This window comes from Periplaneta americana, chromosome 7, assembly GCF_040183065.1.
Source record: "Periplaneta americana isolate PAMFEO1 chromosome 7, P.americana_PAMFEO1_priV1, whole genome shotgun sequence".
Taxonomy (NCBI): Eukaryota; Metazoa; Arthropoda; class Insecta; order Blattodea; family Blattidae; genus Periplaneta; species Periplaneta americana.
This window is the reverse complement of record NC_091123.1, coordinates 65,089,163-65,233,341: the sequence shown is the minus strand read 5'-3', so window position 1 is coordinate 65,233,341 and position 144,179 is coordinate 65,089,163. Positions and strand designations below refer to the sequence as shown.

General features: G+C 35.8%; 1 protein-coding gene and 1 long non-coding RNA gene across 6 annotated transcripts; both read left to right on the top strand.

The window, feature by feature from the left end:
* The first annotated feature begins 7,841 nt into the window (after positions 1 to 7,841).
* On the top strand, positions 7,842 to 45,087 carry LOC138703167 (uncharacterized). The gene is made up of 3 exons (XR_011332987.1): positions 7,842 to 8,317; positions 12,186 to 12,339; positions 26,280 to 45,087. It is a non-coding gene; the product is annotated as an uncharacterized lncRNA (long non-coding RNA).
* Positions 45,088 to 56,795: 11,708 nt separating this feature from the next.
* LOC138703166 (tubulin alpha-2 chain-like) lies at positions 56,796 to 126,762 on the top strand. 5 transcript variants are annotated; one of them, XM_069830830.1, is made up of 6 exons: positions 64,732 to 64,836; positions 67,635 to 67,857; positions 69,843 to 70,144; positions 78,729 to 79,256; positions 82,437 to 82,734; positions 116,111 to 116,248. In XM_069830830.1, exons 1-5 carry the CDS (start codon positions 64,834 to 64,836, stop codon positions 82,725 to 82,727), a joined length of 1,347 nt encoding a protein of 448 aa, XP_069686931.1. In that variant the 5' UTR covers positions 64,732 to 64,833; the 3' UTR covers positions 82,728 to 82,734; positions 116,111 to 116,248. The 5 variants fall into 5 exon arrangements, with proteins under 5 accessions (XP_069686932.1, XP_069686931.1, XP_069686930.1 ...); XM_069830833.1 differs by lacking the exons at positions 64,732 to 64,836; positions 67,635 to 67,857; positions 69,843 to 70,144; positions 78,729 to 79,256; positions 82,437 to 82,734 and adding exons at positions 97,598 to 97,725; positions 107,769 to 108,141; positions 120,339 to 120,649; positions 123,845 to 124,064; positions 126,157 to 126,762 and having other exon boundaries at positions 116,111 to 116,299; XM_069830831.1 differs by lacking the exons at positions 64,732 to 64,836; positions 116,111 to 116,248 and adding an exon at positions 56,796 to 57,609 and having other exon boundaries at positions 82,437 to 83,056.
* The last annotated feature ends 17,417 nt before the right edge of the window (positions 126,763 to 144,179 follow it).

Below are 144,179 nucleotides of genomic sequence, written 5' to 3'. Positions count from 1 at the left end.
TCTTAAAGGAAACTGTTACTGTAAAATATTCCACCTACCGACTCCATCTCGCCTTCGCTCGAAAGCGAAGAAAGTGAGGGGCTTATTAGCTGTCGGAGACGGCGCCGGCATCTTTGACAACACCATGTCTGAAAACATACACAATTTATAATAATAATAATAATAATAATAATAATAATAATAATAATAATAATAATAATAATAATATAACAGAGAGGGTTTGGAATTGAACGGGTTACATCAGCTGCTCGTCTATGCGGATGACGTGAATATATTAGGAGAAAATCCACAAACTATTAGGGAAAACACGAGAATTTTACTTGAAGCAAGTAAAGGGATAGGTTTGAAAGTAAATCCCGAAAAGACAAAGTATATGATTATGTCTCGTGACGAGAATATTGTACGAAATGGAAATATCTTTTGAAGAGGTGGAAAAATTCAAATAATATAATTAAATGGTATCTTGAGAAGGAACTTTGGAAAACAAATGTGAATAGAGGTCCAAATCCGATTTCACAACATAATATCAAAACCAGCTCTGTTATATGGCAGTGAATGTTGGACACTGCGGCAAAAGGAAATAAACAGAATCAACGCATCACAAATGAGATTTCTACGATCACTGACAGGAGTTACCTTGCGGGACCGCATTAGGAGCGAAGACATAAGAAATCAGTGGGAAGTTGAGGAGATGACCGCAGACGTCCAACATTATCAACGTAAATGAAGAAACCACCTTCTTAGGATGCCTGAACATCGTTTACCAAAGAGACTTTTGTATTACGATCCACGAGGACGAAGAGATTTAGGCAGACCTCACCGACGTTGGACGGACCAATTCCATTTGTAGTTCACAGACGGAAAACAACTCAAAACTGTGTATTGGCAGAAGAAGAAGAAGAAGAAGAAGAAGAAGAAGAAGAAGAAGAAGAAGAAGAAGACCTAGGAGCAACAGTAACAAATATAAATGATACTCGGGAGGAAATTAAACACAAAATAAATATGGGAAATGCCTGTTATTATTCGGTTCAGAAGCTTTTATCATCTAGTCTGCTGTCAAAAAATCTGAAAGTTAGAATTTATAAAACAGTTAACCTATATTACCTTTATGGTTGTGAAACTTGACTCTCACTTTGAAAGAGGAACATAGGTTAAGGGTGTTTGAGAATAAGGTGCTTTGGAAAATATTTGGGGCTAAGAGGAATGAAGTTACAGGAGAATGGAGAAAGTTACACAACACGGAACTGCACGCATTGTATTCTTCACCTGACATAATTAGGAACATTAAATCCAGACGTTTGAGATGGGCACGTATGGGCGAATGCAGAAATGCATATAGAGTGTTAGTTGGGAGGCCGGAGGGAAAAAGACCTTTAGGGAGGCCGAGACGTAGATGGGAAGATAATATTAAAATGGATTTGAGGGAGATGGGTTACGATGATAGAGACTGGATTAATCTTGCTCAGGATAGGGACAATGGCGGGCTTATGTGAGGGCGGCAATGAACCTCCGGGTTGCTTAGAAGCCAGTAAGTAAGTAAGTAAGTAAGGAGGAATTAATCAGTCAAAATTCCTGCTAACCGGGTCACCAGATTGATAGTTAGGCAAAATTGAGAGAACACATAAAAATGAAATTATTTTACGTATAACAAGCCCATAATAAATTTACAATTCATATTTAGTTTTTTTTCTTCATATAAACCTGTAACTGGTTAAATTTTGTAATATAGTTTCAGTCTTTCTGACTTGTCAGGATTTACTTAAACATTAAACAGTAATTGTAGTCTTGAGAATAGAAAATATGAGACCAGGTTATGTTCAGGAATTTGATATTTTTTTAAAGATAGTTTCATCTATTTTCCTGCAAATGACATCAAAATCTCATTGTTATAAAATTACAGGTTGGTCTGTTTTTTTTTTTTTTTTTGCGTGACTCCGTCCACAAAATTCTACTTAAACATGTAAGAGTGAATAAAGAGAAATCATGCACCTGAAAGTTACGACTCACACCTTAATACTCCTAAATGAGCCATTATACTGCCATAAAATAACATCAATTTCTGAATGCACATTTTTGTGCATCTGCTGTTTAGATATTAGCAGATTTGTGCAAGGATTTTTCCATGCGTTTCCTTAAATTCTCTTTTCAGTGATTTGACTTCTAATTATTACGTGTTTTATTAACTTCATAAAAAGCTGTAGACTGCAACAATCACGTAATCATTTGTTATAATATAACATTATGTGAACAAAAGTGTGCTATAGCACAGTCTAGTATATACAGTCACGAAGCTTGAGCTTATGGGGGTACTAGGAACAATATACTGTGCAGGTACTATTTCGCATTGTCTGTAATGAGGCGATAGTAGCGATCCTAGTGGTTAGCAACTATCTACGGATACATATTTACTACGTATTGAGCTTCGTGACTGTATATACTAGACTGTACTATACTAGTCAAAAAGATAGAACGAGAATTATGTTAGTTTCGCTGGTCGATTGTGCTGTACTTCGCTGCAAACCTCTTGCGCAAGAAACCTTCATGGTTTCACGGCTCCCGTGTCATTCAGAGGAGTGAAGCGTTGCGTACTCAAGTAGTATCATTATCAACGAGGACAATAATTGATGTTCGGACATGTTTTTCTTCCTGAAATCCAGTAGCTTGCAAGGCATAGTACAAAGAGAATGAATTGATTTTGTTAAAGCCAAATTCAAGACTTAATAAGCGAGTAATATAGAAGTTTGCTTCAATCAAAAATATGATACAATTGATCTACAAGAAATTAATGTCAAGTTAAGCTTTGGTTAAGAATGACTTATTTTAAGGTATATTTTAGGTTGTCCCTACATCTTTTAACCCGCGAGACGCCATCTACTTTATGCGTGGTTTTATTTATTTGTTTAATTGCCTTCCTACCAGCCTATTTGCAAGTCAGTCAGCCTGCTTGCCTATCTGCAATCTACCCATCTATAGGGAAACAACTTAGAAAACTCCGTTTATCTGCACATGCGCCAATCTTAAAGACTGACACAATATTGTTGTATTATTGTTCATATTATAGTTGTAATCCCCTGGTAGAGGGAGAGAGAAGGCCTGACGGCCTTATCTCTACCAGGTTAAATAAATAAATACTACTAAAAATACTAAAAAATACTATTCACTTCCTCCTTCTTAAATGTTAACCAATAACGGGAGAAGGCGTTACTTACGTAGACTTTCAATGAAGTAGAATATTTTCGTATTTTTTTATACTTAATAGCAACTCAAAAAAGTAGTAGTCAGATTGTAATAAGGGAAAAAGCATGTTAAAGTGTATTGTTTGCAGATTTTTAAGATGTTTGAGTCACCGCAATATAACAAATGAAGAGTTCACTGCAAGAATGATGGATGTCACTTTTTTGTCGAAAATGAACCAAGACTGTCAAAGCATAGCTTAAGACATATAGAATGTACATAGAGAGTTATATGGCATTAACACTGATAGTCATTGTCTAGTAATGATCGGAAAATCACAGTTAATCTTTGAGCTCTAAGCATTTCAAACTTTCAATTACTTCTCCTGAGAAATATGTTCCAAATGACATTCATCATTTTTGCAGTGGACTCTTCAAATATAAAGACTCTTAATGTTTTTGAAGTAGAAAAGCGATCACCGATAAACTTTTTTTTTTTTTTTTGTTGAAGAGATGAGTGGGTAGTTGCAGTGTACGAAATCGTCTAAATAGATTCTCCTTTATGTTGAAAAAACCCCATGTTAATAGAATGAGTCAACAAGACATCATCACTGAAGTTTTCTAGGCTGATCTCAATTCATCTAGGCTGCCCTCAATTCAGTGCCATATATTGTATTTATATTTTATTTAGAAATGATCTGTATAGCGCTAAATGCGCTGATCGATCAATAAATTATTTTAAAAAATCACTTAAGTTTATGTCTGACTGCTCGCGGTCCGTCAAGTAGTGACTTGCAAGGTTCATTACTTATATGCTATAAATTTATGTTTCCGTAGGTGATGATAGGAGGAAAGTTTTCGAAAATCTAAAGCAGATTGGGTGCAAAGAAATCTCAAAGAAACTACCGACAGGAAATCTAGCATAATTGTAAACCTTGAAACGAGATAACGCACTATAAAAACAATGAATTTATTACAATACTTTTTGAAAATTACATACCGTCACTGATGGACCTTTGACGGCCAGAGATAAACAACTCTACGCGGAAGTCGATCATCCCCAATAGAAGTGGAGTGAGGCTGACGTCATATTTCCCCTACTTACGAGTTCTACAGGTCTGCCCTAGCCCATCGCTGGGCAAAGGAGGATTTGTGAATCCCTGTGATTCATGACCTTCAAGCGATGTAGATATACTGTCCTCAGGGCATACCTCCCTCCCGTGTGCACAAGCAAGTCGCAGCATTGGTGGAGCAATAGCCATGGATAAATATACAGGGACATCATTTTATTTTTACTAACATTTTTAATATTAACCTGGCTATACCTCTGGGTCAACCCCGTTTGATACCCCCTTCCACGACTGGAGTTCGATGATACTGGCGTAATATACAAACAAATCACTTTACTAGGTATAGGAGGGAAGAAAAGTAGTTCATCCATTTACGTAAACTAGGAAATATCGCGCTTTTGAGTTTGATCATTTTCACTAGGTTTTTGTTTAATCAAAATATAGTACTGTATTAACAGTGAGTGTTTTTACTCACGAACTGAGCTGTCCATGTGGACGTATTCATTATGCAGTGTATATTATACTGTCTACAGCACATTAGCTTACAATATAGAAAAATAATCATAATATGGATATTTAAACACATTTTTGAAAATGGTGGCCCTTCATTTCAATATAGGTTTCAGTTCTAATGTGCATATTATCGCATTATAGACTATTGTTCCTAATCCCAATTACCAGTTTCGTCCTTCGTACTAGTAACTCATGTTGAAATAATTCTGTACCTACTCTATAAAAGAGTACCTTACGTACTGTAAATTCAATCTTCACTTCTGCCCGATCCGAAAAGATAAAATTACTCAGACATACTATCTACTGTCAGTTCTATGTCGTAGGGTCGTAGAAAGGGAGAAAATCACGTGAGAGTTAATTACTTAACAAGGCCCTTTTACTTAAGTTATTTTAAACAGTCGTATAATATTACGTAGACATCCAATTCCTAACAGAAATTAATGTTCTCAGAAAAGAGCTAAGACAGCCCAGCCACTAGCTGGCGAATAAAAAGCTGGTGGGGGAAACCGGGATACGACGTAGGCAAATGGACGACAGTACCTGTGCGAAAATTGATTCAATATTGAAAGCTCTTTCGTCGCTGGAAAACGCGAACATATTTTTGGAACGTACTGTTTACTACGACCGTAAGGCTACTACCACAGTCTACTATATACAGTCGCGAAGCTCAATAAGTAGTAAAAATGCAAACACGGGTAGTTGCCCACCACTAGGATCGCTACTATCGCCTCATCATCGCAGATCTCTCTCCTAGCAGCCGACAAAATATGTTACACTTTCGTTGTCGTGTTCTTTTGGAAAAATTAACACGTACCTTTCATTATTGAAATATTAAATGCATAAAGTTAATTTAGTATTTTAATGAAGTATATTAAATGCCACCATAAACTCGAAGATACCTGCAAGAAATAAGTTAATATAATTTTTGTTTGTGCAAAACGAACTGAAATTTACTATAATAGCTTCACTCATTCAAGATTATAGAGATAATTAATTATGAAACCAATAAATATTAATTTGCATTTCTCTTTACAACAATAATAATGGAAATATGAATTAATGGAGTAACTTACGTATACCGGTACTTGTAGTGTAGGCTTACGTAGTTAACAAAGTGGGATGAGGTTAAGCAATAATAATCACATCAGAATTGGAAATAAAACGTGATCAATAAATTTTATTGTAACAGACTTTTCCTTCGTCTCTAGTAAAGCAACAAATAAAAATAACAACAAAATTAACAGCTATAATTAAAAACATATCCTTTGAAAAAAAATAGGCCTAAGCAATAATAATCCCACCAGAATTGAAAATAAAACGTGATCAATAAATTTCATTAAAACAAACTTAATTTTTCTACGTCTTTAGTAAAATAACACATAAAAATAATAACAAAATTAATAGCTACAATTAAAAATATATCCTCTGGAAAAAAAAGTAGACCTAACCTTTATTTCTCTGGAAATTTAGCAGCCTAAGTGACAGAACTTTAACCGGTATCTAATGTCCTTTCGGTTAGACTGAAACATTTCATTGTGAAATTTAAGGATATAATGTATTCTAACAGTCACAAAGAACTTCAAATTAACAGTTTTGTTTCTGCACAGCATTCTTGTGGAAACCCAGGAACCTTTCTGAATCTTTCGGAAACCGGAAAAAGGATAACTCTGGCCTTTTTCTCTTACTGTTGCTACAATTTATAGCACTACAAACGTCTCCTCCTTGTCCCATATTAATTATTATATTTTATCCATTAACATTTTCAATATAACCAATAACGAACATTTCACAAGCATCAATGTGAAATACGCAACGAGCTATCACTCGATAGAAATACGACACAGTCCAAAGTCGACCATGGACAGTCTATTGTTTCTAGTTGCTAACCGCTTGGAGCGCTTTATCACGAGATTTGCAAAAAAACACCTCAAGCTTCGCGACTGTATATAGTAGACTGTGCTACTACTATGACTGTATATGCGGTCTTGGATCTGTGTGGAGGACGGTTGAACTTCATTAGTAGAAGGGGTGGGAGTAAAGTACATTCAAAACCTCAGGTACGATAAAAATTGAAGTAAAAATAAAATGATGTCCCTGTATAATTTATCCATGCAATAGCTGTGTCTATACCATACCTGCACAAACAGCGCTCAACGAGCGCGCGCGCTCTTTCGGAGCGGGAGAGCTGTGTTTTCCGCTCACCGAATCGGAGAGGAAGATACGTCAGAATTTGTCTATGCGTCAGAATGACAAGACTTGCTATAGGTAGAGGAGAGGGAAACGACCACTCAGCTATCTAGTGGAGTGCAGTGCATATTCTCAGTAACTGTTTCACGTTGTTCTACTGCTACAGTACGGTATGGAGGAATCTAAAAGACGGAAAAGTAGTGATCAGGCAAATTCTTTCAATGTTGCATGGGAAAATGCTTATTTTTTCATAGCTGCTGGAGTAAATGCTCAATGCTTTATCTGCCACAACATTTTGAAAGGTAGAAAGAAACATAACATAATGCGTCATTACGAGTCCAGACATAAAGATACTAAAGATATTAATCTTCAACAATTTAAATATCTCTCTTCAGGGAGGACCACTCCTTATCGGCTGTCCACAATTGCTTATTCAATATATTCGCAGCTACCTTCCATATCTGGAGGCCGTCTCCTCTATCCGCAACCTGAGGACGCGCCATGCCATGGTGATAGGGATCCACAATACATAGATTATTCAAATATACATTATTAAATTTCTTCCAAAAAAAAATACAACTAGAAATACGTATATTTTATTTGAAGAGGCAAATTGCGTCATAACTACTAGCAACAAATACAACCTTAATTATTATGGACTAAATATTTGACATGATTTTGAAGTATCGGTATCTATATTACAAAAAAAATATACAATATAACAGATCTGAGCTTCGAAACTCGACCGCCTTAACATGTTATTTTTTCTACTTCCTATAGGTGCCGCTAGCTTCCGTTAGGAAGTAATCCTGGTTCCATTGAATACACATAGATGCCACTGCAAGTTGAAAACAGTTCTTTGACCTGTTGCGAATCGAAATCGGAGTTTGTTCAGAAATTCATTCATACTATTTATTTTGAATAGAGTATAAACACAGTGAAACAAATAAACTGTACCATATTGTGTTCATAATTAAACAAGAAGGAGCTTTGAAGCAATTTAAATCAATTTACGTCACTATATATTATTTCTTTATATTCAAGGAGAAGGAATTTCAAATGTTATATTCTTTGTATACGAATTTCAGAACCTGATCAGCTGTGTGTTGCGTACATTGCTTACGGTTGCGTAGCACTTTCTTTCTCGTTGGCGAAACAGAGCATTTGCTGTTTGTCAACATTAATTATATAAACAATAAATATGCCTTATCAGGGAGCAGCTTTACTAGTATTTCTAGGATTAGGCCTTGCAACAGCAGCCGTTTTTTATTTTTTAGGACAAAGGGATTTAGAAACTCCCCATGGTTCATATAACAATAACCGAAGATCTCCCCCAGATGATCCTGGAACTTATCCTAGTTCTTGGGAACAAAGGTAAGAGATTTTTTTGACATGTTGAACTGAGCATTGACATTCATATATTTAAGATTAAACTCTTCACGATGCCTTAAGCATAGCCTATATTTTTCCTGTCTTATGGGAAAAACGTAGGTAGCTTATTCAGCAAATAATTATATAATATTTTGGTTAGGCCTACATTTTTCATGTAAGGCTGTCTGGAAAAATGTAAACATTTATGCCGTTGCAAAGGCACTCTTATACCTTATCACCGATGTCGATTTAAAATAGTATCTCTGGTTCATTGCTTCCTCCTGCTTTCTGCGCCGGTTTCGTAGATTACTGAAAAATAGTAAGTTAATAATTGTGTCTTGAGAAGGAACGTACCTCCAAAATTGTTTTTGCTCATGACAGTTCCCATTGATGACTTGCCCACATATCTAAGTTATTAATCTTGTGACTAACAGTATTTCTAAGTTATTAACATTGTGGCTAACAGTACAGTTTTGTTTGCATCAGAAAAAAAATATGCTCGTAATTGTTTACAATTACGTTACCGAAGGAAGCCGGATATCCATATCCACCTACCGACTAAAATTCATATGCAAGACATTAAAGGCCTGAACAAACCAAACCAAACCTAACCTATCATAGATACCCAACTTACGAAAACTCTCTTTCTATATATGTACACCAAGCAAAGAATGCGATCCCGCCCCTCTCCACTTTCACAGCAACTTTTCACCCTTATTTCGGTGCGAGATTGACGTTACCACTCAATTTGTCTTTTGTTTACTGTACGCGTTACTAGAAACCAGTACAGTCATTTTGGGTAACTTTGTACCACTTCTATCATTTTTATACTTACCGGTACCTAAAATAATGTCTATTGAAATTAATGTTTAAAAGTAAATTATTTCAGAAAACAACTTATTTTATGGGTTGAAACATAATAAAGATAAAGAATCATATTTTAAATAGGTAACATTTGACATTTAATGATGGTACAAAGTTGCACTATTAATTTAGGAAACTTTGTACCATATACAGTATGTGTCCTATTAAATTCAATTCCCCATCAAGGTAACTTTTGACCATACAATAAGAAAATATCATTAAATTTTTTTTTCATATGAATTCACAGAAAAAAGTTTATTGAAAACGTAGAACATTTACCATAACAATGAAATATACTAGCACTACAAAAGAAAATATAAACACCACTTTTATTGGTTTATTACCTACATAAGTAATATGTTTGATAGTTTGATATGTTATTTTTAATTCGCTAATCAAATTCTTCACATTCTTAACATACCAGTAATCAGTTCACATGTGCCCCTTTTATTTACCAACTTATTAACCTTCTTTATTACTTCAAACTGGTCAGGCCACATCCAAGGCATTCCCTTCTGGGAGTGAGACCATTGCCTGTAGGCCTACCAGGGAACAGTGATCCTTTATATGAGACTACTACAAAGTCATATCAACATTCTCAGTGATAACATATTTGGCATTCCAATATTATTTCTGTGTTTATTTTTTAATTTATTCACAGTTAATGTTTGACTTGGGAAGGAATACAAACGTGCAGATTCTAGTTGACCAATTTTCCTGTGCTTATATCATCTAATTCCTGCTGTAGCGTTTCACTGGAATACCTTGCCTTTATTGCATACTGTCTTCTCTCTGGAGAATCCTTTTGACCTCTAAAAATTTGAATGCATTATAGAAATCCAGAGTGTAAAAATTATAACAGTAATTTTATAAACAAGGCCAAAGAAATTTCAGTAATATCTGCTCTTAGACCTTTTATCCACACAATCCGAATAGCCAATAGGCCCAATACAGCCTACTGGTGGAGATACCAGTTTCAAAATTAGGTGAATGTTACTTATGTCCCGCTCACTATAGGAGACATAGGCCAGTTTTACACTAATCCTAAACATTTAGTATAACTTGTTGCTTGTGTAGGTAGTCTTTTACATTAGATTTGCGAAAATTGGTTTATAGCGCAACATTGGCAGTGATAAAAGTGTGAAATATTCGGGTGAAACAAGCGTTGAGCTACTTCCGCCGATTTTGGAACAGACATCGATGCACTTGAACTGCCAACATAGAAAACAAAAAATCACACTCAATCGCTTTCACCTTCATCTTGACGGACTAATAAAAGCCTAAACTAACCTAACCTAAGTGCATCGGTGTCTATTCCAAAATCGGCGGAAGTCACTCAACGCTCGTTTAACCAATATTCGTTCAGTGGGCGGTGGATACTCTACATTGATCCAAAATTAATATTTGTATGAAAATGATTTAGGCCTACTTCTTTTCTTTTTCTTTTTAAAAGAAAATTGAAAAAAGGGCCAATCTTCCACATTACCTCACACCACACATGGGACTGACATCTGATTTAAGTTTCTTTATGGGTTAGATGGGTTAAATGAGTGGATAGCTAAGTGACATTAAGCTGAGGTATGCGAGAAGGTTAGTGGATTAGTTGAGTTGAGGGCAGTGATGATATTAGGCCAGTTTGCACTGGTTCGGATGAACTGGTTGTTAAATTATTTCTATTTGCAATTACCATGGACATATACAGTATATGTTTAACATAGGTACACATGAGAGAACTTTTTGAATATCACCACTGGTTGAGGAGTTATATAAGTCAACGTTTCCACAACGCACCGAGGTTTTGGTTCACTGTCATTGCCACACCAAGTAAATCCAAGTTTCAAATAACTCTTGTCATATTTACGAAAGTATTTTTTCTTTGAATAGCTACTAGTAGGACTAGATATTTCTTTAATGGCACTATAAGTAATATATTTCTTCACACACAGCTTCTGAACTATTAGCACTGCCTAAATGAAGCGTATCATCATGTTTCTTTATTTTCAAAGATCCGGATCAAATCCAGTTTTCCATTATTTATATGGGCACTATTTAACAGGGACATGAACAACTACTAGCATGTACCACATACGAAGGATTTCAAACAACTAACTGCTGACATGCAAGCGATGAATAAACAATGCACAGAATTTGTTATAAGTTACTTGTGATTGGCTACAAAAATATAATTACCAAAGTATTATAATTAATTAATTAATTAATTAATTCTATTTTAAAATATAAGTATACTAGTATTAAAATATGCTACAAAAATGATAAATTCGTTTTCGAAGGGAATAAGAGTAAGGTGGTCCACGGAACTGTTCTGACTTAAAAAAGTGGTCCCCACTTGAAAAAAGTTTGAGAAACACTGATTTAAGTGATATGAGGCCGAGGATTTGTGCAATGTGGGAAGATACTGAAGTTTCACCGAAAAAAGTAACGGTGAATCTTACTTATGTCCCAGGCACTATAGGGAATTTGAAAAACACACTGAAAATACCTTTGATTTATAGTATGGAGTAGTAGAAGCCAACCTGCCCTAAATACGTACTTACTTATATACGAAAATCATCGTGCGTGAATGAAGACATCTATTTGTTAATACTACTTGACGTCATGATCGATGCCATGGCGCATCTTGCTCGAACTGCCAAGTTACATGACATATACTATAGTACCCATATTGTCTCATTAATTATTTTTCAATGTTCAAAGACCTACTTTTTTTTAACAGAACTTCTTTTCAAAAGTTCTTCCCACCTGTAGCGACAGGCTCATGTCAGTAGATTTACTGGCATGTAAAAGAACTCATGCGGGACAAAATTCCGGCACATCCGGTGACGCTGATATAACCTCTGCAGTTGCGAGCATCGTTAAATAAAATAAAACTTTTTCCCACCTGTAAAAAATACATTGTGCAGTGACATTCGTTATCATTGCCTTACAATATGACAGATGTTAATAAAATGGTTCTAATGCATTGAATAATTAAATATATTTGTTACAGAAATGGAAATGTCCGACGTAGACGCAAGAGGTCCTCTCAACCAGATAAAACTACTTGCGCAATATGTTTGGATGAAGTTAATGATGATGAGAAATTGTTGCCATGTACACACAAGTTTCATTCTAAATGTATCAATACTTGGCTCAGAATGCAGGTAAATATTTCACAGTGAAGTCAAATACAATATGAAGAATGAAACCATTAAGGCATTCAAAAAAAACATCAGCAACATTTTCATTGCTACAAACTAAATTTATTTAGGGCACACTTAACATTACATATTTCAAATATTATGTTTTTGTTAACTAATGTTGAATTCTTGGCGATAAAACCATTAACTCTGTTGTTCTCCATGTCAACAAGAAATTTCCAAATTCTTGTAAGATGGTGCACTCCATCTGTCCCATCTTTTTTGGACATTTCTCTCACAGAGCACTCTAAAGCAGGGTTTAAGCTAGAAAATAAATAAATGTCGCAAAAATGTACAAATGAAAAATTGTATTTGTGCAAATTGCAAAAAGCTTGTACAGTTTTATAAATAATTGTGCAGAAATATAAAATTAATAAGAAACGTACAAAATATATATCACAGTTGTATGAACACTGTTAAAATAAAATAATTGAATTGGTCATTGCTAAAAGGCCCTTTCTCCGTATTTTTACAAAAATGAGTCAACTACAGATTCAACATCCTTACATATAAATACACAAGCTGTGCTAAAAGGACTTTCCTCAAGCCTTCATACACACGCACAGTTGAGCGTTTCATTTTTAGTGTCATGCTAAAATGCCCTTTCTCCAGGATAGAGGGCCTTCTAGCTGTGAACTTGGCATTTAGCGGTGCTTCCATCTGATGACAAGCCTTTATACTTACTATACTATCAGCTATCTTTATTGTTTGAAGCGGTCTGTTTATTCTGCTCTGATATTTATTTGTGTTTTAATACAAATTATTATATTATACGCAATTTCGGCTAATTGAAATGGAGACTGAGAGTTTGAAAAGCAAAAAGAGCTGTAGTGATACTTGCAGTTGGAAACGAAATATATTAAAGAAAGCCAAAGTTAAAGGCACTGAACATGTGACTTACTCTGGAGAATTGGTGGCTGAAAGACGAACTGGTGAGGATTGTAGGTAAGTTCAGAATATTTACACTGAATCACTGACGTAAATGAATATTGCATAAAAATGTTATTTCCTAAGGGCCACAAAAATCTTTATAGGCTATATAAAATATTTACGCATGCACAAAAATAAAGTCACTCATTAACTGGTGGCCCATGTTTTACAAAAGAGGTCTTTCTGCAGAATCTTATGGTAGAAAGGTACCTCGGTGTTCGAAGTTGTCATTCGCCCCTGCGAGTTATTATGAATATATGTACAATGCAAATGTGAAATTATTTTAAGTTCACTGCTAAAAGACCTTTAAATTTGAATTTTTAATTAATAATATTATACAAACTACACGTGACAAGAAAATAAAAATTGTGCTTCTAGAAAGCACAAATGTACCTTTATGATGGACAGTGACCACATTGCTCTACGAAGATTAGTATTTCTTAAAAACAGTTTTTTTTCGATTTATTCAGAACTAACATTTTTGGACAAAGGGCCTTTTAGCAATGACCAATTCAATTATTAAAATTAATAAAATTCGGAGATTGCCTCTCCATTCTCAGTGACTTTACCACGACTGCAAAAGGAAAATAAATATAATGAGACTCATGTATAATTATATTTAAAAATTATATACAGAAAAAGTGCGATGTCTGAATAATAATCTTTAATTCTTACAAAGGCTGGAAAAGTTAAGAAATTGATGACCAGTATGTCTTCTATAAAAAGAATGTAAAAAGTATGATAAAGTTAAAGTGTGGATAAAACTGACAATTTAAAATAATTAACATCACATGATGTGTATACATTCTTATAATAAAAAGCTAACATATATCGTATTTAAAAAAGTACAAAAGAATAAATGAAAGAAGAGTGGACAAAGTTATGATTTGGATGAAAGACTCACCGGCTGGTTCAGATGATCGACAGCATTGTAGCATGGCTTAAAGGAGACTGAGATGAGGGAAAGGATAGAAATTACGTTGACTGATACTACGTTAATCTTTTTCTATTCAAATCGGAAGTAATATAAAGATCAAAAAGAATGTTTTTTTCATAAATTGCTTTTTCATATAAATTATGAGAGTTAATGGATTTATCTTTGTGTATTTCAATAGATTCTAAAATGTTTAGTAATTTAACTTTCCTATTAGTATGTAAAATTTCCATATCTGAATTAATATCTGTAAAATAATGTTGGTTATTGTATATATGATTCGAATGAATGGGGATTAAGTGTGTAGTCTGAGTTGGTTTCCTGTATATTTTATAAAGAAAATGATTGGCTTTCCTTTCTATTGTTAAATCCAAAAAATGTAAAGAATTGTTGATTTCATCTTCTTTGGTAAATTGAATTTTGGGATGTATGGAATTTATATTATCTAATAAATTTTGAAAATCGATATTTTGATATATTAGAAAGGTGTCATTTAACAATGTTCTGTGTATTGGAATCTATGAATTTGTTTTCTCAACGATTTAGAATCATTCATTCGGGACGATTCATTTGAATCATCCCGAACAGCACAAAAAAGCAGGATTGTACAGTTTAATTAACAGATTACTTAATATTCCCATGTCCAAATCGGATTATGATAAAGCATTAGATATCATTTACCCAATAGCAATAGACAGTGGCTATAACACGAAGATGGTAGACAGGATTATCTCTCAGGTAAATTGGAAAAAACAGGTAATTTTTTTTTTTTTTTTTTTTTTTTTTTTTTACTGTTTCTTCATATATTAGCTCATGCGATAAGTATAACATTGTAAACTAATTTCATAATAATGGTCCATGGGCGTGAATACCAGAAGCAGATCCTTGAGGGAAACTTTTAATGGCGTGTAGGACATCAGATTCAGAAAAAGATGGGTGATTAGCAGTACTAACAGGAGCATCAGGAAAAGTAGATGGTCGAGAAGGAGGCGGGTGTTTTGATAATAATTCTTCGTAAGTAAGTTGATTGTATTCAGCTATCCCCATATCGGATGATAATATACGAACAGCGTTGCGAATGTCTCCTTCAGCAATTTTCCTCTCTATACGTTGCGCCAGGGAGATATGTGGTGACTTCTTCTTAGTACGAATAGACTCGGTGAAAGAAGGATTTTGAAAATTGTTTATGTTTTCCTTAATCTTGGAGATTAGTGATTTATTAGTAGACTTTTCAGGAACACGAAGAGCAATGTAAGCGTAAAGCATTAAATTGACCCAATGGGCTTCGGAATTAAACCATATACAAAGGTCAATCAGATGTCGAAGTCGGTCCGCAGCCAATGGGCGAGCTCCCTTGGGGATTCTGCGTATGACAGCAACAGATTTCTTGCACTGTATGAGTATGGAGTGAAGCTCTTCGTGGGTGATATTTGAGGATGGAATTGCATCTTGAATGTCAGAATGCACACGTGAGTGATGAATGCGCAGACCACGAGTACCTCTAAAAAGTCTAGTATCACCTGATGGACAATGTGGGCACGGAATATATTCATCAGGTTCAGTGGTAGCACTAATATGTGTAGAAATATCAGAAGAACTTCCTGCTGCAGATGGGGAAATATCCAGCGAAGAATCTTCTGATGTATGACATCTCGAAACGTGGGTATTGATGCCTCGATGAGTAAAAGATTTACCACATAAATTACAAGTCACAGAAGAAATGTTAGTAGATTCAGAAGGAGTACACAGAGGGATGTTGGTTGACATCACTGATAAATTAAAGTAAAACGCGTAAATAAACTAAACGAAGACGAAAACTGAATGAAATTAATTAGTTAATTAATAACTGTAAGCACTGTTGCTATGTAAAATCAACAAGTCTGTAAAGTCACTAGAAAACACACTGAATTTCTTGAATATTCACATGACGAAAAACATTCCTAATACACACATGAAGAAACAAAATAAGTAAGTCTTCAGATAATCAAGAGTTAATCCAGTTAAGGATATTAATCACATAATAATAAACTTTTGAAATGAAAGAGAAAACAAAGCACACATTATTAAATCATGGCCTTCTATTGGAAAAAACAATTGAAAACTTTCACACGTTTATCAAATAATAAAGAGCAAAAAGATTATATCAGTTTCGTTTATTCACACCCTTATGTTTACAATATTACTTCTATCTTCAAAAAATTAAATTTCAATATTGCTTACAAAACTAACAACTCTATCGGTAAAATTTTGTTCAATAAATTTCATACTAGTAATTTTGATAAATTCAGTTCTTCAGGTGTATACAAATTAAATTGTCAGTTTCCAGAATGTGATGCCACATACATAGGTCAAACAGGCCGGAATTTCAATATAAGATACAAAGAACATAGAAACATCTCTCATGAAATTTCTCATTCTGCTTTCAGTGAACATATATACAATAACCAACATTATTTTACAGATATTAATTCAGATATGGAAATTTTACATACTAATAGGAAAGGTAAATTACTAATCATTTTAGAATCTATTGAAATACACAAAGATAAATCCATTAACTCTCATAATTTAAATGAAAAAGCAATTTATGAAAAAAACATTCTTTTTGATCTCTATATTACTTCCGATTTGAATAGAAAAAGATTAACGTAGTATCAGTCAACGTAATTTCTGTCCTTTCCCTCATCTCAGTCTCCTTTAAGCCACGCTACAATGCGGTCAATCATCTGAACCAGCCGGTGAGTCTTTCATCCAAATCATAACTTTGTCCATTCTTCTTTCATTTATTCTTTTGTACTTTTTTAAATACGATATATGTTAACTTTTTATTATAAGAATGTACACACATCATGTGATGTTAATTATTTTAAATTGTCAGTTTTATCCACACTTTAACTTTATCATACTTTTTACATTCTTTTTATAGAAGAGATACCGGTCATCAATTTCTTAACTTTTCCAGCCTTTGTAAGAATTAAAGATTATTATTCAGACATCGCACTTTTTCTGTATATAATTTTTAAATATAATTATACATGAGTCTCATTAAATTTATTTTCCTTTTGCAGTCGTGGTAAAGTCACTGAGAATGGAGAGGCAGTCTCCGAAACATGTCTGAATTTTATTAATTTTAATAATTATTTTATTTTAATAGTGTTCATACAACTGTGATATATATTTTGTACGTTTCTTATCTAATCCATGAACACTGTTTAATTGACCCATATGTGTGATTTAAAATTAATAAAGTAAGCAGAAACAAAAAGTTATGTAATTTGTTTCTTGGAGTTTTATTACTTTCAGTTTATCTTATCATACTCTAGATATATTTATGTGAGTAAGGGTCGAATTCATAGTCGTCACTTATAAAATGAGGAAACACTTAAGTAATGAGCATTTCCTTAGCACTTATTTCAGATCGCATTGCAGAGACGCTACTCATTCATATGCCCTGAGCATTCCCTTGACATCGAAAGAAATATGGCAACATGGCTAGACGTGAGCGCTTTCCTGCATTCAATTGTTTTCCAGCCCCTTCAAATTGTTAAATCGCCATTATTGTCATACACAAATACAGAAGTAAATATTATAAAGCTAAAAATTATACAAGATGTCCAGAAAGCATTTTACAGAAAAGAAAGAAGTGAGCTAAGATAACTAGTTATGAAATATGGAGATATCGTCGAAAGTAAAGAAAAATTGATAATTGTTCTTTCCAAAAGAAGAAATTGACATGGAACAAAATTGCAGTTGAGTTTAATGCAAACTCCGGAAATATTCCTGTAAGTAAATCATTTTCATTTATTTTTCAGTTATTTTTATGCTAAACAAAGTGGAAGTGATATAATTACGCAAATTTTAACAGCTTATTCCTTGGGTAGAATACAAACAAAAATGCAAATGACACTTTGTTGGGACGTGAATACTTTTCGAAAAAAAAAAAAAACTGCCACTTAAATCTACACGAAATTCTGCTGTATCATAAAATCTCAAAGCAACCAGTATTTTCAGTAGTGGCGAAATCGGTAAGCCTCATGGTTGCATTGTGAATTTAAATGAGAGACACCAGAATATTCACAACAGTGTTCTTGTCGAAATGGTATCTCCTCTTAAATTGTTGATCATTATATATCTCTAAAGGGTTCTCCATATCTCTGATATATCTTTTGCCGAAACTCATTTTCATTTTAATTACAGAACTCAATAAATTAAATTAAATCATAATCATCTATTGTATACCGAATCAGCTGATTACAATGCATATAAGGAAACACTTGAGTAAGCTGACAAGCTACCTTATTTGAATAAGTGTTCACTTCAGTGGGATTTATGAATTGGAAATTATTATAAGCAACTGCTTAAGTGTTTCCTTATAATAAGCGTTGACTATGAATTCGGCCCTTAATCATTAGACGTAGGTATGTTTAGACTTAATTACTGCTGAATTTACATCACATTAAAATACATTATTTTATGGGCACTCTAAACATTGAAATTCTCTACTAGTAGACCCTTCAAGATTTATTGTTAGCAGAGCGCTAACTCTTTTTAATGAAAGGCGGCTTCTAATTCCAGTTTTTACAAAATTCATGCAACTAAATTCTCGCTCACAATTTACAGTATGCAATGGAATTATATAAATCAATTAGAAGAAATTGTTCACTTAACTTGCATGAATTTCACCAACTGTTTGAAATCCATTCCCGAATATCTATCACTCAATAACTTTTGAACATGTCATAGCATTTAATTTAAATTCAGATTAGTTTAAACACATCTTTTATTTCATTTTCTCCATTACCATCTTTGTTTCTGAAGTCCAATGTGGTTGTCGCATTTTTGCACATTCACATTGAAAGTTTGTTGCATTTTTAGAAGTTCGAGGTCCACACCTGTGGAGTAACGGTCAGCATGTCTGGCCGCGAAACCAGCTGGCCCGGGTTCGAATCCCGGTCAGGGCAAGTTACCTGGTTGAGGTTTTTTCCGGGGTTTTCCCTCTACCCAATATGAGCAAATGCTGGGTAACTTTCGGTGCTGGACCCCGGACTCATTTCACCGGCATTATCACCTTCATTTCATTCAGACGCTAAATAACCTTGATGTTGATACAGTGTCGTAAAATAACCCAATAAAAAAAAATAGAAGTCGAGTAGCAAAATGCGAGAAATGCAATTGTGGCTTAAACCCTGCTCTAAAGCCCCCTTGTTTGGAAGTAAATACCTCGCAGGGGTTCTTTGATTTTCGAGGATGTCATATTCACAAGGACTCATGTCTGGTGAATTTCTGAGTGTTGAAGTATAGCCTACTTCCCAATTCCATTTTCCTTACAGATTGGTCGCTATGGCAGATACATGACAAAGAACATTATCGTGTAACACAATAGGCCTCTTCTCAATGTTCTGTGGTCATTTACAATGATGCAATTAGGTGCAAATGATATTTCAAGTAATTATAGTGTGTAGTAAGCTGCATTTACTCTTGTATAAAGAGGTCCAGTGTGCACAAGGATTATGCCTTGTTACCTTTACTTTTAAAAGATCCTGCAGATTGTGGATACTGTGATTCTGGGTGTTGCCATTCACTTGATTGTCTTTTAAGCTCAGGCAGATATGAATGCAACCATGTCTCATCCATAGAGTCCCATGAAAGTGGCTTCATTTTTAAGAAAAGTTCATTTTAAAATTTCATGATTTCGGCATTATTGTCAATTTAGCGGTGTTATTTTAAAATTATATGTCTAAAAATGCAAGTTTTATAATCCTGGCTTGAGATATTAAACATTATAACAGTCGTGTATGCAGTATTTTCAGCATCAATTTTCAGTTTTTACAATTTATATAGATTTTAATATATGGCTGCATCCATTGACAAGATGGTGGAAGGAAATATGGCATTGAAAAAAAAGAAAAAAAAAAGACTGAAATTATAAAAATATTACTTAAAAATACATTATTGTTGGAATTTTGCGAATAAAATAAGTATTTGCTGGAATTAATCCTCATTTCAGTTTTGTTGCTAGGTCTTCCCCTCTACTCACACTCTTTACCATCTGTGAAGGGGAAGATGCTACTATCCATCTTACTGACGTTCGACTAATTGACTTCGAACATAGTGAAAATTCTTATTATTGAACATATTTACCAGTAATCTATATTTCGAAAGCCTATACTAAGCGTTTGTATTTCATTTTATTGTTCTTTATATCAACTGGCGCATTAACGAGCTATTGACAGCAGAAGATAAATGTTTTCTTCACCACTAGTTGCTACTCTAAGCACACACAATGGGACAATCTACACTGTGTCACTCCCTCCTGCCTTCATAATACAAACTAACATTCCTTAATTTAATTAATTGCTAGTTGAAAATATTGTAAGAACGACATTAAAATATACTCAAACATGTAATTTTCAAACATCTGTGTCATTGTATTTTATATCCACTTATGTACTTTATTTAATATTTTATTTTCTTCTGTCTACAACTTGAGGGGTGCAGGTATAAGAGGTAACAGCTACCATTCTGTTACTCACGGACTCAGGACAAGTAGAAGGGGAAAGAAATGCCTTCACATCCTCTCAACTTGTATGAAATGTCGTTTAGTTAAAAAATTTTAATGAACGTTTTTTTCATGTTATTGTATGAATTCACATTACAGTAAAAGCCCGATATAGTGCATTGTTGGAGGGGGGACATACTTAACCCCCGCATTATAGCTGAACCGCAATATATCGGAAGTGATTATAGTCCATGTGTTAAGGAAATGACAGGAGATGGGTAAAGCCGATAATTTAATGCAAACTCTATACATGAATTTAAATAATGTAATACATACTGTAATATAAACTAAACACTCACCAGTTATCAGTTTATTCCATAAAACTTGTTATTGTGTTGTTTTTAGCAATAGTTCACCTCACTGTTTATAAACTATCCTGATTTTACACTGATTGAAAAAAGTCTGTAAGTTTTGTTTGCCAGACGAAATGACTCATTCATTTCATTCATTCATTTATTTTATTCCATATATCTTACATGAGCAATGAAGCTTTAAGATGTGGAACAAGTCAAAATTTTACAATATTACAATTACAATTTTTACAAATTTTTGTAGTTTTACAATTTAGTAATTTTCTACAATTTTTACAATTTTGTGCAATTTTTTACAATATTTTGGCGAGATGTAGTGAGATGAGGTGAGATCCAAGGATTCGCCAAAATATTACTCGGCATTTGCCTTTTGATTTGGGGAAAACCTCGGAAAAACCCAACCAGGTAATCAAATCAAAGGGGGGGTAATCTAATCAAAGGGGTTGATGCCAAGGACTCGCCATACACCATCCGGCTTCAGTCCTACGGCTGTGGAAAACCTCGGAAGAAACCAAAGACCAAAGTGGGATCCAACCCAAGCCCGAACGCAGCTCTGGATCAGCAACTGCATATGTTCTCTGCGTATTGTTTATGTGCTGGTGCTGCACGTTATACTGCAGAAATGCTCTATGCAGTATTATCTTTTACATTGATTTTTTTTTAAGATTGATTTCCACTAAATGTATTGAACATTTTGTTTTTTTTTTTTTTATTGGGGAACATACTTTCACCATGTTAAATACGAATTTGCAGTAAATCAGATTCCGCTATTTCGGCCTTTTACTGTATTTCGCAATACAGAAGGGCGTTTTTTGGGATTATAGGAAGAAGTATAAAGAATTGATTAAATGGCGATCTTACTCGTGTTAATTATGTAAGCATGTGCGGCTTACAGCTGTTTCGGTGATACTTGACACCATCCTCAGAGTATTCTGTGTCTCGGCGCCATCTCATCTTCGCTGCCTGTTGTGTAGATGCGTTCGTGTGGTGAAGAGTTGTGTCAAATAGTGTGTGTGTTCTGAAATTGATCTGTGTTTTGAGAATTTGATTAGGGTGTGTTTTAGTGTATCTGTATATTTCATATTGTTCTAGTGTGTTGAGTTTTTGGTTTTTGGGTTGTATGTGTAGGATTTCCATGTCTGTATTTATGTTATTGTATGTGTGGTTAGAATTGGTTATGTGTTCGGCATATGTAGATGTATTGTGCCCTCTGGTTATTGCATTAATGTGTTCTTTGTATCAAGTTTGGAAAGATCTGCCTGTCTGTCCAATGTAGAAACTGTCGCAACTATTGCATGTGAGTTTGTATACGCCTGTGTGGTTGTATTTATTTGTTTGTGTGTTGAGATGTCTTTGTAGTGTGTTTTCTGTTCTGTATGCTATGTTGTGTTTCTGTTTTCTGAATGAGGATGCGATCTTGTGTGTGTTTTTGTTTTCGTATGTTAGTGTGATGTATTTCTTGTGTTTGTGTTGTGTTTTTGTGTTTGTTGAGTTTTTGTTTTGTCTTCCTTATGATGTTGTCTATTATGTTTGGGTTGTAACCATTTTCTTGTGCTATGTATTTGATTGTGTTCACTTCTTCATTGTAGTGTTGCTGGCTCATGGGTATGTTGAGTAATCTGTGTACCATTGTCCTGAATGCAGCATGTTTGTGTTGTGTGCGGTGATTAGATGTGTTGTGTATGTGTGTGGTGGTGGTTTTGAAGATGTGTTTGTTGTCAGCTTTTGTTATGGTGATGTCTAGGAAATTTATGGAGTTATTGTTTTCAAGTTCCAGTGTGTATTGGAGTTTTGGGTGTATTTTGTTTATATTTTGGTGTAGTTTGTGTATTTGTCGTTTGTTTCCTTTGTATAGTATGAGTATATCGTCTACGTATCTGTGCCAGTATATTATGTTGTCTGCATATTTGTTGTGTTCATTGTTGAGTATGTATGTTTGTTCTATGTTATGTAAAAATATCTCTGCTAGTATGCTAGATATGGGTGATCCCATTGGCAATCCTTCTGTTTGGGTGTAGTATTTGTTGTTGTGTGTGAAATAGTTTTGCTTACATAATTAACACGAGTAAGATCGCCATTTAATCAATTATTTATATTCAAGTATTAAAAGTAGTGTACGAAAGATTCAACATGAAGTATAAAGAAATGGTACGCCAAATTAGCAAAATGAGAACATTTCGCATTATTAAATCTCGCGAATTTCACTGGACTTCTACTCATCCATTAGACCTATAATAATGCGATGAAAAAAGGTGTCTCATTTTCACGTTCATATTGCTTCAGATACACTCTTCCTATCTCCAGACGCTGCCACATGTGTATTGCAGTTACATTAGACACTGTGGAATCCAGTGGGCTCAAGACTTTCCGCATTTTCAGCTTCTTCACTAAAAGTGTATGAACAGACTCTGTGCAACACCAACTTCCTCCTTAGAAAGTTCCACACACGTCCAGTATCTGTTGTCTTACAATAAACTTCCTTTATGAAAGACTTCAATATTCCCCTGGTTTGACTTCTCTGCAGGCTTCTTGTAATGCACTAAAGTAATGAATTACAGTTGCCCCCCCCCCCCCCCCGTTGCAACTTGGGATTTTAATATAGCTGATGTTCCAAGTCAATGTATTCACAAAATATTATTTGGAGAATTTCAGTATGGCTGATCTATACAGCAGTGATTGCTTTGTTGTTTGTGTGTGTGTGTGTGTGTGTGTGCGCGCGCGCGCGTGTGCGTGTGCGTGCGTGTGCGTGCGTGCGCGCGTGCGCTGTGTGTGTGCGAATGTCCTAGTAGGCCAACATTTTAGTTTTCTTAAGTGTGAAGTTTCTGTTTTATGCTGATTGCATGTTTTCCCCGTGCAACTCGGATTTTGATGAAGCTGATGTTCCAAGTCAATGAGTACACAAAATATTAAAAGGTAAAAGGTAAAGGTATCCCCATAACATGCCATGAAGGCACTTGGGGGGTGCATGGAGGTAGAGCCCCATGCTTTCCGTGACCTCGGCACTAAAATGATGTGGTGTGGTCGGCACCATGCTCTGACCGCCTTTTACCCCCGGGAAAGACCCGGTACTCAATTTTATAGGAGGCTGAGTGAACCTCGGGGCCGTTCTGAAAGTTTGGCAACGAGAAAAAATCCTGTCACCACCTGGGATCGAACCCCGTACCTTTCAGTCTGTAGCCACCTGCTCTACCAACTGAGCTACTCAGCCGCCACACAAAATATTATTTAGAGAATTCAGTATGATATATTCGATGTATACAATATTAGTTGCTCTATCATACGTCGTGTCCTAAAAGTCATGGTGGGGTCCAATATATTTTTCATAATTTTACTCAACCTCTTCGTCCTATGCTTCTGTCTGTATACGAAATTTTAAGTTGTATGATATAGCATGCAAATAGCATTTAACGTCGTTTTTATACTCATTGTACCTCGCTAATATATTTTCTATTCTCCTTTGATTAGTAATACGAGGGCTGGAAAGAAATAAGTGGCAACACTGTTTTATCCCCACGCAGGGAGTTTTGTTCGAGCTGCTGTAGAGGGTGGGTGGAGCTATACAACTCGGGTGGTGGCACTAGTGTAGGTGCTGCAGTGGTAGGAGTGGCATGTGTTGAATGCAGGTTGTCAAATCACACAGCCTGAAATGGGACGTTTTCCAAGTTAGAACAATGTACCTGGATAAAGATCGAAGTGGCCCATGGAAAAAACGCCAGGGAATGTCACACTGGACTATGTGAAGCGTGCGGGAATGAGGCATTGGGGTTTGCAGCTTTTTGTACAGGATGTGATAGTGTGCATCAGGAACCAGGTGGAGGTCGACATAGTGTCGAAAACCGAGTCATTGAATTGATTCAATCTTTGCTGCATGTGGACAGGAGGTGGACTTCCAGGGAATTGGCTAACGAGGTAGGAACAACCCACACTACCATGTTGAATGTGTTGCACAATGCCCTTGGTTACCAAAAATTTCATCCCAGTGGGTACTGCACCACTTACAGACGTTCAAAAATGGCACAGATACGCCCTCAGCGGTGATCATTTGGCATGTTACGGACGGGAAGGTCGCACGTTCCTGGACAGGATCATCGCATTTGACGAAACATGGGCACGCTTTTATGAGCCAGAATCTAAAGCACCAATCAAATGAATGGCGCCACTCATCATCTCCCCGATCCAAGAAGCTGCGTCAGGAACCGGGGAATGTGAAGGGGAGGAACTGCATGCCGTATAATGATAACACATACGTCGTATGCCACTATCAGCATCACCTTCATATTCCCCGGTTCCTGTCCTGCAGTAGCCTATATATTGACTACACCCCAACTCTGGTTAGTAGCAACAGGCATCTATAATGAACACCGATCAAAATATCCCTCATTTCTCGTGAAAAACAACAACTGAATAGACTACAGTAGACTATAGTGGACTTTATGTTATCAGCAAACAGCTGGATACATTAAGAAGATTGATTGATTGATTGATTGATTGATTGATTGATTGATTGATAGATTGATTGATATAGTGTACATGCTGGAAAGTGAGGATATATTATATTGCAAATGTAACTGAGAGTTGTGGTTACTATTCATAGCGAAAAATAATAAACGCACATCCAATTTGAATTTCAATAATGCATTCTTCTTTATACAAGCAGTTAAATTTAAGCAGTTTCATAGTATAATAGCGTAATACTGGCATTACAATATAATTATTCAGCTACACACTTTCCTTTTACTCTCGCCATGACATGTGACAGCGAACAATGCTATACCAAAACAATATCCGACTTTCACAAGGTGTTCAAGAACAAACTTCAGAAAAGATTTACCAACAAGTGTTTTAAAAACAAATTCCATTGTAAAATGAAAAAGAAAAAGGGAAGAGAAAGAGAAAGATAAAATGCCACCCCCCTGGAATTTTCCGCAACTGCCTAGGTTGCTGGCACTGATTGCAATACAGTGCATTGAAAAATGTTAGAATTTTTGTTCTTGGACATTCAGCAGTGGACATTTTCTGGACTGGACATGTTTGTCCTTGGACATTTTTGCACTTGCACATCTTTTCCTCTGGACCTCCTTCCCCCCTTTTCCTTTTGGAATGGACATTTTCACCTAGAAACAGTTGTGTATACAGATGACAAAAGTACATTCATTTGTTTTCTTTTCAGGAAACACAAGGCTGCCCACTATGTCGTAAAAGTGCCGCCATCTGATGCTCAACCAAAACGACTTCGTTTGTTTCCTAAACTAGCTCAAGTCATATGAAACTAGTTAGTGGCCCAAATTGTGCAGTAAAGGAGATTAAGACGAGATTCAACAGGGAACTGATATTAACGCATAAATGATTGCTTACAGGTCGTGGTAGACCTTGGCATGGGGTAAGAGGCTTCAATAATAATTAATTGGACGGCTGATATTAATTAAATGAGAGAATTTAGACTGCTAAATCATTGCTAAATAGATCACACACAGCAAGAGAAAAGTGTTGTTAGAGTGATATGTAATTAAAAATCGAGAAGGACATGTTTGCAGAGTTGAAATCTAGGAAGATAATTTAAATGAAAAGAATATTGATAAAGAAGTCGTTTTGTTCCCCGTATGGTCTAGTTAAATTTGATTGCCTTAGGCTAGTTATAGAAGACAGATAAGAGATGTAATGAACTAATGAGTTAGCAATGACAATTCCAATGGGTGTAATAATTATTTCTTTTCGTAGATTAGAACTAGTATTATAATATGCACATATTCGTTATTTGGTTTACTTTAAAATGTTTTAATTGTATTCTATTTAACGTTACCGGAAATTTTTTTAATATTCAGTTTCTTTTTTTTTTACATACAGCTTTGATTGATTTATGTGAGATGTAATTGTTATATCTCAGTTACGATAACAATAATTTATTGCAGGGACTGATCGACATACCAGTAATTGACTGTGCATAAATCGTCATCTCGTTTCTTTCTTTATTTTATTATTTATTTATAAGTTAAATGCGGCTTTCATTATTGTCAATTAAAAGTAATTGTGTAACAGATTGTGTGGCGGCCATTTACCTCATTATATATTATATATATACATACACACAACTAAATTAACTCATTGTACTGTCCATGTTACCGCAATTTTATTTTGTTATAACATAATCTGCATTATAAATGGAAAAGTGTTAAACACATTTGAGGGTAAATACCAATATATAGAAGCAGAAAAACCAGCAGGCTTGATTATTAAGATATCTGACTGCTTATTCTGCTTCACCCAAGTAATAGAGAAAAAAACTACACCAAAAATACTGTATGTGGACTTGAACAAAGCATGTGATGATGTGCTGCTAAAATTTGGGGACTTATTTGAGAGAGTATTGACCTCGTTAAAGTATTGAAGAACCTTTGTGAAAAAATCTGAGTAAAGCTTACAGTTTGAAAGAGAAGTTCAAATGATTTTGGAATCACAAAGAGGCTTCATTAAAATTATTGTATATCACCTTATTTAATATCTATTTATAGCGAGCTTTAAATAGGCCTATCTTAAAAAAAATGCAAAAGCTTTGGTATTCTCGTTAATGATAATAAATTTCTTTGTTCATGTTTTGTGGATTACCAATTAGTATTAATTCAGACAATGATAGTTTAGCGTATACTATATCTTATATTGTGCAAGTCATTAGAGAATTAAGCCCAGAAGTTAACTTGAAGAAACACACAAAGTGGAATATTAGATGAGGTAACTAAGGAAGTATTCGATTGAGAATAGCTTTGTTCTTTGCAATTATAGGCCGTTCCTTATCTCGTGAAACCTATCTGTGCGTGAGGGGAACAAAAAAGTGGACTACGCTTCCACTTGTAGCTAGCTAGCGCACTTACTCCCACCATAAGGTTTTTACTATCAGCTATGGTGCATGCGTGCATTTGGTTTCACGAGACAACGAATGACCTATAATATATTATGAATCCGAAATATAGATAAATAAAGTAAAGTAAATAAAGAAAGAACCAGTATTGTAGGTTATGAATAATGATTAGTATTAACATAAACTACAGAGTTTCAATATCGAGTTCCCCTATTCTCCTGAAAATTTCGTGTAGGAAACTTCACACACAGTTCCCGGTACTTAGGCAATTAGACTGGTACTGTTCTTATGATATGATTCTTGATACTCAGGCAATCATTTGTTTTAATTCAGTCGAGTTATATTTTAAAACAAAAGTACAGTGTGGTATAGTGCATGTTAATTACGTTATTAATGAATACGTTTACTGAGTATTGATCAAATCAACAGTGTAGATTTAAATTTGTGATAAAATTGTCTTGTGCAAACGTCCCAAGCAAGTCAATTATAGCGATATTTTATTATAAGTTCGGTGTTTGACAAGAATACAAATAGGAGAAAGACAGTTTTAACAGACGAGAAATTGGGCGAAATTGAGACAGCGTTAGAAAGGAGTTCAGGAAATCTCTCGATATTGTCTAGAAGCATAATATGCAGTTTGACGTGAATCCGCACATACAGCAACAACTTCAAGGAAATTGTGACTATAAGATTTCAGTGGTTCAGAGATTGAATAATCCTGATAACAATGCTACAATTCATTTTTGTAATTGGTTTCTTCAGTCTGTATATGATGGGTTATGTTAATTCTCAAAACAATCATTATTGGAGTTTGGAAACACTTCATCACAGAGCTCTGATTGCATGACATTCATAATGTTCTTCATAACATTACACAAGAAGAAATGGATCTAGTATTGAACAATTTATTGACACTTGCCTACGAGCAGATAGACATCATATCGAACATTTGTTGGAATGTAAGGTGAGATTGAACACTGTAATAACATTTAATTACATTCTCAGTCATGTAGTTTAGTCACAGCATTGAATAGCAGTCCTGTTATGGCAGACAAAGGGCTACCAACAGGCAAAGAAACAGCTGATATGTGTTGGAGGCACTCGACTTTATAAACCCTGTAATAAAGAATTGTTGATGAAGTAAAATATATCAGCCACAGAGTCTGGAGATGAGTTATAGGAATATTAAAAGTGGAAAAATGAAGAATTATTATAATTTATCAAACTAAACAGCTTATAGTTCGGCCACATGCAAAGAATGGATGAGAACTAATTACCAAAGGAAAATTCAGTCTGGACACTACGAAGAAAAAGTAGCTAAACAAAGACTCTGGAAGACATAGAATGAAGAGGTTGATAAAAAATAAATTAAAAGCAATATGCTAGAAGTTTTATAGATGACTAGAGAACATTGGAGTAGAAAATTAAAAGATGTGGAATGTTACGAAACTCGTATGTACTTTGTCTAGATATTATAATTATAGATTCATGCATGCTATGCATATGTAGTATTATGAAATGCAACTGGTGTAATGACTGTTCAGATTGAATGAATTACGTAGTGATGTACAATTTATTTTATTTCTACATTTTTTATTTTAAAGATTAATTATGACTCTTAGCTATCAGATATGTTTTTTTCTGTTTGAAGTACAGTATAACCTCATTAATGTGCTCGTCAAGGAACTATGGCCTCAAGAGTAATAAGTACTATAAACAAACAATTTAGATATCACTTCATAGGAAACATTTTATTGTGCATTAGTTCCAGTGCAAAATGCAAGTAAGAGCTCATTATATATGGATAAAATCTTTGATTGTTGTTTGTCGTGTGTTTGCATTAGTCTACTATTATGAATGATAACATTTTCTATGAGGTTCAAGGAACTACAGATAACTTCACTTGATACACCACTAATATATTTTTGAAGAACATTACTGCTCCGAGGGCTTAGTTTGGTGTGGGAATACTTTCCTCTGCAAATTTAATTTCCTCATTACTGTCTTCATCTTAGGGGTGGTGGCAGCATGATCCACAACCATGTCGTCAACACTGCAGATTTCTGAGGTCACTAGACCTTTTTCAACTAACACATTTTGACTTCCCTCAACTTCTCCTGTACAAGAGCGCAATCCTTAACATCCATTATGAAAGGGGCATTCATTTCACAGATTGTTATGCCATTTTGCACTGCAAACTTACTGCACACTCCAAAGAATTCAAAGAATGACTAAATTTTACAGAATTGACGAAATATATTGATAGGGAGACTTTTGAGCATTAAAATCTTTTATACCAAGGAAAGTACTGGTAAGTGCAACGTCCGACAATGCCCTTCGGAAGGTTTTCTAGGTAGACAGTGAAATTTCTCTCTTGTGCTCGTGGTGCAGTGACCCCCTTAGTATAGTCATAGCAACATATTTTTTTTCACCATGCTTTTAAAACATTACAAGTTTCGCGATTTATATGGAATTTTTACTCATTTCCGATCCGAAAAAAATGCTAAAAGCAGGATTTGGAAGTGTTACAAGAGGGTAAAATTATGCAGGATTATGTATTACCAGTAAATGTCCAGGGACCATATAGAAAGAGTATAACGGGCAAGATAGTGTTATAAGCGGAAGCATATTTAAAGGGTTAGGTACACCTTAAAACTTAAAAAAAGATCGATTTTTCAAAATATTTTTTGTTTAATGCACAAATTATTACAGTACAGTTTACTGAAAAAAAATATATCAATATCTGCAATAGTTTTTGAGTTATAATTTAACAGGCAGGATGCTGCAACCTTAGTCCCTCCTGATAATGGACAACATCACTCCCACTCCAATAAATGTTAATATCTTTTTGGAGGCAATATTTCTCATATCAGCTGATGAGCAAGAGTTTGGAGATTAAATTTCTCATACCGGTAGCGATCTTGTTTTTAAATATAAGGACGTGATTTTTGGTTTCAAGAAATTATAGTCTATAGAAAAATGTTTAACGCTCATTTTCCGTAAATTACATTTGTGCGAGATCGTGCATATTTGCTTGGTTTCCGCACAAAACCAATCCGCGGAAAGTCTAAAATTCCACATTCAGTATTCCCAACATAACACACATAACAATTTCCCTCTTCTTACCGCTTAAGTGACATATTGATTTTACTGCTTTAGGCTTTTAACATATTATTTTTAGAGACGTTCAGTATAGTAATAATTATAAATTGGAAACTTACCACTGCAATTTCACCTAAATTGCACTGTTAATTATTGTTTGTAAATATTTGCAAAAATTAACTAAACTCTACAACTCCACTAAAGTTACTGCATTCGTGATGCAAGTAACATTAAGGAAGCCGTGAAAAAATCAACAAGATTCCATAGACTGGGGGAAAAAAAAGACAGACGTATATCACGGCCTGCAGGAGTATAGTAAACACAGAAAACATTTTAAAGCAACAATGTTGAAGATAGATATTTTTGTTTTGCAAATTTGCCGTCATTGAACAGAAACCAAGATGGGGATTTCATTGCAAGTAATTAGAAATTCCTCTTTCAGGTATGTAATAAACGATCTTCGCACACTACGTTTCGCTTTTTCAAACTTCTCCTCGAACATGAAAACTTCAACATACCGCTCTTGTAACGCATATTACTATTTCAAGAACCTTTTCCCTGATAACTCAAAAACTACCCAACATTCTGTGATGAAATTTTTTGTGTGTATTTATGCATGTCATAGCTATTAAATGCTGCAAAATAACTTTTCTATCTTGGATAGATTTGCTGATAAAAAAAAAATTCATTTTAAAAAAATGGTCAAATATACACAAAATAAAAAAAATATTATTTATTAAGGAATGTAGTTGAACGAGCATGATATTGTAAACATGAGTTTCAGCAATAAAATAAAATAGAGAGAACATAAAAATGTTGAAAAGTGTATGAGTTATGAGGGAAAAGCTTCATCACTGCACAGTGAACTGTCACCATTTTGAATTTTGAAAAAAATATAGCATATAAATAACTTTTTAAATTGTAAAAATATTTTTTCATGTAACAGAAGGACACTGTTTTACACCTACTAATTTTAATTATTATATAAGTTACAGTAATGGAGCAAAAAATTGTTGAATATTTCCAAAATTTTTCTGCTTTAAGCTATACCTAACCCTTAACAAGGTTTTACTGTACAAGTATTGAAAAGTCTGTAAATTGAAAATGAGCTATTTATTGTAGGATAAAATACAGTAAAAGATTTTTATTTGAAACATTAAATTTCTAAACTGAAGGCATTAGTGTTCTGTTTGTGTGAACAGCCAAGCTGCAGTTTGTGGAATGATTTAATACGTATTCCAATGTGAAAATGGCTGGCTTATATTCTCGTTAGAGCTGTGTGCAAAGTTCATTATTTGTATTTTAACCATTCTCAATTGTACTAGAATCTCTAACAAGTAATGATAACAGTATATGGCAGTACATGAAGTAAGCCTTAGTGAAAGGTTTATGTCACTCAGAAGTATAATTTTCAGTGATTACCATTCTAGTCATTGGAGCCAAGATTTGAGCATTCAAGCCAAGCTGAATATGATGGATTTTAAAGAGTTATAAAGTCCTTAACAAGGCTTTCACCAAGAGGAAAGTAAAACTGTGGATCCAGTGTCATAGATATATGGCACATGAAACAGACTCTGATAGAAGGCACTATGCAAAATATGCCAGTCATTTCTTATCCATGTCGAATTTGACACTGAATAAGCTCTGTAGATGAAAGGGTCATTAAATAAAAATACGACTACTAAAACGTATACTTTTAACATTAAATAACTGCATAAACAATAATACAAAGTGTTACATTTCATGATGTGCATGATGAGTTTATGAAGCTCACAGACTTGTTTACAGCAAAGCATTAATCAAAACAGTAATGGAAGACAGGTACTGAGTATGATCAAAAATAATTCCTCCAGGAAGAAAGTAAATCTGTGGCTGCCATGTCGTACATTTGTGGCATGTAAAAGATCTGTTTTTAAAGAGGGCTCCAGGAAAAATTTCTTCTTCTTCTTATTTGATATTACAGCCCAAATGGGCCTTAACCTACTCTATGGCTCTCTTCCATCCTTCTCTATCCATCGCCAATTCCTTATTCCTAATCTATTCACATCCACTCGTACACAGTTCCACCATCTTGTTCTCGGTCTTCCTCTTAATCTGGTTCCATCTGGGTTGTTATTGAAGACAATCTTCACTTTTCTTGTAGTTTCCATCCTTCTAACGTGTCCCAACCATCTCAATCTTTGACATCTTATGTGCGTCGCCAAATCCGATTCCTTATACAGTTCATTTATCTCATTATTATATCTGGTTCTCCATCCATCCACTGTTTCAATTGCTCCGAAAATCCTTCTTAAGATTTTCCTCTCAAATACTGCTAGTTGTTTGCATGTATTTTTATTTAGGACCCATGTTTCTGTACCATATGTTATAATGGGTCTTATTGGGGTTTTGTAAATCTTTATTTTGATTTCTCTAGATATTATTTTATTTTTAACAATTGGTAAAAGTGAATAATATGCCCTGTTAGCCAGAATTATTCTTCTTTGTATGTCGTTCCTTAGGTCATTATTTGCTGGCAATATTGATCCGAGATATGTAAGTTCTTTTACTTTTTCAAACTTGTATGTTCCCATTTTAACTTCCTTCACTTGATCATTTTGTCTTTTAGTGATTGACATAAATTTAGATTTCTTTGTATTTATTTTAAATCCCAACTTTTGAGTTTCATAATCCAACGCTATCAAGGCTTCTTCAACATCTTGTATCCTTCTTCCGGTGATGACCACATCATCCGCATAGCCTAAAATCTGTTGTGTCTTATTAAAAATGGTTCCATTAATTTGCACTTCTGATTTTATTATTGCAATGTGTAGGGCTATATTAAACAAGAGAGGGGCCAGCCCATCTCCTTGCCTGGTTCCTTTCTCCAATTTAAAATTTTCAGTTGTGATCTTTCCTAATTTCACTGTTGCCTTTGGTTCAGATGACACAATTCTGCATACATTTTTCAGTCCAGGAAAAATTTATTGGCCATTTATCATTAAGTTTAGACATAACTGAAAGGGTTATTAAATAGATAGAAATACTACTGCTACTCAGAAGTATACATACATAAATATAAGGTTTAAATAAGTTCATAAACAATAATACATAGTATTACAAATTTGACTTCAAAATGTACATGGGCCTAATGAGTTTATGAAGTTCGGGTTTATTGTTTTTTACTGCTTGTACAGCCATGAAGTAGAGAAATGACAGTAACAGAGGGCAAGTACTAAGCATGAATGAAAGTAATTCATGTTCTTCCTGCAACTAATAAAGAGCAGTTTGTGTTACTTAAACTTGACTATGTGAAAAAAATTATATTATACAATTTGTATATAAGCATTCAGCTGTAATTACAAAAGTAAAAGCAAGACAATTTAAAATGAAGGATAGATCTTATGATGAGAGCTGCATCAGAAAGGAAAATTATGAAAGTTACAAAAATAAAAACTACTGGGAAGACAGTGTATGAGATATTTAGACTGTATAGGGAAAAATGAGCATACAGTAGACATTATTGGTTAGGAAAGTTAAGTTTGAGTAGAGTAATCTGGCACAATATTGTTTGTTCTGCAGCAAAATGTCTTTATGGCTTCCTTGTGAAGATATAGGCCGTTCATTACCTCGTAGAACCTACTTGTACTACGCTCCCACTTACAGCTAGCTAGATCACTTATCTCCATCACCAGCTTCTTACTATGAGTTATGGTGGCGCATATATCTATTTGGTTTTCAAGAGATAACGAATGACCTATTCATTCATTCATTTAGTGTTCTGCCCAACGGCAGATCTTTCGCTGCAAACGCAGCTTTCTCCAATCTTTCCTATTTTCTGCCTTCCTCTTTGTTTCCTCATATGACCCATATATCTTACTGTTGTTTATCATCTGATATCTTCTTCTGCCCCGAACTCTTCTCAACCAGCAACCCAACCAATTCCTTTTCCTCTTCATGATCAGTTTCAGCATCATTCTTTCTTCACCCATTCTTTCCAACACAGCTTCATTTCTTATTCTGTCTGTCCACTTCACACATTTCATTCTTCTCCATATCCACATTTCAAATGCTTTTATTCACTTCTCTTCACTTCATTGTAATGTCCATGTTTCTGTTCCATACAATGCCCCACTAAATACAAAGCACTTCACTAGTCTCTTCTTCGTTTCTTTTTCCAAAGCTCCGCAGAAGATGCTCCTTTTTCTGTTAAAAGCTTCCTTGGCTGTTGCTACCCTCCTTTTGACTTCCCGGCAGCAGCTCATGTTACTGCTTATAATACACACCAAGTATTTGAAGCTGTCCACTTGCTCTACTGCCTCATTAAAATTCGCAAGTTTATATTCTGTATTTTTCTTCCTATGACCATGCTCTTCGTCTTGAACCACCTATAATAATTATAATAATACAAAATTCATACTGAGTATTATTCTGTTTAAAATCTGCAATGGTAAAGATACGATATTTAATAAAACTCCTTAAGAAAATATCAAAATTAAGCTAGGTGGTGAGTGCCTCCTCTACAACATGACTAACTTCTGCTCCATAGTATACAGGAGCTGACATTATTACAATAAATTAACCATTTTTGTATGTTTACAACAATCTACTAGATAAATATTGTTGAAGATGGTTCCTAATTTTGAAACAGTAACTGTGTAAGATGTTCAGTCTGGCAAGGTCAGCTGAGAAATGACATCTGTTCGCCCATCCAGACAATGGCAATAATTTTCTGCATTTTTTATGATCAGGTGTGACATATATGTAAATATTTATTCAATAATAAACAGTTTTGAGTACTCCACTCCTTATTTGTTGAACTCCAAGAATGTGACTACAGACAGCCGCAGAGTGAAAGCCTGCACAATGAAAATAGAGCGTAATGGTTTAGAACAAGTATTATTATATTTTTAAATGTCTTAAGTTGTAAAAAGAAAATTGAGAAAGATATAACGTGAATCTGGCAAAATTGCAAATGGAAACTATTTATAAAAGATCATAAATAAACCAAAGAAGGAAGCAAGGATAAAATTCTACAAAGCAATGGCTGTGCCTGTACTTCTATGTTGAAGCAAAACATGAATACTCCCAAAGAAAATCCGGGGTAAAGTATAAATTTTTAGCAATGAATTGTCTGAGAACAAACAATTGTACAAAGTTATTAAAAATATGTACCGTACAGGAAATTTTTGCATACAGTACAGTAACAATGCACACATCTTGTAGATAAAATGAAGGAACTAAGAGTGTCTGCATTAGCACATCAGGAATCTACTGTTATAGAAAAACTAAGAAAGAATAAAGATTTGCTATGAATTTGTACAGGCAATTTCATATAAACTCTGAAGTGAAGAAGAAGAAAAATAAATTATATGACATACTTGCCATAATAACAGTTTGTCTTTATCATCGAACATTTTTTATAATACCAAAAAATGCAATAATAATAATAATTGTATTGTATGAATGTTGGTGTTGTTTGTAATATAGGTCAAAGAAGAGATGACATTTAATTGTGATGTAGGTATCGTAGAAAGGAAGCTTTCCTAGATGACTGTGCATCATATTATGAGAGGATAGTCAAAAAATTATGTTTATATATTTCATAACTTCAGAATTAAATAGAAGAAATTTTGTTAGGATTATGTTACAGCAGCTTTAACTTCTTTTAGATCTGAAGCCAGTTTCCATTTGATATACTTAGAGAATTTATGTAAAATAACTTCTAATACCACAATAAATAGTGTGCTCTGACTTTTACTAGTGATATACTTTTGTAGAAATTGTTGTCATTTACTTGTTTAGATATAGATGTAACGACTCTCTCTAATACTTGGGTAGCTTGTAGTTTATAACTTTTAGACTAACACACAGTTTATACCTTTTTGGAAGAGTGTCTTCTTTTACAGAATGGTAGATGTATTTGTTACAAGCACTTTATTATTGTGAATATGATATGTGAAGATACAAAAATTTGTTGTTACACAAATTAGTAATTTATTGTAGTTACAAAAAATTATGAAGTGAATGGAGAAAATTATATATAGTATTATAGTAAGTATAAGGGCCCAATATGAATACTGTCAATACACCAGTTTAATGACCTTGCTGGGGAAGTGGAGGATTGTTGCCACATGAATTTTAAGAACTATCTATCAGTGGTGGTTGGAATGAAATTACAGTTTACAGTAGAACCTCTATTATCCGTGGTAATAAGGGGGTGCGCTGAACGGTTAATCGAAAAAATCGGATAATCCGTACAATGAAATACTTTCGTAAATTAAGGGGACACTCAACTATATTTTGGAATTTTTTTCCTATTTGACCAATCTTTTTCAAATTTGGAGAAAAAGTTTAATATACACATGGAAAGTAACATGCAAAATCTCAGCTCATTAGATCCAATACTTTTCAAAATAAAAAATATTTCAATTTTTAATCAATAATTAATTGAAATATCACTTTTAATTATCATTTTTAATTTTTTGGCTTTGTGCATTTGACTGTGACTTCTCAATGAATAGGGGAAGAATTCTGCGTATTGATTTAGTTCTGTCACGTAAATTAGTGTAGAAATTTAATTTTTCATTTCTATGACACTTTTTCTGCAATTTTTAAGTTGAGTGTCCCCTTAAGTGAATAATACACTTTGGTAAATTCCTCTATAGCCTTGTCTTTGACATGTTAGGTAGTGGATCACAAGTGCACTAATTTAAGTCTCATTGTCAACGACGGGTTTTGAAGGGCAAGAAAACTCCTTGTAATGGCTGCCTGTGGAAAGTGAAGGTCTGGTGTTGTACATTTACATACTTTATACACTCCAAACTCGTATTCTGTTGCAAGATGAGCCACAGTTTCTCTTTCCCCTAACCACTCAATCATTTACACAATTTTTTCCCCCAATACTTAGCACAACAAGATTTCTTTTGAACCTGTAGAAGACATTTTATACAGAAGTTATACAGTACGACACTTCTAACAGTAGACCATACTGTGTAAGGGAAAATGGTTGTAATAACATTCTCTAGAAGAAATAACTTGCTAATACAATGTGCAGTACTTTATATATTTCTTCAGAAAAAAAAAAAAGGCGAGAGAAAGACAGACAGATAATCCACCAATCGGTTAATAGGGTGACGAATAGTCGGGGTTCTACTGTATTGGGAGAATACTTTTCTGTAGTCTATGTATTGTACTGAAGTTTATGGTGAGGTGATTTTTCAACAAGTAGATAGTATAAATGCAGAAATTCTATTTACAACCACATAAAAATTGTCAACCACATCCCATGCAGTGTCAGAGAGCTCTGTGTGGGCAGTAGTCACGAATTTAGCACTTGTGCTAAACCTTCGAACATCCACCTCTTCCAGTAGCATTCTGTATGCTGCGGAAAACAAATTGAAACAACTTATCATAGTTAAGATGCTAAACTGATTTTAAACTCTATGAATGAAATTATTGAATTGTGGATATGGTTTGAAATATAATGCATTTGTATGAAGTAATTTTCATATTGTGTGATGTTGAAGTAAGATATTGAAGAATTATTGGTGTAGTATGTATGTTACTACGAATCACTTCATACAAATGCATCCAGAGAATATCGTTAAACAATAAAGAAGATGGCGTAAGATTTAAAAAGAAATAATCTTAATGTCCAAAATAGTATTTAGTATTATTTAGTATTTATTTATTTAACCTGGTAGAGATAAGGCTGTCTGGCCTTCTCTGCCCCTCTACCAGGAGATTCCAACTACAATATGAACAATAAAATTACAATTAGTATTAAATTTACAATTACAATTACAATAAAATCAAAGTACGAAAAGATTACCTGAATAATTAAAGCTAGATAATTTATCATAGAGAAACAAAGAATATTTTATATTTACTGGAAGATTGACATTTATTACACATTTTTGCAACGACGCTACCACGATAAAGATGTTCAAATGAATTAGCATTCTTCATAATAATACATATATGAAATCAAACAAGACATGTTGAAATCTGGGCCCTTGTAGTTGCTATCTATAGCGGGAGTTAATGACAGACTTTTTCTTTTATTAATATACTGATACTTTTATTCACATATCTTAAATTAACAACACAGTGAAAAAAAAATCAAATATCTATGCAAAAAACAAATGACTGTATTTCTGAAGTGAACTAATGTTTTTTTTTTTTTATTCAACATTTAAAACTTTTCTTAAATTAACATACATATAATACTACCACAGTCTAGTATATACAGTCACGAAGCTTGAGTTGATGTGTGTACTAGGAACAAGAGACTGTGCTGGGACTGTTTCACATTGTATGTGATGAGGCGATAGTAGCGATCCTAGTGGTTAGCAACTATCTATGGATGCATATTCCCTATGTATTGAGGTTCGTGACTGTATATACTAGACTGTGATACCACCAACAAAAATCTCAGAATCAAATTGAAAACTTCCTATGATGTTTTTATATATCTTATTTGTGAAATTTCAGTACAGAATCAAAACTACAGTAAATAATAATAATAATAATAATAATAATAATAATAATAATAATAATAATACATAATTGTTTCGTAACATTTACGAACTTCCAAGACTATTTTGTTTAGTATAAAATATATTTGTCTTTCTGTAATTTATTAATACAGTACTATTATTCACCCAAAATTCAGTTACTACACTAATATAATGCCACATCTTCAACCTCCTTTGTATGAATCCTGGAGTGACAAGTTGTATGTAATATATCTACAGGAAGCGTGAAAAACCGGGTAAGTCTCCAAAAGTAAATTTTAAAGGAGGAAGAAAACAAAGTTCACAAGACTCTCCTAAATCGTGTAATTAATTTGGGGAATTGAAATCCTGCATAAATATGTATTCACATACGGGCTCTCAAAAGGAAATGTTTACAGTTATCTATCACTGAAGATTCTTGGCTTAAAGTGACTTACCCGGTTTTTCTCGTCTATTGTTAAATTCTTACAGGGACTTACATATTTATGTACAAATTAAAAAAAAAATCATTATTTACATATATACATAAACATTATTATTTCACTACTTTTCAAAATATTGAATAATACAGTATAAGAACTTTGGCATAATACAATAATGTCTCATAAGACATTTACAAAACCTTTTGTTATTACACATGTTATTACAGATGTTACGCATCTGCATCCAGTTCCTCCAAATCCGGGTCAATATTGGATATGTTGTCAACTTTCAAGTTCTTGTAGAAGTCATGGAAGACATTGTCGATTAGTGGTAAAAGTTCCAAGATGTCCTTCTTTTCAGCACTGACAGAAACAGGACCCTCATGAATCATAGGCAGTGATGTGGGTAATGTACTTTTGCCACGTCTACGGATAGATAGTTCTCGGAAAGATTCTTCCACGGAGAGAGAACTCTTGAAAAATATTTTCGCTGTCTCTCGAGTGTATTTCAGCCAGTGAGTGCTGGTCCACAGAAATTTATTACCTTCTGTATCAACTTTCTTCATTAGGTAGGGCCCACTTGTTTTCGTCAAGGAATTGAAGTCTAGAAAATGTTGTCCCTCCATCACAAATACTTTGAATGGCTTCTTACGTTTGCAAGACCTCACGAGCTGATACCAATCATTTGGATGGTTTATTTTCATCCCTGTCCTCTTATTTTCTCTCTCAATAGCTGCATGGTCTGCATCGCACTCCATATGAGTATGCCCACTCACCAAAATCTTGTGGTGAATTTCACGATTGTTAGGCCTCTTGTCAATAACAAAAGAAAACATAGTTGCTGTTTTTGTTCTGTCCCCCGCAAGAGTCAGAATAAAATGTGATCTCTTCTACATGATCTGGCAACTGCAAAATAAACTGATAGAGACAGGAACCTATTTGATTAGCCCCTCTTCCAGACGTGGTTTCATTCCACATAAAACATGTAGCTTCGTTGGTGACTAGATTATGGACTGTCAGATTGAATGTCCATAATTGCCTTTTATAAAAGGAAACTGATGTTATAAGGTAAGGTGTCGGTAGGCACTGCTGCAAATCAAAGGGTAACACAGCTTTTCTGTCATCTTTCTGAGTCACTTCCTTATCATGTCTCTTGGCTTCATATGACTCCTCCGCAGCCTTGTAGTGGGTATCTCGTTCTTGTGTTGCAGAGTCCCTAGTTTCTCCTGCAAAGTGTTGATCTTCATTTTCAGTACATCACATTTGTGACAAGTGTCTTGTTTAGGTTTTTTGAATTCTAGATCAAGTTCATGGAATCATCTAGAATAAATTTTCAGTGAAACAGGATTTTTAGTACAGTCTTTGTACAAATCATACATTTTTTATATATTAAGATCGGAGGGACAAAAACCGCTTAGAATTTCTATTTCGGCAATAATGACTCTCACAGCTAGGGAAGGAGAGAATATGACTTTCTGCAGACTGTAAATCTTCCATTTTTGTTTTGTTTGCAGGAGCAAACTTTCCTCTGCCATCAGGCGCAATAATTCCAGAAAACGATTCCTTCTTCTTACTAGTTACCCGTTCAGTGAAACCGGTTGTTTCCCCAAATGTCCTGCGAAAGCATTCCCTGCAGATGGCCTGATTATTGCCTTGAATTATAATTTCATATTTACAAACTATTTCCCTTAACTTGGCATTGTCTTCAACCACACGATGAGTCTTTGGTTTACTAATTGTTATCTATGAGGAAATATATCTCACCCTGTTATCATGATTACCAATAGCCCAATATTCCTCAAAACACTTTTGGCGATCTTCTTCCATAAACTTTTCCAGACACTTCATTCGGCATGGTTTAAGGGGAAGCATTTCCCTTGCTTTCACTTCCTTCCCTTTTTCTGAAACATAGGATTTTCCTTTATTCCTCAATTCCTTGTTAATTTTTCTGTCCTTCATAGTCCTTTTCTTCTGAACAGCAGCATTTGGCTCAGAATTTTCGGACTGCTGGTCCTGATCGTTGTTGAATACATTCGTGTCTTCAGAATTTTCTTCCTCCTCACTCTCAGCCATTGCGGTGTAAAATTGATTGTTTGCTATGTCTTCATCAGGGTGGTAGTCTGGATCTTTTACACTATCATCGGAATCGAAATCTACAAGCTTAGTACACTCATTTACATCTGGTCCAAATATGTTTAGTTGATCTTCACTGCATGATTTTTGTGCAGGAGCCAGTGGAAATGTACCTAAAAATAAGGGTCCTAAAGTTGTAACGCACAGTCCTCCACATGTTTACTTTCATATCAGCTCATGATTTCAATGTTTTTTACAGCAATGATAGAATGAATGTCGAACATACACCTGATAATTTGTAACTATTTTTTGCTTTATTCGGATTTTAAGTTATGTTTTGTCTTTTAAATGTCTTTATGCTTACAAGTTGCCCATGAGCCGCATATTGAACAACAGTCGATTAAAGCGGAGTTTCCAACTTTTTGAGTGTCACGGACACCTTAACATTCATACTCGAATTCGGTTCATTTTAAAATGCTTAACTTATAGCCGGAAGCATTTTTGGTGAACTCTGTAACAGAGTGGTGCATAACAAATAAATATTCCAAGACGCTGAGAAAAGCAATAGAAAAAGTTAAAGTTAGGCTTAATAATTAAAATACTTTTGAAAATACATCTTGGCTTGGGAATCGCTTTTGAATCTATCACGGACTCCTGGTGTCCGTGAGACACAGATTGGGTACCGCTGAATTAAAGTACCAAGAAAGTAGCATATGAGATAAATACTGTGTCAAGCTGTCAACATTGTTAGAAACAATATCACTTACCATTACCACTGTGATCAGCAATTTCCTGAGGATAAGTTATCTTCCTTCTCTTAGCATCTTCAAAACAACTGTTATCACTGTGAGTATTTTTTAAACTTAGATTAACAAGAAGACGTGCCGATGTGACATTGTGTAAGTCGAACCACAGTTCACTTTGCTATTGTGTGACATTAAACCATACTGTACGATAAATGTTCAACTCACAGCTCATTCACAAGGCAGTTATGATTTGGCGGGCTTGTGATTGTTGTGGGTACAGAAATATCTTGGTTCGCGCCTGTCTGCTACTAAAACAAGACAAAAGTAATGCCTGAAACTTAATTCCGATCCATATTGTTGACGTTCTCTTTCCGAATATGGTTGTTCTTATTGTTTCTATTATTGATTCCCTTTTCCTTATTGAAAACTGATAAGCAAAATGTTTGGTAACTCGACACGGAAGAAATTATGCGGACGTGAAGAAGAGAAGAAATCAACTTACCGCACTGCTCCTTTCTTGATACGAAACTGTAAGGTCTATAATAACTAAGTAATTCGACTTACCCGGTTTTTCAGGCAACCAAAATGAAGACTTGACAAACGAATAGTGATGTAATTAGACTTACATGCTTTTGCTCGTTCGTACTTAGCAGGTGAATAACGAGCTTAGTCGACTTACCAACAATTTTGCATCAATTTCTGTTCTACCCGTTATTTCACCATGCTGTAGCATCTATACTAATTGGTATTAGACTTCCCCGGTTTTTCACGTTATAAAACTCGGCACTGGGAATCGATACATGCTAATAACTCATATTTCACAAAAAGTGGACTTACCCGGTTTTTCACGCTTCCTGTAGATATAACCTTGGAGTTCACATACCTAGTTTACGAAGGCATAGTGTTAGCTTTTTTCTGTTTTTATTGCCCCCGTGCAGGGTATGTATTAAGATTTCTGATGAGGAGGGGGGATAATCCTGGCAATATTTAGTTATCAATTCTCTTTTCTTTGTAGTTCATCATTTTTATATGTAATATCGTAGTATTATATTCCGGGTATTATTGGGAGAAAGAGTACAGGAATACCAGTCATCTTATAGTTTAGTGAAAGGAGCAGATGTAGTGCAGCTTGAAGGTTTCACATTTTCCTTAGTTTCTAAGAAAAATTTCCATTGATGGTAATTAAACGTAACATATAACTGCCTCCTTTTAAAACCTTCACCATTTCCTGCCCCCAACTTATAATCTCGTATCTGTGATAATTCTAAAAATTAGTAATGAAATTGCTGTTGAATTAAGTAAATATTGTCTTAATTGTAATATACGATTTAGCAAACCTTTCAGAAAATATATTTTTACAAATTTATAATTCAAGAAATTTTATGCTGCAGTGTTACTGAATTATTATTCATAATTTATAATGCTGAAGGTAAAATTTCCCTTAAAATGGCATAACTGCAAGGAAGACATAATTTCAACTGAAAATTTCAGATTATAATATTTTATTTACACTATGTAAATGTGGCATTATATTGGAGAGTACTGTAGGCTTATATACTGTGTTACTAATTAAGAAGGAATTCTTCGAAACTTAATTAATTACTTTCATTGACTATACAAACACTTAACAAAAGAAATCAGTGTCCAGAAAGTTGAGTTGAGTACTGGTATTTGTTTCTTTCCCGCTTCATTATTTGTTTTCTCTTACTCTCTTAATTTGCAATCCATCTTTATCTCATGGTCAGACCATTTTCTATAGTTCGTGATAAACAATAGTAGCAAAAAAGTATTATATTATGGCAGGATGAATTCTAAAGTTTTCTCTCTTTTTTTCAAATTGTATGAAATATTTTATTTATGGCTGTGGTATTACTTCTGCATAGCATTGGCTGTATGAAATCTTTGGTGCTGCTTTTTTTTTTTTAATATAAGAACTGATTTGTTTGAATGGTATAACAGGAACAAGAAAGAGTTGAATTGTTTTGTTTTAAAAGACATCAACTCAGGTGCAGCTATGCTGTGAATTGTTACCTGATCTTTGCTTTATTATTGTATGAAATCTTTCGTCCTGGTGGGTTTTTAATATTGTTTGTATATTAAAGTTTTCCCACCATGTAATCATATCAGTCCACTACTGATAAACTGAAGATGTTGCTGTGTTATTGGAACAATATTGTATACCTATTGACTGAGTTACGAAGTGCACTTTATTAGGCGTAACTATTATAATTTTACAGATTTTCAATGTTCCTTATTGTTAATAAAACAACTGCATTGGATACAAGATTTGTTGTTTCTTTTAGAGGAGATGAGGTAAAAATTAGCTTATTTTCATTACTTTTGTAATGAGACTGAGTTACCGTGAAATAACCACCATCACAGGGTAAAGACAATGCTTGCTGACATCCTAAGACAACAAGGATTAGAAGTCCATTGTATCTCGGAAGATGATTCAACAAGACGAGATAGAAAAAAGAACATAGGAACAATATTAGACCCCGACTATCAGATTTGAAAGAGATGTACAACAGCCAAAACTTACTGATGATGAAAAAAGAATCATCTATGAACTTTGCAGTCCTTATTTTAGCAATCAGTATAACATCATGGCTAATCGTTGCTCAGTACACGGACTTCTTTTTGGAGTTCGTGGTACCATTTCCAAATACACCTATAACCTTTTAAAATCAAAGAGATTCACATTTTACAACGTTAAGAAAATCCTTAGAGAAATTCTAAAGGACTCAATTCAAAATTTGCAGTTTCATCTCATATTTCAAGTAATATGATTCACTTTAATTTTCTTTTGAAATTTATTGTATATATTTTCATTGTTTCATTCTAAACGTTTATATATGTATTTGTTTTTTGGATCCTTGTGGTCACTCTTATTGAAGGACAGATGGTTTTATTTTATAAATCCGATATATATATATATGTTGACTTACGTACAGTTGCCATATTTGCCGATAAATAAGACGCACCCCTTTTTGTACACATTTTTAGGAAAAATCTTTATCACTGAATATTATAACGAATTAATAGTATTTCAAATAGAGTAAAACTTAATTGATATGTTTTTATGGTGATCTGAAGAAAAAACGCATGTGAGAAAAACATATATCGGTAACTGAAATAGTTTTGAAGTCTATATATGGAGAGACCAAGCTAAATCAATTCAGTGAAATCATCACAAGAGAAAATTAGAAATTCACAGTTAAGCCATTTTTGGGTCTATAATACAGTACTCAAATTTAACACACATTTTTGAAGAATGTAAAATTATTCGTAGGAAATCTTAACTGCATAGAGGCAAAGTTGGCTGATATATTACATTTCAGACTCAAATCGAGAGAATTTTAAGACATTGATTTACCTTGTTCTACCAGTGGGATCTTCATTTAATAACATACGATTATTGTACAAAAAGTTAGTTATTTTGGACTGCTTGCTCCTAAAAAATAAATCATAGTCTCAAATTATGATAATTGTTCCATACTTTGTTCAGTTAAATCAGGAATTAAGAAATACAGAATTCGAATCTTGGAAAGTAATGCCTGGAAGAGGCAGAAGTGTAGAATTGTACAGCCAAATACCTAAAGCCAATGCCTGGATTTTTAATAAGTCTGGACTATCTACATCTGAATGGGTAACCTGCCTTAAAATGAATGCCAATTTAGCAGCAGTTAGATGAGTACCTGGTCGCTCTTTGGACGGATCCCGGTGCAGACATGGATGCCTGGAGACTGAAACCCTTGGCTCCATCCAAGGTCAGTGTAACAGAGGTTTACTCCTCCAAAATGCCAGACATCATCATGTTCGATCCTTAATTGCAACTGCTTTGAAAAAAAAAGTCTTGGACAGTAGAAGAAGAAGTATTTTGCCTTGCTACTAATGGCTCCTCTAGACATATTGACATCATAGCGTATTCCCAGATAATTGATCCTACCATGAGGATTGAAACGGGGAGTAGCCAGCCGGAGGATGTCAATCAAGAAAAGATCAACATTTATCTGCCAACAGTTGATTACTTCAAAGCAAAATACCAGCTTGAAAATATTGAGGTGATTGGTCTTCTTATTGGAGCTCGTGGTATGATTCCCAAGCTCTTTGAAAGCTTCAAGAAGACTTTGAACTACCACTGACACTTACTACTGACATCATAACTTCAGTTTTGAACTGCTCTTGCCAAATTCTGAGTCGTCATATTCACTCTGTTTAATTTCTCTTTCTAAACTTTATAATTCATATATGTTTATTTTAATTTTCTGTCAACAAATTCATGTAAACATTTAATATTTTAAAATTCATGTAGGAGAGTATACTGAGTCTTTCTGGGCTACCTCCAGTGGGAGGCAGTTAACAATTAAATTCCCCCCCCCCCACTGTTTCTGTTGCAATAACAGCGTTATTAAAGGTCACAAAATTAGTGGAGGAAAGCATGGGGAGCTTCGAATATCTACGAATTTCAAAGTGGCGAGTAACTTAACAATGAACACAAGATGACTGTCCATATAGCTATGCCATACACAATCTAAAACTTACTCTTACTACATGCCATATGCCAAGGCATTATGCGATATGGATGTACAGATACGGATCACATTTACTTTTCATGCCACAGCTGCAACAGGAAAACAACATGAGCATAGTGCTGCAGCAGAATGGCATGTCATCTCGCAATAGTGTCAAACTGATGTGGGCGAAACTCCCTTCCTCCTCGAATTCATTTACACATTACTGAAAAGTAAATAGCAACAGTTCCCATGTTTCAGGGTTTTTATTTAATATTCTTCCAAATGGATCATCCTGTGCACATGAAGTTTTATTTTCCAAATTGTATAATAAAAGCACATTTTATTTTATTTTGCATGTTTAAGATCATATCTTGAGCAGTTTTGTCACTTTATCAATATTTGTCACTTCTCCAAATCCTTATGAGGAACAGTTTAACAAAAAATAGTATTATAATGTAGATATGTTTTAAACTTAAAGCAACATTCTGTTTAACATATTGCTTGTTACTTATTCATCAACAACAATGTAATTTAACTTACTGAAGATTCTGATCGTTTCTAAGTAGATGGTATATATAAAAGAAGTTGATTATAGCTTCGACAATCCTTCATTTATTTCGACCAAGGTCAGTGTAACAGAGGTTTACTCCTCTGAAATGCCAGACACCATCATGTTCGATCCTTAATTGCAACTGCTTTAAGAAAAAAGTCTTGGATAGTAGAAGAGGAAGTTTTTTCCATTGCTACTAATGGCTCCTCTAGACATATTGACATCACAGTGTATTCCCAGACTACCAAGAAATGATATATAATTGATCCTACCATAAGGATTGAAACAGGGAGAAATAATATCGCCATTATTCCTGCAATAACTCCTATGTGACATATTTATCAATTTTCAGATTTTTGCTCTATTAAATAACTTAAATAGTGATACAGCAAATAATAAAATCTCTTATAGTAATTATATTTCTTTGTTTCGAAAATGTAAGAATTCACAGTCTCCTATGTACAGCTGCCGTAGGATGAATAAAATGTGTTTTTTTCTTCCTATTGAAAGTTTTTATATTTTGCATATAGGAGTTATTGCAGGAACAACGATATGCTTAGAAATGTATTAGGACCTCTTCTGTGAAGACAAAAGGATCAAGTTGAAACAATTTACTATCGAAATGGAACGTAAGAGGAGGGAACAAGTTTTCTTAGTGATGGTGAAATGTTACATTGTTAAGCTTGTAAAAAAAGAACGAAGAAAACTGTTCTTTGCAATTTGCCTTTTTCTATTGGCTTATAATCTGAATTTTTCCAGTCAGTGGACCTTATCCTGTTTTCTGGTATCGAGTTTTGAAAAGTGTTTTTAGTGGTTTATGAATTCGCTCTCGTACTTTCGTATGTTTTACATGTAAATTACATTATTTCCATTGTTTATATTGAAATTTCAGTATTGGTTGAAGTCCTCCCCATCACAGGCATCACAGACAACCAGCACTAATGCTTGTAGGGATGTCACTTCTACGTGTCAGTCGCCATTATCCACAAATAAATACTCCTGTTGCCCCCTGCTGTGGCTGAGTGGTCACACATCCAGCCTGCCACGCAGGTTCGTATGAATAACGTCTTCGGTTTGTCTGTGCTGGTTAAAGAGAATATTGAAATTCAGTTAAACTTACATCAGAGTCTCGCGATTGCAAAACACAACGAGCAAGTTGAAGAAAACAGATCTGTCCTAAATTTAATAAGAAATTGTATAAAATTTTAAACAGCAGTAGATTTAGTATTAGCAAGGTACGATAAATCCGACGACTTAGGGTACAGGGGCGTGTATCGTGAATTGGTTCACTTCAGTTTTGAGTTAGATAAAGACTTAAATACTGTAGTTAAAAGAACACTTAACCAAGTCAACAGCATTTAAGGGTACTTCTAAAATCATTCAAAACGAGTTGCTTGACTGCATGTTGAAAGTGTACCATATACAAATAAAAAAGAACTAACGATCTTAGACTATGTTTCTATCATTGTTTACTACACGACTGATGATTCAACTCCTCCTGCTATTAAGATAATGGAGGTAACTGTGCGCATTTAGTTTTAATTCGCTTATAATGTGGTCGTCTTTTATTATTTTGTAACATTAAATAGGTGAAAGTTTAAGAATATTTATGCATTGTTAAAACTGCCTATAGTGATAATCATTTATTTGGCATACAAGTTTAGACAAGTTGGCAAATGCGAACACTTAGACGACATAGGCGGGTAAGTGTACGCAGAATGTCGGCTAACTGTGCGCACTTTTTAATGTATGTTTTCTTTAGTTTCACTGAGTTACAGCAGACCTATATTGCAGCAACTTATTAACACAGATCACAAAGAAATGTTCATGTCCTTCTTATGACGTGCACAACTCGTGCCACCATTTGCCACACCCAATACACGGTACCCAATCTTCATCACTAGATGTGCTAGTCCCGAATGTCAGGTGTCGTGCAGTGGAAGTTTTCGATTGTGTTGCTCCATTTTTTACACCTTTTTGTAATTTTAGACACTTGAGGATCCGATTTTGAAAGCTGCTTTTCAGTTCTTGCTGTCAATCTTTTTTGTTTCTTGTTTTCTTTTTCCTGTTTCAAGTTTTGCTTCTTTACAAGATTGTTTTTATACGGAGACGCTGTTAAAGTGTCTGATTGCTGAATTGTTCTTTTCCTTTTGTTCTGATTCTCATATTTAGGTAAGAAATGAATGTCGGTGATCGGTACTCGAGATAAACTAATGGAACTGGTTGGGTTGAATTGTTTGATTAGTTGACCCCTCACTTGTTTCTTGGTTGTTCATATTCAATTTCTTCTCCTTCTTCCTGTTCTTTATCTATATCTTCATCTCTGTTACTATTTGCTGACTGATCGAGATCTTCAGCAATCGGAAAATCGATTCTGGTTACCTCAGATGGTAAGAAATCATCAACATTGAACACGTGTGGATTGTAGGGATAAATGCATGTGTCACCTAAAGCCGCTACAGCATTTCCAGCAGTTGCCACTCAAAGGCTGCGCGAAATAGACCAGACACTTCCATCTGGGTTACAGCTCTGCTAGGATTACTACAAAACCATTTTTCTACTCCTGGCATAAAATTTCTTAATGGGGCAAATATGTCTTTATCTAATGGCTGAAGTATATGACTAGCATGGGATAGCAACGTCAATAGGACAATGTGTTGTTTGCAGGATTCCACAACTGAAAGCGAGCAATGTGAGACATGGTTATGAAGAACAAGAGGACTGGATCATCTACTGAAGATTTAACATGCTTGGCAAAATGTTCCAACCAAACAAGGAACAGTTCGGAATTCATGTATCAAGATTCACTAACAACAAGTCCAAGAGAACCTGTAGGGGGGGGGGGGTTGTTACAGAGCTCCGGTTTGTTTCTATTACGACGAAAAATCAAAGCAGGTGGTATAAAGTTTCCTGTTTGGTTTACACAAAAAACAGCAGTTACTATTTGACCTCTTTCAGCCGATTTTATTTTCTTGACGGACTTCTTCCCCTTTGTAGCAACGACTTTAGCTGTCTTACCAGGAACAGTCGACACTCCGGTCCATGTTGAACAATCTATGGGGAGGGAATTTGTACTTTCCCAAACATTCCTTGAGATTCTCAAAGTAGCGGTCAACCTGCACCTTATTGATTTTGGCGGGAATAACAGCATCCTCACCAGCAATAACAGCATTCTCCAAGGTATTAATAGTAATCTGATACATTTATTGCGGAGAGACCAATACTTTATCTTATTTCATCGTAAAATTACAGTCAAGTTAGCGAAATATAACAATTTACTTGCTTCAATAATGTAATCGTACAAATAAAGCACCCATAGCATTAACGCAACTCTTACAAATTACACTACTGTACTAAACTGTCAGCTGTTGTCCAGTGATGCCAACAGCTGAAAAATGTGATTGTGTATACTTGGCCGTCTGCGCACAGTATCATCCATTACCTTACGTTACGAGCCACCGGCATAGCTCTGTCGGCTAAAGGTTGACGCTCACTGGCACGAACCGACCGGAACGGAAATCTACAGCCGTCCGTCTTCCGCGGAAGCTCTGACGCTCACTGCTCGGAATATTCCGGTACAGTCGACAGGCAGTCTGGTTTAAACATGGAGTGGGATAGTAGCAGTTCCGAAGATGATTTTATTTTGCTGAGTCTTTAGCTGATGAGGAAGGAAGAAAGAAAATATCAGCCCATAACTAGAGCCCGGATTTTATGTAATGTGAAAATGATAACTATGTACATAAATATGGAGCTAAAAATGACAAAATACGTAGATAAATATGTAATAAATAAAAATAAACGTTGGTAATTTAAAATCTAAGCTTTATTAGATGTATTTTTGCTCACTAATAAAAAATTACAGGTCCACGTGTGATTCAATCTCGTTTAATTATTGTATGGAGGCGCAATTAATAATTAAATATTTTTTTCATATTTCCTGCCGTCATTGATCGTCTGGTCAACGGCAACCCATACATAGGAATCATCAAGTCCATCTCTAATCGTTTCCATTGTGTCAGTGTAGCAGGAGTTCAAATATTTTTTCCGGAGTGTTGATTCATGCGAAATATTGAAGTTGCAGTATTTGCGTAGGAATGCTCGGAACTTTGGAACTCCAAGTTTATACCACTGTACGTTTGCAGCAACCATTGCCATGCACAAATTTTTATTAAATTCACTTGTAGAAGACGAATTTTTCAGCACCACTTGTGTAAGAAGAACTTGTTTCTTTTCGACGGAGCACGTTTTTTATTTCTCACATGAAATCCAATTTTTAAATGCTGTAACTTCATGGAGCACCCAATGCGTTTGTCACACACTTTGGACTGCACGATTTTACCATTTTAGTAAAGGAATAGTCAATTGAAATCCAGTCTTTTAACTTGGATGCGAATGGCAGTAGGCTTGCTACTTGTATTACCTGATGTCAAAATAAGTTTCTTAAAAAAAAAAACAGAAAAAACTATTGTTTTCTTTTAGAGCAACTGATTGGGGGTGTTTGTGCGAAACGGTCATACCCACAGGGTAATTTTCATTCTTTCCTTCACTACGTTAGCAGTACAATGACCCACCATTTGCATTGGTATTTGTACCTACTTTACCGTTACTTCTCAAGGGATATAGCCTACAAACTATTAGCATTGCAAAGAGATGTCCATTTTTTGACAGAATACGTTATTATTTTCAATTATTAAATTATATTTATGCACTAGAGACGAAGGGATAAGCTTTATAAACAATTTAAAAAAAATAACTTAAGAATTACGTAGAGAGAAAATTGGTGAAAAAAATGTATATATTCTTTCAAAATATGCAATATCCTTAAAAATATGTAAAAAAAAATATAATATGTGCCAAAATATTTATTATGCACCAAAATATGTAAAAACATTTAAAACTTCGGAATAATGATTCCTTTAATATGATTCGCGGACTTTTAGCTTTCCTTATAGCTACATATGTAGGAACGGAATATGTAATTACATACAATCCGGGCTCTAGTCATAACATTATAAAAAAGTGTTTTGATTAATTTAAACATCTTTTCCCAGATTTGTGTAAAGATCGAGTAATGGTTTTTTTAGTACTTTCGTATGAGCGAAGAAAAATGTTTAAAACTTCATCTGTTATTAGCACTTGAAATAATTAAGGGAAACATCACATTTCGAAGGCCAATCAGCACAGAAGCGCGATTAGCACTGTTAAAATTAACTTTTCATCACTCATTTTAAGAATAATCTGTCTGGACAACGCACCAGCACATATTGAGTGGGAAAGTACTGAGAACAGCCAACACACTTTTCTCCGAAGACCAGCGAAGACATACGAATGCTAACGATCGTCATCGGAAATTCCGCTAGGGTCGTGTCGCGAGAACCCTGTCCGTCAGGACCGGCAGCCGGTTGCTTCCGTTCGGACAAGTGAGCGTTTGCCGTTTAAAATACATGCATACGTCTCTCGCAGAATATTTCCGGTTCGTTCCGTTCCGGTCGGTTCGTGCCAGTGAGCGTTTGCCTGCCGATCCGGAGTTGCTCTCGGGCGCAGGTTCGATTCCCGCTTGGACTGATTACCTGATTGGGTTTTTTCCTAGGTTTTCCCTAATCATAAGGAAAATGTCACGTAATCTATGGCGAATCCTCGGCCTCATCTCGCCAAATATCATATCATTATCACCAATTCCATCGACGCTAAATAACCTCGTATTTGATACAGCGTCGTTAAATAACCAAGTAAATAAAAAATTACGTTATATTATTGATGGAATGCTTGTCTGTTAAGCGATAAGTGTGCATTTTTCCTCTAATTTGTCTGGATTGTGTGTACAGTTGTATACATTTTGATGAGTTTAATAATAATAATAATAATAATAATAAAAATAATAATAAAAAAATAATAATAATAATAATAACGATGTCTGGCTAGACAAAAGAATAGCCTACAGGTAAGCAAATGGTTCTGACAGTATTGAATTTTCCATATCAAGCTGGAGGCAAAACAAGCACCGATCAGTAGAGGAAAAAGAGTGGTGTTTGTTTGTTTGTTTGTTTGTTAACTTGTTTTAATAACAAGATAATTTAAGGCAATACATCTATGAAATTCTATAATCTATAATTTTAATCTGATCAACTTGAAATTTTGACCATACTAGCACATTATCATACAGTACTAATATTACACACCAAATGTTGTAGCAAATAGTTTTGAGATATTAATTGCTTTATTTAAGATTGTTTTTTTATGTATTATTAAAATGATCCTTGTAAAAAAATGGATTATCACATAATACTTAAAAATTTATTTTGAACTTAAAAGATTAATATAAACAACAGGATGAGCAGACTTTGTTTAATTTAATTTAGTTTTGTGGAAAAAAATATTTTCTCGTTGAATATTTTACTTTTCTGTTATATAGTTACCATTAATCAGAATATTTTTATTTACACATTAAGAAGCTAAAACTGCTTTAAAGTGTATGTGTTCCAAATTTGAAGACAGATGAGAATTCTGAATTTATAAAAATGTCTTGTATAATAAGAACTACATTTGCAAGACTTATTATTTGCATAACACTGTAACTATCCAGCACACTATTTTCGGCCAAATTAGATTATGTGGATATATCATTTGACATAGTCTCATTTAGTAGAGAAATATATATATTAAGTACCTATAAGAAAGAAAAAATTGTATGTATAACAAAAAATTTGCAACACTTATGCAACTTTTATCGCTAGCGCATAGTACGCGTAGACTAACCTTACTATATATACACAATCTCGCATAATGAAAGTTATGGCGTTAGCGGGCCGGACTGTTATACAGTCACGGTCCGTTTACAGTCACTGTACTGTACCATTAATCAGAATATTTTTATTTACACATAAATAAGCTAAAACTGCTTTAAAGTGTATGTGTTCCAAATTTGAAGACAGATGAGAATTCTGAATTTATAAAAATGTGTTGTATAATAAGACCTACATTTGCAAGACATTATTTGCATAACACTGTAACTATCCAGCACACTATTTTCGGCCAAATTCGATGTGGATATATCATTTGACATAGTCTCATTTAGTAGAGAATATATATATATATATATATATATATATATATATATATATATATATATATATATATATATATATATTAAGCACCTATAAGAAAGAAAAAAATTGTATGTATAACAAAAAATTTGCAACACTTAATGCAACTTTTATCGCTAGCGCATAGTACGCGTAGACTAACCTTACTATATATATACACCATCTCGCATAATGAAAGTTATGGCGCTGGCGGCCCGGACTGTTTACAGTCACGGTCCGTTTACAGTCACTGTACTGTAGCCTACCCCAACCAGACAATTGGTCCCTGGAGTATTTACTCGTAAACCAATTGTTCCTCCAAACAAAAATTAGGACACTCGCTTGTTTGGACGCGATATAAGTCACTGGCGCGGGATTAACTTCTCCGTAAACTTACACCAGCGAGTAAGGTCACTGGCGTGAGATAACATCTCCGTAAACCTACATACACCTTTTAATGTGGGCATTGATGGGTTCCAACCCCCATATGAGAAACACAGAGGAGAAGGTGAAAAAGATCTATATCACAACAAGACAAGGCATGTGATTGAGTTTGTGTAATTTTTAATTGTTTACGCTTCCAAGATGAAGGCAGCTTCATTCGTTTATCAGCGGTTTCTCCATCATCACTTGAAAAGTCATTTTCATTCGTCATGTGTTTAAAACAAATGCCATTAATTCACGTTACTGTGTTATAACATGAACCCTGCTCGTACATACAGGGTGTATCTCTTGCTCGTATTTTTCAGAATGTAAGCAACACTGTATTTTATGGGTTGAAATTGAAATTCAGGTGACTGTATAGGAAATCTCACTGCACACAAGCCTGACGCTTTATCCCTACTCTACTAGCGACTTTCATAAACAACGGAACAGTTAGTTGTACTTAAGAAACTGCCTTCACAAGTGATACACACTCCGGCTTCCAGAGCAGTTTCGTATTTACGGCTCTGCCTGTGAATGTGCGGGTTTATATAACTTTGAAAGAAATAGGGGCAAGAGTTACATTCGATATATACTACAAAAATCATTTATACGTTTTTATTTTATAATAAACCAATATTTCAATAGCTCTAAATGAGTAAAAAGATTCAATAGTGTTTTTAGTTGGTTATTTAAAGACCACGTATCAGCTACTAGTTTATTTAGTGTCGATGAGATTAGTAATAGTGAAATATTTAGCGAGATGAGGCCGAGTATTCGCCATAGATTACCTGGCATTCACCTTACACTTAGGGAAACCTCGGAAAAAACTCAATCACCCCAAGCGGGGATCGAACTCGTTTCCGAGCGCAACTTCAGACCGGCAGGCAAGCGCCTTAACCGACTGAGCCACGCCGCTGGCTGATGCAATAGTCAGAGCGCTCTGCAATAGTGTCAAGTTTTAACACAACACTGGAGGAACGTGATCTTCACACCACAAAACAACTCAGCTCCTTTCCCGCTCAACTGCAAGACATCTCTAACGAGAAATTTTTCGACGCGTTTACTTCAATGGTTCTTAAACACAATGCATGAAAAATTACAGCTTAAAAATCACGCCGTTGAACGTTTCTTTAACTAAATGGATGGCAAAGTAAACGAAGTAGCCGATTATATGGAAATCTCAATTCTGGTCGAAAGTGGACAGTTTACATATAGGAACACAACAAAAATTTGACATTTTGAGTTGTTTTTTAAGTGTATTTAATGTACTAATACACTACGTGAATCCTCAATGTTTCTATACCGAAAACAAATGCACACACAAAGCCCATTCCCAAAGTACACGCGCGCTATCTATTGGTACTAGTTCAGGATATCTCTATTTATATGCATTTCTGACTGCCACAGGGATAGGGTCCATCATAAAACTACTCACTTGTAATGGTCAAGGATAGTTCTGATCAGTTTTCTACAGTCTGATAAATCGTGACTTGTTGGTGTACTACACCAACAAGTCACCAGGTGTAGTGGTGTGTAGTTTGCTGTAGCTGCTTGGGTACCACACAATATGAGGACTTTGGAAAAATCAGCATAACAGTTGTTTCAAGGCTGTCACTTCTCCTTCACTCGTTCTGCCCCCTCTAATTTCTCACGTAATCACATTGGTTCGGGCGGAACAAGTGAAGGACCTAGCAGAAGAAAATTTACGACCACGACAAAGGAAGGAAAAAGGAAGTGCAGAGTGCGTCGTCATACAGGACTTGATGATTAGGTATGTGGGAGAACAAAACCCGGAACTGGAAGTGAAATGCTATCCGGGAATACAAGTGGACAAAGTGAAAGACGTGATTGAGCAGCACGAGAGAGGAGATCCGGCGAAAATCATACTACACGGGGACAAACAATGTGAGTAGAAGAAGCGTGGACTACATCTTGACGGACTTGTACGATCTGGTGTCATTTATGAAGAAATGGTATCCAACAGCAGACATCATCATCAGCGGGATTGTCAGGTTTCGCGACGTCAACTGGAGGAAAGTGGGACGTACAAACAAGGTGTTTGAGTGAGTTGTGGAGCACATGGGGACTCGGCACGTGGATCCCAGCTCCTGGTTGGATGACAGAGACTTTGGGAAGCAATGGAAGCTCTCTTCGCTACAGTGGCGGCGTCGACGAGAGAGGACAGGAATCAGCAATGAAGATGGGTCAACACGGAGTTGAACAGTGAACAGGTGAGGACCAATCTTTTAAGGTTGCTACAGGTTAACTGAAGAAGTATAGTGAATAAAAGAACTGAATTTTGGAATTTAGTTGATATCTACAATTCGGTGGTAATTATACGTATGTACGGAGTCATGTCTTCACAGTAATATATACGATGTGGATATGTGCAGAATTGATTATAGGTTTACAGAAGAGATAAAGATGACAGGGGCGGAGGAATATTTGTTTGTTAAAACGGGTATAGATAGCAGCTTGCTATGGTCAAATTCAGAAGCAGAAATTATAGTGGTACAAATCAATAATAAATACAGTGGTGAAAAATGGGATATAATAGCATGCTATAGGCGAAACAAACGTCTTACTTTGAGTAAACTCCAATAACAGATATCCTCAACTGTCATAAATAAAAACAGAAATAGGTATCTCAGTCATAACAACCTCATAAAATTACAGATGAAACCATGAAGTAATTAAAATTCAATCATTTGGTCTAGAAGCATCCGATTTTGGTGTAATGATAATTCGTTTAACATGCTTTTGATTGCAATTCATTTAACTAATTAAAATTCGATAATTTTGATCGAGAGAGCACCCTTTTTGGTGCAAAGATAATCCCTTTAATATGTTTCTTCTTTTTTATTTGGTATTTAACTACGCTATATCAACTACTAGGTTATTTAGCGTCGATGGGAGTGGCGATAGCAAGATGAGGCCGAGAATTCGCCATAGATTACCTGAGATTCGAAAATCTCGGAAAAAATCCAGTCAGGTAATCAACCCAAGCGAGGATCATGTTTCTTCTTAATTGCTATGGTATTCAAATAAATTAAAATAATTGGTTCAGGTAACATCCGTTTCTGTGTCAAGGATAATTCGTTCAATATGTTCCTAAATTTCTTTTGAATACGCCCTTTAATAATTCACTCAAAACAAATGTAAGTATAGTATGAATTCTCTACAAAGATATTTTTTGTATTGGTTCCATTGTGCACAATTGTTTACGTAAATAAATATAAATAAAAATTAGCATGGCGCATAAAAATTATTTTAAGAAATACAGGAAACAAATGTGTAAGTACAAAAAAAGTGTACTTACGGAATAATTGATACTTAATTATGTGCCACGTGTATATTTGTAATGTTATTTCATTCCCCACTTTAATTCGATCATGAAATAACTCAATGTAAATCAGACATCGGTCCTGTGTGTGGTGTGGGAGGATAGCGAAGATTTAATTTTTGGTTTTGTTTTGGTCCTATCATCTGACAAATTGTTCAAAGGTAATTTTGCCGCATGGGCGGATATTAAATATCGTAAGCAAATGCCTCGTCAAAGTGGGGTATAAATATACGACTATCTTCCAATTTTTCATACAAGTCAAATGAGAGGGATATAAATATACGACTATCTTCCAATATTTCATACAGGTCAAATGAGAAAACTTTGTTTTTCCGTATGTGACGCTTCCGTATTATCGGTTTTAAGGTTTAAATCTACTTCTAACATATCTTCATCGACCATTTCACCGTCCCAAATTCATTGTTCACCCCCTATAAGCATCGGTTTGCTAGGAATAAGCGTTGGATACCTGACAACGGTTCACGCCAGGCGCGGCTCGTCTTTAGGTTCACTGGTTCACTGAACCCCCTGTCTCTTGAAGCCACTCACTCTCTTCATATTTAAGAGTAACTATAGAAAGAAACTGCTGGATGTTCGGCTTCTTTTGGTTAGAGCATAAGTGAGTTATAGCCAGTAAAGTCGGGCGAAATAGTTGCATCTGGGGGTTCATTCTCAGACGTAAACCAGCTAGACCTTTTAAAACAGCCTGCGGCAGTGAGAACACGCTAAGAAGTAGAGGAAAAGTGTGTTTAAAAAAAAACGCTGTTGTCGCCAACGAAAACTTTGGCTCCAACAGTGTCCTTCTCTGTCACTCACACTATCCTCGTCTGTCATTCACACTTCTCTCTCTAAAGCAAGAGGGCTATCCAGCTTGCTTCAAAGCTGCCTAACTAGAACCAGAGCAGTGTATATTAGAGAGTACCGCATTCTAGGCGGCGGCAGCCATATTTACTCCTGGCTCGGCACAGACGCGTAAGCAGTAATGCTAGAACGATGGTGATTAAAGGCGATATCATACATGTTGTTGTGGTTTATTGAATACAGGAGGCGAGGATTAATAAACATTATTGTCATAGTGAAATGACTCATTAGAGATAACACTTTATTATTTATGTTATGTCCATTTCAATTGGGATAACATCAGCAATTTTCTATGCAGTTCTCGTACCAATACTTCCGCTACCACCATTTAGCAGATTGTTGTAGTGCATTTGCTATACCAGACAATTTTCTTAACAATAAATACATTTTAGTTCTAAAATACAGTTATCAGACTTTTTCAAAAACATTATGACAAGTTGGGAACGTATGAGTTGAAGTGTTAATAATTAAAGACTTCAAATCCTTTACTGTCAACTCATTTTCTACCAACGTTATACATTTTTTTTACATTTACAGATTTACAAGGGTATACAAGTGACATATCCTTGTACGACTTGAGAGTCACTAATGTGCTGATAAAATTTACAGATTCATCCCTGTTATCAGTTATTACTATTAGAGATGAAAAACAGTTTTCACAAATACTATATAACTTACTTTATTTTATTTTGAACAAAACTGATCCCAACAAGTAATAAAGAGCTTGTTGTTCACTCAAGTTATTTCTGTTTTCAGTTAAATTATAATTTAGCCTATATCAATTTCCTTTTGCTCACATTCATCTTCAATAGACCTTTCTGCTTCGGGTTTACTTACATCTGTACCTAGAAACTCAACTAATTGTACAGAATCGCAAACTGCGTAATATCCATGCTCCGTTTATGAGAAAAATTGAGAAATCGTAATGCAGTTTTGAATTCTTTTGCATCCGGGGTTGGATTTATGGAACGGAAAGTAGAAAATAAATTTTCTAACGCATCCTGCGTGGATCTATCTAGCATAAGATATTTGAAGTTCGCTTTATTATGACAACTTTCTTGAGAATCAAGAATTGTTTTTGTTACCAGTATTATACCAGTTTGGAATGGTTTCCAACGTCCGCTTTTGCCCACCTTGATATTTTCAATTATGAATATTATGTCATTACTTACTTACGGCTTTTAAGGAACTCGGAGGTTCATCGCCGCCCTCACATAAGCTCCACATCGGTCCCTATTCTGTGCAAGATTAATCCAGTCTCTATCATCATATCCCACCTCCCTCAAATCCATTTTAATATTATCCTCCCATCTACGTCTCGGTCTTCCCAAAGATCTTTCCCTCTCCGGCTTCCCAACTAACACTCTATAGGCTATGCATTTCTGGATTCGCCCATACGTGCTACATGTCCTGCCCATCTCAAACGCGTGGATTTAATGTTCCTAATTATGTCAGGTGAAGAATACAATACGTGCAGTTCTGTGTTGTGTAACTTTCTCCATTCTCCTGTAACTTCATTCCTCTTAGCCCCAAATATTTTCCTAATTACCTTATTCTCAAACAACCATATCCTCTGTTCCTCTCTCAAAGTGAGAGTCCAAGTTTCACAATCATACAGAACAACCGGCAATATAAGATTTTTTGACAACAGACTAGATGACAAAATATTCTCAACCGAATAATAAGAGGAATTTCCCACACTTATTCTGCGTTTAATTTCCTACCGAATGCCATTTATATTTGTTACTGGTGCTCCAAAGTTATTTGAATTTTTCTACCTCTTCGAAGGATAAATTTCTAAATTTATATTGTATTTCCATTTCGAATAATATTCTGGTCACGAGATATAATCATATACTTTGTCTTTTCGGGATTTACTTCCAAACCTATCGCTTTACTTGCTTCAATTCCCGTGTTTTCCGTAATAGTTTGTGGATTTTCTCTAACATATTCATGTCATCCGCATATACAAGGAGCAGTAACCCGTTCAATTACAAACCCTCTCTGCTATCCTGAACTTTCCTAATGGCATATTCTAGAGCGAAGTTAAAATGTAAAGGTGATAGTGCATCTCCTTGCTTTAGCCCGCATTGAAAATATTATGTAATTGAGAAATTAATCATTGAAGTATATTCTTCCTCTTGTTTATCACTAAGTGCTAATTTTGTACATCGACAGTTGATTACACATTGATTAACTGCACAACAACACGGCATTCTTCAAGATAACAATGAAATATCGCACTAGAAACCTCTGTTCCGACACGAGTCTTGCGTTGTACAGTCTCTCCGCAGGAGTAAAAATGGCCGCCGCGGCGGCATTTGTCGGATCAAAAGAATGCGGTACTCTCCAATATACACTGCTCTGAATAGAACAGGTTTCTCTTTTGTTAACACTTCAGAGGGGTTGAGTGTGGGGGAGGACTAGCTCATGAATTTGTAAGAAATGTTGTTTTTAGCGAAGTTCTGAGGCAGTTACAACATTGTGTTCCCGCGGCGCGGACTTCTGTATAAGTACCTACCGATAGTAATAGTGAAACCAATGTTATTGTAAATACGTTTTACGTAAGAAAGTGTGTTTCTAACAATACTAAAACGTGTGCTTTGTAATGGTGGAAAATAGGTTTATATGTTTTACGTAAGAACGTTGAGCGTTTTTAACTAGGCCTATAATTAAACTTGTGATTTGTAATGGCGGGAAATAGTGTTAATGTTCTCCAGACAATCAACTTTTCATCTCTTCCATTAGAAAAAAAAAAAACTTGAAATAATAAAGGCTCTGGGAAGACCACTTCCACTTTTATCAATTTCTCAGGGTCGATCATGTAAGGGTAAATCATTTTGTAGAGTGTTCAGGCCTCAAATTTATGAAAGAAATAACTGGATCTGTGGATGTGAAGTCACAAACAAATTGTTATGTTTCCCGTGTTTGCTCTTTGCTAAAGAAAGTGATGCTAGTTGGGTTAAAACAGGGGTGTGTGATTTAAGTCATCTGACTCAAAAAATTAAAAAACACGAAGAATCTGTGGTTCATAAGAATGCAACATTGGATCTGTCAATGCTTGGGAAAACAGATATCAGGGAACAACTCGACAATGCGTTCAGGAGAAATATTGAAAGACATAATGACGTGGTGAGAAAAAATCGGTATGTGTTATCGAAAATTATCGATTGTGTCAAGTTTTGTGGTGAATTTGAATTAGCACTGCGAGGACATGATGAAAAAACATCATCATCAAACCCGGGAATCTTTAGAGGTTTAATCAATTTCACATATGCGTTAGACAGTGTCTTAAAAGATCACCTCACTACAGCAACTGTTTTCAAGGGAACATCAAAATCGATACAGAATGATCTGTTGAGTTGCATGCTTCAAGTGTGTCGTGAACAAATATTGGCCGAAATAGCTAATGCTGATTTTGTTTCTGTGATAGCAGACGAAACGTCAGATGTGTCATCAAAGTTTCAGCTGGTGGTGGTGACTCGCTATGTGTTGCTGAACGGGAAACCAGTGGAAAGATTTTGGACTTTCTCGAATCCATCCGGTCATGACGCTCTTTCCTTGGCGAACTGCATCAAAGATATTCTTGCAGAGATTCTGAAAACTGATAAAGAGAAACTAATCTCCCAAAGCTATGATGGTGCAAATGTCATGAGTGGATGTAATGCTGGAGTTCAAACCTTAGTACAACAGGATTACCCTTACGCTTACTTCATTCACTGCTACGCCCACCAATTAAACTTGATCATGGCTAAAGCTGCTAGTCAGAACACTCAGGTCCGCGTATTTTTGGCCAACATTGGAGAAATACCCTCGTTCTTTGCCTGCTCACCCCAAAGGATCGCCATTCTTGATGAAATTGTCGGAAAAAGAGTTCCGCATGGTTCCAATACCAGATGGAATTTTAACTCGAGAACTGTCCAAGTGGTATATGAAAATAAAGACGCTATTCTGGAGTGCCTGGAGAAAATTTAAAATACAAGTAAACAGAATTTAACCATAAACCAAGCTCAAGGTTTGCGGTTGAAAATGGAACTTTCTTCTTTCAATTTTTGGTTGGAAATTTTCTATAGGATCATGCCTCATGTAGATATACTCTACAACCAAATACAAAAAAGCACAGCTGATTCGTTAAAAATCAAGAATGCAATTTCTTCATTTGAAATAGAAGTAATGAAAATTCGAAATAGCATCGATAACATTGCAGCTGAATGTGAAGAGGACAATAAGGCAAAGAGACGTCGTGAAAACACCCACATCTCTCGCAACGTGGCAGCGAAAGAAGTTTGTGACGTGATTCTAAATCAGGTACGATTGAGATTTTCATTTACAAATCACATGTTGGCAGCAAATCTTTTCGACTCGGAACACTTTCCAAATTATAACAAAATGTTCCCCGAGAAAACCTTGAAGTCTGTAATAGAAAAATATCCATTTCTTAAATTCCAACAATTGAAATCTGAGTTGAAAGTGATCTACATGAGAAATGACTTCAGAAATGTGTCCGGTGTCGTTGATCTTTTGCAATTCCTCATCGAAAATAACGTGGTAGAGTCTTTCAGTGAAGTGTCGAAGCTCCTGAAAATAATAGCAACAGTGCCTATGTCTACCTCGGAAGCAGAAAGATGTTTTTCTACATTAAAGCGGGTGAAAACTTTTCTTCGAAGTACGATGGAGGAAGAACGTCTGACGGCCTTAGCAATGCTATCCATTGAAAAATCCATGGTTACGGAATGTGTGGATTTCAACGAGAGAGTGATCAACATATTTTCAACAAAAAAGGAGAGAAGGATGGATTTTCACTACAAACATTCAACAGCAACACCATCTTCTCCCGAATTACTGGGTTAGGTGAGTATTTGATTTTTACAGTTTGATTTTATGTTAATTTTTTCTGAGAATGAGTTCATATACACGAAAACAGTAATGCTATAAATTAATGTCGTAACTTATTTATGAGTACTGATATTCAATATGTGAACCCCCAACATCAAATCTCACGAGCCGCCACTGGTTCACGCACCACTCTTTGAAACAAATTCATTTGGAAGATAGGCCTACACGAGACTTCTTTTTATAATCTCTTCTGCTTGCAACGTGGAATAATTACGAAAGCCGCTATTGATTCTTTTACAACAATGTAAGACTTTTGTCAAAATTATCATGTTCGCAAGGTCTTGATTTATACATAATTTACGAAATTTTAGTGTATTTTATTTGATTTTATCAAAATTTATAGAAATTATATAAAATGGTAAGTGAAATTACATTTATTTCAAAAATCAAGGCGGGAAGCTTTCTTGAATGACAGTGCAAAGTAAATGTTATATAGGCCTACATAGTGATGAAAATAATATCAGTTGCATAAGTACATAATATGGCTTATATTAGTTGGTTTATGATGTATATGAATTTGAAATAGTCCTATTTACGGTGTATTTTTTTTAAACAATTGTTCTAGTCCAGTTAAGTTCTTTAGAAGGTAATGCCAGGTAATCTATGATTAATCCTCGGCCTCATCTCGCCAAGTACCTTCTCGCTATCAGCAATCCCATTGACGTTAAATAACCGAGTAGTTGATACAGTGTCGTTAAATAACCAACTAAAAACAGAATGCATCACTCCTATAGGTTAATGCACGCCCCCTTTTGTTCACGAAAATGTATTTGAATGCATTGAAGATAAGTTATTTCTTGAATCTGTACCGCGTAGTGCAAAAATGACGTATAAGAGTGACTCATTTGGTACTAAAATTCTGTTAAATTACCGAACAATACAATGTAAATTCATTTTGCTTGTTTTTTTAAATTTCGTGGCATTTTCTGGTTAGATGTGCTATCTCTTGAATATTAACAAGAGAAAAGATATCCCTCATATAAATCGTTGAGATCCGAAAGATACAGGGAGATAGAGCTTCTATGCTTTTAGTAAATTCGGTATTATTGTCTAGCTGTTTTGCCCTGTAAGAATCCGTCTTTCTTTAGAGAATCCAGAAGCGTTATGGAAATTATGAAAATAAACATAAAATACTTTCTGTAGAACTTAATACCCGGACTTCGTAGCCCGTAATCTTTTAGAAAACTAATTTATTGAAAAAAAAAAATCTGTAAATGATGAAAACACCACTGCCACTTTATAGCACTTTCCAAAATTACTCGGGTAACTTAATTTATAAAATAAAAAGAGAATAGCTGCAGTAAGCCCCGGTAATGTGTACCTTACCGCTTTACCACAAGTTTGGCTCACGGTAAAATACTAGGGCCGTATTCATAGACATTTTTAGCGCGGGCTTCCGGTGGATGATCAGCGTTTTTCGTATTCATAAACCAGTGTTAGCGATAGGATATGATTTGAATTCTGTACAAGTAACCAGTGGATAGCCGGGGCTAACTTAGTACGCTCGTAGCGCGTGCTGCGAAATGTCTATGAATAGCACCCCTAATGTTCACTTCGTTTGAGTTGTATTTTTGGTCCAGGACAAATACTCGTATTTTACGAAAACACTCATCGTTTCTTCTGTGGTGGCTATACAAGTATTATTTCTATTGTTCCAAGGCAAAATGCGATATTTCAATTTTTGGTGAAAATGATATATATATATATATATATATATATATATATATATATATATATATATTCTCTAATCCGTCGCTATGAAACATGGAGTATTATGGTTTTATACAGTCGTTTAAACTTTAAGGGCCATATTCATAGACATTCTTAGCGCGGGCTTTCGGTGGATGATCAGCGAACTAACGTTTCGTATTCATAAACCAGTGTCAGCGATATGATATGATATGAATCCTGTTTAGCACGGTCGTAGCCCGGGCTAGCGAAATGTCTATGAATAGTACCCTAAGTGCTTGCCCCTGTAAAACTGCAAAAAATGACATCACATTTTGCTTTGGAACCACAAATTTGTGATTAAGTTAATAGGGAAAAGTGCCTTCTTTAGTGTTATATGTTATAAGTGATTTCTTTGCCGTGAAGATGGTGTATAATGATAATGTAAAGTGGTTAGGGCTTCATAATGGCGGTGGTATAGGTACTTATGTTAATAACTCGTTATTGCGGATGTGGTGTTACCATAATTTTCCCTGAAAAGAGCATATCCATCGCGCAAAGTCCTTCAGCAAACATGAACAGTTCTTTAAGGACTTCGACTTATATACAGGTATACTTTTCTCGTTTCACTCAACAATTCTAACAGTAATTCTTCAGTCGTCCCTTTTACTAAATTATCATATAATTTGTCGGGATCTGATATCCACAACAAAAAGTCATAACTTCTTAGTTGATATAGCGTCGTTAAATAACGAATTAAAAAGTATTTTAGCATTTTAGATCTAGTTGTTGAGATATTTAAAATTAAAGAAAAACGCGTACAGTATAAATAATTTAACTTTTTAAACAGTAAAAACTATAATTTTATTATTATTATTATTATTATTATTATTATTGTATGTGATTTATTTACTTTGCACTATCGAAACAACTCACGAATCCTTAACTTATCCTCACATATTATGGTACCGCTTCTGCTGAGAACCGGTTCTGCTTGTATGAAATTTGTACGCCGTTCGAATCGTGCGTAGTGCTTGCATGCAGTTTAGGAATCGCCTATTTCTGATTTACCGGTAAGTAGTCCCAATTGAAGTAGACATTGAGTAATTCGTAAATATGACTTGATGACTCAATCATTGAAGTTGGTTTCGTTGTGGTGGTGGTGGTGGTGGTGGTGGTGGTGGTGGTGCTTTTTCTGATGATGATGATAATAATGACAAATATGTAAACGCATTTAATTTAGATTGTATTACCACAGTCTAGTATATACAGTCACGAAACTCAGTACGTAGTAAATGTGCATCCATAGATAGTTTCTAACCAATAGGATCGCTAATATCGCCTCATTACAGACAATGCGAAATAGTACCTGCACAGTCTATTGTTCCTAGCACCCTCACAACTCAAGCTTCGTGGCTGTATATAGTAGACTGTTCTTTGATGTGTCGTTTGGGAGAAATGTTGATAGCATTTTATTCATTCCACCAGCGCGAGTGCATCTCTATTCACGTTGGCCAGGCCGGTTTGCAGATAGGCAATGCATGCTGGGAACTATATTGCTTGGAACATGGCATCCAGCCCGATGGATTTATTCCATCAGACAAGACTGCGGGTTCTTGCGACGACAGTTTCTGCACTTTCTTTTGTGAGACCGAAGCCGGAAAGAAAATTCCTCGTGCCGTCATGGTTGATCTTGAACCTACAGTGGTCGGTGAGTAAGACATTAGAAGTTTCATTTACATTCTGTTAATTTTCTTGTGTTATATGTATCCAAGTAAAATACGGTATTTTTTAAGGTTGGTACGATATTCTACACCATACCTGCACAAACAGCGCTCTACGAGCGCGCGCGCTCCTTCGGAGCGGGAGAGCTGTGTTTACCGCTCGCCGAATCGGAGAGGAAGATACGTCAGAATGACATAGACTTGCTATAGGTAGAAGAGAGGGAAACGACCACTCAGTTATCTAGTGGAGTGCAGTGTGTAGGCCTATTCTCAGTAACTGTTTCATGTTGCTTACCTACTGCTACAGTACAGTATGGCGGAATCTAAAAGACGGAAAAGTGGTGATCAGGCAAATTCTTTCAATGTTGCATGGGACAATGCTTATTTTTTCATAGCTGCTGGAGTAAATACTCAGTGCTTTATCTGCCACAACATTTTGAAAGATAGAAAGAAACATAACATAATGCGTCATTACGAGTCCAGACATAAAGATACTAAAGATATTAATCTTCAACAATTTAAATATATCTCTTCAGGGAAAAGGCCAGCTCAGTGTTGATATGTTGAATAAATTACGGGATTTCAGTCGTAAACTTACACTTTTCGTAAGTCAGTTTCGAGAAGGTAATATGGCTTACTTTCGAACGATAGAAACTGCTCGTGATGAAGCCATGTTAAACGATTATGTGCAAATATTAATTGAAATTCAAAATGAATTTAATTCTAGGTTCCAAGATCTTGTCTTAAGGGCCACACCTGTGGAGTAACGGTTAGTGCGTCTAGCCGCGAAACCAGCTGACCAGGGTTCGATTCCCGGTCGGGGCAAGTTACCTGGTTGAAGTTTTTCCGGGGTTTTCCCTCAATCCAGTATGAGCAAACGCTGAGTAACTTTCGGTGTTGGACCCCGGACTCATTTCACCGGCACTATCACCTTCTCATCCAGACCCTAAATAACACAAGCTCTTGATAAAGCGTAGTAAAATAACCTACTAAAATTCTTGTCTCAATTTGAAAGAAGTTTAAAGTTATCATAATAAATTCCTTCAACACCAGTTGAAACAATGTCATATAAGTTACAGGTGGACCTGGTTGGCGCAGATGGTATAGCGCTGGCCTTCTATGCCCGAGGTTGCGGGTTCGATTCCGGGCCAGGTCGATTGCATTTAAGTGTGCTCGTATAACCTCGGCAGTTGCGAGCGTCGTTAAATAAAACATGACATTTAACGATTTACAGCTCGGACTTACTGATCTTCAATGTGGCCTAAGGGCTGGAGATCGTTTGAATAATACTACTAGCCTGGTTGAGTTTTACAAGACTAAACATTAGCAATAATATCCACGACTACACAGGCTAACTGTGAAAATGATTGCTATGTTTGGCTCAACATTTATATTTGTGAGCAACTGTTTTATATAATCAACTTTAATAAAGGCAGACATCGAACATCTGTAACTGATGTTTCATTACGATCAGTAGGCTACTGTTCCTTTCAGCTGCCAATAGCATAAAACCTCGTTTTCATGTACTGATAAATAAAAATATAACAAAATGATATTGTACATTTAAGTAGGTATAAAATTTCTATTATTTCTGTAAAACAAATATTTCTGTATTAATTAACAAGTCCAAGATAGTTTTGCAAACACTGAACGGGAATTCATTTCATGAACCTCGTAATAGTACTTCCTTTTGTGTAGCTATATTTTGTACGAGATCACCACTTCTTCCAGTCCACTCTATACAGAGCGCAGCTAATACTTGCATTCCGCTCATGAGCTGTGAGCCGGCTCGGAGAGCGCAAACCTTGTGCAGGCCTGTTCTACACTTTTATTTTTCAAATTTTTGTTACGACAACCTTTACTATTTTCATTTTCTCGCCGCACAGCGGTTGAAAATAGGTGTAATACAGTATAAAACTGTAGTTAATAACAGCAATAAAATTCATTATCGCGAGAATGCCATGGATTGCAGATGAGATGCGCAACGGATCATATAAGCAGCTGTACCACCCAGAGCAGCTGATCAGCGGGAAGGAGGATGCGGCCAACAACTACGCTCGCGGTCACTACTCTGTGGGGCGCGATATGCTGGAGGCGGTCGCCGAGCGCATTCGACTGCTGGCGGAGAACTGTACAGGCCTGCAAGGCTTCCTCGTGTTCCACTCCATGGGCGGCGGAACTGGTTCCGGATTCGCGTCTCTCCTCCTGGAACAGATCTCCCGGGACTACGGCAAGAAGAGCCGCCTCGAGTTTCTCGTGTATCCTGCTCCCCAGGTCAGTGGTCCCTAATCTTCGTTACGGCAATGTGGTGCAGTTGAAAGCAGTTTTGGAAAGAAACAACTTCATAATTTCTTAGCTGCTTGTTGATTCTATGCTCAGGGAAATATACAGGGTCTGGCAAAAAGATCTGATTTTTTTTTAATGAGACAACACACTTGTATTCAGTGTTGCCAACAGTTGTTCGTATAATCCCGCTAGATGGCTTTCGAAAACCCGCGATTTTCTAACAAATATCTCTAGATTTTAATGTATACTTATTATATAATAATAATAATAATAATAATAATAATAATAATAATAATAATAATAATAATAATAATAATAATAACGGTCAAGATAGAGCATCCACCCGTCAATGTAACGAATATTGCACACTATTATCATTGCCATGTGGCGCTATAAAGCAATTTTGAACACTTTTATCACAGACACAACATATTTAAATTCTTATTGCACGATATATGTTACCGTTAAAACCAAAAATTCGACAAAACCAGTTTGAACTAGTAAAAACTAGTTTTAAAATATAGATAGATAGAAAGCGAATTTTCGTAAGATCTAGAATCAATGACAGGTCAGGTTTGGTTTGTATAGGTTTTTTTAGGCTTTTACCAAACAAAAACCTAAACAAACCAAACCTAACCTGACACTGATTCTAGATCATATGAAAACAAACTTTCTATCTATCTTTATTTGCTGAAACTAGTTTTTACTAGTTGAAACTGGTTTTGACGGATTTCGGGTTTTAACGGTAACGTATATAATATGGAATTATCACTACATTAACACATCCATTATTTCACAAAACACACACTGAACGAATTAAATGTAATTATGAAAGCCGCTTATAATGCTAATATGAATTTAATTTCAGAAAATTTAAATGTGATCGGATGTACCGGTTTCATGGCGATTGCGAATATTTCACATCACGAGCCGACAGATGTTTATGTTCATCGCTATTCTGCAAATTTGTATACGGTGCCATAAGATAATATCACCAATACTGAATAGTGTGGCGAGTAACAAACACGCTGTGAGCTGTGTTATCGCGATAGCCTATATGGGCGCGTACATTCGCCCAAGAATGTATATAGTGAATGCATTCGGCGATGTGTGGACGTAGATTGAGTATGAAAGAGTTGCCGGCGTTAACAGTTTGAGTGGGACGATAATTAACTATATCCCAGTTATCTTGTCCTTCAAGTTAGTATGAATATTAGAACGACTTGTTCAGCATCAAAACGTAAGTCAACAGAAAGGCCAAGGACCGCCCATACGCCAGAGACATAGTAGGCAGGGCAGTACTAAAATTCAGAGTCAGACTCCAGGAGTGCATTAGAAAAAAAAAAGGACCTCATTTGGAGGTTGTAACAAATACCTAACTATAATAATACCGGACAGCATTGGAGTGAGTGCGAAATATTGCGGACCTGACATCTAGCGGAGCGGGTTGGAATTACGTCCACATATACAAATATTAACATAGCGGGATTCGGACTATCGTTTAAAACGTGAGTTACTAATGTAGAATAACATATATGAAACACTTACGAAACGTTGAATAATATTTAATGTAAAATTACAATCTTATATCAAAGCTTCTTAGGGCCTATTGTGAGAAATATTGTATACTTCATATTACTTTCGGTAATTGTTACATATTTTCTCTTTGCTTTAGTGAGACAAAATCAATTCTGACATTAAGAATGAATTTATAATAATGCTTTATATACGCATTGCTGACAACTGCAAAGATAAAATTGATAGTAATCTAATGCTTGTAATAATTAGTAAAGGCATGTGGACAACAATAAAACTTAATTTGATAAAACCTTAAAATTTCCAATACATTTTAACTTCTATTCATTTATTAGGTCTAAATAAAAAAGCTAATTTGTATTTTTCTATCAACACAAAGACGGAGGAATTAGGCCTACTAAATAATGTTGTTGCTCACGTTTTATGATCCCTCGGAAATCGAAAGTACGATTTGGAGTAATTTGTAATGCTGTAATTTTGTAGCAATTATAAACAGCACATAATACCTATACACCCTGACATTTTAACTCAGCACTAATTAATAAAACTATTAACTAGCCCAGCAACAATATATATTGCAGTTGATTACACTGATTACAGCTTGTTTCACGAGCATCACCACACCAGCGTCGTTCGCACGTAAAATTGGTAGCTGTCCGGTATTATTATAGTAAGGTATTTGGTTGTAATTTTCAAAACCTAATTTTGTTCTTTTGCGTCAGTAAATGACAATAATGCTTCTTTTCGATAAAAGAATAAAAACCAACTTACATTAAAATACAAGCAGTGTTGCAAATTCAGCAGTTTTCCCGCTAAATCTAGCTTTTTTGGATAACCGTCTCGCGGGTAAAATTGTACTATCCCGCTTAGCGGGAATACTAGCAAAACGCTGTCACACCTCACCACTAATTTGACTCTACAAACCTCGAATCTAATGGCAAATACGGTAACAACTAAACTACGAAATATGTCAACAGCGATAGTGACACTGATAAAGTGATTTATACAGAATGGGTCAAAAGCCACTACATATTAAGCCTATTATTGTTTTCCTTTGTTTTTTCAAGTTGTTTTCCTTCTGCATTGATACGAGAACATTGTTGATCTGGGACACTTACACATAGACCTACTATCCCACACAATAATTGATTCGAATCAATTTTTTCAAAAGCATTTTCAATGAATGGCTGCTTTGTAGTCCTCAACTATTGTTGAACCGGGTAGTGACTTGGCCAACTTGTACAATAGCGTTCAAAAATACCTCACCCTTACTAGCTGGTTGGTTGGTTATGATTTTGGTTTTAGAACGTCCTTGATTGTACAAATCATCTCACGTCCTTGAATCTATGAAATACGAGGGAGAGTTAAAAAGTAACCTTAATAATTGTTTTAATAATTGAATATGTATAATAAGACTACAAACACTTGATCACTTTTCAACATAGTATAACAGAAACACTTGCATTGAACGTACTGGGAACTATGTTGAAAAGTGATGAAGTGTTTGTAGTCTTATTGTACATATCCAATTAATAAAAATATTATTAAGGTTTTTTTTTACTCTCCCTCGTATATTAATGTCTTAAATATGTAGTTATTCAGTAGTGCGTTTTACAAGTAGTATCAAAAGTACCGCACTCGTGAGTGACTAACATGATAATTAGGGTTCCCGTATTTCCCGGAATCTCCCGTATTTGCCCCTAATTTTAAACAGTCTCCCTGCTCCCATATTATTCTTCTCTTCGAGCATTTTTCTCCCTAATTTTTGCATAATGTAAAAATTGTTATTCTGAACATTTGATTTTGCCGTGATTGATGAGTTTTGTTGTGCATTACAATATGCAGTCTTTATTGGACAAAATGCTTGCCTGGAATGGGTTTAAAATCAAATCATGTTAATGTTATAAATTTAGAAAAACTGGCTAATTTTGTTCTAAGCATATCAAGTAGTTTTGCTCATACAAAGCGGATGTTTCACCTCGTGAATAATTGGACAGATGTTCGAAACAGGCGCACCACACATCTAATCAGTCGACTTCAACTATTACGCGAGACAAAATCTGTCTCAAAATACTCTAAATTTAAGCCTAGCTGCCGAAGTGTGGAATAAAGTTGACATTTAGTAACTGATCCAAATAATTTGTCTATTTTCTATGTGAAATTTTGTCGATTTCTTAGTCTCCCATACTTTCTTCAAAAAAATTTGGCAACCCTAATGATAAATGATGAAGGATTATGGTGAACAGGTCTGCATTTCACCCAAACAGACCGATGTATGAATCTGACCCCTACTAATCGATAGTGATTTGTTCGCGTAAGTGTAACTTCATTAATTCGTACTCTTACGAATAAATGGCGCAGGTAACAGTTACTGTTACCAACAGTATGTACAATAAATATGATAAAACAAACTTGAAAAAACGCTGTTGGCAACCCTTGATTCATTTTTTGACCTTAAGACTGCCCAGCGAATAGGGATTATAAAGAATGGACACTTCGCGTCGGTACCTTTGATGTAGTCGGACTGATTTCAATGACCTTCAAGCCAGCTAAAACGTGAGATTCTGCTTTCTCCCTAGAGTTGGCGCTGACATCACACCAGCTAGCAGTCGACACAGCGGAAATATAATACATATAATTAATACATCTAGGTACATTATGTACTCAAATAAAATAAATTGGATCCATAAAATAATAAATCCGTCATTAACTGTAATGTCTAGACTCTAGAGTTCCTTCATAATGAGAGTTGAGACGTTGACCCCCAACAACAATTAAAATATGTAATGATTTGATAGCGCTGAAAATGGAAAAACAAAACTCTTACGAGAAGTAAAACCATATACCTATATTATATTATATACAAATATTAAACGAATTCGATACTTAATTTTATAATATATTATATTATTTTATAATATAATTTATTATATCTGAAATATAAAATATTATTATTACAACTAGTTTGTCACTGAGAAATAAGGAAAAACTGTTAACTTGAATTTATTTGATGCAAAGCGTTACTGGATTATGCAATAAGGTAGGCGATGTTTGGAGCCTGTGTCTCAACTCTATTCTCAGTTATTATCTAAGCGTATGCTCGATTACACTAACCTCTAGCGTTTGAAAGTGGAACTAAACGCTGGCTCACAGAGAAACAAAACACAGGAAAGTTCGCTCAGTGTCCATTCTTTATAATCCCTATTCGCTGGACTGCCCTTATAGGTCTACAGGACGCGCTTCTTCCGACATGCCCACAATGCGCCCTCGGGTGATTTCGCTAGCCCAGGCATGCCCAAACACAGTCCATCGGTCTTGTGCTGCGCGGAAAGCATTTCTGTAGCACGAGTTCCGGCTGATCTACCCTTTCCATGGATAAATATATAATAGGATGCGAAACTTAATGAGTTTCCCATAACACATACTAGAGGCGCTGTTGTATAAATTGATCTTGCTGCCATCTATTTCTGGGAGGGGCGTTATTACATCTAGCAGCGCACCAAGTAGCGAAAAGAGTAATTATCCATGCATTTAGCAGCGCACCTGGTGACGAAAATGTTAAACTGTGCAGAAAGTATTCCCTCCCACCTTCATCGATATTCAAAACTAACCCAATTTAAAAGAAAACATTTACAGTTTTATTTCTCACAGCATATTCTACTGAAAATTCTTACCGGAGCCAACAGGAAGATAAAAGAGACGATGTGTTTTACACTACACGATTAAAATATAACCAGACAGAGACAAAAAATAAATCAAAAGGTTAGGTAATTGGGATTGTATTTTTTGGTTATTTATTGTACAGCACAATGGAAAAGTCTGCAAGAACTACTTAGATAGTTCAATTTATTATATTACTATTACTTTACAATACATTCAACAACTCTAATTTTACAACGTCCATAAACATCACTGTTTAACATACACTGCTTATACACACACGTATCACTTTATGTTCACTTAATAGCAAGTTTCAGTCCGCCATCTCGGCTCTTCGACTCTCCCGTACAGCAATATCTCGAACGGATAAATAGAGAACTCTGGGTAATGTACCCAACACGTAGTTCTAATATTCATCACCTATGACGTTGGGCGCTGATCACCGTATTTCAAACCCCCAAATCCAGATGGTGCTGACCGCAGTTTCGCATCCTATTATATATTTATCCATGCCCTTTCATTTCCATTTCCACTCCAGACTTCAACTGCTCAGGTAGCTTGCTCAGTGTTGCAAGTGATATACAGATTGCGTTATAGATGGCTTTTCGAGCACAAAAGGGGGAATGTGCTTTAATATTTCTCAGTCAGGAACATGGAGGTTATGCACGTTGTTTGGTTTGTAAGACCATATGCAAGGCGGCACTATACGTAAACTGCCAAGAACAGAGGACACTGTTGCTAACAGCATTGAAGCAATCGTAAGTTCGTAATAAGTGAATATTTCGTTGTTAATACTTTTCTAATGACTTAGTTGCCCGTATGGAAATGCAGTAGGTCTATTATTGGTATGGTGTAGAATGAAGTAATATTGTTAGCGTATTTAATATTTATTTTCTCCGTATACGAGGTTTTTAAGTATTTTATTTAGTTATATTTAGACCGAACCCGATATTGAAGAAAATCGAGAGTCAATTTCTTGTTACTTATGTATTGGCCATGTTGGCTGATGGCACCCTGATCTTAATACTCAGCCTAGCGACTGCTAACAAAATTGTTAAGTGAAAAATGGCAGCATTATAGTGAAGGTTTTTTCAAACACTGCCAATACATAAATATGAAGCAGGATGATATGAAAATATGAAAGGGAAACCATAAATATGCCTAACAATATTATAATAATTAATACTAATATGAACAATAAATATAGCTTATGGATGGTTTTGTTGTTCAGTATACAGTGTATAAGGGGTATAAGTGCCGTTCTTTTCACATTCGTCGGGGACGGTCTACAGGATCAAAAAATGCCCATACAACATAGGGTCAAAACTTGATAGCTTTCCCAGAAAAAAAAATATTTTATTTGCGTTATACTGCATCGTTAGTAAAATTACGAAAACAATTACATCAGTAGATATATCTAGCAAAGAGTTAGTATTAATTTAAATAAATATTTGTGTATTATATTACGTTTTCGTAAAATTAAATAAAAATGTATGTTTAAATTTGTTAATATTCTGGCCTGAGAGACGTGGCAACGTTCAGAAGGCAGTACCCTACACAGACGTAAGTACGAGTCAGTTCAGTTAAGCTCCCTGTCCATAGCTCTACTGCCGAGTGGATGGCAGTTTAGTACAGGGTATTCAATAAACACAACTTACAATTTCATTCACAGTTTAGGAATATCATATGGAAAAAGTCGTAATTCAAGTGAGGTAAGAAGAATGTACCGTCAACGTTTTCCTCAAAGAAGGTTATCTAATCGGCGAACTTTTGTAACAGTTTTTCAACGATTATTAGAAACTAGAAGTCTCTTATCCCGTTTCGAAAATCACACAACCAGAAATTTGTTTAAAAATGATAATTACTGCTTTACGGAAGAGGGAAAGATTAAAATGATGGATTAGAAAAAATTTCGTCTGATTTTGTGCAGAAAACCATTACTTATTATAATTATAAAATGAAGCAATATTGTTACACAAAATGTAAATTTATCATAATGTTCTATTAATGAGATTGGAAGTTTGTATTTGCTGCTCGTTTTATGTAAACAACAGTATTGTCATGGTCCGCTCCTGCATTAGAACAGAGCATCTGTTTGTGCCGATATGTTTGTACCCGCTTGTACTGTGTACTTCTAAACCCCCTCCTTCCCACTTGAGCTGTACTGTATACTTCTAAACCCCCATACTCCCCATCCAGCAACGTTACCAAACGCCTAATATTGTAAACTTTAATAATTAGTCAAATATTGCCATTAGAAGAAAATTATAAGCACATTTTTTCTTCCTTATGGCATGAATAATAATCAGTTAAAATAATGGCACTTATACCCCTTACACTCTGTATATTTGTACAACCCTCGCTACGTCACTGACTAGAAGCTTGACGTCTTACGTAGCATTTGTTTACAACCTTTCGCGGGCTAGTGTGTTCTCGAATTTCATTCCGCGTGCTTTTCCGTGGGCATGCCTGCGCTAGCCCATTAAAACAGGTATGACAAAGAAGATATAGCCTAAACACTCTATATCAGACGTCTTTGGAGCAGACCATAACAAGGGTCTCGACGCATCTCATGTTATCGCTGCGCTCCAATTGGTTGCCGAGTCATTACTTAGCTGAGAGCGTTGTAGACACTAGCGCGTGCATATCCTGGTTACGAGACGGTATTCAGAGACGCGTCCACTACTACAGTTCTATTGCGTCTAGCATCTGTGCGGTGTATGAGCAGACGACAGCGGTACAACTAGTGACTGATGCAAGAAGGTATGTTCAAAGACATATTACTTTAACTTTCACTTTTCGTTATATGAATGTAGTTGGTCACTTAATTCATACACAGACATTTAGGGCCATATTCATAGACATTCTTAGCGCGGGCTTCCGGTGGATGATCAGCGAACTAACCTTTCTCGTATTCATAAATCAATGTTATCGATATATGATATGAATCCTGTACAAGTAATCACTCGATAGCCGGGGCTAGTTTAGCACGCTCGTAGCGCGGGCTAGCAAAATGTCTATGCATAGCACCCTTAGTATCGTGTGAACCGCGCTCTCTTGCATTTCGTTCCGTTTTTATATCTGCTCCAAAGACATCTGGTATAGAGTGTAGGGCATATTTCACTTGTAGAAACACCCAACCCTTTCTCATAGATGGATGAATGGGCGGGCAGGCGCTGTATTGCATTATAATCTTTGGTTTTGATTTATCCCGTGATTAGAAAGTTCGTTTCCACGATTAGGAATTTCTAGGTCAGTTGTCTTTGAATGCCTTGATAAGGTTTTGATGAAATGTTGATAAAAGTGATGAGATGGTGGTAATGACGATGTTAAAGTGATTGTTATGAAACAAGATGTGTCTCATTATGGCTTTCAGGTTTCCAGTTCGGTGGTAGAGCCATACAACTCGGTGTTGTCTACGCATATCACTCTAGACAATTCAGATTGCGCCTTCGTGGTGGACAACGAAGCCATCTACGACATCTGCCTGCGAAAGCTGGGCATCGAACACCCCACATATTCAAATCTGAACCGCATCATCGGGCAGGTGGTGTCGTCCATCACGGCGTCACTGCGCTTCGATGGCGCGCTCAACGTGGACCTGACGGAGTTCCAGACCAACCTGGTGCCGTACCCGCGCATACACTTCCCGCAGACGACGTACGCTCCTGTCGTGAGCGCCGAGCAGGCGTACCACGAGCAACTGTCTGTGGCCGAAATCACGAGCGCCTGTTTCGATCCTCTCAACCAGCTTGTTAAGTGCGACACCCGCAAAGGAAAGTACATGGCGTGCTGCATGCTGTATCGCGGAGATGTGGTCCCCAAAGATGTGAACGCTGCAATCTCCACTATTAAGAACAAGCACTACGTCCATTTCGTCGACTGGTGTCCTACCGGCTTCAAGGTGAGCGACAATGTATAAATTAGACCATAGAGTAGCTCAATCTTTTTAAAGTTTCTCACATCAATAGGGCTGCAAATTCGGTGACAGTTGTAGTGAACAAAGTGACTGTGTGACAGATTTTATGGGATATTTCGATTTACTCCATGTATTGTGGGTCCCTATCACCACGGCATGCCGCGTCTTCAGGTTGCGGATCGAGGAGACGGCCTCCAGATATGGAGGGTAGCTGTGAATATATTGTATAAGCAGTCGCGGACAGCCAATGAGGGGTGGTCCTCCAGCTTGGGGGTTGGGCGAAGGGCTAACAACCCATCACCGTAAAAAACAGCTTGTTACGAATCCTTCAAATAAGCCTCGGAATGGGATAATATTAAAATGGATTTGAGGGAGGTGGGATATGATGATAGAGAATGGATTAATCTTGCTCAGGATAGGGACCAATGGCGGGCTTATGTGAGGGCGGCAATGAACCTCCGGGTTCCTTAAAAGCCAGTAAGTAAGTATTTCGATTTACTTTTCCCCTTATTGAGATTATCGAAACTTAATCTACCTGGCCAGCTGACAGTATGTCAGTAAAGGCATTCATGAAGTTAGTAAGAATTTTTATCAACAGTAATCTCACTAGAGGTTTTGATTTATCTAGAGAAAATCAAAACTCGTATGGGATTTAATTGATTATGACACGGTTAGAAAAAAGTATATAAAGTAGGCCTACTCTAACACAATAAAATATTAATTGACTTACTAAAATTCTACATATTTCACTAATGTTAGATTCACCAAAACGTTTGAACGGAGTTGACTATCTATGCGGTAAACAAATGACGATCGCAAAGTATGTTTTATAGTACCGTAAAGAAGTTGCAGTTGGAAATGTTGGCAAACAAAGAAACAAATTGTAGGGAGGTGATACAAACAGAAGACAGCATATAAAGATTGGAAGAAATAAAGTACTCTAATACAATAAAACAGGCATTAATTGACTTACAAGAATTCTACATATTTCACTAATGTTAGCTTCACAAAAGCGTTTGAACGGAACCGCCAATTTCAGTTGACTATCTATGCGGAAAACAAGTGACGATCGCAAAGTATGTTTTATAGTTCTGTAAAAAATGTGTATTTTGCAATCTTGACAAAAAAGATAAAATGCTAGGGAAGTGATAAAATTGTAGGATAAACAGCCATGATTGGTTGAAACACGTCCTTTCGTATCGTTTCATTGGTCAAAAGTAGTATGATGTAGTAAAAGTGTAATAGCCAATAAAAAAAAATTGGGAAAAATATTCCCTCCGAGTACTAAGGTTTCTCCCTCCAGCTTTGCTCTTTCATTGTCATAATAGTCAATTAACCATAGCCCAGACGTACTCAGTCAGTTTAAAGCTTCTCATCAAAAACATCCCGACTCCGTCCTTCGCAAAGTCGTGTAATGTTATTTTGTCATAGACATAACTGCTATTCGAAATGTAAATATACCGGTTCTTCAACTTATCCTTCTACTATTGCGTCATTACTAATATTTTACAATCTCATTTTCACCTGAGTGTTGTCTCACTAATAAAAGTTTTTCAGTTAAGTAACGAAATTCTACCACAAAATTTATTAATTTTGTAATAAATAAAGCGACTTAGGCACGAATTTCTTGTTTTCTTATTTCAACATAGTTTATGGATTTTCTCCTTGGGAATACAACATTTAATAGGAATATTATATAAAACTTCTCTCTTAACCGAGTCATATGCCTTTTTGAAATCTATGAATAACTGATGTACTGTACCCTTATACTCCTATTTTTTTCTCCAATATTTTTCGAATACAAAAATTTTGTCAATATTCGATCTAGGCCTATTAGCCTAAAACTGCACTGAGGGTCCTCAATAATTTCATCTACACATGGATTTAATCTTCTCAAAAGAATAGTGGACAAAATTTTGTACGACGTCAACAACCCTTCTTTCAGATAGACTAATGTTGAAATTATACTAGTGTGTGTTTCAAGAATATATTTAAATGCTGAGGTCGTTATATTGTGTTTGTTATCTATATAAAATATTGAGCGAATACTCGTGATCAATATTTATTATGACTATTACACTTTTACTACGTCACGCTACTTTCGACCAATAAAACGGTACGAAAGGACGTCTTTCAACCAATCATGGCTGCTTATCGCACAATTTTATCGCGTCCCTAGCATTTGTTTAATTTTATCGCGTCCCTAGCATTTGTTTATTTTTATCACTACCCTAGCATTTGTTTCTTTGTTTGCCAACACTTCAAACTGCACTGGTCTGGCCGTCAAAAAACAGAAAATTACAAACCACTCCAGTCGATGCACATCACTTTCAAATATGACTCGCATTTTGGCATTCAAGAACAAGAATTAATAAAGATCACAGGTCATATATGAAGAGCACCATTCGGAAATCCTGAATGAGTTGAGGGATAAACCATGTACACAAACGAGTTCACTTCTTTTACGCACACGCCCAATATAACATCAACTGAACCACCAACCACCAAAACATTCAAATTTGAAAATTGTACTTTCAATAATTGTTTCTTTTAAAATTATCCATGTTTATTTTTTATTTCATCATCGTTAATTAAAACGTTTCTTGTTTATTTCATCATCCCTAATTAAAACTTTTCTAACACTTGTTTATATTATTTAGGTTATGTTTGTTGTAGCTTCTGCTTTATGATATTATGGATAGTCACGTATCAGAGATTGTTTAATACTAAAATTTATTGAAAATCATCTGTCAAGTGACGTTGATTACTGGGATCCGGGTGATTGAAATGGAATGCAAATGTTTTAATAAAAATGAAACTGAATCAACAAAGCCTTCTTGACTAGTAACAGTCCACAGAGTTCAATGATGATTCCATAGTTGGCGTAACTGATACCGGTAACAAGAAAACATCATCATAAAACACTACTGCCATCTAGCGTAATGTTGAGATGGTACAATAATACATTTGAAGACAGTTGTATTTTTGTAAGCCAATTAATATTTTATTGTACACTTTGTTACTTCTAATCTTTATATAGCCTACTTTCTTCTAATCGTGTAATAGTCAATTAAATCCCACTCGAGTTTTGATTTTCTCTAGATAAATCAAAACCTCTAGTGAGATTACTGTTGAAAAATATATGTTCTCATTCTTTACCGGTAGGTGGGTCTCAATTACCAGCCGCCCTCCGTGGTGCCAGGCGGGGACCTGGCCAAGGTGCAGCGCGCCGTTTGCATGTTGTCCAACACCACAGCCATCGTGGAGGCCTGGGCACGCCTCGACATCAAATTCGACCTCATGTTCAACAAGCGCGCCTTCGTGCACTGGTACCTGGGGGAGGGCATGGAGGAGCAGGAGTTCGCCGAGGCGCGCCATGACCTGGCCGTGCTCGAGGCCGACTACCGCGAGGTCGAGAAGGACACCAACTACGAACACGACTCCGAAGAGTTCTGAACCCACGGTCTGTATCACGTTCACGTATCCTCAAGAATTATTATGCTGTCACGAAAAGAAATGCCTTTAACGCCACTTTCAAGGAAACAAAAATGTCTTACTCAAATTTTCTTGAATCTTGTAACATTTTGTTTTGTCTGAAAATGATCGATATTGTTTACTATAGAAAAGTGAAAATTCTGTCATATCTTGATAGAACGTGTACGCTAAAGTGAATTTGTGAGAAGAATTTTATTTTGTAATATATTTTCTTGTTATTGTCCGAATTTTATGTTTATAAAATACTTAATTTCGTCTAAAAATACAATATTTACTAAAGAAATCTTACTTTTTGAAGTTTTAGGTTACGTATTTATAGAGAGCGTCCACTTAATTACTGCCAAATTTAAAAATAATTATCTGGTCTTTAGTATTCCTCGACATGACGATGGCCCAGAACTAGACTGTTCCAAGTCCATTTTACTATTTTTTTTTCAGAAGAGCTATTTTAAGCTTCTGACATTCAAAGCTTCATGAAACAATTTGGAATAGCTTCATAGCATCCTTATTGAGAGGAATATTTACAATTTTGTTCGATTCATTTATGCAGACAAGAACTGGAACACAATGAAACACAGATTTCTTTGTTATAAAAAGTTGGACTTAGAATAGTCTGGTTATCAGCCATCGATGAATTGATTAGGAGACCGATCAAACTGATCTCCTAAACGGAAAGCTATGTAAGTGGATTCTCTCTCTTTATATATTTTATTCATCCACATTTATATAACATTATGTCCTACATTATTTACTATATTTTCTGATGTTTTGTGAATAGATGATGAATATCTGATAATGTGAACACCTCGAAAGCGGTATTATTAACTTCTAATGATAAGATGTGTAAAATTGTTGACCAGTAGTGGAATATTGGAGTGGGGAAAAAAAAGTAGTTGTCCTGCGCGGTACCCCTTAGTCAAAGCCGTTATGCCTTAAACTAGCGTTACGAAATGAGCGTTGGTTCGAGTCCTCACGAGGGAAGAAATTTTCTCAAGAAATTTCGGCCAATGTATGGGACCGGTGCCCACCGAGCATTGCGATGAATTTGGAGAGCCACAGAAAGTGGCGAAATCAGTTTTGAAAACCAGCTGCAAGGGCTAGGCGGATTATCGTGCTAACCAAACGTAACACCCCTACTGGTTGGATAATCGTTCACCTCTCATAAAGCATGTGGACATGAGGTCAGCAGCCAGCTGATCGGCTTGGTCCTTCATAGGTCATTGCGCCACGGATTAACAATGGTGGATAGGTTTTATCGAAGGCATCTCATTCAGGGTCCGAGAATATATACGCGTCGTCACTTTACGACATGAGTCTATTATAATTTTATTTCCCTTCCGAAGGAAACCATGCAGAGAACTTATCACATTTCAAATTCATTGTCCTCGGCAGGGTTTAAAATCTTGCGTTCCTAAAGTACGATTTGACGACAAGCATGGGAACCACTCTTATCACTAATGAATTATTGATGATGGTGATGGTAATGATGGTGAATGTGGTGGTGATGACAATGATGATAATGTTAGTGATGGTGATAGTATTGATGATGGTGATGGTGATAATGGTGGTCGTTATGGTCGTAATGGAGGTGACGAGGGTGATGATGTGATAATGATGGTGTTAATGGTGATAGCGATGTTGATGCTGATGATGATGGTGTTGATTGTTATGACAATGGTGGTCATGATAGTGTTGATGGTGATGATGATGGTATTAATGGCGATGTTAATGGTGTGATAATAGTGTTGTTGATGATGATGATGATGATGATGATGATGATGAGGATGTTAATGGTAATGAATAGTGGTAGTGGTGTTGATGGTAGTGTTGGTGACGGTGCTGATGGTAATGATGGTGATAATGGTGATGATTATGGTGTTCACGGTGGTGGTTGCGATGGTGCTGATAATTATGTGGTGGTTGTGTTGGTGTTGATTTTGTTGGTGATAGCGATGGTTATGATTGTGGTGATGGTGGTTGTTGTGTGGTGGTGGTGGTGGTGGTGGCGGTGATAATTATTATGAATAATTTCGAAGGAAAAATTGTTCCGGAGCCGGGTATCGAACCCGGGACCTTTGGTTTAACGTACCAACGCTCTACCACTGAGATACTCGGGAACTCTAACCGACACCGATCCAATTTTTCCCTCTATATCCATAGACCTCAAAGTGGGCTGACAACCGTCAAGCAACCAACTTCGAGTGCACACTAACTCCGTGTGACTTAAATTGTGGTTTTCTGTTAACGAACAGTGACGTGTATTATGCAAATCGAGATTTCAGGTATAACTCCCTGTAAAGTTGATTTGAATAATTTCGAGGGAAAAATTGTTCCGGAGCCGCGTATCGAACATGGGACCTTTGGTTTAACGTACCAACGCTCTACCACTGAGCTACTCGGGAACTCTAACCGACACCGATCCAATTTTTCCCTCTATATCCACAGATCTCAAAGTGGGCTGACAACCGTCAAGCAACCAACTTCGAGTGCACACTAACTCCGTGTGACTTAAATTGTGGTTTTCTGTTAACGAACAGAGACGTGTATTATGCAAATCGAGATTTCAGGTATAATTCCCTGTAAAGTTGATTTGAATAATTTCGAGGGAAAAATTGTTCCGGAGCCGGGTATCGAACCCGGGACCTTTGGTTTAACGTACCAACGCTCTACCACTGAGATACTCGGGAACTCTAACCGACACCGATCCAATTTTTCCCTCTATATCAACAGACCTCAAAGTGGGCTGACAACCGTCAAGCAACCAACTTCGAGTGCACACTAACTCCTTGTGACTTAAATTGTGGTTTTCTGTTAACGAACAGTGACGTGTATTATGCAAATCGAGATTTCAGGTATAATTCCCTGTAAAGTTGATTTGAATAATTTCGAGGGAAAAATTGTTCTGGAGCCGGGTATCGAACCCGGGACCTTTGGTTTAACGTACCAACGCTCTACCACTGAGCTACTCGGGAACTCTAACCGACACCGATCCAATTTTTCCCTCTATATCCACAGACCTCAAAGTGGGCTGACAACCGTCAAGCAACCAACTTCGAGTGCACACTAACTCCGTGTGACTTAAATTGTGGTTTTCTGTTAACGAACAGTGACGTGTATTATGCAAATCGAGATTTCAGGTATAACTCCCTGTAAAGTTGATTTGAATAATTTCGAGGGAAAAATTGTTCTGGAGCCGGGTATCGAACCCGGGACCTTTGGTTTAACGTACCAACGCTCTACCACCGAGCCACTCGGGAACTCTAACCGACACCGATCCAATTTTTCCCTCTATATCCATAGACCTCAAAGTGGGCTGACAACCGTCAAGCAACCAACTTCGAGTGCACACTAACTCCGTGTGACTTAAATTGTGGTTTTCTGTTAACGAACAGTGACGTGTATTATGCAAATCGAGATTTCAGGTATAACTCCCTGTAAAGTTGATTTGAATAATTTCGAGGGAAAAATTGTTCCGGAGCCGGGTATCGAACCCGGGACCTTTGGTTTAACGTACCAACGCTCTACCACTGAGCTACTCGGGAACTCTAACCGACACCGATCCAATTTTTCCCTCTATATCAACAGACCTCAAAGTGGGGTGACAACCGTCAAGCAACCAACTTCGAGTGCACACTAACTCCTTGTGACTTAAATTGTGGTTTTCTGTTAACGAACAGTGACGTGTATTATGCAAATCGAGATTTCAGGTATAACTCCCTGTAAAGTTGATTTGATTAATTTCGAGGGAAAAATTGTTCTGGAGCCGGGTATCGAACCCGGGACCTTTGGTTTAACGTACCAACGCTCTACCACTGAGCTACTCGGGAACTCTAACCGACACCGATCCAATTTTTCCCTCTATATCCACAGACCTCAAAGTGGGCTGACAACCGTCAAGCAACCAACTTCGAGTGCACACTAACTCCGTGTGACTTTAATTGTGGTTTTCTGTTAACGAACAGTGACGTGTATTATGCAAATCGAGATTTCAGGGGAGAACCTCGGAAAAAACCCAACCAGGTAATCAGCCCAAGCTGGGATCGAACCCGCGCCCGAGCGCAACTTCAGACCGAAAGGCAAGCGCCTTAACCGACTGAGCCACGCCGGTGGCCGATAGTGATATTATGATGGTGATGTTGGTTATGCTTGTGATCGTGATGATGGTGATGGTTGTGATTATGGTAGTGATGATTGTAATGATTATGATAATGGTGATGATTGTGATGATGGTTGTGACTATGGTGGTGATGATTATGGTGCTGATGGGGTATTTGTGATGGAGATAATGGTGGTGTTTGTGATGCTGATTGTGGTGATGGTGTTTATGATGAGGTGATGATTAAGTTGGTGATGATGGTTGTAATGTTGGTGATGGTTATTGCGGTGGGTTTGATAGTGGTGATGATTATGGTGTTTGTTGTGATGGTGGTTGTGAAGGTGTTGGTGATTCTGGTGATTGCAATAGCGGTGATGTTTATGATGGTGATGGTTGTGAATGTGATTGTGATGGTAGTGTTGATTATGGTGCTGAAAGTGGTATTTGTGATGGTGGTAATGGTGGTGATTGTGGTGATGTGTTTGTGATGGTGGTTATGGTAATGGTGGTGTGGTTGTGATGATGGTGATGATTATGTTGGTGACGGCGATGGTTGTAACGGTGGTGTGGTTGTGAAGGTGGTGATGATTATGTTGGTGACGGCGATAGTTATAATGGTGGTGATGATTAAAATGGTGGTTGTGATGGTGATGTGGTTGTGATGGTGGTGGTGATTATTGTATTGATGATTGTGGTTGTAGTGGCGGTGATGGTTATTGCAGTACGTTTAATAGTGGTGATGATTATGGTGTTTGTTGTCATGGTGTTGGTTGTGAAGGTGGTGGTGATTATGGCGGTTGTAATAGCAGTGATGATTATGGTGGCGATTGTCATGGTGATAATGGTGATTATTGTGGTTATGGTGGTGGTTGTGATAACGGTGATAATTATTGTGGTGGTTGTGATAGTGGTGATGATTGTGATGATTATGGTAGTTGTGATATCGGTGATGATTATGTGATGGTTGTGATGATTATGGTGGTGGTTGTGATAGCAGTATAATTATGTTGGTGATTGTGATAGTGGTGATAGTGTTGATGATTATGGTGGTGATGATTATGGCAATGACGGTGATGGTTGTAATTGTAGTGACGGTGTTTATGGTGGTGGTTGTGAATGTGATTATTGTGATGATTGTAATAATTACGGTGATGACGTTGATGGTTGTAATTGTGGTGATGGTGGAAATGTTTATGGTGGTAATTGTGATGGTCGTGATTGTGATGACTGTGATTATTGTTGTGATAGTGATGATCATGATGGTGATGGTATTGGTTTGTGGTGGTGATGGGCGAGAATAGTTTTACGGTCTCTGGGATCGTTACAAATTTGCTAAATCCACTTGGTCAGACTTCATCTTATTTTTGATAAAGGTTAGTTTATAGTTACTTACTCGAAATTGATTTACACAGTTTTTTCAAGATTCTTTTTACGTAATAAACTGCGATGAATGAAGTGGTCCTGCACTCCAAAGGTAAGGAGAATTTTTTATTCGTATATTAATGCGTCCGATCGGAAACTTCAGGCAAAAGTTTAGGGCGGAACGTATTTAACGAATTGTTTGGCAAAATTTATACAATAAAAAATTATGTGATAAACCCCATTGCCTGCGACGTTTTGTCCATCAAAAATTCCATCATGACCAGATCGGGGATTAAACTCGGGCCATATGGATGGAAAACCGGCGCGCTAGTGCCGAGCAACAGATGCTGTACTTTTCCATCAGTGACTTCGGCCTTCGCCCTGAATTTTGGAACACAGTTGTCATACTGTAGGTGGTTAACGGAAGAAAGACATACGCAACTATTTATTGATAGGTACTAAAGCACAACCAAATTTATATGAATTGAGAACGTATGTGGAAATTTAGACTTGACTAGTTGTGAAATACAGTATGAGACGTATTGTGCGTGTTAGGAATGCGTAATGGATAACTAAAGCGACAACGAACCACTTCACGTCTTGCGATACGCAGTTGGCATTGCAATTGTTTTGTTTGCCAAGTTCAGAACTTCCTGACACTTTCATTGCTTCCTTTACATCTACGCCCTCCGAAAGTCACGTGTCTTTTAATATTAATGAACCAGAATTGCAGCCCTAACTCAGTACGCTGTATTGTTCTCACCAAAGGTACGGTACCGGAGATTATGGCCAGGTCCTGTGACATTTTTAGCTAAAAGAACTACCATGAGTGAGGCTTTCCTGAGATACTTCGTTTCTCTGAACCACACTCGTTTCACGGTTATTTTGTTATGGCTACCAATCCACCATTATCTACTTAATTGTTATCTTCATCGTTATCATCATCCTTTGGGATGAAAAATTCACAGTGGAGTGGATCTACCCACCCCCATACATCTTTACCCACAGACAGGAGTAAACACCGATTCACTTTCATACTAAGTCTTGTCTCTTGTCTTATGTCAGTGATGAGCTTGCTTTGTATTGGTATTGAAAGAGTAATTTTATTTCTGTCAAGTAACCTAAATGATGATATGGAAATATGAAATGCACATATGGAACATAAGAACTACGTGTATTATCATAATTAAGCAATGCCACGAATGATTTATTTAGAGAAATTTAAAAAAAATTACGAACTGTCTTTGTTACGAATATTTCACGAACAAAACAAACTAATAGAACTAATAAAACTCATATAATATAATACATGGTTCGGCAGAATAATCTCCCCGATTTGAATTGGCCTCATACAGGTTTCTTGGTAGTTGCGCTTGAGTGACATACAGGATGATTCACGAGGATTTACCGTCCTTTACGGAGCTTATTTCTGAAGACATTTTGAGAAGAAAAATGTCATATACTTAAACATAGTTCCTATTCTCAATATTTTCACAGTTACACTAATTTAAAGTTGTTTGTAAAATCGTTTTTCCTTTAATTTGAAGGTAAAAGAATAATAGAAAATGGAATGAACCATTCAGAAGTATCATTTCTTTAATTGGTAAGTATTATGAAGCTAAAAATGTGCTGTGAACTCCTTAGTAGCTTCGTACAGACATCTTTTTATATTTTTAACTAGGAAATTACATTATTCTTACGCACTTATCACAACAATTATTACAAATCACACCACTTCCACCGACTTAATTATTTGCAGTTCAATTTTACATCCTAATTTACAGTCTTGGAGAGTTTACAAAACATTTTAAAAAATGTCGCCGTCCGTTTGATTACACTTGGCCGCACGCTTGTGAACGGCACTCGTCGCTCTACGTAACTGCATACGGCTGTCTTTGTTTTCCGTAGCGCTCGCGCTGGCTGCTGACTGCACGCTGACCAAGATCACGCGTTCACAGCAATGCGTTCCAATAACAAAACGTAATCTCTAAATATTGGACCCATGTTTATATGACATTTTTTGATCAGAATGTCTTCGGAAATAAGCTCTGTAAAGGACGGTAAACCCTCATGAATCACCCTGTATACCCTTGAGCAGCACAAGGCATACCACAACGAGTTAGAAGAGATCTCTCTTCTAACTCGTTGCCATGCCATTTCAGTAACCATCATGGCGTAGACAGGTGAAGATCGTGCATTTTGTTCTTGAGCATGTTCTTAAAATGTTGACTATGATGGTAACGCTGTGGCAATTTCGTACCTGAGCAACTTTACCTAACATTCCATCTAATTCTGTGATCGTTATGTAAAATGCAATACATGATATATACACGAGTGTTCTATAAGGATTATGAAGTTTCTTTTGAAACGTTCGGTAGTCCTTCCGGCTTCCTGCAAAACTGATCTGCTATTGGTTTAAAAACCCGGCGAGACTACCCTCTCTATTCGTGAAACGCACTATAACACTAGTAATAAAATTATCAATGTTCTCCCTTCTTTATATGTGCTTCCATCATTACCTTGAAATGTCGCTCGTTATCGTCCCACAGAACACATATTGTGTAGCTTTTGACGTATTTCCGCTTCTGAAGCATAACAAGTTCTTTTCTTCACGCTTCGGCGGTAATTGTAGCTATAAAAGTAAATAAAGACGGCATGTCTGTATCTGGAGGATGCTGTTAAAAAGTCAACAAACCAAACCAAGCAGGAAAAATACTCACAATGAAACTAATTTCCGATTCTTTTCCGTGACTTTCCTTTTCTTTGAAATAACAATTCGCGGACTCCATTGTTCATGTATTGTGTTACCATTACGCTTTAAAATGATGTAATAGGTGGGAATTATTCTGTATAGTATTTCGTATGTGTCACGGTGAAAGTAAAGTGCGGGAGGAGCCAATTGTCGCGTTTCTTACGAACTGAGGCTCAGTGATGGATTGAAGAGTTCATCGGGTATTCATACTCAGAGAGTATCAGTTTACGAGTATCTCAATATTTTTATTTTCAAACAAAAATTATCGTTTTGATACTCAATGAATATCGTAATATACATTGTTTTATTTTGAGACTCAAAAAGTCGCCTATCGTTATGTAGGTAAAGATTAATCCCGGCCACCAAGTCACTCAATTGAGTGCGCTCCTAGTACAATGGCAGTTGACTTAATATACAGGGTGATTCACGAGGAAAGGTAAAGAATTTAGGATGTGAATTCTGAAGTCATTCTGAGTCGAAAAGTTTATATGAATATAGGTCCGTTTTCGAACGGTTACGGAGATATGGCTCTTTGATTTCACAAAAACTTCTGGGATTCCATTGTACTAACTCGCATTTAGAGGCAGATAATGGACAAATTTAAAGTTTGTATTCACATATGCATACATACCTAATATTCTAGATGTCGGGATCGATGTTTTCGCACATTTTCAAAGGTACCTCCTTATGCTTCAATGCACTGTTGCGCTCGGGCGTGAATCGCGCTCATCGCGCGGGAGAGTTGCACGTGGCTGTTCTTTATGCGGCGTGCAGAATCCAAGATACGGTCGATTTGCGCCTCTCTCGTTTTCACCTTCCTTTGGTATACCAAGTCTTTCATCCAACCCCATAGACAGTAAATACTCTTCGATATGGTACTCTTCTGTTCGGAAAGCGTCGTTCATATTCAGCGACGGCACGCAAGGAACTGTCATCGCACCAACCATAAATATACACAATATCGGCGTATTCTGTAGTCGAAAATTTATAAGGCATCTTGAAAAACACAACACTTCCGATGACTGTACCTGCATAACTACTGTACTGTAGGTAGCTGTCTGAACTGCTGTGAATTGATGATAGTGTAGGCTATTTGTGTTATCTGCGGGTTCTGTGTCATTACATCAGACAAGAGCAGGCGATTGGACATTTGTAATGCCCCACCACCCGGTTTGTTTCTCTTATCTACATCGCTCACAATGCAGATTCCAATGTTATGTCATTCATTGCGAACTTCACCTTGTCTCACGTCAGCAGCATATGATAACGTCTGAGTCACATTGAGGAGAGACGTTTTACCAAAAAAATGCATCTAGCTCCGCCATCGTTCGGACCTATGTTCATATGAACTTTTTCGCTCAATATGGCCTAAGATATCGTATCCTAAATTTTTTACCTTTCCTCGTGAATCAGCCTGTATGTCAACATATATATATATATATATATATATATATATATATATATATATATATATGGGGTCAGACCACAAAGGGAAAAACGCTAGATGAGAGAAATTCGATACGGTGCTGTGGATTGAACTTCGGCGTAGCTCAGTGGTTAGAGCATTTGGTACGTAGAACCAAGGACCCGGCTTCGATCCCCGGCGTCGGAGCGAATTTTTCTCCTCTAATAACCATTATTGTTATGTAGGTCTACGTCGCGTCATTGCGTTTTCTTACTCGATAACATAATCATTTATGTCGTTGGATTATCATACTCGATAAGTATCGTTATCTACGTTGCTCGGTTTTCTTTCTACATCGTTGGATTTTCTTCTCTGAAAACATAATCATTTATGTCGTTGTCAACACCTGTAGATTAACGATTAGCACGTCTAGCCGCGAAACCAGGTGGACCGGGTTCGATTCCCGGTCGGGGCAAGTTACCTGGTTGAGGTTTTTTCCGGGGTTTTCCCTCAACCCAATATGAGTAAATGCTAGGTAACTTTCGGTGTTGGACCCCGGACTCATTTCACCGGCATTATCACCTTCATCTCATTCAGACGCTAAATAACCTAAGATGTTGATAAAGCGTCGTAAAATAACCTACCAAAATAAAATAAAATTTATGTCGTTGGATTATCATACTCGATAAGTATCGTTATCTACGTTGTTCGGTTTTCTTTCTACATCGTTGGATTTTCTCCTCTGAAAACATAATTATTTATGTCGTTGGATTATCGCATTCGAAAATAGCCCTTATGCCTAGTGAAGAAGGTAAACACCTCAAAATGTTATATTTGCAGAAATTACATATATCTGAAGCGTAAATTAAGTCAGAACAAACTCTTGTAACATGTTCAAAACTGTCTCATGTATGGAGTACCTTTCGACAGGTATGGAGCACTTTCGAACAATGTCCAAATTATCTTGATTATACATCTTGATTACACAACTTTTAACACTATATCACTTTGTAATATAATATATACTGCATATAGTATACTTTCGCGTGTTAATTAAGTAGTCAACAAGGTAACCTAGTTAATTAAGACGTGAAAGCATATGTATTTTATCTGTTAAAGACCTAATTAATGCTAAAATATATCATGTAAAAAGCACTACCGGTACTATGGTTACATTATTTTTTGTTTAAAACTACTGAAGTTCACATCAAAGTGTTTCATAGTCATAGTGCGAACATTTCCTCCTGAGTTCTCCGGTTGTGTGAATTTCATTACAATATCACTTTTCTCAGACTTACTGCAGTCTTTAGTTTTATGATACGGTATGTAAAGTTCCACGTTTGTCGAAACCTCTACATAAACCTGCCATTGTACAGATTTTGTCAAGACACTCCCCCACTCTTCCTACAGAGCTGCGCAAGAGATCGGATGAGTCTACTTACGAATTATAGGGGAATGGATTAGTTTTTGCCTTGAACTCGGTAGACACACGCCCGACCTTCCCTTCTACTTTTATCCCCTGAATAGAAACGTTGTTCCCGTACTGCACATCGCGAGTGTCTTGATAAAATGCATGAGCTGCACATCTACGTCTTCTACTTAGCCAACATAGAGAACTTTAGTTTCCTTCGTTGCAAATTAGATCGGTGTCCTTTCTTTCTACAGCTACATCTTATAACCTAGAGTTCCTCATAAACCTGACATTGTTGATCTAGCTCTTGACAGACTGGTGTTCTCAGGTTTTTTTTCATTCTGATTGTTATGTACAGGCTTCGAGACTTCGGATCCAGTAGAGCAGTTCAGTGGGAAATCCGCAGAACGACGTACTGAGTATAGTGGTATAGCGTACAGTGGGTGAGGATACTGTAGAATGAATGCTAACGAATACGCAAAGACGGTTGTGAAATTTAAGAAACTAACACACTCTTCCTCTACCTCCTGAGCCCATTGTTAATAGATGTGGTACATGCCTTAATGCAGCTATTTATAATGCCAAATACTCCCGTACAATTGTGCGATAATCAACACATTGAGTGACGGCTGTTCTGCAATCCGAATAATTAAAGCTCTGGATTTGAAGGTTCTGACGAATAATTTGGTTTTCATATAAACCTATTTTCAAACTGTGTCTGAAACTATTACACTGTTAGAAAAGTCAGAGCAAGAGATCGTGAAGCCGTCAAATTAATTGAGGAAGTAACACAGAGAATTAATGAGACACCAAGTACACCGGTTACTGAACGTGTAAAAAAGCAATGGAAATCAATTTTATGTAAAAATAACGGATATGGAATATTATGTAACATAAACAACAAATTAGTGGACATAGAGTCACCCGAGAATAAAGGACTATCTCTTAGAGACTGCCATGATGTAAGGTTTTTTTTTGTTTTGCTCCTATCACGTCATGCGACATAGAGCGCAGCTTTTCACAGAACTAACTGTGTTTGGTAGATAACGGAAAAAGATTTACGTTTGAGGCACTGAAAATATGTCTTGTAGTACATTGCAACTCGGTACTGTAACTGCACTTCCTAAAGACGACCAATAGGATAAATGAAGAAATTAAAATTGCTACATGTTTATTTCCACCATTAACACTGTATAATTAAACACAAATGCTTATAAAAGACAGGAGAATGAATGCTTTTCACTTTATTTTGACATTGTCATTGTGTAATGTATATTTACTTTCAGTATGTATGTGTGTGTGTTTCCCCATACTACCGTACTCTAAACAGCAACGTTGTTACCTCAACACATCTCTACCTTCACTACCTGCAGCGATCAACAGCCTATAGTACATGCACAGTAAACTTATTGTATCGGATCCCAAGTCTCGAAGCCTGGTTATGTAGCTTCATGAAGTTCTAAAGTCGGCAGGTTTCTTGTAATAAGTACTCGAAAGGCGGTACTTCGTCGCTGGATTATTCAAATAATCTAAAATTATCGTTATCTACTCCCTTAAATTATACTAAAATTATAGTTATCTACGTCGCGGTGAATTTTAATACTCTTAACATTGTCGTTATCTATTTTTTTTATTTTATTGGGTCATTTTACGACGCTGTATCAACATCTGAGGTTATTTAGCGTCTGAATGATATGGAGGTGATAATGCCGGTGAAATGAGTCCGGGGTCCAACACCGAAAGTTACCCAGCATTTGCTCGTATTGGGTTGAGGGAAAACCCCGGAAAAAACTTCAACCAGGTAACTTGCCCCGACCGGGAATCGAACCCGGGCCACCTGGTTTCACGGCCAGAAGCGCTGACCGTTACTCCACAGGTGTGGACGTCGTTATCTATGTTGTTGGATTATCATATACGAATGTTGGATTAATGTTCTCGAAAAGTATCGTTATCTGTGTCGTTGAGTTTTCATACTTTAAATTATAAATATCAGTCCAGTAGCCTATTGTTGAAGCACTTCTTTATTAGATATGAGATTCTTGGGTTTGAACTCGACCTCTTCCATTTCTACTACTTCTTTGATACCACTCCATACTTCTATCACTTCTACCACTCCCTACTTTTATCACTTCCCTAATTCTATCACTTCCACTATTCCGTACTTCTACCACTCTCCTACTTCTACCACTTCTCTGCTTCTACCATTCCCTACTTATACTTTTCCTCTAATTCTAACACTATTATTCTATTTATACTATTTTTCTGATACCACTATTTCTACCGCTCCCCTATCTCTACCAATTCTACCACTCCACACTTCTACCATTATTTTCTTCTACCATTCTCCTACTTCTTCCACTCCCCTACTTGTATCATTTCTACCACTATTTTTTCAACCATTCCTCCACTTCTATTACTGCTCTACTTCTACCACTTACTTCTACCACTCTTCTACTTACAAATTCTATCACTCCATAACTTCTACCACTCTTCTACTTACAAATTCTATCACTCCATAACTTCTACCACTCTTCTACTTACAAATTCTATCACTCCATAACTTCTACCACTCCAGTCGCCGTTTGTGCCGTAGTTGGTATAGCGCTGGCCTTCTATGCTCGAGGTTGCGGGTTCGATCCCGGTCGAAGTCGATTGAATTTAAGTGTGTTTAAATGCGACAGGCTCATGTCAGTAGATTTACTGACATTTAAAAGAATTCCTGCGGGACAAAATTCCGGCACACCGGCGACGCTGATATAACCTCTGCAGTTACGAGCGTCGTTAAATAAACCATAATTTGAATTTTCAACCACTCCATATTTGTACCACAGTTTTCTTCTACCATTTCCCTACTGTTGTCACTCCTACCACTCTCTAGTTCTACAGTTCCTTCTCTAATTTCAACACTCCTTTTCTATTTCCACTACTTCTCTGATACCACTTCTCTATTTCTAACACTTGTATTTCTAGTAGGGTAAAGTTGCTTAATTCCGTGATACTCCTAATTCCGTGATATGTTTTTTTTTTTTTTTTTTTTTTTTTTCACTGAATGTCACGGGATTGGGTATCTTGCTATGAAGTTCACCGATGTCTCAAAAGTAGGGGAAAGATACACTCTTTAGAGAAAGATGTCTGGCGCTATCGTCGAACTACAAAGTTTCGACTGACATTAAATTTTACAAAAGTGTCACGGGTATCACGGAAATAGGCAACTTTACCCTACTTCTCTGATTTCTCTATTTCTACACTACTCTTCTTGATAAACGAATAAAAATGGCAAAACTATATTAGAATCATCATGTTTTCACAGCACGGTATTTTTTTTTTTGTTATGAAACGTGTTTGTACTAAACCTCTCTTCAAGTTCAAAACAGGTTTATATAATAGCTGTAATATAAAAAAATTGACAGCATGCTGCGTATTTAGTATTATATCCATGTCAACCGAATTATGTCAGAATAACTGTTACATCCGGCGTGGTAGAAATTCGACACTAACATCCTGAAGTGTGTGAGCGGAGAGAATTAAAACTAGCGGAGTGGCACGCTCCTTCTTTTTAGCATTGTGACAATGCCCCCATTACTCTTCCAGTTTGATGTAAACTGCATTAATGAACCCGTGTGCATGTCCTGTGAGTCTTCTACTGCAGTCCTAAGGAAGAGTCGAAACTTCCTTAACAATCAATCCCACGCAAAATTGTAATCTGTGCCTTGGAGTGTAGGTTGCAAACAACATCGGCACAACTGTCGGAGCTGTAAGTTGGTAGCTGTTTTACAGCAATTTGTCTCAATTGCGTTCATAATTGTTGTTTCCACTGTGAGGTTCACTGATATCTCGTGTGGAATGTGTTATTGCTGGCATTTCATTTAAATGACAGCCACTGTGTGAAATACTTGCTGTGCTTGGTGTTTAGTGTTAAAAGTTCAGGGGCAGGTAATCGTGTTTTAATAATGTAGTGTTATCAAAAAGGTAAAACTTAATCCGCAATGTGAAAGTGCGAAAGAATAGGATGTGGAAAATTAATCATGATTTGTAATAATGAATTTTAAGAAGTTTAAATGTTCCACTAGAATAATATTAAAGTTAATTGTATGCACATGACAATGATCTTATTATCTATGCAAACATATTATTATAGTATTTGCAGGAGAAAATATTATAAGATAAAGCCCAGTAATATACATTTTTCTACATTGTACATTGCGGTAGGATCTTCATCCCTTGCAAATATTCTTCTTTTTTTACAGAATGAAAATTTTCAAAATAAACATGTTTGGGCAGTCTTCGATTAAAAACTACTAACATTAACGGTATAGAGAATTCGATCAAATTGTTTCATATTTATGAATGGAAAACAAATCATACAAACACACTCACAACTTATAAGCATAAGCTGTATTGTCAATAATAATGACATAAATAGTAATGCTTCAAAATAATTCATGTATGTACAGTCGTAGAAAAAGTTTTGTCACATAGATAATTTGTAAGTCCCAGAAAGGAGGCAGTGCACATGATCAGACATATAACGAAACAAAACTAATTTTATTACCTCATCTAGTCATTCTCTTGTGAACCAGGTCGCTCGTCCTCTGATCATGCGCACTGCCTTCTTTCTGGGACTTAAAAAACTATCTATGTGACAAAACTTTTTGTGCGAGATCGTGCGTATTTGCTTGGTTTCCGCACAAAACCAATCCGCGGAAAGTCTAAAATTCCACATTCAGTATTCCCAACCTAACACACATAACAATTTCCCTCTTCTTACCGCTTAAGTGACATATTGATTTTACTGCTTTAGGCTTTTAACATATTATTTTTAGAGACGTTCATATAGTAATAATTGTAAATTGGAAACTTACCACTGCAATTTCACCTAAATTACACTGTTAATTATTGTTTTTAAATATTTGCAAAAATTAAGTAAACTCTAAATCATTACATAACCTTACCGTTTGTTTTAAGTTCGCATTTATAGACTGGGGGAAAAAAACAGACGTATATCACGGCCTGCTGGAGTATAGTAAACACAGAAAACATTTTAAAGCAACAATGTTGAAGATATATATTTTTGTTTTGCAAATTTTCCGTCATTGAACAGAAATCAAGATGGAGATTTCATTGCAACTAATTAGAAATTCCTCTTTCAGGTATGTAATAAACGATCTTCGCACAAAATAATGTACGATACACGAGCGGTATGTTTTCTTTCAATTCTCGGAAATTAAAAAAAGCTCAACTACGTTTCGCTTTTTCAAACTTTTCCTCGAACATGAAAACTTCAACATACCGCTCTTGTAACGCATATTACTATTACAAGACTGTACATAAAGAAATCATAACCACGATTTTCATAAGAAGTCAATTACGTGAAACTAGTACTAACAGATATCAGATTACAGCCGTAGTAATAGCGATAATGGTGATAATAATAATAATAATAATAATAATAATAATAATAATAATAATAATAATAATAGTGCTCATTCATCTTCCGTAGACTTAAAGAACCGTGAAGTTTATGAAAGTAAGTCTTAAGCAATTATTCACATTTTAAAAAATAATGTATAAAACTTATTATTCATAACAATCATAAAGAATTCGATCTTACCAATGGTGAGCAATTTCATTAATAATAACAATAACCTTGAATCGTCCTGCATCTATCAAACCTTATGTTGATGAAAAGTCTGACATGAAGAAATAGCAATTTTAAAATGTATTACACTTTAATGATGATGATGATGATGATGATGATGATGATGATGTTATATGAATTTCTAGAATCTGAGAAAGAACATATCTGTTCATGGTAGAAAATTATAAATAATTTTGATCATAGCCAGGTGCGACGCCAGCAGATCTTCAGTGAACCTTTACCAACACTTACACTATCTCACTCTACATGAATATTGAAAATTGAATAAAATACTATTTCAGAATACTTCAAACAAAATTCTCTCGTCGCTTTAAATTTTGTTAAAGTCGGTTTATACTTCGTAATTTCTCTTATTGTTATGCAATAAACCAACAATATTCGTGTTTTATTTATTTAATCTCCATTCAATTTTATCTTCACTTTATTTATTTTTTGTTTCGCATCTGCATGGTATAGAAATGGAAAATGAATCATATGACAGTGACTACTAGGCAGTATTTAATATTAGGTTCTGTCTTGACCGGTCATAATATACTGTAATACATAGTTCACTGACGTAGGACATAAGGAAAAGTCGGCCTGTTTGGCGCAGTTGATGTAGCGCTGGCATTCTATGCCCGAGGTTGCGGGTTCGATCCCGGGCCAGGTCGATGATATTTAAGTGTGCTTAAATGCGGGCTCATATCAGTAGATTTGCTGGCATGTAAAAGAACTCCTTCGGGACAAAATCCCGGCACACCGGCGACGCTGATATAACCTCGGCAGTTGCGAACGTCGTTAAAAAACATAACATTCTAACACAAAGAAAATATATAGGTACACACTTTGGTTCAATTCTTCCCGAATCACTCCATTGTAATTTGGAAATGTTAGCCCCAATACTTATCCTATTTTTACTGAAAAAATGATTCCAGATAATTCAATATTGCTCTTTTAATTATTTGTTGTCGAATCAAAATTATAAACATTAAATAGTCATCCATCCCTTTATAAGATTTAAACAGTCTTTCGTCCTCGTTCCGTTAATCTCTCTCACTCACTCTCTTCGTTGTACCATTAATGAACCACTAATGGATCTTTCTAATCTCTTCTATTATATATTCCGGGTCTGTCGCAATACGAACACTTCCACTATTGTTTTACATCGTAAAACCGTAACACGTACTTCAGATCAATGCCCCCTTTTCTTGAGCCTTTCTGTGAATGACAACCTCCAGTAACTTTTAGTTCTGTTGGTGGATAAATAAAGAAAAAGACTTTGATTAGTTTCATCACCACATTGCGAGTAAGTTATATTCTTTGAAATACATTTTTAGTAAATTCGCAATAAATTTAAAACAATTCTAGACACAGAGAATTAATAAAATATGTTCTTTATTTATCTTACTGTCCTTAAAATAACTATATTTAATAGTAATTGACAGAATTACTTCCATATACTTTCACCAACACAATTTCATTAACACAATCATAATACTAACAAAATGTTTACCATTTTTAGTTCAGTTTGTGAACATGTGCTATTTTTCAAATAACGCGAAATGTTTTTAGTAAAAATTATAATACTGTAGTTTGTATTTATTTTGTATGTAAGTTCATGAGAACAAAAGCTATTTAGGTACAAATTTAGTACATAATGTATTTTGTTCTTCATATTACAAAATGAAAAGAAAAATTCTGAAAAGTTTTAAAGTGAAAATACAGATATCTTATTGAAGTCTCACACTACAGCTCTTCAAGTGCGCCTTCTCTGTTACGACTAGATCAAAAGAATACATCTCCATAAAATCTTTTTGATTTCATCCTCTTCAGGAAAATACTGTAATGACATCACTTAAAAATAAGGCGGACATGTCTACTTTCTCCTACAAACGTGCAAATACATGTATATTAATGTCATAAACACAATACGCTTATTTTGTCTAAAATGGACTTGTGTGGTTTCTCAAATAAGCAATTCAATTATTCAGCCCAGTAGAAACACGGCTTTATGCTTACCACATGAGTCAGTGTATCTGAAACAGTAACAAAAATAGAAGCACAGTGTTCCGCATTGAAAGAGTCCTTGTTTTTAATTCGAAGTTTTATTTTTCCTTTAGACAAACAACAATCTTTCTTCTATGTTGTGAACAGCATTTAATCTACTAATAGATCTGGTGAAATAGCTTCAATTTGTTGTGAAATTGCATATTTTAGTAGGATTAGTTAAAAAAAACTCGGTCCTTTAAATAACCCCACGCCAAAAATCTGCTGGATTGATATCAGGGGAATGCTCTGGCCAGATGTTAGAAAATGTCTGTTTATTATGCGATCACCAAAGGTGTTTCGTGACAGTCGCTCTTAACTGGTGTATAAATATGGGGATATGCACCATTCTGCATGACGATTATGTTCTCGACGTCACGATTCTGCAACATGGCAAAATAACGTTGTCTGAATTTTCGTATATTGTTTGTTCAACTTCTTTTACATTCATAGTAACACTAACCAAGACTTAATTCGATCTTGTAAAGTCAAAGCCATTTTAAAACACAATCAATGATAGTGATTTAAAAATTCAGTAAGAAGTAAATTTACTTTTTACATATTATAAACAAAATCTGTTACCATGTTAACCGACACAAATGAGTGTGATAAATGAACAAATCCCGTTGTTCGATGCATACAAATGTGTTACCATTTTCTGTATAGGCCTACGTTAATTTAAAAAAAATGTTGTATCTATTTCAAAATATAACTTACTTTTGAATAAACATACACAATGTTTTGCGCAACTAAAAAAAAAATTGTGCGTGTATTGAAGTTTAAAACCCTGCTATCTTTTTACTCTACTTAAAAGTAGCTGTTTTTTTTTTTTCGAAATTTATATACCATATTATAGTGCATATTTCAAGATTGTTTAGAGATTATTTACGTGCATATTTAAAGCTTTATAAATGCATATCGTCGTTGTTCCTGCAATAACTCCTATGTGACATTTATCGATTTTCAGATTTTTGCTCTATTAAATAACTTAAATAGTGATACAGCAAATAATAAAATCTCCTATATGTAATTATATTTTTTTCTTTCGAAAATGTAAGAATTCACAGTCTCCTATGTACCACTGCTATAGAATGAATAAATGTGTTTTCCCTTCCTACTGAAAAATTTTATATTTTGTACATAGGAGTTATTGTAAGAACAACGGCGATATAAATCCATGTGCTAAAATGATAAGGGTCTTTTGGATCCCATAATATCGGCTGCTTTTGATATTGGTCGATGAAATTTAAGCACATTTTATTTGACCAGAGTGAACACAAAATCATTATGTTTCCTTTGAGAAGTGACACAAAACCGACTGGATTTGATTCAGATCATTCGCGCTTAGAAGCACTCACGCATACGTTGACAACTCTCGAATGCACGCCCACATTGGTACAGATCTATGCTTTAGCGCTCACCGCATGTGCACTCAAGTCTGCACCCGCCTACAAGAATTACAGGCGATCATTACCGACAACAGCTTTATTATCAACAGTAATCTCACTAGAGGTTTTGATTTATCTAGAGAAAATCAAAACTCGAGTGGGATTTAATTGACTATTACACGATTAGAAGAAAGTATATAAAGATTAGAAGTAACAAAGTACTCCAATAAATAAAATATTAATTGGCTTACGAAAATACAACTGTCTTCAAATGTATTATTGTACCATCTCAACATTACGCTAGATGGCAGTATGTTGTATGATTATGTTTTCTTGTTATCAGTTGTGCCAACTATGGAATCTTCATTGAACTCTGTGGACGGTTACTAGTCAAGAAGGCTTTGTTGATTCAGTTTTATTTTTATTAAAACATTTGCATTCCACTTCAATCATCCGGATCCCAGTAATCAACGTCACTTGACAGATGATTTTCAATAAATTTTAGTATTAAACAATCTCTGATACGTGACTATCCATAATATCATAAAGCAGAAGCTATAACAAACATAACCTAAATAATATAAACAAGTGTTAGAAAAGTTTTAATTAGGGATGATGAAATAAACAAGAAACGTTTTAATTAACGATGATGAAATAAACAAGAAACGTTTTAATTAACGATGATGAAATACAAAATAAACATGTATAATATTAAAAGGAACAATTATTGAAAGTACAATTTTCAAATTTGAATGTTTTAGTGGTTGGTGGTTCAGTCGATGTTATATTGGACATGTGCGTAAAAGAAGTGAACTCGTTGATGTACATGGTGTATCCCTCAACTTATTCAGAATTTCCGAATGGTGCTCTTCATATATGACCAGTGATCTTTATTAATTCTTGTTCTTGAATGCCAATGCGAGTCATATTTGAAAGTGCTGTGCATTGACTGGAGTGGTTTGTAGTTTTCTGTTTTTTTTTTTTTTTTTTTTTTGACGTCCAGACCAGTGCTGTTTGAAATGTTGGCAAACAAAGAAACAAACGCTAGGGTAGTGATGAAAATAAACAATTGCTAGGGACGCGATAAAATTAAACAAATGCTAGGGACGCGATAAAATTGTGCGATAAGCAGCCATGATTGGTTGAAAGATGTCCTTTCGTACCGTTTTATTGGTCAAAAGTAGTGTGACGTAGTAAAAGTGTAATAGTCGGTTATGATCGCCGGTCATTCTTAGAGATTAGATAAAATTAGAATTTAAGATATCAGGCAAGAACTAGAAGCATGCCCACTTATTGATAAAATAGTCAACTACAGACAAGATTGGAAATTACATGTAGAGAGAATGGACGACTACAGACTTCCTAAGAAAGCAATGAATTATAAACCAAAAGGACGACCAATGAAAAGATGGAGCGACCTTTGAAGTCGGAACGGGCAATTGCCCATACCATGAAGTGAAGAAGAAGAAGAAGAAGAAGCAGAAGAAGAAGCAGAAGAAGAAGAAGATTTTTATCATCAATCTATTACCACAACATTTTATTGCCCGAGTAGTTAAGAACGCAGATGCGAAGTGCTACTCAGAGTATCCCAGAATTTGAATATTCCGCGCTGGAATTTGGGAGATGCTCAAAGCGACGTGAAATTTCCTAATATTATAGACAGTATTTTTCAGGAAGACTAATAAAAATGGAGTCCACACCTGTCGAGTAACGGCTAGCGCGTCTGACAACGAAACCAGGTGGTCCGGGTTGGATTCCCGGTCGGGACAAGTTACCTGGTTGAGGTTTTTTCCGGGGTTTTCTCTCAACCCAATATGAACAAATGCTGGATAACTGTCGGTGCTGGACCCCGGACTTATTTCACCGGCATTATCACCTTCCTCTCGGTCAGACACAAAATAACCTAAGAGGTTGATAAAGCGTCGTAAAATAACCTATTAAAAATAAAAAAAAACATAAAAATATGGTTGCAATAACAGTATATTAAACAGGGTAGGCCTATTACAGCAAAACTAATGGTTCATGATGAGAACATTCCATAAACATTATCCATTTTAATTTAAAAGTGTTAACATAATGCTAATTTTAGTTGGACATTCCTGGACAACAAAATTAATATTTTTATTATTTAAGTCAAAACATTTCATTGAACACTTCTAATGGCAATGAAGTGGAGTACGTGAAGAGCTAGACCCAGAGTAAAGTAGTTGCCTCTGGCAGTCAATGTCAACTCCTAGCCAACGTTAAGGCCTTGTTCAGAAGCAACAACGGTTCGTATGGACTTCTCGCTGGAGTTTTTTGCACTTTAATTACATTTCTTTACGGTACTTTAGTTTTATTTATTTACAATCGCTTTAACTTCTAGGTCATATCGCGACTGTCTGTAGTTTACTGTTGAGAATTCTGTTGCTGTTATCTGTGTCTATTATATCGTATATTGGGTCCAATCCGGCATTCGCTTTTATTTAACTGAAAATGGTTATATTCAGTCGAGGAAAACCAAGGAAAAACCAGATGAGTTTGGTACGGAGATCGAACCTGGGACCTCCAGAATGCTAGTCCAGTGCGTTATCATTAATCCATCTCGCTCCGTTACTTTTATTGATATAAGTTGTGTTACAAGGTTAAGACACCTAATCTAAATTTTATCCTTTCATAGCAATGACAAATAATGTCATTATTATCGTTTTATTAACTTCGTACATATTTTATATCTTTAAATAAATCTATAATTAGATATTTATTAATTGACTTTAAAATACGATTTTTATAGTCCTTTATTAATAGTAAAATCCTTCCTTAAAAAAACGTTTACGAGGCTACAGGTGTAGCTCAGGCGGTAGAGAGTTTGCCTGCTGATCTGGAGCTGCACTCGGACTTAGGTTCGATTCCAGATTGGGCTGATTACCTGGTCGAGATTTTTTCGAGGCTTTTTCCAACCGTAAGGTGAATGTCAGGTAATCATATGGAGAATCCTCGGCCTTATTTCGTTAAATACCATATATCACCAACACTATCGATTTTAAATAACCTAATTGTTGATACACACACACACACACACACACACACACACTGTGACGCTGCAGTCTTGTAGAACCTTGACCGCTCTTAATAGTTGATATAGCGTTCTTAGATGAAGGACTTAAAACTTTTACAATATGCTTTGACACTTTATTTATCACTCTGTTCATTATATTATGAATTAAAAAAATTGTTGGCTTAAGGGGGTATATACTTCTTCGAAAGTCGAAAAAGTGATAACTTAAAACTTTTGCGATATGCTTTGACACTTTAATTTAACACTTTGTTCATTGTATCATGAATTTAAAAAATTGTTGGCTTAAGGGGGCATATACATCTTCGAAAGTAAAAAAAGTGACTTTTTTTTAATGGACTTTCTTTAATAGTATGGTGAAAATTTTAAGTACCTCTAGCACGTTAGAGTTATTACCTAAAACATGAGACTGTATCAATTGACTTGGTCATTTAAATGTGGATAGAATTTCTCACCTTCGGTAAGTTTGTGGCTTATTTCCAGTAACTGAAATTTTCCAACTCTCTTCCTCTAATAACTTCCACATTTTTTAGACGAGTTTATGAAATTTTGCAAACCGATGTATTTCAAACTGGAGAACAAACTCTAACTTTAATAAATACTGTTTAATCATATCAAGTTCTTCTTTCATTAATAACTTTTTATTTAAAAATAATTAAATTTCACAATTCATGAAAAAAAAAATCACAAAAAATATTTCTTACAGTATTTAAGATAAGTTATAAATATTCAATTGATGAAGGGGAATTTGTTAACACATTCATTATGAATAAAACAGGAAGAAAACATTTAAAATATTCTAAATTTTATAAGATAGCAGAGAAACAAACGTTCCCTACAAATATTGTACCTTCCAATTTAAAAATATACCATAATTATCTTAAGGGAGGAGATGGGTAAAATTTCTGATTTCTGTAGTATTTGAGTTAGTTGGTTCATTTTTGGCACACATGTTCCACATATGATGCATATACATGCTACAAATTTTCATGCATTTCACTCAAATATTTTCTGAGTTATGCCCTTTTTCTAAAAAAAAATTGGGACATGTTTTAAAAATCTATCTCTTCGCATAAATTTTAAGTGTATGATCTAGATAAAATTACAGTACTTTTAATGTACCTAGAAATGCACTAAGTATCCACATTTAGAAATATATCCTTATAATAGGTAAAAAAAAATATATTACTTTGTCAAAAGTTATTTTTTTAAATTTTCTAGCGCCTATTGTTAAACAAATTATTTTTTTATTTAAAAAGCATATCAAAAATCTGATATTATAATTTGTTAACCATGCTTTGTAGAAAATTCAGTAAAAATTTCATGTTCCTAGCATCAAAATTGTAAGAGCCTTTACACTTCAAACCTGACGAAATGTGCTGAAAAAATAAGTGTGAGAAAATGCTTGTAAAATTTGCATGGGATTCAAGTTCAAGGGTGCAGCCATTTATATATTGAATAATTTTTATGATTTCGAGTGCCGCAGAGCGTTGAAACTTGCTCAACATATGAATAAGAGATTGCTGATTAATTTTTTACAAGAAAACGAAAATGCGATTTTTGACTGAAAATGACCAAAATTTCACCCATCGCCCCCCTTAACAGTAAAAGTTTCTTGAATTCAAAAATGTATTTATTAATCTAGAAGTGTTGTCTAATGACTATACCAAATTCCAGCAGAAAAAATATTTAAAAATATGTAGATATAAAATTTTTAATTCTACTAAATTTATACTAGCGAAACGTGTGCATGCTCTCTTAATACATTATAACTTATCAATTTAGTAAACGATATATTTATAACGTTAAATAAACTATTACAATAAGAGCACTGTTACTGCAAGAGCAGAAGACATAGCTGGCTGAAATCCGCCACTGGGCGACATTCAAACAGTGGTGAAAGTAGTGACGTGAAGACCAGTCAGTGGTGCGCGTCGTTGAATTGTTGGACCAGGTCTCCGCGAGCATTGTCAGATCATCGCTCGTGGCATAAGGAACAGCAGAGTTACGTAAAACCAGGTTACAGTCATGGGCGCCACCTCTTTCGAGAAGGGTTGATACAAAATACTGAAGAATTTTGCCGTGGATGTGGGTGTAGCGGTCCTTCGGTACCATGCGCCTCTTCATGGTGTCCTTGACACTCTTCAGCATCCTAGTCAGGACCGCGGAGCAGCAGGAGTTGACTTCCCGGTTCTCGAAATGCGGTCAAAACTTGCAGCGAGGTAAGTGGATTTGTTAGTTATTGGCTAATTGAATTTCAAATATGCTTCCAGTTCTCCTATGTTAATATAAGAATCCCATTCTAAGTAACAGTAGTTTAACTGTATGAAAGTTTTCTCTCAACAAAGACACCAAGATTCGATTCGTGACAGATTCTGTGACACTTATATGTGATAAATAGAGCTCTTATGGCCGAGACTACTACACAAATTTCGGAAACGTGAATAGACTCCCTGAAACTTGAAAAAGACGTTCTTTTTCTTTCCTTTATATTCCTATTCTGTCGTTATACTGTTTTTGCTCTATTCATTTTCTTTTCTGATCTGTTCTGTTCCTATTCTGTTTGCTTTTCTTCCTGCTCGATTCTTATTCTATCTCTGTTCTATATTTATTCCATTTGTGTTGTTCCTGTTCATGCTTTTGTTTTTATTCTTGTGTTTGTTATCAGTTTTCTTATTTTTGTGTTTTATTATCGTTTTTCTTATTGTTATATTCTGTTTCTATTCTGTTTCGTCTCTTGCTTCTGTTAAAATATGTTTGTATTGTTTCCACTTTCTTTCTCTTCTTTTTATGTCCTTTATTTATATTCCCTTCCTTTTACATTCTGTTTCTGTTCTATTCTTCTTCCTTAATCTGTTCTATTTTCGCTCAGTTTGTTTCTGTTCTGCTTAGTTTTATGTTCTGCTCTATTCTTGCTCCATTTCTTTTTCTTGTTCTCTCCTGTCTGTGTTTACATTATTACTATGTTTATGTCCTGTTTTACTTTGTTTTATATTTATACTGTTCAAGTTCCTATTCCATCCCTCTTTCTTGTTCTGTTACATTTGTAATCTGTTCTACTTCATCTCATGTTCTGTTCTCGTTCTGATATATTTACGTCCTTTTGCTTCTCTTTTCATGTTCTGTTCATCTTTCATTTCTGATTCGTGTTCTGATATATTTATGTTCTGTTCTCCGTTTTGTGTTCTGTTCCTGTTCCATTTACATTTATGTTCTCTTCTTCTTCATTTTATGTTGTGTTCTGTTTCTTTATTTCTCTTGTATTAATGTTCTGTCGTTATTCATCTTATGTTCTGTTTTGATTCTGTTCCATTTCTGTTTCCTGTTTTGTTATATTTATGTTCCGTTGTTCTTCGTTTCACGTTCTGTTCTGTTCCTGTTCCATTTCTATTCCTTGTTCTGTTATATTTATATTCTATTCTTCTTCGTTTTATAACACGTTCTGTCATAGTTATGTTCTGTTGTTCTCCATTTTATGTTCTCTTCTGTCTCTGTTTCGTTTCTGTTCCTGTTCCATTTCTGTTTCTTGCTCTATTATATTTATATTCTGTTCTTCGTTTTATGTTCTGTTCTATTTTGTTTTTGATCCATTTCTATTTTTTGTTATGCTATAGGCTATTTATGTTCAGTTGTTCTTCGTTTTATGTTCTGTTCTATTTCGTTTCTGTTTCTTGTTCTGTTATATTTATATTCTGTCCTTGTTCCATTTCTGTTTCCGTTTCGTTTCCGTTTCTTGTTCTGTTATATTTATGTTCTGTTCTGTTCCTGTTCCATTTCTGTCTCTTGTTCTATTATATTTATGTTCTGTTCTTCTTCGTTCTGTTTCTGATCATTCCTGTTTATTCTTCTTTTATATTTATGTTCTGTTGTTCTTCGTTTTATGTTCGCTTCTGTTTCCGTTTCGTTTCCGTTTCTTCTTCTGTTATATTTATGTTCTGTTCTGTTCCTGTTCCATTTCTGTTTCTTGTTCTATTATATTTATGTTCTGTTCTTCTTCGTTCTGTTTCTGATCCATTCCTGTTTTTTGTTCTTTTATATTTTATGTTCTGTTGTTCTTCGTTTTATGTTCTCTTCTGTTTCCGTTTCGTTTCCGTTTCTTCTTCTGTTATATTTATGTTCTGTTCTGTTCCTGTTCCATTTCTGTTTCTTGTTCTATTATATTTATGTTCTGTTCTTCTTCGTTCTGTTTCTGATCCATTCCTGTTTTTTGTACTTTTATATTTATGTTCTGTTGTTCTTCGTTTTATGTTCTCTTCTGTTTCCGTTTCGTTTCTGTTTCTTGTTCTGTTATGTTTATGTTCTGTTCTGTTCCTGTTCCATTTCTGTTTCTTGTTCTATTATATTTATGTTTTTTCTTCTTCGTTCTGTTTCTGATCCATTTCTGTTTTTTATTCTTTTATATTTATATTCAGTGTTCTTCGTTTTATGTTCTGTTCTGTTTCGTTTCTGTTTCTTGTTCTGTTATATTTATATTCTGTCCCTGTTCCATTTCTGTTTCTTGATATTTTTAATTATTCTGTTCTATTTCGTCCAGCCTTAACTTAGTGTTGTGATGATGTCTCAATAAAAAGGCCGGGGTTAGATTCCTGATAAATTCGACGAAAGAATCTATGTGTTGGGCAAAACATTTGCAAGATTCATTGTCTCTGAAAAGTTCGAATTTCTTTGTTCTCATTCTCAGTCTTATGTCACTCCATTATCACTACATCAATACATTATCTGTGAACTACTACTTTAGTTTAAGAGCAACGTTAAATAATTACGAATACAAGGATATTCTTTCTGTTCTATTAGGAACATTCGCAGTTCATTCACTGTCTATATCTTGCTATCGAAACTGGGGTTTGATTTTGTGAGAAGAGCAGGTTTGGGACGGATTACCACTGAAAATTTCGACTTCATTTAATAAACCATTGATTTTATCTTCTGTACATAAAGAATTATAATTCCATTCTGTTTATTTATTGGTAGAAACTTTCCCAAGAAATAGATTGAAGTTCAATCCTCAACATATAGGCCACAGTTTAATATTTAATATTTTCGTGGGTAACATACTTTTAAATTACGTATAAATCATATGATATATTATGATATGAAGGTTATGAACTAAAATTCATATTCATAAACGCTTTCAAGTGTTGGAAGATCAAGTTAATAGCGTGTCGAGGGAAATACAGTGTAAGAGTACAAATCATCTTAATCAACAACATGAAAGGAGATCAAGTTTCATCGTATTGGTAACAACTGACACGGATGAAGTCAGTTAGAAAAGAGAGAGAACAAATCGATTAATAATTTCTCTGGTCGAGTGACAACTGTGTAATAATTTCACCGATAAACTAGTACTCGTATGATTTATACAAATTCAGAATAGGTAGGCCTATAAATTAAATCGAGACCAAAATAAAGTAACTTGTAATGTAGCCTACTCGAGAATAGAAGCAATCGACTAGTATTGTTCATTTCGACGAGCCACACTTAACGACCTATCATTTGGGAGAATTTTACCCATCATTTGGGCGAGGAACTTCAGAAAGAAATGCATTATTTGGGCGAATGTGGGGAGGAATTTCAGAGTCAAGAATGTTGGAGAGTAACGACTTGCATTTTATATAAAATTTTTATTTATTTATTTATTTGTTTATTTATTTATTTATTTATTTATTTCATTACTAGTAAGTCTGAAATGAAAACAAGTTAATAAATACCAATGGAAGATAAACTAGCCCACTCCTGAATGAGTAAGACTCGTGCCCAAGAGGGGATTTCAATACAGACAAAAATAAAATTAAAATTGAGAGTGAATACAGATTAAGTAGTGTTTAATATGTTTAAACCCAAACTATAAATCCAACTACAATTTTTTTAATTTTTTTTATTAATTTGGAGAGGATTCGTGGTTAAAATAATATTGGAATAGAATTTGTTTAATAATCTGGGACCTTGACTCATGCTATGATAAAAAGCTGCATTCGTTTTACATTTTGGTTCAGACAAACGCAGAGAATTTATATTTTTAGTTCTATATTTATGTATATACCTTTCAAATTTAATACACATATTTAAAAGTATAAACCTTACGAAGCAATAGTGACATACAGTTCAAAAAATAATCATATTATTTCAATATCTACTGTAATTTCTTGCTTCAGTATCTGTAACCCAGCGACAGGAAAAAGTCTCTCTCAAGCCTTGGTTTCTCTGAACCGACGCATGCGATTTGCGAGGTGCGACGCCCGCCTCGCACAAATCCGGACTACACGAGAGTTAGTGCGTGTTTCTATAACTGCGAGATGCGAGGTCTGCGCACCTCGCAGCTATAGAAACCACTCACTATCTCTCGTGTAGTCCGGATTTGTGTCGGTTCAGAAAAACCAAGGCTTTAGAGAGCTTAGCTTCTCCCGCTATCTTAGTTGCAGTTTTATGTAGGTACTCATGCTGACTACTCTGTTTATAATTGAGTTCCCCGTCCCTGCGTAACCCAAACGACGAATGTAATCCAAGCGACTAATTTCACCGTTCTGCAATATTTTCCATTTATCTTGCGTTATCCCATTGCGTTCTGAAATTTTTTTTTTTTTTTTTTCAGTCTGTTCGTTATATATTGTGTATGTTTAGACAGTAGGCCGAAGACTGATTGGAACCTCATAAGTGAGCCAACAAAGTATCACTCATGAGGTATCTAAGCCAGGAGATAACGGGGTAGGGTGGCCACTTTATTTCCCCTTCCATTGCATACGTCGCCGACTAGCTACATATTACACTAGTCAGACTTCAGATTGTACAAACAATAATTGTTCTTCCTCTGACACATATGGTCAAGTGAAATGTACTGCCTGATAATAGATGTACATATCAGGCAGAAACTCAGTCAGAGATACTGACTACCGTTACATATTGTCAATTTAATTAAATTTTATATGGATTTCTGTTAACGTTTCGATTACGACGTGAAAGTTTGGATCGCATTCTAAAAATGTCCATTAAATCTTTCGCACAGCTCTATCGATTTCACAAACGAATGAAAGTTTGATCGCATTCTAAAATATTTGCTAATTCATTTGCATAGCGCATCGATTTCACAAACACATGAAAGTTGGAACGCATTCTAAAATTTTCACTAATTTATTTGCACAGCTCTGTCTATTTCACAAACAAGTGAAAGTTGGATCGCACTCAAAAATGTCCATTAATTCGTTTGGACATCTCTGTCGACTTTACACACATTCTAAAGTATTCACAAATGTATGACTTTATTACTTATATATTTGTAATTCATAATATTACATTTCGAATACAGATTATTTTGGAGCCCAGTTTAGGCCTACCTCATCTTCTGTATCGTACACAAGGTCAGGTAAGCAAACCACCTACACTCTCCCTAATGAAACATTTTGGTTCGCCCAAATGATTGAACGTTCATCTCAGAAGGTGAAGGTCATTGACTCGAATGATTGACGCCCATTACTCATATCTGAAATATACAGGGTGGAAGGGAACCGATGTACCAAAATTTAAGAGGCGATTCTACATGATAACTATAACAAAGTTTTTATTACACTTTTCCTTAAGCTAAAAAATAGTCTTTGCCCAATGTTTGCAGCGGGCTCCATTGCGGCAATGGCCCGAGAGATATGACTGATTGCTATGCAAGCAGATAGGTAACAATAATCTGATTAGTTAGTACCTTAAGTCCTTTTTTTTTTTTTTTTTTTTTTTTTTGCAAATTAAATAGTTTAGCCATAAATTTAAATTGAATAATTGTGAAAATCATTAAAATAAATCTTGCAACGTAGCGCACTATCGCGTGTCTCCGACTCAGTACAGCAGAGGGGAAGGGGGAGGTAAGAGATGGGTGGTCTCGCTTGCTAGAATTATTGCAGCAGCCGTGATGTTGCCAAATGCTTCATAGAAACATAACGATTTCCTCTAAAATGGTGAATGTTAGAAAAAACTTATTTAAATCTTTCAAACCTCTCCTCATGATCTATTATCAGTTCCGTTTTGGTGCAGTGGTTATCTTCCATCTTGTGTATATATATGTGTGTGTGTGTGTGTGTGTGTGTGTGCGTGCGTGTGTGCGTGTGTGTGTGTGTGTCACACTATTAGCTTAAAAGCTAGAGTTTCGACTTTTCACATCAGCGATAAAAGTTTAAAATCCGGTTACTTGAAGTAGAATTACTGTATTAATGGAGAAAGAGACAGGTATTGTCGGAGAATTCTTCATTTCACATGTCCAATATTGCACCATTTTTGCATTACTAATCATCATCATGTTTAATGAAAATTTCTAAACTGTAGAACTCAAAGAAAAAAATCCGGAAGATCATTGATATTGCTTCAAACATTTCTCAAATAACAATTCGAACATTTATATGCTCATCTGTTCCTTGATCTGCCTAGAACACGAAAACCTTATCACAATGTTGTTGATACGGGGCTTAGCCTATTTAATAACAATATAATTATCTTTTTCATATGTTTTGCTCTAAATTGACATTTATTTCAGAAGTGAGAAATCTTCGTATAAAAGGGCTTTAATTTTCGACAAGCAATAAATAATTCTTACAAAATCGCCAAGTGAAAACTCCACTTGAAAATTCATGCATGGATAGGTTTCATAAAGGAAAATTTAAAGTAATTATCTGCCAATCCAAATTATAAGACACAAAACCAGCTTCCAAAAATAGAATTAACACATGCATTTGAACAGTCTTTGTCTGGCTGTTGAAGAGCATTTAAGCCCGTTTCCCACTGTGCTTGTATCTGTGATGGATTCCAAGTTGGGGGCGCTGATGGCTACCCTGCGTGCTTACTTGCTCGCAATAATGCGCTCTGGTGGCTGCTTTGGTGGCTAGCTTGCTGGATTTCGAGATCAGGTTGCTTGTTATTTTCCGTGTTGGTTTGCAGGCTGGAACCGAAGATGATGATATAGTATCACCGGCGAAACCATGTTGCCATGTTCGCTGTTTTCCAACTAAATCTGTTTTTTTTTTATTTTTTTATTCTTTAGTTTCTAAGATACAGCAATTAAATATCGGACTTTAGCTGTTTTAAACTTCTGGTTTAATTACTTTATTACGATATTTACTATTATTAATGTAGGACTTTAGTTGTTTCCCACTCACGGTTTAGTTTATTTTTGATTATAATTGTCGGCAACAGATGAAACAGCAGATGATCTTCCAATTTGAACTGTGAAAAGAGTCAATTCCGTGTGAACAGCAACCAGCATAATACCAAACACGGAAGCCATCAGGGTACCCACCAGAGAACCAAGCTTGCTGGTCAGTAAGGAAACAAGCAACGTGGGAAATGGGCTTTACTCTGTTGTAATGTCAGGGGTAACATATCTGGTTTCTCTTCGTTAGAGACAAATGAAGAGTCCACTGCAAGAATGATGGATGTCACTTTCTTGTCGAAAATGAACCAAGACTGTCAATGCATAGCTTAAGACACATAGAATGTACATAGAGAATTATATGCCATTAACACTGATAGTCATTGTCCAGTAATGATCGGAAACTCTCAGTTAAGCTTTGAGCGCTAAGCATTTCAAACTTTCAATTGCGTCTCTTGCAAAATGTGTTCCAAATGACATCTTCAAATACAAAGGTTTATTTGAGCACTAGCATAAAGTTAAATTTCAAGCTACATTTCTGAACTAATTTCTGTGTCATCAATTTTGTAGTGACAGCTACGTTTTATAGATCTAATTAGTTTACAATATTTATCCGTATAAAATCTTTCAAAGGAGGTTTTTAATCTGAAGTTGTGGATTTGTTATTAGGAACAAGCAATGTAAAAAAGACTGCATATTGAAAACCTTAGACTGCTCAACAGAAAACTCAGGTTAAGGCTTGTAGGAAATAGCGTCTTTTTCTCACATTATATCAATTACATAACTTGTGTTCTGTTTGGATTGCAGTAAAATGTTCTCTTTGCAGGATGCTGGTTTCTTTCAAGGAAATCCGGGAGTTTTATCCCCAAAACCCGATAACCTGTATATGATCTTGTTAATTGCCCTGAAAACTACCAGCCAAGTATTTGTATGCTAACATTATATACAATAACTTTCACCGTTTCCTTATTAGCGAGCCATTACACATCCTGTTGTTCCACCGATGCCACAAGGCAATTAGCAGGGTCATGAAACAAACGAGAGAGTGCAAAACTAATTTGTGGTTTCAGTGGACTCTTTGGTACGACGTTGGGCCCCACTAGTCTGGCTTGCACCAGGGGAGCGGTACTTCCCCGGCAATGTTTCGGAGTTTCTGAACCACGTCACACCCCGAGAAAATGGCGGCCGATCCAATAGAGTAACTTTGCCTGAAGGACCCGCCTCAGAATTTTGGTACCTAGTTACCAACCGAAGTGTAGGTAAGTAAATTGGTTACTTAAATATCTAAGATTTTTGTTTTTAGCTTTAATTTATTGATGATCAGATACGAAGTTTCTACTGTACAAGGTGATTTAGGAGGAAAGGCCATATGTTGGAGCCTTGCTATAAAATTTTTCAGTTAACATGTTCATACTGTACTGTATCTTGTTTATCCACAAACCGCACTGTTGTTCAAATAAAAATGTTTCTTCGTGTGTAGTTAATCACATTTCTGTGGTGTTGACGCCAAAATTTTGAACTTTACTGTCTCATTATTGATAAATTAAATAAACTCTTCACTGCTTTTGTTGGAATTATTAGGGTAAAGTTGCCTAATTCCGTGATAATCCTAATTCCGTGATACGTTTTTTTCACTGAATGTCACGGGATTGGGTATCTTGCTAGGAAGTTCACCGATGTCTCAAAACTAGGCGAAAGATGTACTCTTTCGAGAAAGATGTCTGGCGCTATGGTCGAACGGCAAAGCTTTGACTGACATTCAATTTTAATTTAATTTAGGGGTGTCACGGAAATAGGCAACTTTACCCTACTTAGTATCCAGAGGGCGCAATCACCACAAAATTACATTATCTCGTAAAAGGTTAATTTACGGACCCATGTTTACTGGAACTGTTTTGCTTCCCTTCGTTTTTACTTTTCATCCCTAAATTTTTACCGACACTTTTGAAACACCCTGTATATGTCTTATTCTCAACGGTTTTGGAGCGAAACCTTGAGGAACGGGAACAATGCAGTGATAGTAAATTAAGAAATCGTTACCTGTATATTGTGTTCAATTATCCATTTATATTTACATAACACGTAAAAAAATGCCACCGTTAACCTCGATGCACTTAGCAGCTCGTATAAGCAGATGCCATTTTGCTAATTTGAGCTGGTTCGGACATTTCTGAATGTGATCTCAAGTATGTAAAACACGGGCAAACAATTGCTACCTTGTTTCCACTTTGAGGTTCTAGACTTCGCTCTTTAGACAACTTCACAAACAATAATCTAATGGAATAAAGTCAGGTGATCTCGGTGGCCAATAAATGACACCCCAGCGACCGATCCAACGCCCAGGATAAGTTTCATCAAGATACTGGATCAGTGGCCTGCTAGAATGTGCGGGAATCCCATCTTTTTTAAAGTACATACCAGCTTGTGTTGCCAAAGGAATATCCTTCAAGCATTCTGGTAACATGCGCACATAGACATGGCCAACATGACGAAGGCAATAGTATAATCTAATGTCGTTTTGGTTACGTCTGCATCAATGTGAGCAATTAGGCTATGCTGTTTCTCGGAAACTATTCAGAATAAGACATATACTGTATTTATATAAGGTTTTTCCTTTAGAATCGCCCATACTATGACACTTCAACGTATGGCCCTTTCTTCCCGAATCATTCTCATCTCATCTCATCAGTCCAACACTCATGACAGATTAATTTATTACCGAGTGGGTCAAGTCAGATCACGACCGGAGGAAGTGTCTTAAGACCCACGGGTTAATGAAGCTACTTTTGTACGAGTTATATACCATACTTTATCTACGTTGGTTATTTGCCGAAAATCAGAAGAAAATAAATCTATAAATTCAATTAGGCCTATTAAATTTATTATATCAATGAAGAATTTTATTCTTTATGATCCATGGCGTCTGCTGTATTGTTGCTATGGTAATAATTCGTTATAAAATGCTTCATAACACGTTGCTAAGTAAAATAATATAGCAACATGTTTTCCATTTTATTTAACAAAATAAAGGCAAGCTTTTGCAGTACAAAAGTGTCAAATAATGACCTGCTTTTCCAACGTTAGTAGATAAAATTAATAATAGCTTTTAATAAAAGCAAATTGTATAATATGTAATACGTACATTAATTTGGTTTTAATATTAAATACATCCCCATAAGTCATGCAGACAGGAACTATATTACAATAATTTAAATGCATCCTAAAATAAAATTCTGTACGAAATAAGGGCTTTGAATTTTATTAGGGTACGTAAACGTTGAAGCGACGATAAACTATAAAAGAAGCAGCGAGTCCACACCTGTGGAGTAACGGTCAGAGCGTCTGGCTGCGAAACCAGGTGGCCCGGGTTCGATTCCCGGTCGGGGCAAGTTACCTGGTTGAGGTTTTTTCCGGGGTTTTCCCTCAACCCAATATGAGCAAATGCTGGGTAACTTTCGGTGTTGGACCCGGACTCATTTCACCGGCATTATCACCTTCATCTCATTCAGACGCTAAATAACCTAAGATGTTGATACAGCGTCGTAAAATAACCTACTAAAAAAAAAAAGAAGCAGCGATGCTATATCAGAGAGCACTGAAGCATGCATTATCATTGAGGTGTGCATATTGGAGTAACGATAAAAGCGAAGATACGCGATAAAAGCGACGAAAAAGAAAAATTCCATTTTCTTCGCTCTTGTCGTTCATATAATGATCTCTGATTAAGATAATATTAATCTGTATAATGACCAGTGGTTATCAATATATCCAAGTATTAATCGAGTTATGATTATTTCGGCATATTAAAATTAAATATCATAGATATTGACAAATTGATCAGTTGTGTATTTATTCGTGATATGTTATGTAATCACAAGAACGAATCACATCACAATGAATTTATACTAGCTTTGGGATGAGAAACGGGTTCAATTTTGTACGTATTTAAGTTATATTAACCTTGAACCTAGCAGCTGATATTTCCTATATATTTTTTTCCCCTGGTAGAGGGGAAGAGAAGGCCTGATGGCCTTATCTCTACCAGGTTAAATAAATAAATAAAATAAATATAGAATATCTACTACTGATAAATCAAAATATTCGCTTCCAGCATCCACGTTGCTCATGAACACTTGATTCTTTGATAATATCAAAGCGTCGCTAGGTCGTTTCTTTTATCGTTTATCATTGCTCCAACGTGTACGTACTCTAAGGTATTGTAAGCTTTTTACTTGTTTCTTATTGGGTGTACAGTATCACATCGGAAATGTAGTAAACAAAAGTGTGACAAGGTGTGATTCCCTAAAACATAGAGAAGATGCGTTACAATGAATGGGAATCACATTGAGCATCTGCTATGATGTTCATGAGCAAATACTCGTATTTCGGGAGATATTAATTTTAGGACCCATGTTTATTAGACTTCTTTCTTGTTTTTATGAATACTACCGCCTCTCAGAATGCTCTCATTTTATGGAAATTACATTGAGCATCTGCTATGATGTTGATGAGCAAATACTCATATCACGGAAGTTATTAATTTTAGGACCCATGTTTATTAGACTTCTTTCTTGTTTTTATGAATACTACCGCCTCTCAGAATGCCTCTTTTTTATGCAAATCACATTGAGCATCTGCTATAATGTTGATGAGCAAATACTCATATCTCGGAAGTTATTAATTTTAGGACCCATGTTTATTAGACTTCTTTCTTATTTTTATGAATACTACCGCCTCTCAGAATGCTCTCCTTTTTATGCAAATCACATTTAGCATCTGCTATGATGTTGATAAGCAAATACGCATATCTCGGAAGATATTAAGTTTAGGACCCATGTTTATTAGACTTCTTTCTTGTTTTTATGAATAATACCGCCTCTCAGAATGCTCCCTTTTTATGCAGATCACATTGAACGACGAGTATGTTGTTGATGAGTAAATACTCATATCTCGGAATATGCTAATTTTAGGACCCATGTTTGTTAGAATTTTCTTTTTTTTATGAATACTATTGACTCTCAAAATATTGAATGTTTTTAACACCCTGTATATTGATACGGCAATACTGGATCAATCGCGGAATGAGAATAGTACGCCTAGATAAAACTAAATTACTCGAAAAGAAACTAACGAATATGCCCTTTGTTCATCTTAAATCTAACAGAACTTCCTTTGAATCGAACCCAGGCCTCCTGCGAGAATCCGTCGTCTAACTGAGCTACGGAAAGGATTACCGACAATATAGCTGAATGTCATTGCACCCGGACACAGATTTCTCTGTTGCGCAACGTGTTGCAGAGTCGCTTCTTCGAAACCCGTTGTCGGTGCTGCACGGCACGAGCCCCGCGCGGACGCCTGTGCCCGTGTACGCCATGGTGAGCGTGTGCCAGGCCGGCGACGAGAACAGCGTGGAGGAGGAGCCAGCGCCGCCCTTCCACGTCACGTACTGGATGTTCTACCCCTACAACCTGGGCAAGTCCGTGTGCACCTTGGACGTAGGCGTGCTCGGCACCTGGCCCCTGCCCGACCTCAACGGCCACTGCCTGGGCCTGCTGCGGCAATACGGAAACCACGTCGGTGACTGGGAGCACGTCAGCATTGTGTTCAGTGTAGGTGCACTGCATAGAGCAGTAGATAGTCACATTGCGGCGAGAGATGTGGCTAAAAGACAGTAGGCAACATCACGTCCTCCGAACCGATAGTGTTTCAGTATGAAAGGAGTGACAATTCCATAAATAATAATAATAATAATAATAATAATAATAATAATAATAATAATAATAATACATCAATATTCATTAAGTATGAGGTCTCGACCACCTCATTGAATATTACACGTCTACTATGAAGTAGCCAATGTGTATTATTACCATTTAATACGAGAAAAATTCGTACCGGCACCGGGAATCGAACCCAGGACCTCTCAGTTCTGCGCGCTGAGCGCTCTTTCCAACTGAGCTATTGATGTATTAACTGTTAACAGTTGTTACAAACTGTTGTTGAATATGGCCACAAAGTCATATACATATATGCGCTCCTGCATATATATGGCGTGTATCGTCTCAAATGCAGGTAGTAAGGCCGTAAAAACATTACGAGAGAGGTTCGGCCGGCGCCGTGGATTGTGTCCCGGCATAGCTCAGTTGGAAAGAGCGCTCAGCGCGCAGAGCTGAGAGGCTCTGGGTTCGATTCCCGGTGTCGGTACGAATTTTTCTCGTATTAAATTGTAATAATAATAATAATAATAATAATAATAATAATAATAATAATGTTCCATTACGATAATTAAAATGTTTCTCAGTCAGAGTCCGTATAGGCCAGTTTCCAATTCACTGCGGACTAAAGCAAGGCGATGCACTATCACGTTTACTTTTTAACTTTGCTCCAGAACAGGCCTGCACAAGGTTTGCGCTCTCCGAGCCGGCTCACAGCTCGAGAGCGGAATGCAGATATTGGCTGCGCCCTGCATAAAGGTGGACTGGAAGAAGGGGTGGATATCGTGCAAAATGTACACAAAAGTACTAGAACGAGTGTTCATGAAATGAATTCCCGTTCAGTGTTTACAAAACTATTTTGGACTATTATTAATTAATAAAGAAATATTTATTTTACAGAATTAATACAAACTCTATAGCACTTAAATATACAATATCATTTTGTTATATTTTTATTTATCAGTACATGAAAACGAGGTTTTATGCTATTGGCAGCTGAAAGGAACAGTAGCCTACTGATCGTAATGAAACATCAGTTACAGATGTTCGATGTCTGCCTTTATTAAAGTCGATGATAGAAAACAGTTGCTCACAAAATAAATATAAATGTTGAGCCAAACGTAGCAATCATTTTCACAGCCAGCTTGTGTAGTCGTGGATATTATTGCTGAAGTTTAGTCTTGTAAAACTCAATCAGACTAGTAGTATTATTCAAATTGTCTTTAGCCCTTAGGCCGCATTGAAGATCAATACTCTAAGTTCAAGCTGTAATTCGTATGACACTGTTTCAAGTGGTGTTGAAGGAATTTATTATAACTTTAAACTTCTTTCTAATTAAGACAAGATCTTGGAACCTAGACTTAAATTCATTCTGAGTTTCAATTAATATTTGCACACAATTGTCTAACATGGCTTCATCACAAGCAGTTTCTATCGTTTGAAAGTGAGCCATATTACCTTCCCGAAACTGACTTACGAAAAATGTAAGTTTACGACTAAAATCCCGTAATTTATTCAATCTATTAACAATGAGCTGACCTTTTCCCTGAAGAAAGATATTTAAATTGTTGAAGATTAATCAATTCTAACGTACCCTACCTCATGTAATATGCAACTTTCAACTCCTGAACCTTTTTACTGCGATCTTCACCAATAAAACCATCGTATTTCTATGTGTGGAGTAGTAATGACGCATTATATTATGTTTTCTTCTTTCTTTCAAATTTTTGTGGCAGATAAATATTGGCTCTAGCTGCTGTGAAAAAAAAAAAAAAGTATTTTCCCATGTAATATTGAAAGAATTTGCCTGATGATCACTTTTCCGTCTTTTAGATTCCTCCATTAGGTAGCTGTAGATAGGCGAAGTGAAACAGCTACTGACAATTGACACTACACCAGATAGCTGCTTGGACTATCCTCTCCCTAGGTATAGCAGACTTAATCATTCCGACGTACCTTTCCGGCGAGCTGTTGGACGGCTCTCTCTTTCCGAAGGAGTGACCGCGCTCAATGAGCGCCGTTTGTGCAGGCCTAATCTAGCATATGCCATTCAGAAAAACAGAGGATTTGAAATTGAACGTGATATTATTATTTTACTTTATTTTATCTTATCTATCTATCTATCTATCTATCTATCTATCTATCTATCTATCTATCTATCTATCTATCTATCTATCTATCTATCTATCTATCTATCTATCTATCTATCTATCTATCTATCTATCTATCTATCTATCTATCTATCTATCTATCTATCTATCTATCTATCTATCTATCTATCTATCTATCTATCTATCTATCTATCTATCTATCTATCTATCTATCTATCTATCTATCTATCTATCTATCTATCTATCTATCTATCTATCTATCTATCTATCTATCTATCTATCTATCTATCTATCTATCTATCTATCTATCTATCTATCTATCTATCTATCTATCCATCTATCCATCTATCCATCTATCCATCTATCCATCTATCCATCCATCCATCCATCCATCCATCCATCCATCCATCCATCCATCCATCCATCCATCCATCCATCTATCTATCTATCTATCTATCTATCTATCTATCTATCTATCTATCTATCTATCTATTTATTTAATATGGCGGAGTGAAGACCATCAAACCTTCTCTACCACACCACCAGAAACAAATAGGCATATACAAAAAACAAATGCAGAGAGAAGAAATGAAAATAAAATTACAAATACAAAAAAAAAACACAAATGAAAAATTAAAAAAGAGGGGAGTAAAAAAAAAGTTGAAATATAAGATCACAATGAGCACAGAAAGTAGGCCTACTAATGGAATATATTAACTGTCTATTATATTAGTGATTAAAGAAAATTATTAAGTATCTAGAAATAAGTAACTGATTGTACAAATATCAAAAGCAATAAAACAATAACTATGTCGAAATATTGTTGTCTTTAAAAACATCAAATAAAATTTATTTAAATATGATACTGTTGTGCTTCTCACACTGGTAGATTAATGAGGTTCCCGAATAACCTCAGATCTGTAATTGTAAATTCTAAATGGTAATCAATAAAACTGTACTGAAATTCTGTTCATTGTAGAATGGCGGCATACCGACAGCCATGTATGTTTCCACCCACGATGCGGGGGCGTTCTACAAGTTCAATCCTAGGACTTTGAGCTTCGATTATGAGAAACAAGACGTCAGGTCACGGATGCTGCAGAGGCCTAATTTCCCACTCCACGTCAATCTGACCTCTACTGGAGGACATCCTATACTCTTTTCTGCTAGGGGATCGCATGGACTTTGGTCTGCTCCTGGTAAGTTCTTAATAGATTTCTATGTAGAGAAAGTTGAGTCTATTGTGACTCAGTAAAAAGGAGTTGTTTTCCAGATTGTTATGGAAATACAAACTTTGAGCATCACTTATGTCGAAGAAGTGGTTTTGGATAAACTTTTGGTCTGTTGGTATGTCCTACTGTTTGATTGTTTGACGATCCGTTTCTTTTAAACTTTTGAATGGATTTTGTCCACATTCTGTATTTACGAGTCAGTTTATCCGAGAGTGATGCATATTAAGTACAGAACACAGGTTACACCCAGGAATATGCCATCGGTCTTTTACTCTTAAAGACGAACGCGATTGCAAAGAAAATTGGGATTATAAGGATATATAAACTCCAAGCCTTTTGGCTACCTGTCTCACTCCGTTTTTCACCGTTCCATTGAAGAAATTAAGAGACTTTTGAAGGGAAGAAGCCGAATACGGACGTAACCTATAGCAACCGTATGAAGGATAGGACAGTTTGGTGATGGGATTTTCCTCATTGCTAAACCTCCAGAACGCACTGTCAAATTGAATACCGGGTTTTTCCTAGGGTGTCCAGATTCACATCGATAAAAAAGGAGGGTATTGTTCGAAAAAAAGAGAACAGAAAATATCTGCTTAGATTTAGGCTTAGGTCTATATTATACTTTAAATTACGTCAATATCTATTTTATTACAAAATATTTACAGTGCAGTTTTAATTTTATATCATACTTAGAAGCATGGACAAATAAATATATTTATTTTACTACAAAATAATTATGATAAAACTTAATAATGATAATAATAATAATAATAATAATAATAATAATAACAATAATGACAATAATAATAATAATAATAATAATAATTATTATTATTATTATTATTATTATTATTATTACTATTATTATTATAAGAGTATGCCATTAGGAAAGTCCAGGATAACAGAGAGGATTTGGAATTGAACGGTTACATCAGCTGCTTGTCTATGCGGATGACGTGAATATGTTAGGAGAAAATCCACAAACGATTAGGGAAAACACGGGAATTTTACTGGAAGCAAGTGAAGGGATAGGTTTGGAAGTAAATCCCGAAAAGACAGAGTATATGATTATGTCTCGTGACCAGAATATTGTACGAAATGGAAATATATCCTTTGAAGAGGTGGAAAAATTCAAATACCTGGGAGCAACAGTAACAAATATAAATGATAGTCGGGAGGAAATTAAACACAGAATAAATTTGGGGAATGCCTGTTATGATTCGGTTGAGAAGCTTTTATCATCCAGTCTGCTGTCAAAAAATCTGAAAGTTAGAATTTATAAAACAGCTATATTACCGGTTGTTCTTTATGGTTGTGAAACTTGGACTCTCACTTTGAGAGTGGAACATAGGTTAAGGGTGTTTGAGAATAAAATTCTTTGAAAAATATTTGGGGGAAAGTGGGATGAAGTTACAGGAGAATGGAGAAAGTTACACAACACAGAACTGCACGCATGTATTCTTCACCTGACATAATTAGGAACATTAACAGTCTGTATATACTAGACTGTGATATAAGCCTAATTCTGTACTGCAAATATTTTGTAATAAAATAGATATTGACGTAGTTTGAAGTATAATATAGCATCAAGCCTAAATCTATGTACATATTTTATACATATTTTCTGTCCTCTTTTTTCGAACAATGTCCTCCTTTTTAAGCTTTTCGTCCTTTTTTTTTATCGATGTGAATCTGGTCAGTCTAAGATAATAGCTAAATTCTCAAACATAATTTGTTAATGCTCCTTATTTTAAAAAATCAATTAAAATTATTGTTTGGAAAGAAAATTTGAAGTTCCAATTACTGTGATATCTAATATGTTTTCTTTTTTATTTTTCATTCTGTTATTTAATAAAATGTCTTAAAATTTTGTGGAATACCCCCTGAACACGAGACTATGGTCTCTTTCTGAGGGTACTAGAGTGATTTTTATGTATAAAAACAATGTGTATCTTTGTTCTAGCAATACATTATTATTACCTACGAAGAAGAATAAAAACTTTTCACGAAATCCAATGGATTTCACAGATTCATAGATTCTCTGTCATTTTATTTTCAGGCAAGCATAGGTTCGTGAAATTACCCAGGTTGTACGACGAGACCGGTTTCGGCGTGCGGTGGGCAACCTGGGAGAACATCCAAGTGATGCATTCCTCTTGCGGAGCACAGCTTCCTTACTGGATGGCGTTCCGAGGGCGCTGGGGAAACCCCAGGAGGAGGTGCCACCCCGTCATCAGACTCGGCATCAATGTCTGCGAGTATTCCGACGGGCCCACCGGCATTCCCATGAAGAGGAACAACTTCAAGTGCTCGCAAGAGTCATAGATTCTTCTCTCAGACCTCACTGCTGAGTAGTTAGCCTCTTTCGAAAGAGGTTCCTCACATTCAATAGCGATTAAAGCCATGCGATATGAGAAAGTACCGCCAACCTTTGATTTCTGGCTCGTCGACAAGCTCGCAGGGTCATTGGTAAGGTGAGCGTAACATCTTGCACCCAAAGAAAGGAAAGTCAAGAAGTATGTTGTAGAATTCTACAGGATGTTTCCGAGGTGATGTTACAAACTTTCAGGGATGATGGCGAAGGGCACATGTATCAATTTGAGATAAGGAACCCTGCTCCGGAAATGACCGAGTCGAAAGTTACAAGCAAAAATTGTTGTGTGGATGTGAAATAATTTTATTCCTCTGTACACCTTATTTATGTTTATTTATCTGTACATCTTACACATACTGTATTCATCTGACGTTGTTTACGTTGTCTACTTACAGTATTCAATTCAGTGCGCTGTCTGAGGGATGGGGACAGGAAACTACACTAAAGCAATGCAGATAGCGTAATGTGTAACGGACATGGTCGGTCCTGATATGCACGTCTGTTGTAGGTGTACAACTTGCAGTGTCCAGTCGATCAGTCCTAGTGAAATGGAGGAGTACACGAGAGCGGAATATGCAGACCTGATTTTCGAATACAGATGAGCCAATGGGAACAGTAGACAAGCTCACAGATTGTATAGTTACAAGTACCCACCGGCCCATATCATCTTCCTACGACTGTTACAAAGGTTAAGGGAAGGAGGGCACGTGGTGCCAAATTACAATACTTGTAATTATTCCATTTCCACACAACTATTTTTGCTTATAACTTTCGACTCAGTCATTTCCGGACCATGGTCCCTTATCTCAAATTGATACATGTGTCCTTCGCCATCATCCCCCAAACTTTTGAAACACTACCTCGGAAACATCCTGCATAAGTTTACTACTTACTCTATTCATAAATAAAAAAAACGGCAAAGGCTGTGTACGTTGATACAGCACCAATGTTTCCACGTAGAGTGTGGGTAGAGTTGCCAGATTTTGAGGTGGGAAATAAGGAACACCTTTCATTCACATTCGGCTTATTAGAAAAAACATTGAGTGTATAAGAAGAGAATTCATTCATTCATAGTTTTCTATCCAAATACAGGTTTTTCACTGCAAACCCAGCATTCTCCAATCTTTCCTATTTTCTGCCTTCCTCTTTGTTTCCGCATATGATCCATATATCTTAATGTCCTCTATCATCTGATATCTTCTTCTGCGTCGAACTTTTATTCCTTTCATCATTCCTTCCAGTGCATTCTTCAGTAGGCAGTTTCTTCTCAGTCAGTGACCTAACCAATGTATTACTTATTAATTAATACAACATTAATCATGTTATGATTTAAGCATTATATCAACTTGGAAGGCGACGAAATTGTTAAAACTGAAGCCTTTTAAGGCAACAGTCGCCCATAAATTGAATGAAACGAACTATGTGCTAGGGTTGCTAGAGACGAAATTCAGCGTGTGTCCAGAAATCTTTTAAAAATACTTGAAATGTGTGTTAGAAAGAATGATCAACAATTCCAACAATTATTACAAACTACATCTGTAGTATCATGTGCGGCATAAGTCGCGAGATTTTATTGCCGAAAGCTGACGCGCTGAATCACCGCTAAGTAGGCTGTTACTTTCCCATGTCACTTTTCGAACAGCTCCTTACTAAGTGAAACCTGTTAACAGGCGAACACTCGATATAGTTGATACGCAACTCCAAAACGTTTATAAGAAAGTGCACATACCCAAATACCAAGCATAAACTTTTAAAATCATTGCACACCTCCTCGGTTCTGTCTGTTTTCCATTTTCCAGCTTCGAAGTCGCAAGACTGATTCCGAAAAATATCACGGGGTTTGAGAGCTGAGACGTTTGCATTGGAACTGTTTTATGTCACACTTTTCCCTAACATTGCAAGGCTTTCTTGACCTCGGGACTAGAATAAGGTTGTATCCTAACATTGCAACTTTGCCCATAAATGTAAGTATATTATTGGGCTACAAATAGACCAGTCTATACATTGGTTATAGTAATAAGCTGACCCATAATCACTATCATCACAATACTTCACGAATACTGGATCCTGTAATCCGTTCTTGCTAATGTCGTATGTAAGAGGTTTTCCTAGTCTTCTTTTTCTCGGGTTTCATCATTCAGATTTCGTGGAGCTGACCTGTATCCATTCATTCTTTTAACATATTGTATCTAATTATGATTATATTTATTAAATTAATGGTGAATTGATGTGGTCTTTGCTTAATTTCGAATTTTACAATTGAAGGGTTCAGAGCCATATAGGGCTAAGCACCTTTTATTAAAAACGGAGGAAGCAAGGGTTAAAATTAAGTGAATACCATAGTTTAATGAAGATTGATATATAATTTAGTTTTAATGCGTATACTTTATATTACTTGCTATATTTTTCCATTGAATTACGGTAATAACTTAATTTTAACCCTTGTTCTCAACGGTTTTAGTAAATGGCGCTTGGTCCACTATCGTTCTGAACCCTTCAATTCTCTTTGAGACATACAGAGTTTCCTATTTGTAAGTTTGCTCGCGCTAGTCATATGTCGACGAAAAACAAGAGAAACAAAGAAGCTAGTTTAGCGAGCGGAAACAATGGGATGACTGTGAAGGAACAACAGAAAATTCATACTTTCACATGAATCTCAAAATGTTTTTCATCATAGTTTAGTCACAATAATTGTCAGGTTTTGAGTATAAGTATCGGGAGACTGTTTGACGTTCAACCCATATAAACCTAGCTATCGGAACTTGAATATTATATTTTAATTCATATAGGCCTATTAGGCCCTATTTCAAGTGCATTATTTTCATACACTTCCCATTCAATGTTCCTCAGACAAAAGTTGCACGGATTTAAATCAGGGGAAATTGCAGGCCAAAATCCTTAGCTAATTATGCTTTCACCGAACATGTATCTTACTGTATTGAATTAATCTTCCTTCTTTTCCAACTTCATTTACATTTTTCTTAGCTTTTATGTTTCACGTAACAGTCGTAAACAGATAAACGCTGTTGAAATTGTAGCGAACCATACTATACTATACCAAACCGCACAGGCATACGATATTGCATAACTATAAAGACTAACGACTTTCAACACGTCTCACAGGAATAATGTTCATGACGTCATACAATACCGCTTAACATATCGCCCGTAACCGACAGATATCTCTTCTCCTGCCAACAGAAACAAACGGCAGAGATATAGGAGCGACTTATAAGTAGAAAACTCTGCAGTTCTTATGGGAATCCTCTGTCTGATGTTTTGATAATTATAATATGTAACATATAAGGTTGAAGTGAAGTAGTCCTGCAGATTGAAAGGTACACTTAAATGAATAGAAAACCTTTATTACGTTTTGTGAATAAATGCACGGTTAATTAGTAAATTAAGTTGGAAGTTGGAGCAGTCTGGCAACATCGCCGCTAACACAGTTCCCTTTCTTCCCGTAATACAGATGTAAGAGTTCAACGAACTCAGCCTACGTGAACTGCCTCCCGCCTCCCTTTCTGACTGCAAAGTTGCAATCTGGTTACATTGTTCAGTGACTTGAAATTAATGGTTTTAAAATTAAATTGAGACCTAAAATCGTACACGCTATTGAAATACGCCAGAGGAATAAATGATTTTTTATTAGACTTTCCATCGATATGGACAAAATCACGTTCCTATTCGGAATAGTTACCAACTAAGAGTGTGTCAAACATTTGGGGAAAAAACATTTTGTGAGAAAACTATGAACTTTCCACCAATATGTTATTACACACTTTTGTTATATACAACATGAGTTATTCGCTCTGAAACTCTGCAGGGTTATTTCACTTCAAGCCTGTATACGGTCCAATATTGAAAATAATTTGTGATAGCGGTGTTGTAAATGCACACTTCTCTATTTACACAGGTAAAATTAATCTTCCGCTACTCTTCTACTACTGCTACTACAACTACTACTGCTAGTAGCAGTAGCAGCAGCAACATATTACCAGTGATATTATTAAGGTACATTAATGAGCTGCTGAACTATTGTTTTCGGTTGGTATTGCAAATAATAATCGAAGAACTACAAAAGTCGTATTTATGGCACACCACGCAGAAGAGCGGAAAATTTCTCTAACTGCCAGGACCATGGATCCCAGTCATGGGAAATATAAAAAATGGACCCTATGTATTATGATGGTCTCAACAGCTTCTACAATAGAACTACTTATCACTCATGACCCTATAGGACGGGACTGAACCATCCTTAAGCTCTGAAGCCTAAAAGCCTGTTGTACCTACACCACTGTGGAATGAGTGGCATGCCAGTTGTTCGCCTGGCTAGCTGGCTTGCTATCTGCCGCATCATGTGATCCTCTCCAGTCTACCGTTTAAGTAATATCATTGCCTGGTGACGGGCTTCCGTTCCTCAGATCTCTGACTAGTCTAGAATTGCCACCACTGCCATCTACAACCAGTCTTTCTAGACAGGTGGAAGGTAATCTTTTACAATCCCTCTGAGATATGATATCTCGAATTATGACAAACAAGAAAGTTTAATAATATTTTGTTCCCAGAAGGGCGGTTTTCGAAAAAAAAATGGTCTTTTGTAACTTGAAATTATGATTAAGTTTTTCATGAAACTGCTCAAAATTGGATTTTTATCTCATGTAGGATGATAGAGTAAGCTATGTATGGCCATGTTAAAGTAGTATTTTCATGGAAAATAACACAGATTTCGAATAAATCGCGTTAATAGTCGTGTACACATTGCACGGAAACAGAGCTGTGACACGCTGGCAACACTGTTTCTTACGTACGCAAACCATGTGGCCGAGCTAGGTGTACGGAGCGGACGATACGCTTACATTCACTTCGTCATTAGTTGCAGGCTACGTGCAGTTCAAAGCAGTTGAAACACAACGAGATGCCACAGTTTTCTAATCGTGAGTATCTAGACAGGTTATTATTAACTTGTAGCGAAACTTGTCACAATGCCGCTGCTGCAGCTGCTCGCTTATGGGTATACCGTGACAGATAACTGGATCAGGAGTGTGGAAGTTGTAGACACGCAACTGGTGGACACTTTAAACAATATCTTTAAAAGACTCTATAGAGAATGTGTACAAAATTTAACATTGTACCTCACACTAATGTGTATCATTTTAATTTAGTTTCAAAGTTGTTTATGTCTTCCAAACATTGTATTGTAATTGAGTTGGAGTGACATCAATTGAAGAGTCCACTGCAAGAATGATGGATGTCACTTTCTTGTCGAAAATGAACCAAGACTGTCAATGCATAGCTTACGACATATAGAATGTACATAGAGAGTTATATGGCATTAACACTGATAGTCATTGTACAGTAATGATCGGAAAATCACAGTTAAGCTTTGAACGCTAAGCATTTCAAACTTTCAATTGCTTCTGCTGCAAAATGTATTCCAAATGACATCCATCATTCTTGCAGTGGACTCTTCAACTGTGTGATCCTCAATGTAAAATAATACTGTATTTAAAGGATTAATTTTGTTTTATGCATAATTTTCCATTCTACTGTATTATTGATGAAATTGCCTTAAAATTTAACGGAAACTACGTGTTTGTTCGTACTAAATTTAGTGCTGAAACGATATAATAACTAACGTTTCATCATAGATTAACATGTTACGATTACATAAATTTTGATTTGACTGCATTCTCAACAGATGTTTTTGTTTACAAAACGGTATATGTGTACATCCTCTCAAAACCCCTGCCAAGTAGATGATTGGAGCGGCATTCAGTGTGCTGGGATGCAATGATCTTACGAAGTAAACACTGCTACTGTCTACAACGTTGCAACATTGCAACATTCGTTTTCTCGAAATATTACAAAAACTATTGGTCGTATGAAAAAATATTATTTGACAAAACGTTCCCAAATGATAAGATCTGTTATGTGTGTGAAGGATTGTAAAAGGTTTACTTTCCACCCTGTATAGCTCGCGGACTCGGTTGTTGTGGCAGGCGGACGAGCCAGCAGTAGCATAAAGGTACCGTATTTTCTGATAGGAGATAATGACGAAGGGGATTGTGGAGAGTATTAATGAAATGAAGAGAAGAGAAACGGGAGAACCCCATTCGTTACTTATAAATGGGAAGAAGATTCATATGAAGACCACTTAAAAATGGAGCTACTTTCTACATTGAGACCATAGTGAACCAAAAGGCACAGATAGAACAACCTTTCAAGCTACCTATACAGCTATAGCTCTGAGTACAATATATGTATTGTCATTCAATCCATTGTATGCAGGGTGAAGATGAAATAATTCTGCAGATTGAAGGAGACGATAGGGTACACTTAAGGGTATATGTACGTGAACGACCATAAATATTATCAGAAAATACAGACTCTAAACAAAAATTACAAGGTACCACAACAAGACTTATTAGAACTTAAATATCTGATAAAAGTATAAGAAAGGTTACTAATACTATTTTTCAAACCAGTTTTATCAGAGTATGAAAAAATCTGCAGTTACATCATTTGGTAACTATAACATTGTTGTGGTCTGACATCTTTAATATTTTTCCTGCATGTAATAAACACTTATTTCTGAAAAGTAGACTACTCTCAGACATGTAGGGTTGTTTATTTTAATATAATTAATTTTTTATTTGTCCTATATAAAATATATTGAAATTTACATAATGTTTTGTGACCTAATTCTTCTACTTTCAGAGAAATGGGCATTACTGTAGTCTACCTTTTACATAAATGCATGTTAAATCAGTGTACAAAATTTCAGAATTATATCTCTAATAGTTGTGGAGTTATGAAATAATATGTGTAAAAATTTTCAAATTTTGGAAAGTTTAATTTAGAGTACAAAGTGAATTCTTAAAAATATTATTAGTAATCCTTTTCATACTTTTATCAGATATTTAAGTTCTAATAAGTCTTGTTGTGGTACCACATAATTTTTGTCCAATTGTGAGTTCATTTCATTATAAAATTTTAGAAACATACAGCCTGCATTTTCTGATAATATTTGTGGTCGTTCATGTGTATATACCCTTAAATGAATATAAAACCAATATTACGTTTTATGATTAAATACACGGTTAAATAGAAAATTTAGTTGGAAGTTCCAGCAGTCTGGCAACATCGCCGCCTCTTTTTTCTCGCAATACAGATGTATGAGATCAACGAACTCAGGTCTGTCTGCCTTAGTGAACTACTCCCATCTCCCTTTCTGGCTATAGGGTTCTAAGGTGGTTGCATCAATCAGGGGCTTCAAATTAGTGGTTTTTTAAATTTAATTTAATTTGCACAAAAAACGTCCACGCTATTGAAATACGCCAGAGGGATAAATGATTCTTTATTAGATTTTCTATCGGTATAGACAAAATTCATGATCCTACTCGCAATAGTTACCGAATAGGAGGGGGTTAAACATTTGGGGGGAAAAAAAATTCTGAGAAAACTATGGACTTTGCACAAATACGGTATTACACTTTTTTGTTACTACATACAACACGAGTTCTTCTTTCTGAAAACATGCAGAGTAATTTCACTTCCACTCTGTGTAGTTATTTGAGACATGTTACTTCATGGAAGTAAATAAACAAAGAAGGAATAAACATAGCGAGCGAGTTGGTTAAGTGTGCAGGAAAGTAAATAAGTGTGTAAGTATGTAAATAAAAATTAATAGAACTAAGTAAATAATACATTAATGTTTACCCTATACCAGTGCATAGTATACTCCCGTAGGATGTTTCGTAATTGCGTAAGTATAGGCTGTAGTAGTAGAAAGTAACAGTGTAAACGGAATACACAACAGCAGTGAACGAGTCCATGACTCTCGAGTTACGAAATCAAGTGGTGAACGGGTCAGTAATATAGAGTGCGTAATGTTGAGTGTCTCACCTCAATGTCGTACAAACGGAGGTGCAAAAATATAACGGTATTAAAATTTGTCCAGCTAAAAGCAAATAAAACAGAAAAGTGTTGCACAAACTCGTGAAATATTTGAAAACGTGTACCAATTCATACAGAGAGAAGAGAAACTTTGGAGTTCGCTTTAAAATTAAAAGCCGTAATGAAAACGGAACCTGCCTTTTAATCGAAGGTGAATTAAAAAATATTAAGTTCGGAGAATTAGAGATCACTTATATTCAACATCTCTAAAAAAGAATTATCCAGATAGTTAAGGAAGTCATAGTTGGATATGTTTGAAACAGTTCAAAACTTCTTACAGAGGTTGAACCTGAAAAAAAGATCCAGGTTTAATTACTGTAAAATAGTTATTTTAGTATAAAACAACACTGAAGAGTCTTGACTTCGGAGGTGCTGTTCTTGTGCTTCCATACGTAGAGAAATACTTCAAATGCATATTCTTTGGCATTCAAAGATACTTGACCCTACTAATCGATAGTGATCGATTTTTTTTGGTGTAATTGCGGTTTCTTTAGTTATTACTTCTACGAATAGATGACGAAGATACTAGTTAGTGTTGCCAATAGTACATAAATATACTCACATTATAGAATTCAATATTTCATCTCCCTCTACTGATTGTAAAACAACACTGGGTTTATATGGAAACAGCTGATATTGTCAATTATGAGAATAATTTATGTTTAATCTACATCATCATTTTCCCCGATACGTTTTTAACTACCCCAATAATGATCTCACTTATTGAGAACTAGAAGAACTATTTAAAAGTTTGTCAAGTTTTTTAATATCTTTGGTTCTGATTTGTCCCGTAGTTAGAAAGTTTACTTACACGATCAGAAAATTGGAAGTCAGATATATTTGAACGTCAGTGTAAAAAAATAGACAAAATTTGAAATAGTTCCGCTAGTTCTCAATAGGTGACCTATTATTAGTACGGATAAAAAGGTATTTGGGAAAATGTTGATGTAGACTAGGTACAATGCGTATACTAACTGGCTCCGCAGGAGAAGTGGCAAGCAGAACGCGGGGACTCCAGGAGTTGTGTTGGTGTCATGCAGGTAGAGTCAATGACTTTGGCCGCATTGAATGGTGGTGGGTGGGAGGGAGCGAGAGAGGAGATGTAATATTCCTACGTTCAAACCAGGCGCTTCTCAGCACCAACTTTACAACGCTGCCGGGTCGAATACTGCCACTTGCTTCACTGCGGAGCCAGTTAGTATACGCACTGTATAAATAAATTCTCATAATTGACAGTATCAGCGGTTTTTCGCTAAATCTAGTGTTTTTTTCACAATCATTAGAGGAGAGTGTAATTTTGAATGTTATAATGCGAATATATTTATATACTATTGGCGACACTGACTGTTAACTTCGCCATCTATTCATAGAATTAGTAACTAAAGCGACACTTACACGAACAAATTATCGAACACTATCTATGAGTGGAGTCAAATCTTTGAACGTCAGTGTGCACTTGCGTTAAGAGGTATTTGACCTAGAATTTTCTGATCATGAAAGCGAACTTTCTAACCTTTTGATAAATCAGAACTACAGCTGATATAACAAATGGACAAAATTGAAATAGTTCCAATAGTTCTCAATAGACGGCATTATTATTGGGACGGTTAAAAAAGCGTTTGGAGAAGAGGATGATGTAGCTTAAGTGTAAATTATTCTCATAATTGACAATATCAGCTCTTTCCCGCTAAACCTAGTGTTATTTTACAATTAGCAGAGAGGGATGAAATTTTGTATTCCATTATCGCGATTATCTCTCATCGCGATTATCGAAAATGTGTGGACACACGCTTGGTCCTATCTGATCAACAGGTGAATAATCATAGAGGAAAGAATTTCCTCCATGTTCATACCACAGTCTAGTATATACAGTCGCGAAGCTCATTATGTAGTAAATATGCAAACATTAGATAATATCGCCTCGTTACAGGCAATGCAAAATAGTACGTCACAGTCTATTGTTTCTAGCACCCTCAAAACTCAAGCTTCGTGACTGTATATAGTAGACTGTGTTCATACTTTCGATGTTTGTTTCTGCCACAGTCTAGTTCTAGTATATATAGTCACGAAACTTGAGTTGTGAGAGTGCTAGGAACAATAGACTGTGCCGGTACTATTTTGCATTGTTTGTAATGAGGCGATATTAGCGATCCTAGTGGTTAGCAACTATCTATAGATGCATATTTACTACGTATTGAGCTTCGTGACTGTATATACTTGACTGTGGTTTCTGTCATGTAATATTATTCAACCAAGCTCGGAATAGGATGGATTGGCGACGCTACTGTAGCGAGCGAGAGGGCTGACGGCCGAAATGCAAGTGTACGAGAGTTGTAGTTCCCAACTTACCGATCTTATTCCGAGCTTGGTTGCATAATACAATGGAATGGGAAACAAAATTTCACAGCGGCACCTATCACGATTTCCTAAATATTATCAAAATATCAAGGTGATTCGAAACCAAAGATTACAAAAATCTAACATTCGTCCACTGGGCAGTGCCTCAGCACGATTATCCGGTTCTGGAAACAGGATTAAGCTCCTGATTACATCTATGTATGCTGACGACACCATAATTTACTGCACCAAATCTCATCCAAATGAAGTTATTGCTGCCATTCAAAGACACGTGAGTTTCATTGAACGATGGTTCCTGCTGGAGAATTCAAATCAACCCTGACAGTGCGAATCCATAATTTTCACCAAGTGCACCAAAATACCTGATAGTAAAATTACGTTATATGGACAATCTCTACAATATGTCGATCAAATTAAATATCTCAGAGTCATTCTTGATGAACGTTTACTTTGGACACAACATATCAAATCTACCGCCGTTAAAGCTACTGCGCGCTGCGCGCACTTTTCAGATTTATTCATTACTACGATCTCCCATGCTCAGTTTGAAACAGAAGACAAATCTCTATAGACAATTGATTCTTCCAATCCTTACTTATGTTCCTCCTGCCTCGTTTTATGCACCTCGGACTACCCTCAAGTCGCTACAAATAACGCAAAATAGAGCTCTCCGGATCATCCATGTCTGCGACTGGTTTACAAGCAATACTCGTATACAAGTTCATGAAGATCTACAGGTTGATTATCTGCACACTCATCTTCTACAAGCTACAAGACACTTCTACCAGAAATTTCATTCCAGTGACAATCCTTTCATCTCATCATTAGGCAGTTATGATCCTCGGCAGTTCATCAAACTCAGGACACCTAAATCCATCATTGATCATTAGGCTTTAGTTTATTGACTGGTTTTTCTTTATTATAAATTTGATGTTATCACCACTGAATTTTGATTTAGTGGTGTTATCCCACTTAGTTTTCCTCTTTGTTGTTAAGTATTTATGCGTAGGCAAAAAAAAAACTAGTGGTTTTGATACTACTTCGTTATTAATTATGCATTAAAAAAACTCCTGATCGCGATCGGGATCTGGACACACTACAACCACGGTCGCGATTTGGTCGATAATCGTGATTTGGAACTGTAGTCTGACACTATTATAATGCAGGTGCATTTATGTACTATTGGCGACACTGAATATCACTTTCGCCATCTATTCACAGAAGTAATAACTAAAAAAAAACCACACTTACACTAACAAATTAGCGATCACTATCGATTAGTAGGGGGTCAGGTATCTTTGAACTCCAGTGTACGCATTTCTATACCGTCACTTGTAATGCCAACTTTACTTTTAGCAATGAAATAGGGAATAAAAATGTTGCACAGTTTTTCCACCGGATATTGCGTCATCATTTTTTGGATATGTACACAATAGAGTAGTGATGATTTATGTTATGGTGTTTTACATAAGTTTAAAGTGTTGTAAATATTATATTATATTGGTGTTGTGATAATTTTTCCTGTTCTTCGCTGTCGTTTTCGTCACTCTTCAGGTACGTATAGTAAGATAAACTCTAGGAAATAAAGCACACAACTCATTAACACTTCTCGTCCAAGAGAAAATTACAGGTTGTTGTGAAAGTGTGTAAGTAATTTCTGCTTCTTTTATATCAATAACATTCAATGAAAGACGAGTTTAAGAATTAATTAATTGTGTAAATTAACTACCTCGGTTTATGTCGAGTAAAAAGGTATGAAAATAGGTTATATGTGCTAATTTTATGTCTCCGAATTTGTTTTAATATATATTTGAACATATGTTATAAAGAAAGGTAATTTAATTAAATTAGTGTATTTTTAAGGTGTGCTCGTGCAGTTGTTCCACTTTTGCACTGCGATGGCAAAGGCGGGTTTGAGGGTGCCGTTAGGTTAGCTTAGGTCAAGTTAGGTTAGGTTAGTGTAGGTGAGCTAAGTTAGCATAGATTTGTTTATTTTATGATTCTTAAATTATTTTGTACAGAGTCGCATATATTTGAAATTCGTATAGAAAAATTATAGTTATCTCAACAAATAATTTGTCAGAATATTGTATGCTTGAAATAGGATTGAGAGTGAAAATTCGTATTTGCGGAAAAAAAAATTATAGTATATAAGTATTTTAAAATTCGGGCGAAAATTTGGCGGTTTTTTTTTCAATTTCCCGGACAGAAATAGGCGAGGTAGTTAATGTAATTAATTACCCACAGCACACCGACATAATCTAACCTAACGTATGATATCCGATCCTACTCTGATCATTCTTAGGACAATGAAATGTGCCCATAAAGGAAATAAAATTAATTCGGAAAGGTGAGATTAGGTAATTCTACAGAAAAATTACACCAAAGGAGGCACCACTTTTTTTCTTTCAGAGTTGCGTACTACAAATGATATAAAGTACTGTACGTCCAAATGGTTATGTCGCAGAGCCATTGAAAGGGGGGAAATCACGTGACAGTTACTTTTTTTTCATTTCATTTATTGTATTCCATAGATCTTACATTAGCAATGAAGCTTTAAGATGTGGAACAAGTCAAAATTGTACAAGATTGCAATTACAATTTTTACAATATGTTACAATTTTGCAATTTTCTACACTTTTCTACAATTTTTTACAATATTTTGGCGAGATGTAATGAGATGAGATGAGGCCCGAGGATTCGCCAAGAGATTATCTGGCATTTTCCTTATGGTTGGAGAAAATCTCGGAAAAAACCCAACCAGGTAATCAGATCAAAGGTGAAATGAAGTGAGGCCGAGGACTCGCCATAGACCATCCGGCATCAGTCCCACGGCTGGGGAAAACCTCGGGAAAAACCAACGGGGCCCTCTTCTTTAAGTTATTTTAATCAGTTGTATAATACTACATAGAAGTCTAAATTCCGAAGAACAATTTTTTTTTTTTTTTTTTTTTTTTTTTTTTTTTTTTTTTTTTTTTTTTTTTTTCCCCAGAAAATAACTAATACAGTTCAGCAACAAGCCTTTACAGGTGGGGGAAACCGAGATGCGACATAACCTCTCGGACAGTACTAAATACGTGGTTTCACGTTCCGACATCTAATACTTTCCACAGAATAGCCTGAAACTATTCATATTTTGTAGCCTACGTAATAATAAATGGATATATTGCTGCCATAATGAAATGTACTGATATGAGAAATAATTTAAATAGCTACGTAGGCCTACTTAAGTTTGCTCGAGAGGTCCAGGTGCTAATTTCTGGAAAATGGGTGTAAGACAGTACCAGTTGTTGTTGTTTAGTCAACTGTCCGAAGACAGGTTTGAACCTCATAAGTAACATCAATAAGGCATCACTCATGAGGAAATTAGGCCAGGAGATAATGGAGTAGGGTGGCCAGTTCATTTCCCCCTCCAATGGATACATCGCCGATTAGCTACATATTCCACTAATCAGACTTCAGACGCATACAAACAATTCAACTGTACACGACAAAAAGGATGAATAGAGTTGCAGGAATATTCAGCGTCATATGCCGTTGTTGTATGAAGCGTAGAAGGCAGACCGGACCTAGCCGTAAACACAGAAGCAAGCAAATACAGTGTCAGTCTACGAGTATACGAGTGTATAGTATACGTTCACATCCAGGAAGAAAAGATACAATGTTATCATTTATTTTCATAAATTTGAGATAGCCTGAAACTTGTCACATGTATGAGTATTTCAAATGTCACGGCGTGGATATCCAAATTATATGTTAAATCTGGTGTTGAATATCTTTCTTTAGTAAAAAGACACATTTTCACACTTTTTAATGTAGAGATTGTTGGGAAGATATGAGGCTATCAAATGCAAAACTCGCCTTATCCAGGTAAAGTGATTTGTCAGAAAACAGGAAAATCCGTTATGGATATGGACAGTTTTGCATTTGATAGTAGTTTTCTGAGCGCTATGGAAGAGGAATTAGACAAGATTTGCACAAACCGACTATATCAGTAGCTAGAGAGCTGTAAGAAGTACAACATCCCATATGTAACTCTTTTTTTTTTTTTTTTTTTTTTGGATAAGGCGAGTTTTGCACTTGATAGCCTCATATATTCGATCAATTTTTGACTGACAATAATGGCTTCTCCTTCCCTTGAATGATTTAATGTGGTTGAGCATACTTTCGAAGACATCATCAGGTTTTTTGTTGTTATGATTATGATCTTTGTGTGGCAAACGTGTAGACTTGAGAGAGGTCTATAGTACCGGAACGAGCTTGTAAGAGATCCCATGCAAGGAAATGAATGCTTCCAAACACACTGCTATTTCTTCCATGTCAGATTAAAATCTGACCTTATAACACCCTTACCTTATAAGAATACTTCCTATAATGTAATTTAGCTTCTGCAAAGGAATATTTTCAGAAGGTTCCTCATAAAAAGAAGTAAGCCTATAATTTCAACACCCAATGAACTTTTGTTTTTATATGCGAATTCATTTTCATGACTATACCTAGTGCCTCTCTATTACATTAAGCATTAATTGCATCAAAACACCTAGGGCATATTAAAATTTTTCCCTTAAGAATTTATGTCCATTAAAGGCTTGATTTAAATAGCTATTAGGCTATATTATAACAATTTATTTGGTTTTCTTCTTTAACCCGATCATTCATTCTCTTCTCTTGCATACATATATATATATATATATGTATGTATGTGTTTATTTATTGACACTGCAATGGGTATATACCCGGTGGCAATGGTAACTAATTACACTCAATAAAGACAATAATAAACACAATTAATAAAAAATACAATTAATAATAATACTAATAATTAACACTAACAATAATTAATAATAACAACAACAACAACAACAACAACAGGGAACATCCTAAATTAAATGAAGCACGATCGGTTAAAATAACATTTAAAGTAAATCTAATTTGTACCTTAAACCTATGTTCGAACTGAAACCCACGAGTATGATATGTTCATATCTGCACAAGTACTTTCAACACTACACTCGTTTCGCTGTCAACTCACTCACTGCACTGGAACTACGACACATTTCACTGATTCTATCCAGATTTCACTAACACTTCAAAAACAATTCACTGTTCAAATACTTTGCACTACCACTATAAACTATAAAGCTTCACTGACAGGAACACGTTTCACTTACTCAACACACTTCACTGACACAACACACTTCACTGACACAACACAATTCTTCACTGATAGAAGACTTCAATAACAAAATATCAATTACACCCTTTAAATATTGTGTATAATTATCGTCTATTAGTAAAGTCCTTAAGCCTATTTTAAATACATTTTTGGTTGTTGGTAAAGCCTTTAATAAGTCTGCAGGTAAAGCATTCCAGTCCCTGATAGTACGATTGAGAAAAGAAAACTTTCCAGTGTCCTTCCTCTGTCTTCTTTCCCTCAATTTATAAGAGTGGTCGTTCCTTGAAGAGTAATTTGGCGGCTGCAACCTAACATTACTCTAGGCTAATAGCTATTAAGTTAATTAATGTCGTAAATTGTATGCATTAAATAACATAACAAAGTACTAATGCATTGCGAACTCTTTGTTGCGGGTTACTAGTAGAGTAGGGGGTCAAACAACTCCTTGGTTGCCGCTCCTTCCTCCATGCAAGAAAAGCACAAGGAACGTCATGCGCTCGAATGCTTATTCATCCTTCTTGTCGTGTAGTCCTCAATTGTTTTCCTCTGACAAACATCGTCAAGTGAGATGTACTGCCTGATAATAAATGTTGGCCTACATATCAGCTATAACCTCAATCAGAGGCGATAGTATCAGTAAGACAGCATTTTTGTAATTAGGTAGAAAACGTTGATCAGTATGGCGGACTTCATCGAGGATCAGTGGTAGATTAGGTTTGTTCAGGCTTTTGGTATCCCTACCAATAAGCGTATATACAAGATATACAAAAAACCAGAAAAAAACAAACCAACTGTCCGTCCGAGTGGTTATGTCGTAACCCGGTTTCTCCACCCGTTTCTGCTGGCACCTCTGTAAAGGCTAGTGGCTGGCCAGTTTTGGCTATTTCCTGGACTTCTATGTAATATTATACAACTGTTTAAAATAATTTAAAGAAAACGGCCCCGTTAAGTAATCACTGTTACGTGACTTCCCCGTTTTGCTGACCCTGCGACACAACCACTCGGACGAACAGTAACCTGTCACTGACCCTCGATTATGCCTTTGAGGTTCGTCATATTGATCTACTGTATCTTTCCTACCGAATTATCAGCATTTTTAGTGCCAGTGAAGAGAGAGATTACTGTTGAAGGAGGTTGTATTTCGACATAATTAACAATCGTATTTTACATTTAAATGACCATTTGTTCCCGAGACACCTGATCTGGACAATATGGCGGCAATACATCCATTCATTACTATACACAACAGGAGAATTCTAGGTTATTATATGGAAAGTATTGGGTGCCGGAAAATAAAACCACGTGCCTAGTATTCGATAGTATTCGTACTACGTAATTGTTAAATAAAAGTGGTGGCTCCTTTGGTCTGGTTCTTCTTTAGAATTACCAAATATAGTAGTGTTGCGTCAGCCTCGGTAGCGTAGTCGGTATAGCGCTGGCCTTCTGTGCTCGAGGTTGCGGGTTCGATCCTGGCCCAGGTCAATGGCATTTAAGTGTGTTTAAAAGCGACAGGCTCATGTCAGTAGATTTACTGGCATGTAAAAGAACTCCTGCTGGACAAAATTCCGGCACACCGGCGACGCTGATATAACCTCTGCAGTTGCGAGCGTCGTTAAATAAAACAACATTTTTTTTCTACAATATGATGCAAGATCACTTCTCTACCGTTGATAGATTGTCTGATAAAAAATAAATTCATTTAAAAATAGTAAAATATCAGTATTTTCTTTTAACACAAAATAGTAATATGCGTTACAAGAGCGGTATGTTGACGTTTTCATGTTCGAGGAAAAGGTTGAAAAAGTGAAATGTAGTTGAGCTTTTTTAATTTCCGAGAACATGAAAACAAACATACTGCTCGTGTATCGTACATTATTTTGTGCGAAGATCGTTTATTACATACCTGAAAGAGGAATTTCTAATTAGTTGCAATGAAATCTCCATCTTGGTTTCTGTTCAATGACGGCAACTTTGGAAAACAAATATATCTATCTTCAACATTGTTCCTATAAAATGTTTTCTGTGTCTACTATACTCCAGCAGGCCGTGTTATACGTCTGTCTTCCCCCCCCCCCCCCCACAGTCTATAAATGCGAACTTAAAACAAACGGTAAGGTTAGGTAATGATTTATTTTCATACCTTGCTCTGGATTTGTCGGGAACCAGAGAAGCACAGCCTTGTTCCCAAGCCTCTTCAACTTCAAGATCCACATCT

Bases quoted from the DNA above. Each gene is read 5' to 3' on its own strand.
- LOC138703166 (XM_069830830.1), top strand. The intron at 67,858-69,842 runs GTGAGTAAGACA...CATGGATTGCAG, and splicing joins TCTTGAACCTACAGTGGTCG to ATGAGATGCGCAACGGATCA. The intron at 79,257-82,436 runs GTGAGCGACAAT...CTTTACCGGTAG, and splicing joins GGTGTCCTACCGGCTTCAAG to GTGGGTCTCAATTACCAGCC.